The sequence below is a fragment of the Phyllobates terribilis genome, unplaced genomic scaffold, assembly GCF_046119375.1.
Source record: "Phyllobates terribilis strain yellow unplaced genomic scaffold, ASM4611937v1 Scaffold_11__3_contigs__length_659146591, whole genome shotgun sequence".
NCBI classification, from domain to species: Eukaryota; Metazoa; Chordata; class Amphibia; order Anura; family Dendrobatidae; genus Phyllobates; species Phyllobates terribilis.
Window position 1 is genome coordinate 383,071,176 of NW_027362771.1, and position 144,179 is coordinate 383,215,354.

The window sequence follows — 144,179 nt, forward strand, 5'->3', positions numbered from 1 at the left end:
CGCCCCAGAAATGGCGCATTCATAGGATGCGCCAATTCTGGCACTTAGCCTCGCTCTTCCACGCTGCCCTGGTGCGGTGGCAGGGGGTAATAGGGTTGGGGTTGATGTCAGCTTATAATGCCAGCTGACATCAAGCCCAGGTTAGTAATGGAGAGGCGTCTATAAGACACCCCCATTACTAACCCCATAGTCAAAGTTAAAAAAAAACACAAACACCCAGAATAAAGTCCTTTAATTGAAATAAAGACACAATCCTTTATTGTTCTAAATTAAACCATACTTACCGTCACGCCCATTCCAGCTGAAGCCAACGATCTCCTGCAATAAAAGAAAAATAATAAAGCAACCTCATCCTTACCTTTCCATGGTTCCCACGACAGCTTCAGCTCTGCTACATCGAGATGACAGGCTGGACCGCAGCAGAACGCTGCCATCCAGCCTGTCATCCCGCAGACACTGAGAAGCGCAGGCTTGCTTGCGCTGCTCAGCGTCTCTCTGTGACGACATCCAGATGAGCCGAGTTCATGTCCAATGAACTCGGCTCACCTCATGCACGTCACTGACAGCGTGGGAAAATTCTCACGCTGAAGCGGTGAGTGCAGGAGAATTCTCCCACGCTGTCAGTGACGTGCATAAGGTGAGCTCATGTCCAATGAACTCAGCTCACCTCCTGCACGTCACTGACAGCGTGGGAGAATTCTCCTGCACTCAGCGCTTCAGCGTGAGAATTCTCCCACGCTGAAGCGCTGAGTGCAGGAGAATTTTCCCACGCTGTCAGTGACGTGCATAAGGTGAGCTCATGTCCAATGAACTCAGCTCACCTCCTGCACGTCACTGACAGCGTGGGAGAATTCTCCTGCACTCAGCGCTTAAGTGTGAGAATTCTCCCACGCTGAAGCGCTGAGTGCAGGAGAATTTTCCCACGCTGTCAGTGACGTGCAGGAGGTGAGCTGAGTTCATTGTCGGCTCATCTGGATGCCGTCACAGCCAGACACTGCAGAGCGCAAGCAAGCCTGCGCTTCTCAGTGTCTGCGGGATGACAGGCTGGATGGCAGCGTTCTGCTGCGGTCCAGCCTGTCATCTCGATGTAGCAGAGCTGAAGCTGTCATGGGAACCATGGAAAGGTAAGGATGATGTTGCTTTATTATTTTTCTTTTATTTCAGGAGATCGTTGGCTTCAGCTGGAATGGGCGTGATGGTAAGTCTGGTTTAATTTAGAACAATAAAGAATTGTGTGTTTATTTCAATTAAAGGACTTTTTTCTGGGTGTTGTGTTTTTTTTAAATACTTTACTAGAAATTCATGGTGGTCATGTCTAATATTGGCGTGACCCCATGAATTTCGGGCTTAGGGCCAGCTGATAATGCCAAGCTGGCCCTAACCCCTTTATTACCCAGTGAGCCACCGCATCAGGGCCCTGGATGAGTTGGGTACAGCACCAGAAGATGGCGCTTCTATGAACGCGCCATTTTCCGGGGTGGCTGCGGACTGCAATTTGCAGCGGGGGTGGCCCAGAAAGCTTGGGCCTCCCTGCGCTGCGGATTCCAGCCCCCAGCTGCCTAGTTGTACCTGGCTGGACACAAAAACAGGGCGAAGCCCCACGTCAATTTTCTTTAAATTATTTCATGAAATAATTAAGAAAAAAAGGGCTTCCCTATATTGTTGTGTCCGGCCAGGTACAAATAGGCAGCTGGTGGTTGGGGGCAGCCCGTTCCTGCCTGCTGCACCTGAATGGACACAAATATAGTGCGAAGCCCCACGTCAATTTTTTTTTAATTATTTCATGAATTTCCTGAAATAATTTTAAAAAATTGAAGTGGGGCTTCGCACTATATTTGTGTCCAGCCAGGTACAGCAGGCAGGAACGGGCTGCCCCCAACCACCAGCTGCCTATTTGTACCTGGCCGGACACAACAATATAGGGAAGGCCTTTTTTTCTTAATTATTTAATGAATTTCATGAAATAATTAAAAAAAAAATACGTGGGGCTTCGCCCTATTTTTGTGTCCAGCCAGGTACAACTAGGCAGCTGGGGGCTGGAATCCGCAGCGCAGGGAGGCCCAAGCTTTCTGCCCCCCCCCCCCCCCGCTGCAAATTGCAGTCCGCAGCCACCCCGGAAAACGGCGCGTTCATAGAAGCGCCATCTTCTGGCGCTGTACCCAACTCATCCAGGGCCCTGGTGCGGTGGCTCACTGGGTAATAAAGGGGTTAGGGCCAGCTTGGTATTATCAGCTGGCCCCAAGCCCAAAATTCATGGGGTCACGCCAGTATTAGACATGACCGCCATGAATTTCTAGTAAAGTATTTAAAAAAAAACACAACACCCAGAAAAAAGTCCTTTAATTGAAATAAAGACACAATTCTTTATTGTTCTAAATTAAACCATACTTACCATCACACCCATTCCAGCTGAAGCCAACGATCTCCTGCAATAAAAGAAAAATAATAAACCAACCTCATCCTTACCTTTCCATGGTTCCCACGACAGCTTCAGCTCTGCTACATCGAGATGACTGGCTGGACCGCAGCAGAACGCTGCCATCCAGTCTGTCATCCCGCAGACACTGAGAAGCGCAGGCATGCTTGCGCTCCTCACTGTCTCGCTGTGACGGCATCCAGATGAGCCGAGGTCATGTCCAATGAACTCGGCTCACCTCATGCACGTCACTGACAGCGTGGGAAAATTCTCACGCTGAAGTGCTGAGTGCAGGAGAATTCTCCCACGCTGTCAGTGATGTGCATGAGGTGAGCTCATGTCCAATGAACTCAGCTCACCTCCTGCACGTCACTGACAGCGTGGGAAAATTCTCCTGCACTCAGCGCTTCAGCGTGAGAATTTTCCCACGCTGTCAGTGACGTGCATGAGGTGAGCCGAGTTCATTGGACATGAACTCGGCTCATCTGGATGTCGTCACAGAGAGACACTGAGGAGCGCAAGCATGCCTGCGCTTCTCAGTGTCTGCGGGATGACAGGCTGGATGGCAGCGTTCTGCTGCGGTCCAGCCTGTCATCTCGATGTAGCAGAGCTGAAGCTGTCGTGGGAACCATGGAAAGGTAAGGATGAGGTTGCTTTATTATTTTTCTTTTATTGCAGGAGATCGTTGGCTTCAGCTGGAATGGGCGTGACGGTAAGTATGGTTTAATTTAGAACAATAAAGGATTGTGTCTTTATTTCAATTAAAGGACTTTATTCTGGGTGTTTGTGTTTTTTTTAACTTTGACTATGGGGTTAGTAATGGGGGTGTCTTATAGACACCTCTCCATTACTAACCTGGGCTTGATGTCAGCTGGCATTATATGCTGACATCAACCCCAACCCTATTACCCCCTGCCACCGCACCAGGGCAGCGTGGAAGAGCGAGGCTAAGTGCCAGAATTGGCGCATCCTATGAATGCGCCATTTCTGGGGCGGCTGACGGCTGGTGTTTCTAGCCTGGGAGGGGGCCAATATTCATGGCTCCCTTCCTGGGCTATTAATATCAGCCCCCAGCTGTCTGCCTAGCCTTTGCTAGCTATTAAATTAGGGGGGACCCCACGTCATTTTTTTGTGGGGGGTCCCCCATTTTAATAGCTAGTAAAGGCTATGTATTCAGCTGGGGGCTGATATTAGTAGCCTGGGAAGCTCCGTGGGTATTACCCCCTTCCGAGGCTTCAAACATCTGCCCCAGCCGTCTGCTTAACCTCCGCTAGAGCCTAAAATTATGGGGGAACCCACGCCAATTTTTATTTTAATAAATCCTTTATTTTAACACTAAATGACAAGTACAGTAAGCAACACTGTCACTGTACTTATTATATATGTGACTGACATGTTTCTATCTATCTAATCTATGTGTGAAGCTCTATTCTTTCTGTTCTAAATTGTCGGGTACAGATGCTGAATTGCCGGCCGGCTTTTTTAAAGAGACGGTGCATGAAAACACTAATATTTTTTTTAATAAATCCTTTACACTAAATGACAAGTGCAGTAACCAACACTGTCACTGTGCTTCTTATATGTGTGACTGACATGTTTCTATCTATCTAATCTATGTGTGATGCTCTATTCCTTCTTGTCTAAATTGTCGGGTACCGGTGTATGCCGCTGCTGAATTTGCCGGCTGGCTTTTTTAAAGAGAGTGTCTTCTGAGCAGTTTGTCAGCTTTTGGACACCTTTGCAGGTGTTTTCTATGTGTTTCTATGTGTTTTTGTTTGCCTGCCATTGGTTTTAACGGTGTTCGACGGTGTTCTAAGGTGTTCGACGAACAGTTCGACGAACAGTTCCTCGAACATCCCGGTGTTCGACGAACCGAACCGAACCCGAACACTACGGGGGTGGCTCAACACTACTCATGAGGTGCCATGAATACCAGGATGGGTGACCAAGGGGTGCTATTCATACCAGAATGGGGGCTTAAGGGGTGCCATGAACACCAGCATGGGGGAATCAAGGGGTGCCATGAACACCAGCATGGGGGAATCAAGGGGTGCCATGAATACCAGGATGGGGGAATCAAGGGGTGCCATGAATACCAGGATGGGGGGATCAAGGGGTGCCATGAATACCAGGATGGGATCAAGGGGCGCCATGCATACCAGGATGGGGGATAAAGGGGTGCCATGCATACCAGGATGGGGGATAAAGGGGTGCCATGAATACCAGGATGGGGGCTCAAGGGGTGCCATGCATACCAGGATGGGGGCTCAAGGGGTGCCAAGCATACCAGGATGGGGGCTCAAGGGGTGCCATACATACCAGGATGGGAGCTCAAGGGGTGGCATACATACCAGGTTGGGTGATCAAGGGGTGGCATACATACCAGGTTGGGTGATCAAGGGGTGGCATACATATCAGGATGGGGATCAGGGGGGTGCCATGCATACCATGATGGGGTATCAAGGGGTGCCATGCATACCAGGATGGGGGAATCAAGGGGTGCCATGCATACCAGGATGGGGAAGAGGGGGACCATACATACCAGGATGTGTGATCAAGGGGTGCCATGCATACCTGGATGGGGGCTCAAGGGGTGCCATACATACCAGAATAGGGAATCAAGGGGTGCCATGCATACCAGGATGGGGGATCAAGGGGTGCCATGCATACCAGGATGGGTGATCAAAGGGTGCCATGAAAACTAGGATGGGGATCAGGGGGTGCCATGAATACCAGGATGGGGGATCAAGGGGTGCCATGCATTCCAGGATGGGGATGAGGGCCACGTATACCAAGATGGGATGGGGGCCACGTATACCAGGAAGGAGGGGCCATACATACCAGGATGGAGGATATTAACAGAATTGGGGGGCATTACCCCAATACCAGTGTCAGCAACAGACTCCCTCCCCTATAACAGGGCATCATGACCATATTTTTTGCTTAAATATTTTTTTCCTATTTTCCTCCTCTAAACCTAGGTGCGTCTTATGGTCTGGTGCGTCTTATAGTCCGAAAAATATGGTACCTTCTATGAGTGCCACTGGATGTTGGTTCACTAAAGCTCCTCCTGCCAAATGTCCTGCCTACCACAGTTTGAATGATGGATTGAACTGCTCTATCATGGCCCAGAAGAAATCCATTGGCTTTGTGCATGCCAGGGGTGCCTGTCAACACATAGAAGCTTGGTATATGTGCCCAGCTTTATTTTTGGTCTCTGTATGCTGCAGAAGGCACTAGTACCCAAAGACTTCTTGCATGCTGTTGGAACACTGAGCAATGTGAGAGGGCCATGACGTTGAGGCAGTCCATGGTTCAAATTGCGGTGGGATGTGACTACTGGCAGAGGAGCATAACTGAATCGATATCTAGCACTACCCACATGATTGAAAGGCATGGGTTTACATAGAAAGGCAAATAAAGATTAAAAGTGTTTTTTTAACTTATATACTTAGCTTTATAGACACATATTACTGATGTACATCATACAACCTCTCTGGCATTGGGGGTAGTTTAGAAGGGCAAAATGATGTGACGAGTTTTATTTAAGTGGAGAAAAAAACAGGTTTCTCTAATAAAATACAACAAAGTTTCATACATTCACCTATTCTGTTGATCAATACAAAGTTGTCATGTGTCTGGGTTCGAACCCTTGAGCCTCCGTCTTGTGGTCACCTTCTCTGTCCACTAAGCCACAGCCAATACACCTTTTCTCCAGGTGTTTGATTTCTGTTGTCCTTGCTTCAGTCTTTTTAGGGTAACAGGTGTTTTCATTTACTCGTTTGCCTAATCCTATCACCTTTCGAGTGCAGCTTTATATATTTTTACACTGCTGGTATTTCCTGCTGGTGATAGTCTCATTTGGATGTCCAGCCATACTGCTGTAGTTTAAGCCAGGCAGTTAAAGACCAGCTACAGTTTTATCTCTCTGCTGTTTTTGTTCTTTGCCCTGCACCTATCTTCTGTTTCTTTTTAGGAAGTAGGTAGTGTGAAGAATATTGGAGATATAATTCCTTGTCAATCATTGTATCCTATTTGGCAGAGGATTATAAAGCCCCCTTCCGTGTGCAGTTGTAACAGGACACCTAGTAGCTGCAGGAGGCAGGGGGTCAAGAGAAGGTGAGGGACAAATATCCCACTTCTAGTCAGCTCTCTCAGGACAAAGGGCCTGCGGCCATGTGGTCCCAAGCCATGTGGGTTTCCTTTAGTTTGACAGATAGGAATTCCATATCGAGTTATAGAAATACTATACGTCTTAGCCATACATCAAACAGATTTTTGAAATCCCGAGGACATGGTGAATGTCCGCCTGGGTCTCGACACAGTCTAGCACATAGGGATAGGGGAATACACAGCGCAGTCAATCGGAAATCCATAGGTCTGCTGTGTTTAGTCTCCAAACGTAGCCGGGGCCAGGCTGGATCTGAAGACACCAGAACCAGCTCCTTAGGACCATCCATTAAGGCGTTATGACCCATCTTAGTTTCGGGAGTTTCTAGCTGCTAGAAGCCAGGGGTAGAAATTTAGGTCCAGCCCAGGGGGCAGAAGGGGGGTGAACAAGAGGGGTTAAAAAGCTCCTGCAGCTCTTGGCCTATTGCTTTTTCTCTGGGAGGTTGCGACAGCACATCATGGGGGAGAAGTCACGCGACAGAGGGGATCACAAGCCTCCCATGTGGCAGCCCTCCTCTGCAAGCCAGGCCTTTCATCTGACTGGTAACTGACTCTTAAAATCTGCATACTTTTGTACCACTGCTATTGTGTTTGCATCTCTGACCATTATAAATGTATAACACTTATGTATACAGTGTATTGTCTAGTGTGCCCTTAAGGCAATTAAATATATAATTTAACCTTGGGCTGCTATTTTATCTTGATCCATGAATCCACACATCTGTTGTTCAGTTCAACTCACATGCTACGGGGGCTGGTTTCTGGCCCGATCTAATTCCCGATATGTACCGGGGCTTATGTCTAATAGGAACTGGTGGCAGCTCTACCGGGCTGATAAGGTTCTTTTTCACTAGAGTAAGTAAGAGGGGCCTCTCAGCCTGTCAGGGGTGTGAGAGAGTGTGGTGCCGCGTCAGTGACTAAGTGGGCCACCTCTTCTAACTCCCAGTACCTTCCTGAACCCATGAGGACAAGGGGTGTCTGTGTAGAACTGTATCAATCTGACCTTACATGTCCCTGAGGGGGTGACGAATGTCATGCTAGTGCAAAGTGCGGATCCATATCACGTGATCCATCTGACGTAATAGCTACATCAGGTGGGAGGTGCGCCGGGGATCCTTCACATGTCGTGGCAGCGGAGGGATTCTATATTGCCACTCTTCACAGGCAGAATATATTCTAACAATATGTACTTAATCCTTTATTTTGTGGCATCTTCTAGTCTGTGGTTAGGGCTATCTCAGCTCACGCAGGAAGCACTAGAGGTCAGAATCTAGTCTGTGCAGAAACTGTAAGTGTCAGTTGCAGTTTTCAATGTGCTTACCTACTTTTGAGTGAGTTGCTACACCATCAAAACAAAAGTTTGCTGAAACCACAATAATCATTTAAAGTTTATACCAAATAATTGAAAAGTCTACATACAGAATATTTTTATATTTTTGGGTAAGGTGTTTGAGGTTTGTTGAATTTCTTCAAAATGCAGCATGTGGATGATGTGACATTTTTCTTAGAAGCTTTTCCATAGACCTGGGAAATGCTAAAAATAAAAAAAGAACAAAAGTAAAAATGGCACAAAAAACAATAGTAAAAAATGGTGTGAAAAATGCTTAAATGGATTTCACATTTTACAAGTGTTCAAACACACTGAACACTCACTGTGTAAAGGAGCCTTTAGAGCAGGGGTCTTAAAACATGTGGACTGCATTCTGCTTCATGAAGGGCACTTAAGCTCCAAAGAACAGGGTCGTTCCGACCGTGACTGGGGAGGAAGGGTAAACCACCACAATAGCTATACAAGATATCGACCAATCAGAGGTGGCAGTTGATGCTGACATGCTCATCGCATTGACACCATGCACCGCCACAAGCCTTGGGGGTTGACTATGGAGGAGGACTAGATTGCTGCATCATGGGACATGACATTTTTACGGGATGGGGACCAAAATAGCTGACATTACTACAAGATAGGGGCCAGGGCAGAAGCCATTATTACACAATGGGGAGACATTATTACAAGATGGGGGCCAGAATGGGGGACATTATTACAGGACAGGGGACATCATTACAGGATGGGGGGATATTATTACAGGATATAAGCCAGGACAGAGAAAATAATTAAAGGATGGTGGCCAGAACACGAGACATTATAAGATGGAGGCCAGGACAAAGGGCATTATTACAGGATGGTGGGCTAGGACAGAGGGCATTATTTTGAGGATGGGAGCCAGAATGAGGAACATAATTAGTACATGGAGGCTATAATTACTGTAGGGGCCAATTATGGGACAATATGACACTAGGGGGCCAATTGGCTGACAACAATAAAAAGGAAAACAAATTGTACAAGTTAAAAAAAATAATTAATAAAAAATGAAAAAAAAATCCATGTTTGGTATGATCCCGTTTGGAACGACCCAAACTATACCAGAACTCATATGATGAACACCATAAAAAAAATAAAAAAAACATGCCAAAAATGTAGCTTTTTCATTAAATTGACACACAAAAAGTAGAGTGAAAAACCAGTGAAAAAATGGCATTACTGGAAACCTCATCGCAGCCCACCAAATTAATTTTTTTTCTATTTGCGGGCCATTTACCCTGGCTGAATTTGAGACCCATGATTTAAGGCAGTGGTCCTCAAACTTTCTTACTTTGAGAGCCATATTTAGCTATGAGAGATGGTCGTGAGCCATATCCATCGCACACATCCTCCCCTACAAGAGTGCCACCTTCAAACCCCATTAATGGTATAATGACAGCCAAAGCTTCTGCACATACTGTAAATCACCTTGTGCTGTTTTCCCTTATAGGTAGTATACTTACATCGACGGGTCACCACTTAACCCCATTTGGAAATTCTAAGAAGATGCACTCCTACCAAATTGTAACATTCATCTTCAACACCCCTCTAACTAATAATATCATCCTATCTCCAGCTTACCATATTTATGGGGGATAAATATGGTAAGCTGGAGATAGGATATAGTGGGGGCACCAGTATATTCGCATACAGATCTGCTCTTCTGTGTGACACTACTCACAAAAGTCACCATCTGGAGACCTTTCTTCATAGCTGTTTACTTGAAATTGTGCTAATGCACCAAGTTGGCAGACAGCTGCGAGCCACACATCATGGGTCCTAGAGCCACAGGTTGGGGATCCCTGAGTTAGGGTATCATTCACTTGTGGCTGAGACATTGTGAATTTTCAGTCTGGACTGGTGTGTGGAAAATCCATAACAAATTACAGTAGCAGAAATGTAGATGAGATTTTACCATTTCTCTTTCACCAGCTGAAGAAAAATGTTTAAACTCTACATATTTGATACAGATTTTCTGCCAATTTGTATACAGAATGTCTGCAACAAAATAGCAAATCTCATCTACACATTGAATATATAATCCGTACGTAAATCGGCTTGCGTTGGGAATTTTTAAAGCCATAAAAAAGCAATTACTTGTACAGATTTAGCACGGATTTCACCTTTTGCAATGGTGCTACACTAAACTGCACAAAACTACAAACAAAAATGCACATTTAACATGCTTAGATTATGCTGTAGATAAACTATGGAAAAATCTGGACCAAATAAGCAATATGGGTACCTAACCTTATGCTGCAGATTTTACCCTTTGCAGAGCATAAGGTAAATTGTGCAGTAAAATTTACGCTAGATACGCTTGTGACACAATCTGCAGCAGAAAATCAGAAGTGGAAATGGTATTGAAGTGTTTCACAGTCTTCTAGAGAAGGCCTTTCATCCTCTGGCAAGCCTTCTAACTAAACAGTAGCAATTGTGAAAATCTAATTGGGTTTCCAGCTTACATGTTTACATAGTGCACATATACTAGCCTACAAGGTCTCTTACATGAGTGCTATAGACAAACAACATATGTTAAAGTGTAGTCTTTCTCTAAATCACAAGCCTTGGTCCAGCTTTTAGATGCCCAATTTTACTAGAGACTACATTTATGGAAATCAACCAGAGGACAGCGGCACACTGTGTGCACCAAGATATATGCAAGACAACCTATGTTTTGATGGGTCCATAACCATTTCTATCAGACATGCATCTCCCAGGCTAAAAACCTACAAATTTAATCGCTATTGCTAAATTCCTACGATGAGTTTTTGGTGCATTTTTTATGCAGATCTGTGCATCATTTCTATATCAATTAACTAAATTTGGTCACGTGTTTTTTCTTTTCATTTTTGAGTTTGTTTTTATTGCACTTTTTCAGCTGCTTTTTTTGTCTTCTTTTGGTATGTCATATTATGAATTTATTTTGTATACTTTGTTATTTAGCTTTGCTAAAACTGTATTGATAAAGTCATGTGTGGATCATTTTATTTATTTTACTCACTTATATACTATGCATGTTAGATATAAATGGAGGGCCTCACACACATCCTGTTCAAATTGTAATGTAGTGGTACTCCTAGACTCATAAAAGGTTATGCACTAAGTGCAAATCCCGCCCAAAATTACAAGCAGATTCATCCATACACCCTTGAAGGCACCAACTGTAGCGCCTCATAAAAAAATTAAGAAAGTGTAATTGTGGTACTTCTACACTCAAAGGCATAAAGTGCAAAGCCTCGAAACAATTGTAAGCAGAGTCATCAAGTCATCCATAGAACCTAAAAGGCAACAACTGGTGGGCCTCATTAAAATATTGAACATTAAAAACACTTCATGTGCTACTGTCATCTGGTGTGGAAAAGTCGGGTCTAATCCAGGCTTTGTTCATTGTTATCAGAGTGAGCCTGTCAGCACTTTCTGTTGATAGGCGAAAGTGCTAGTCTGTTATGAACCCCCAGGCGGCACTAAAAACCCACTCATACAAAATGCTAGCGGCAGGGCAGCACAACACCTCCAAGGCATAGAGGGACAGCTCATGCCAGGTGTACAGTTTTGAGACCCAATAGCTGAAGGTCGCAGAGGAATTATGGAGTACGCTGGTTTTGTCAGTCATGTATTGCTTGACCATTTTTAAAAAAGCATTTCCCTCCTTGTTAAAAATACCCAGTCATCAGGGCATGGACGCTGGGTGGGTGTCATCAAATTGGCCCAAACTTTTGACAATGTACTCCTGCCTCTGCTGTGTGTCTCCCTGGCCTCTCAACTTTGGTTGGGCAAGGAAGCTTGCACCCTGCCGCTAGCGTTGTCTGATGGGAATTTTTTCAACATATTTTCCACAATGGCCTTGTGATATAACACCATTTTACTAAACCTCTCCGCCTCAGGAAGAAGAGATGCAAAGTTTTACTTGTAGCATGGATCTAGCAGTTTGAATAACCAGTACTCTTTTTTGGCCAAGGTGAATGTAATGTGAGTGTCACGGGAAAGGCAGCAGTACATAAAGTCTACCATATGTGCCAAGGTCCCTACAGCCGACACTTCCCTGTCTCCATCATGATGATGACTCTCCATCTCCTCCTTCCTCTCTTCTTCCTCACTCCCATCCTCAGCCCATTCACGTAGGAGAGACGGGACAAAGGTTGTGTGAGTACTAGCCTCTGTTGTGCTAGCCACCAGCTCCTGTAACTCCTCCTCTACAGTGTCCACCTCCTCATTGTTACCCAATTCTCGCTGATCAAATGAGATGAGGCTGAGCTGGGTAGTATCTCCCTGTCTCATGTCTTCCTCCATCTCCACCTGGTCCACATGCATAGCTTCACGTTTAATATTGAGTAGCGACTGTTTAAGTAGGCACAGAAGCGGGATCGTTGCGCTGACTATGGCATCATCGCCGCTCACCATTTTTGTTAAGTCCTCAAAGTCTTGGAGAGCTGCACAAATGTCAGACATCTATACCCCCTCTTCAGTTGTTTTGTTCGGAGGCTTACCAGAATACTGATGGGCGTGTTGGAGCTGGTACTCAACAACTGGTCTCTGCAGCTTGCAAAGCCTTGCTAGCATGTGCAGCGTGGAGTTCCAGCACGTGGGCACGTTGCACACCAGTCGGTGAGCTGGCTCTTGCTTGTGCTGCTGAAGCACTGCCAGAGCGGCAGGAGCTGTAGTCGACTTGCAGAAATGGGCGCTGACGCGGCATACCTTGACCAGAAACTCTGGCAAACATGGGTATGTTTTCAGAAAATGCTGAACTACCAAGTTGAGCTCATGTATCAAGCATAGTATGTGTCTGAGCTTGCCAAGCTTCACTGCTGCCTACAGGTTACGCCAGGGCTGCCACAAGGAATTTCAGGGCCCCATACTGGCAAAATTTTCAGGCCTTCTTGAGACTCTGCCCAGGCTCTACCTCAGCTCCGCTTCCATCCCTCGAACCTTCTACAGTCCCACCGCCCACTCTTGGAAAAACTCCACTTCTGCACCACGTCCTCACCAATTACACATTACCAGTTCCCGGTGAACACCAGATCACACACATGGCCATCAGCTTTTGTATTGGCCAAAAGATTTTTAAAGCTGCCACCACGATAAGATAGACTCTCCTGGCCGGGCCCTACTCTACTCTAACCTATTAAAAATTTCTTAAAATATCCAATACTCTTTTTAGGTATATTTTTCTTTATTTTTCTTTAAGGGAATGTGTCATATACATTTTTTTAAAATAACTAATAATACCACATACAAGAATCAAATGCCACCACACCATGTCCAGACCACATATTACCACCACATAGTGACTGAATAATACCACATTCAAGGGACAAAAACCACCACACCATGTCCAGACCACATATTACCATCACATAGTGACTGAATAATACCACATACAAGGGACAAAAAACACCACACCATGACCAGACCACATATTACCACCACATTGTCACCGAATAATACCACATACAAGGGACAAATAAAGCCATACCATGCCTGGATCACATATTACCACCACATAGTGACCGAATACTACAATACTGATCATTAATAAAAAAACACAATACTAATATTACCATAAGTGCCATTATACACAGGAGCTCTGTACATGGTATACAGTGTATAATGTAAGTGTACAGGTAATATAGTGATCACCAGTGACATTATACACAGGAGCTCTGTATATAGTATACATGTAATACAGTGATCACCGATGACATTATACACAAGAACCCTGTACATAGTATATAGTGTATAGTGTCAGTGTACAGGTAATACAGGGATCACCAGTGACATTATACACAGGAGCTCTGTATATAGTGTACAGGTAATACAGTGATCACCAGTGACATTATACACAGGAGCTCTGTATATAGTGTACAGGTAATACAGTGATCACCAGTGACATTATACACAGGAGCTCTGTACAGAGTATACAGTGTATAGTGTCAGTGTACAGAAAACACATTGACTCACCAGTGACATCTCTAGTTGAAGTTCTCCATCTTCGCTTTTCTCCTTCATTCAGCACAGACCGCCATCACTTCTTCCAGCCAGGACTCATCTCAGCATAAAATAACACACAGTTATCTAGAGCACATTTCCCAGCTTCTACATTACACAGCTGAATGAACCCACCATTTATATGTAATTAGTCATTATGCAACCCACCATTCCAAATATAAATTGTAATCCACTACTGTGCCCCCACTAGCTGTAAAAAGCCAGTTCCCCACCTAATACATATATAAATTAATTAGAACCTGTACTCTTACCCCCAATTTATTACCAGTCACACTCCTGCATCCTCAACGCCCCCTACTCTGTACCTCTTGCTCCCCCGATTCATTATATTTACATGCACCCTCTGCCCCAATTCATTGTCATGTCCATGCTCTCACCACCCCTCCTCCGCACAGCCCCCCCACATCACCCACCCTCCTCCGCACAGCCTCTCCACATCACCACCCTCCTCCGCGCAGCCCCTCCACATCACCCCCCTCCTCCGCACAGCCCCTCCGCATCACCCCCCTCCTCCGCACAGCCCCTCATAACCTTCTCCATGCAGCCCCACTCAAGTAGCAAACCCTTTTACTGTGAAAGCCATCCCAATACGTAGCCCCATATGAGTAGCAGTGGCGATTTCCCTACAAAAGCCCCCCAACATGCCCCCTTCCCTGTGAAAGCCCCCCCAACATGCCCCCCTGCATGCAGCTTCAGAACGACATGCAATCTGAAGTAGTCACACGATGCACTTTTTATGTCCCCAAAATACAATCTTAGACACTTACAGCTAGTTCTTTATGGAAAAAAAAATAAAAGCCATGATTTCCATCTCCATCTTCCATCTCTAGCTCCAGTATGCCACAGCTCAGCCCACTCAGGATCGTGTGTACACAGCCACTCCACCACTCCAACGCTGCGATCTGATATCTGATCTGACCTGGACTAGGTAGGCTCCTTCCGGTGACGTCATTCCCTCAAAAAATCAACTCCGATCTAGTCGCTACCATGAGCGAGCTGCTGGAGCTGTGCGGCTGCAGTCTGCGGAGCTCTGGTAAGGCACTGAGCGCCAAGGTGTGCGCCTCCAAATGCGGTGCCCTGGCGCTCGGCACTTTGTCACAGCATGCGGCCCTGTGAGCAGAAGCACAAGAGGGGAGGTCCTCGACTGGGCTCGGGGCCCCCTCTGTACTGCTGCTCACAGGGCCCCATACAGCTGTAAGGGCAGTAATGCCCTGATGGCGGCCCTGAAGCCCATTATCACACATGACCATACCTGGTTGGAGGTTCAGCGGCAAAAAACACAGATCTGTCTGGTCTGTTGTTCCTTTTAGTAACTCTGCCGTGATGTGCGGTTTGTCTCCTAGACAAATTAGCTTCAGCAGAGCCTGTTGTTGCTTCGCTGAAGCAGTGCTGTAGAGTTTCCAACTTTTGGCTGATGTGGACGACGTGCTCTGAGATAACTTGTAGAATAGATAGTTAGCGTGCACTCTCGTCAGAAAGAGGGAGGTGCTGATGAAGGGACACGTTGTGCCCAATACGTACAGTAAATTATATCATCGCACACTCAGAGGTTCAAATGCAGTGTTCGTTTATTAATGAGGCATAACATCAAACCAAATAGTTGTAGTTGCGACAGTGATTGGCGACTGAAGACGTTTCGGCCTCATCCAGGCCTTATTCATTAAGTCACGCTACTAAAAAAGGGAAATACAGTGTTAAGGATACAGACATATGAAATTAAATTAAAACATGATGTAAGTAGGAGTTCCATTGTGAAAAGATATTAATAGACGAAAAAAGAGGAAATGGGATAGGGAAAGGTAGAGGGGAGGGTGGGGGTGGGAAAAAGGGGGGAAAAGGATGGAGGGTGGGTGGGAGGGAGGAAGGGAAGGGTATCAGGAGAGAGGAAGAGGGATAGAAGCAGGTGACAGAGATAAGACTTAATAAAATCACAATTATTACATATATACATTATATACAAAAAAGAGGGGGTTGCCGAGTATCGTACAGTATTTAGTAGGGTTACCTTATATAGGTTTAGATGCAGGTATGTGCCGACAGAGGTAAAGAGAGAAATCTTTTTAATGGTGCTGTAATAGCAAGAAATGCATGTTAAGGGAATGCACACAACATGGTCAAATAGTAGATTTTTATAAAAGGATCTATACCTCTTGTATCACGTGTTCCACAATCTATAAGAGATTCATTTGCTGGTGTGGTGTGACACGTCTGTGTCTTGATACAGTGCTGGTGTCCCAGATATGGCAGGGAGAGGAGAGGAGGGGCGGTATAGCAGTTTCTCTGTATTGTTATTTGTGCACCATGGGAGGCTGGAGTGGAAAGAGCGTCCCAGTTAGTAACCAGTGTACAAGAGGGGGAAAAGGGGATAAAAAGGGGTGGGGGTGCGCTCCTAGGAGCTGCGTACCTTCTTCCTGTTTGTTGTCTGTGGTGGTGTGGGGCTCCCAGGTATGGCCTGTGGAGGAAGGGCAGCGTGACCGTCTCCCAGCGCTGTGGGTTATGTACTGGGAGCTCTCACTTAAGTATGTGCGCGCCCGGCGTTGGGGCGGAAGTGCGTCACACACGTGGGCGGGAACCCGGAAGTGACGTCGCGCTACTAAGAGGCTCATGTGTGGATGTTTCGGTTGCTATGGTGCGGTAGCTAACGCATGCGCAGAGCATAGTGAAGCATGTAGAGCAGAGTATAGGGTAATGTGCCACAGGGGAGATATTCCAAGGCATCCAGAAGTAAGATTTGGTATTGTGCTTATGGTGGCATATGTTATAGAGCAGTACCTTGTCTATAGGGAGTATATCCATATTAAACTACTGAAACAACGGGAATCCTACTGGATTTACACACTCCAGACATTGTCCCCAAAAGGTTTGAACCGCGAGATTGATTGGATTTATTAGTTCTCATCCTTAAACTACCCTTTTTTTCCTACAGACCCATTGAATACATGCATAGGTGAGTTATCATCCAACCTAAAGATACACTACATGTACATATAACAGTACACTTTTAGCACCTCCCCACACCCCCCAATGCACAAGTCTACCACCACGGTGTCAATATGACACTCCGTCCCCCCCCACCGGGGATTATATGATATACATATGGGGTGCTTATTACCTGTATTTCTCTGGATATACTCCCTATAGACAATGTACTGCTCTATAACATATGCCACCATAAGCACAATACCGTCGAAGACGACGGTGGGAAAGTGTCACAAGAGGTGGACGATGATGAGACACAATTGCCAGAAACTCAGGAGGAGGACCAGAGTGCGGAAGTGGAAGACTAGGTGGTGGATGATATAGTAACTGACACAACATGGCAGGAAAGCATGCAGAGCGAGGACAGCAGCAAATAGAGGGAGGGAGGCAGAGCACCCCAACAGGCAGGAAGTAGCAGTGTGGTGGCCGCAGACAAAAGGCAGGCAACCATTGCCCGTAAAACCAACACGAAGGAAGTTGCCAGTACAACTGTTAGGTCTTCCCGAGTGTGGTTGTTTTTAAAAGACTCTGCCGATAACCCCAAAAAGGCCATTTGCACCACCTGCCAGGGCAGCATCAGCAGGGGTGGCAAAATGACCAGCCTGACCACCACCAGCATGATCAGGCACATGGCAGCAAAGCACCCGACTTTGTGGGCCGAACCCTAGGGTCCAGGAACAGTGTCTGTGGGTGGCTTCTTCCACTGTTGTGCATGCAAGCCAATCCCCTGTCCATGGTGCAAGCTGTAATGCACACGGGGCGTAACTAGGTATTCACCCGATCCGACCAGGGTCGCACGACGGCATACGACGCCAGTGCACCAAGGAGGAACCGAGCAGAGGGACCAGGTGCTACTCCAGGACAGACCCCGGACACGGCTGTTGACCCACACAGGGGAACACAGGAACAGACTAGTTAGGCTGGCGCACTGACTGGTGGGTATAGGCAGGCACGACTGGTATGCAGGCAGGCGGGTATGCAGGCAGGGGGGTACAGGCAAGCACAGCTAGAGTGCAGACAGGGAGGCACTAGCAGGTAGGGACACTGGCGGGATAGGACCCAGTACACACTGGGACTCAGGAACAGAACCACAGATGTGGCGGACAAACACAGCAGAGTGAGGCCGCCCAGAGAGGTGAGCGAGAACAGGGCAGGACAAGACCGCCTGGAGCAGTGAGCAAGAGTAGAGCAGGACAAGGCCGCCAGGAGCGGTGAGCAAAGGGTCAGAGCTGAGCGAGACTGCCGGAGCAGTGAGCAAGAGTAAAGCAGGACGAGACCGCCTGGAGCGGTGAGCAAGAGAGGAGCAAGACTGCCGGAGCAGTGAGCAAAAGGATAAGAGTGGAGCGAGACTGCCGGAGCAGTGAGCAAAAGGGTCAGAGCGGAGCAAGGCTGCCGGAGCAGCGAGCAAAGGAGTCAGAGCAGGCTAGAACCGCCGGAGCGGTAAGCAAAGGAGTCAGAGCAGGCTAGAACCGCCGGAGCGGTGAGCAAAGGAGTCAGAGCAGGCTAGAACCGCCGGAGCGGTGAGCAAAGGAGTCAGAGCAGGCTAGAACCGCCGGAGCGGTGAGCAAAGGAGTCAGAGCAGGCTAGAACCGCCGGAGCGGTGAGCAGAGGAGTCAGAGCAGGCTAGAACCGCTGGAGCGGTGAGCAGAGGAGTCAGAGCAGGCTAGAACCGCCGGAGCGGTGAGCAAAGGAGTCAGAGCAGGCTAGAACCGCCGGAGCGGTGAGCAAAGGAGTCAGAGCAGGCTAGAACCGCCGGAGCGGTGAGCAAAGGAGTCAGAGCAGGCTAGGCTGAGCAGGGGGGACAGGGCTCTGTTCACACGGAACAGACAGGAAGGGAAAGGCAGAGCCAGATACCCACAGGGTACTTGCAGTGAAGTAGCGAGTGGACCACAAACTCACAAACGGGAGTACAGAGACAACAAGCAGGAGTTAGGTACGAGTTCAGACTCTGCAGAAAAAGGAAGGGAACGGACATAGAGGCAAAACAGGTAAAGGATAGGAGAGAGTTCAGACTGGAACTGAGTGTACGGAGGAGACCGACACTGCAGCGGAATACAGGAGCGGGTCTGGGAATACGGCCCCCAGAGAGGCAGGACGAACAGGCAAGGAGCGTGTTCAGACAGAACAGACAAGATACACGAGCGGGTCTAGGTAATCGGCCCCTAGAAGGCGGGAGGAACAGGCTAGGAGCGTGTTCAGACAGGTCAGACAAGATACAGGAGCGGGTCTAGGTAATCGGCCCCTAGAAGGCAGGAGGAACAGGCTAGGAGCGTGTTCAGACAGGCCTGGAAATACAGCCTCCAGGATAGGCAGACAAGAGAACACAGAACGGGACCTGGCACCTTCAGAGTGCAAGCACACACTGAATGAAACACTATGCTCAGGCAGGGAATGATTGGAGCAGCTGAGCTATATACCAGGTGACAGACAGCAATAGGCTGAGGACGCACAAGGGGTGTGACCGACAGCAGGTACAAAAAGCAGGAAGTGATCGGGCGCCGCCCTTAAGCAGCAGAAACAGACACAAACAGACAGCATGGAGGGAAGCCAGGGAGACATTCTGGACAGGAGATCAAGTGCGCGCTCTTGCACAGTGGGAGATGGACCACTATGCAAGGACGCCGCCAGGCATGTTACACAAGCGAAGATGCCTCCTGCCCTGCACCTGTCGTTGCACACTCAAGTAGCAGCATCAGGAAGCACGTCCCCGTCCTTGTCCCAGGACAGCATTCAGTTGTCCATACCCCAGTCCTTGAAACGCAAGCGCAAATACACAGCCAACGCCCCACAGGCCACACTACTAAATTCTCACATTTCACCACTGCTTGTGCTCGAAATGTTGCCTTTTAGGCTCGTGGAGACAGAAGCATTCCGCAACCTGATGGCGGCAGCCGTTCCTCGGTACTCGGCCCCCAACCGCCACTATTTCTCCTGGTGTAACGTCCCCATCTCGCTGATGGCATACTGGGTTAACATAGTGGAAGCAGGGACCCAGTCAGAGCTTGGGATGGAACACGTCCTCCCGACGCCAAGGATTGCGGACCCTAGGTCAATCAGGGTTGCCCCCACAGTCTACAGCTCCTGCACCTCATCCTCCATCTTCAAAATGACCACATCAGTCACAAGCTGGAAGCACTGCTCCACTGCCTCGGCCAAGCGGCAACAGGCTGTGCTGAAGCTAATATGCTTAGGTGACAATCCGCACAATGCTGAAGAGTTGTGGACAGCTCTGAAAGAGCAAGCAGATCTGTGGCTCACACCGCTGAAACTACAGCCAGGCATGGTCGTGTGTGACAATGGCCGGAACCTGGTGGTGGCTCTGAGGCATGGCGAGATCACACACGTACCATGCCTGGCCCATGTGCTTAACCTCGTGGCTCAGCGATTTCTCAAATCCTACCCGGAGCTGCTGGATCTGCTTGTTAAAGTACGCCGCCTGTGTGCCCATTTTAGAAAGTCACCTACAGCTTCCGCCGCCCTTGCCGTGTTTCAGCAGCATTTGAAGGTTCAGGCTCACAGACTGGTGTGTGATGTCCCCATGCATTGGAACTCTACACTGCAGATGTTGGGAAGCATTTGTGAGCAGAAGTGGGCAGTTGTTGACTACGAGCATCAACAAGGCCGTCGGTATTCAGTTCAGACGCCACACATAAGACCTCAGGAGTGGACATGGATGTCTGACATATGTACCATCCTCCAAAACTTTGAGGACTCCACCAAGAGGATGAGCGGCGATGATGCCATAATTAGCGTCACCATCCCGCTTCTCTGTCTTCTGAAATGCTCTCTGCTCATAATCAAAGAGGATGCATTGCAGGCAGAGCACGATGAGATGGAGCAGGGAACCATACAGGGTGATTACACACAGCCCAGCCTCATCTCATCCCAACGTGGATTGGGTGACAATGAGGAAGAGGAGGAGGAGGAGGAAGAAGAGGAGCTAGTTTCATGTGCTATAGACGGTACTACCTGCACAGCTGTCATACCGTCTGTTCAGCGTGGATGGCCAGAGGACAGAGTGGAGGAGGAGGAGAGCATGGTCAGTCATCCTCTTGGTGAGGACACGGAAGTCTTGCCTGTTAGTAGACTGGCACACATGGCTGAGTTTATGTTACGCTGCCTTTCCCATGACCCTCGCGTTCTCAAAATTTTGGGTGACAGTCATTACTGGTTGGTGACACTTCTAGACCCATGCTACAAGGAGAACTTTATATCTCTTATTCCTGAGGCGGACAGATCTACAAAAATGGGGCTGTACCAGAAGGCCCTTGTAGCGGAACTATTAAAAAAATTCCCATCTGAAAAAGCTGGCGGCAGAGGGCACACTTTGTTGGAAAACCAAGGAGTACAGGCGAGAGAGACAACTTCTATCCAGCAGAGGCAAGGGAACACTGTCAAAGTTCTGGGAGAATTTTCTCAACCCCTCCCTTCGCACTAGCCCTGAGATGTGGGGTACTCTCACAAGGAGTGCAAAGTTTGGGATGATGCTGAGGGAGTACCTTGCCGACTGTACCAACGTCCTCCGTGATTCCTCTGTGCCTTATAATTACTGGGTATCCAAGCTGGACACGTGGAATGAACTGGCTCTCTATGCCTTGGAGGTTCTGGCCTGCCCTGCGGCCAGCATTTTATCAGAGCGGGTTTTTAGTGCCACTGGTGGAATTATAACTGATAAGCGCATCCGCCTGTCAACTGAAAATGCTGACAGGCTGACTTTTATAAAAATGAACAAGGGCTGGATTGGGCCAGACTTCTCAACACCACCGAAGCGTAACAGCAGTGTAACAAACTCAAATCCAGTGTCTTTTCTTGGGAGGTGTATTCCCATGCACCTTTTCACACCCAGACATGGGTATATGCTTCCTGATTTTGGCTATTTGCTCTTGCCCTCCTCCTTCTCCTCATCCTCCATCACCATATCACCAGGGTGACCGTGGTCCATGATGCAACACCCACATAATTTTTTTAAATGGTGTTTATGATGTCCGTAAAAAAATAATTATACAGTATGTTCATGTATACCCCCCAGGAGTAAATGTTTGTCAGCCCATACACTTAGTGCATGGGCATTACAAGTATAGGAGGCCCGCTCCTTTCTAATGGCAAGATTTTTTTATGAGGCCCTCCTCCACGTCTCTTCCGAGGGGCATTGGAGTGCCTCTAAATTTTTGGCAACCCTTGCATTCACTGCATAGGCCAGCACTATGGGAGACCCACTTCCTAACAATGGGAACATTTCTTCATAAGGCCCTCTACGTCTCTTCCAAGGGGCATTGGAGTGCCTCCAAATTTTTGGCAACCCTTGCATTCACAGCATAGGCAAACACAATTCGGGACCCACTTCCTAATAATGGAAATATTGTTTTCAGGAGGCCCTCCTCTAAGTCTCTTCAAAGGGGTATTGGGGTGCGTCCAAATTTTGGGCAGCCCTGCCACTCACTGCATACACAATAACAGTATAGGAGACCCACTCTTTAGTAATGGGAACAATATAACATAGCCGGCTGATGGCTCTCTAAGAATAGTGAGGGCCGACTGCTGGCCCTTTAAGAATAGTTAAGGCCGCCTGATGGCCCTATAAAAATAGGCTTTGTGACTTTCAGGGTCCCTCCTTTATAAATGAAACAGGATGTGTCTGATGATTTCCTGGTAAATGCATTTGTCACGGTTGACAGCAATGCAAAAGTGAAAAAACACATCAAAAATGCTACGTGTGAACATAGCCCAAGCTGTGGAGGAGCATTTTTGTTTTTGGTTATTTATTTTGCTTTATATACAAGTCATTACCCTGGAAAGGATGTTCCTTAACATATTTCCCAGGAAAATCCATTTTGGTTTCGTTTTGGTATGTTTTATTGTGAGTCCGTAAAAGTGGCGTAATACCTCTAACAACGCTGTTGACAGAAGTGACCTGGGAGTCAGAAATGCTTCCAGGGGTCTTCCCCATGCTGTCCTCATGTCATTTGAGCACTGTTACCATCGATTTGGGCAATCTTTACGCCTTCCGCCGACCGCCGGGGGGACCTGCCTGAAAAATGTTCGAGTTTCCCATAGACTTACATTGGGCTCTTTGCTCGGGTCGAGCACCCGAGTATTCCAATGTGCTTGACCTGAGCATCGAGCACCCGAGCATTTTAGTGCTCGCTCATCACTACTGCCGATCCCTCCCCCTCAGCGCTGCTGGCCTTGCGCTGCATGCCAGCTGCCCAAGTTGGGTCGATGACTTGGTCATCCACCATCTCGTCTTCCACTGGCGCACCCTGGCCTCCTGACTAGGTGACTTAACAAGAACCTGACTAATCGGCAACTCTCTTATCTTCCTCCTTAGAAAAAAAATAGAAAAAAATTTCCATTCCTCATCGTCATCTTCTTGTGGCCGTTGCTGCTCTAAGTTTTGTGGGTCACTAAACAACATGTCCTCCTGTCCCTCTTGGAACATGCAGATTGAGAGGCCACAATCAAGAATTGATGTTGTAAAGAGCTCCTCGGAGTGCCCTACTGCGGGATCACTAGTCTCCAGGGACTCAACATGATGGGAGGAAGGAAGATCAGGGTGAGGATTAAGTGATCCAGACTGTAGGCTGATGAGACTAGACAGTGTGGAAGACTGGCTGGGGCTGCCAAGCATGCTGGAAGCATTAGCTGCTATTCAACCAACCACCTGTTTGCACTGCTCTGGCTTCAAAAGTGGTGTACCATGCCTCCCTGCAAAGGTGGACAGGAACCTATGTACCATGGATGGGCGTGTTTCTTGTGCTCCAGCAACAGGAGTAGTCGCAACTGCCCGACGTTCTCGGCGTCTGCGTGTACCATCAGCACTTTCACTTCCCTGTCCCTTACCGCATGCCTTACGCATTTTCTAAATGCTAGGTCTCTTGAAACCAAGTTTATTTTTAATAAAATAAAAAAATTGGTCACCTGCAGCAGTCAAAGCATTTTTTTTGGAGTATAATACCACAGTAATGTAAGAGAAAGTACGCAAAAGTGTATGGATGATAAATTCAATCCAGAAAAATGTTTCACTTTTTTGGAGTGTTATTTGCCACAGAAATGTATCCCAGAGCACGTAATACTCTATGGATGAGCAACACTGAAACATTTTTGAACGCTTTTTTGGAGGGTTATATACTGTACAACTGAAAGATACCCCAGAGCATGGAATACTACATGGATCAGTAAGTGAATAAAAAAAAAAAGAACACTCCAAAAAAGTGTTTTAATATGACACAGAAATGTACCCCAGAGCACAGAATACTCTATGGGTGAGAAATTGAATCCAGAAAAAATGTTTCAACACTTTTTTTTGAGTATGTGGCAGGACGACTCACTCGGCCGCTTCGGGAAGTAGACTCAGGAACCCGGGTTTTCTCTTCAGACTTTATTTTGCGGCATAAAGCTTTGCAACTCCATCAAAGTAAACACGGCCTTACTGGCCAAATGACAAAACAAAAGATAAACTATAGCACAGTCCATATGAGTGTGGGATAGCACAGTCCATATGAGTGTGGGATTCGCTCCCACAGGTTGTAGTCCCAGCCTTCAGCTCCATCCTGAGCTGAATCTTTCCCAATCTGAAGACCTTGCCTCTCCAAACCCCAACAACAGAAAAAAACATAATGACTGAGCTTTTAGGCTTGCTCAGCCACACCCTGAGGGGAGGTAGGGGAATGGCCTCCCACCCTCTTTCCCATTCCCATAAAACCACACCCTTTAAGAGAGTTAACCCGAGCATATAACATGCTGGCAGAAAATTTGTAGGTTTCAGTTCACACAGGAGGGCAACCCGAGTGACACATACCTCCCCTCATATATCACACCAGTGACTATGTCACAAGTGTTATATAACACCAAAATGTACCACAAAGCACGTAATACTCTATAGATCACAATATATAACATTTTTTCACACATAAACAAAAAAGTCAACTGCTGCGGCTATATATTTAGCAACAGACTGCAAAGCCTTAATCGGTGCCTAAAGACTGTATTCACCAACTCTCCCTGCTCCTGCAACTCTCTCTCCCTCCCTAGGCTAAAAGCAGAATGTACGTAATATGAACAGCAAAGCAAAGGATTAGCCCTTAAAAGGGCTCTTGGTATGATTGTTCAGTTTCAGCACCAGTATCAACACTACAGGACTCTGATTCGTTATACTGGATGAGCACTCTCTCCCTCCAATAACAACTGTAACAGAGCTGAGCAATGGCATCAGTGTACTGAGCCTGGTGGTGCCTGTACTTTAATAACCCCTGATGATGTCATATGGCCAGCCAATTACAGTAATGCCACTACCAAAATGGCTATGGCATTTCATCGACTTGCAAGCATTCTCTGCATGCTTATTGGCTTTGTAACATGCGCCAAACATGTGGGACTGGGATTCAAGTTGGCACCAACTAATACTTGCCGAGTAACGAGCACATCCTAGTGACGCGCCCTTGGGCCTGCTGTGTCGCGCAGCGTCTCGCGCACGGGGGCTTACCCGGAACCGGATCAGATGAGGGTTGTAGTCTCCGAGTGGCGGGGACCCGGTCCGTGCCCAGGGAGTCAAACTCAGTGTGTGGCAGTCTTGATAGATGTTATTTGAGTGTCGACTACGCCACCCGTTGATTTGCAGCTATGGAGCTGCCGCTGCAGGGCAGACCGCTGAGGCCGGTGTAGAATTGTGCAGCGTGATAGTATAACCCCCAACGGGAGGGGTATGGCCTCAGGGCAGCCGACGTGGAAGATGGGGGTAGCAGGAACCACTCAGAGACGGTGCGGTGTAATTCAGGGTCTTTACTGGTAACAACGATAGACCCTCCCGGAGTACTTGCTAGCGAACGGGGCCTGGTCAGTCCTTGAGCAGATGGGATCTCCCCTGGCCAGGCGGAGTTGTAGGCCTCCCAAACTGACTGTACTCTTCTGGCTACCTTGCTAGAAGCGGATATAAGTAGCCCACGTCCCTGAGTGTACCGTGTGGTGCTCACCCGTATGGCCGGTGACTCGGGGCCTTCTAATGGCTTCCGCTCCACGATGGCGGTGCTGGTCCCACGCGTGTGACCGTGCCTTCGGGTTTCTGGGCCTGAGGACCTGAAATCCCCTGCCGGTCGGCTTCTGCTGCTGGGTAAGAGTTAGTCCCCACAGCCTCGGACTCCGGGTCCGGTAAGAAAGCTTCTCAGTCAGGGCGAGCTCTGCAGCTGCCAGCCCCTGACTCGTAGTAGTATTGCTCCCACTGAGCTCCAGCTGTTTCTTCCTATGACTGTTTCTTGTCTCTACTCTCCTTGACTCCAGGCTCAGGCCCCTGGACAGGGCCTGCCTGTGGAGCAGAGCCCATAGAGCAGCTCTGCTCCCTGTCTTCTCCTCTCAGAACTCCCTACCCTGCCTCAGCCCCAGGTTTATATAGGGGAAGTCCTTCCCCTCCCAAGACTGGGCAGGAGGTGTGGCATGCACAGGATCCCTGACCAAAGGACCTCCCACCTGCTCTCAGACGTAATATCTCTATCACTGTGGCAACCAGACCCCTGGGGTGTCACACTAGCACCCCGATACTTGAGTGATATCTGAGTATCACAGAGCATGTTTGCTCATCCCTACTGACCACTTCAGAACTCTCCAGGGCTTGGTCTCCATACATTTCTGGGTGCTTCTTCAAGTATGTTTGGGGTCACTGTCCTGCTGGAACACCCATGATTTAGGACGCAAACCCAGCTTTCTGACACCAGCATTACATTACGACCCAAAATCCTTTGATAATCTTCAGATTTCATGATGCCTTGCACACAATCAGGGCACCCAGTGCCAGAGGCAACAAAACAACCCCAAAGGTCTTTGATCCTCCAACATATTTGACTGTAGGTATTGGGTTATTTTATTTGTAGGCCTCATTCCATTTTTGGTAAACAGTAAAATGATGTGCTTTAACCAAAAATCTTGGTCTCATCTGTCCAAAAGATACTTCCCCAGAAGGATTTTGGCTTACTCACGTACATTTCGGAAAACTGCAGTATAGCTTTGTGTCGTCTTGGAAGTGGCGTCCTCTTGGGTCTTTTGCCATAGCTTTTCATTTCATTCAAATGTCGATGGATAGTTTGCGCTGACACTGATGCACCCTGAGCCTGCAGGACAGCTTGAATTTCTTTGGAACTTTATTGGGGCTGCTTATCCAAACACAAACAGCAAAGCCACACTAAGAATTAAAATTCCCCAAAAATTCAAGAAAAAAAAAAAAACACAGCAAAATAGGGGCAGCAGTGTTTACCTGCCCAGATCTTCAAAACCAAATACACTACCAGGGTGCAGCAAACCCACATAGATGGCAGCAACACAGGTGCAAGATACTGATGAGACAACCACTCACAACCTACCATTTCATGGAGGGGGTGACTGCTTAGTATTTGAATTGCACACAAAAAGGCTTGTATAGGGTGCTGTTCACACTAGGGTAGTGCACAGTATCCGGATAGAACAGCACCCTATACAAGCCTTTTTGTGTGCAATTCAAATACTAAACAGTATGTATTTTTGCACTTTTTTATTCCAGGGTGCAGCCAGGCCCATCAGTGCGGGCATTACAAACTGGGATGTCTTTTCCCATGGAGATGGGGTGCACTTGGATTGTACCAGGCAGCCCGCCTAGTCTAATAGTATAGGAGTAACTAATATGCTGCAAGCCGGATACTGTGCACTACCCTAATGTGAACAGCACCCTATACAAGCCTTTTTGTCTGCAAATTCAAATACTGAGCAGTCACCCCCTCCATGAAATGGTAGGTTGTGAGAGTGGTTGTCTCATCAGTATTTTGCACCTGTGTAGCCGCCATCTTTATGTGGGTTTGCTGCACCCTGGTAGTGCATTTGGTTTTGAAGATCTGGGCAGGTAAACACTGCTGCCCTTTTTTTGCTGGGCTGCTTATCCAGGATCCGGACAATCCTGCGTTACAACCTTTCATTAAATTTTCTCTGCCATCCACGTCCAGGGAGATTAGCTACAGTGCAATGGGTTGTAAACTTCTTGATTATGTTGTGCACCCTGGACAAAGGAACATCAAGATCTCTGACAAACAATGCAAAGATTGAGTCAACTTCTCCCCTTATTATCTGGTTTCAGGTGTGATTTTGATATTGCCCTCACCTGTTACTTGTTTGAACGAGCATAACGCTTGAACCAAAGTAGTTTACTCACAATTTTGGAAAGGTGTAAACAACTTTGATTGGCAGGTTGGCCTGTATTGGGGGTTTTGTGTGAAATGATGTCCAGTTTGCCTTTTTTCTCCAATTTTTTTGTGTTTTTCCAAGATTCACAAAGGAAATAAACATATGTATGTAATTGCAATAATATTTTGGGAGAAATACTTCATTTTCTGGAACAATTTCAAGGGTGCCAACACTTTCGGCCATGACTGTTTGTATTCTTTAGCTACAGCCTCTCTTCATCTCATTGATGTCTATGTGAAAAATCTACAAATAAAATGCACACTTACAGCAAGAAACATTTACATTTTGCAGAAATAAAAAAAATTCATCGCAGGTCAGTTTAGGCTGCATGAAAAAAAACTAGAAGCATGAGATTTCTATAAATCCCATTCACACAAATGGAACTGTAATACACTACATTTTTTGCACAGTGAAAATATGCAGCATCAAATAGTTATTGTGGGAACTTAGCTGAAGGCTATGTATTCATGGTCTTTTTCAGGTGGATTCCACCCAGAATCCACCAGAAAAAAAAACGCCGCAAATGCACCCCACAAAATGAAAAAAAAAATGCACAGCAATGTCAAAATAATATTGCTGTGCTTATGTTCCATGTTATCTCACATATTTTAACAGCTTCAGGGTTCTTAAACTCTTAAGCGGTTAAAAGAAGTGACCTGTTCACTCTTCAGCGCCTTCCGCTATACTTGAAATTATAGAGTGAAAGTTGCTGGCTCTACAGCAAGAATGATAGCAAAACTAATGGCGAAGTTGCTTCAGGAGAACAACCACAGGCAGTAAAAAACACTCTGTGTGTATAGCCTAACGCTGTTTTAATTAGCATTTGATCCTTACGGTCTTTACACTGTATATTTGTAGGCTTTTGGTCCAGGAGAGGCTTGTTGTTAGATTGAAATGGTTCGGTTCTCATCAAAAAAAGATTGCCTTGTTGTGGTTGGTGGTCACAAATTAATTGGCCAATTTATGCGCTAAGTACCTTAATTTTATAAGTATATTCTATATGGCAATAATGCACTCTAAGTTTCAGTGTATTTTAGCGCTTACTTTATGCTGCTACACACTTTGGTTTTTGTATAAAATCGACACGTCAGCTCACACCTGTTCACACATGCTTCATTCTGTTAGGACGCGTGAGTTTTAGTTACTTTGTAGAAGCCTTATGTTAATATAAACTCATCAAAATGTATAGTGAGAGTTGTATTTCTGACATACATTGCAGCTACTCTCTAGACCACAAGGAGGCAGCGTAAAGCTGGAGCACAAACGCTGTAAGACTGCACTGATGCATGGAGGAGTATGTAATGTCACTTTCCTGTAAACGCTCCAATAATGAGCAGGTACTGCAATACATACAATGGATGTTACTTTTAATCTCTTCTACATTCAAGGTTTACAATCGAACACATACATAAGAAATGTTTTTCAATCTCTTAGAACATAAGTAAAGCCATGATAGGTTTCATAAATGAGAATAATAATAATAATAATAATAATAATATTTATATAGCGCCAACATATTCCACAGCATTTCACAATTAAGCGAGGACATGTACAGACAATAAATTCAATACAAGGTAAGACAGTTTTAAACAGTTACATTAGGACTGAGGTCTCGGCTCACAAGCTTACAATATACAAGGAAATGGGGGGACAATAGGTGAAAAGTGCTTGTTATTTCATGTCTAGCAATTATAATAAATAGGGATTTTCATATAAGGCTGCACGATCCAGTCATCAGCCCATATGTTTAAGTGCAATAATCAAGTATCGAGTATAGTTATCGTGTGCATGGAGGGTGTGGAGACAGATAAATAGTAGGGAACAGATTCTGAATAATATTTAGAAGGAGGGAACAGAGGAAAGTTAGTTTACTGAGTTGAAGTGGTAGGCTTGTTTAAAGCGTGCTTGAAGACGTGGGGGCTAAGGATCAGTTAGATCGTCTGGGGTAGTGCATTCCAGAGAATTGGCGCAGCACGAGAGAAGTCTTCGAGACGGAGGTACTAGGTTCGGATTATGGGGGATGTTAGTCTTAGCTTATTTGTAGAATGGAGGGCACGTGTAGGGCAATAGACAGAGATGAGATATAAGGTGGTGCAGAATTGTGGAGAGCTTTGTGAGTGAGAGCGATGAGTTTATATTGGACCCTGTAGTGAATGGGTAACCAGTGTAATGACTGGCACAAGATGGAGGCATCGATGAAGCGGCTGGACAGAAATACGACCCTGGCGGCCGCATTCAAGACGGATTGGAGAGTAGAAAGTTTGGTAAGAGGGAGAGCGATCAGAACAGAGTTGCAGTAATCCAGATCATAGTGAATAAGAGTGACAGTAAGAGTTTTAGCAGTTTCAATGGTTAGAAAATGTCAGATTCTGGAGATGTTTTTAAGATGCAAGTGACAAGAGCGGGTAAGTGATCGGATATAGGGAGTAAAGGAAAGTTTAGTGTCGAATATGACCCCAAGGCAGCGGGCGTGCTGTTTGGGAGTTATGGTTGAACCCTCCAAGGTAATTTCGATGTTAGGCAGAGTTAGGTTAGTGGAGGGGAGAAACACAAGAAGTTCAGTTTTGGAGAGATTCAGTTTAAGACAGAGGGAGGACAAGATGTTAGAGACAGCAGACAGACAATCATTGATATTTTGTATTAGGTAGGGGTGATGTCAGGAGAAGAAGTGTATAATTGGGTGTCGTCAGCATAGAGATGATACTAGAACTCAAATCTGCTGATTGTTTGTCCAATAGTGGCAGTGTATAGAGAGAAGAGGAGGGGGCCTAGGACTGAGCCCTGCGTAACCCCGATAGTAAGGGGACGAGGAGAGGAAGAGGAGCCGGCAAAAGATACAGTGAAGGAGCGGTCAGAGAGGTAGGAGGAGAACCAGGAGAGAGCGGTTTCCTTGAGGCCTATAGAGCAGAGCATAGTGAGGAGGAGCTGGTGATCCACAGTGTCAAATGCAGCAGAGAGATCCAGGAGAATGAGCAGGGAGCAATGACCTTTGGATTTAGCTTTTAGTAGATCATTAGAGACTTTAGTGAGTGCAGTTTCAGTAGAGTGTAAAGAGCGGAAACCACATTGTAGAGGGTCGAGGAGAGAGTTATCTGAGAGATAGCGGATTAGACGGGAGTGGACCAAGCATTCCAGGAGTTTAGAGATGAAAGGAAGGTTAGAGACAGGTCTGTAGTTAGCAGTGCAGTTCTGGTCCAGGGATGGCTTTTTAAGTAAAGAGGTTATGATGGCATGTTTAAATGAGGAGGGAAAGATACCTGAAGAAAGAGAGAGGTTAAATATTTTAGTCAGGTGAGTGGTGACCACCATTGAGAGAGACTGCAGGAGATGTGAGGGAATGGGGTCACTGTTGCAGGTTGTAGGCCAAGAAGAGGAGCTGGATAACTTCTGCTTCTGTGACAAGCTCAAAGAAGGCAAGTGAGATTGAAGTGCAGCAGGGAAGGGGATCCAGGCACTGGGGAGATTGGGAGATGTCCTGATGGATGTGATTGATTTTTTCTAGGAAATAAGTGGCCAGATCCTCACCGATAAAGTTGGTGATGGAGGCCTGTGCTTTAGGGTTCAGGAGGGAGTTTAAGGTTTCAAAAAGTCTTTTGGATTGTTGGATAGTGAAGTGATGAGGGTGGTGAAGTAGGATTATTTGGCCAGAAAGAACAGAGTTAGGCTGTGTGCCCACGATGCGTTTTTTAAGCGTTTCCGCAGCGGCAAAAACGCTGCAGAAACGCTTAAAAAACGCATGGAAGAAGGCCTGCAATGTTCCCCAATGATAATCTGCATGTGCTGTGCATATGCTGCGGAAATTTCCGCTGCGGATTATCATTGCGGAAAAAAACGCAGCACTACCAATTATTTTGCGGAAGCGCTGCGTTTTCGCCGCCATTGACTTGCATTGGAACGCATGGATCACTGTATATGTGCATTCCATACGTTCCAATGTGCGGATGGTACCCGGGTGTCGAGGACATGAGACTCTCCTCCGGACCCGAGTACCAAAAAAAAAAAATGAAATAAAAAATAAAATGTTATATTTACCTTCTGCTATGCCGGCAGATCGCGGTGGACTGAAGGACCTGCGCTAACGTCATAGTCATGTGACGGGTCACGCGATGCTGATGTCGGCAGGTCCTTCAGTGTACCGCGATCTGCCGGCAGCCAGGACAGAGCGAAGCAAGACTCCGGGGGCCATCGGAAGGTGAGTATATATTTATTTTCAACCATTCTTTGGGGTCACACTATATAAATCCATGCCGTTTGCATGGATTTATATAGTGTGACCAAGTTGACAAGCACTTTCCAAGTGATGCCAAAATCGCTTGGAAAGCGCTTGTCAACCCGCAAGCGGAAATGCCTGTGAAGAACGCTTCACATCCGCATGTCCCTGGCACGAAAAACGCATGTACAATCCACATGCGTTTTTTCTGCCAGGGGAGATGCAGAAACGCTCAGGAAAAATCCGGAGCATTTCTGCATCGTGCGCACATAGCCTTATAGAGAAAAATCAGAAGAACTATTACAAAGTTGTGTATATTCACACATGGTATTTTCTCAATAAGAAAATATTAGAAACTTTACAAATACAATTTCTTTCACATTAATGTAACATTTGATCACTGTCTCAAAAAACATGGCTACTTTATCTGAAGGTAATAATGAACATAGCATTAAGAATAAAGACAGAGAATTGTTTTGCTGCGATAAGGACTTAGCCATGAGTAAAGTTTTATGTCAAACGTAGATCACAAATGAATCATATAAAAGGACCTGTCACCTGTTGATGAGGAGGATGATGATGATGATATTATTATTATTAATAATAATAATAATAATAAGTAACGTTGTTTCCCTAAATATGTCCTTGTTTTTTGTTTTTTTTTCCCTGAGATGTGGCCCTCTCTTCCTTGTATGAAAATTTAGTCTTACTAGCCAAGGGGGCATGATCCTGAACTCTTCTTTGTGGGTGTCTGTATGAGGTTCACGGCCCTTGGCTAACAAGAATAGAGTTACATACAAAAAAGTGAGGGCTACATCTCATGAATGGCAGGCAAAGGAGTTAAAAAAAAAAGTAAAAATCTGCCAGATTCAAACAAAGTTTATGGCACGTGACTGGTCTTCTTTAAGGCTATGTTCACATGGCATCTTTATCAAGCAGATTCTGCCCAGAACTCACCTATAAAAATACCTCAAAAGTGCTCCAAAAAATGAACATAAGATGAATAAGACGTTGCAGTGTACATGTGCAGTTTTATGTGATGTCTATTAACCATTTCAGGGTTTGGAGACCTTGAAGCAGTTAAGAGAAGTGATCTGCTCATTCTGTAGGCTGTGAAGCTGCCTGTTCTCCATACTTCATAGTATAGAGTAAAAGGCATGGCTGCGGAGCAGTTGTAAGCCGCTTCAAGAAATGACCACAGTGATTTTCTTGAAGTCGCTTCACCTGGGAAAATTTGGCAGCTGCGTCGGCATCTAAAGGACACTGTGTGCACAGAGCCTTAAAGCAATTCCAAACATGCCTGTCTAACATGCACATAGACTATCATTAGCCAATATATGCCTTAAAGGAGTTGTCCAGCCTTAGGGACCAAGTGTGCAGTCACTCTATTTGACTGTAGACTTGTGGATCCTCATATCGCATTAACTGCGCGTTGTGAGAATTCTTCGGTGCCAGGATCGGCGGACATGTGACCACACGTATGTGATTTGAATATTTGTGGTGACATGCTGACTAGATGGGCACGGCTTAGCTCAATGAAAGTGTACTGATCGAGGCCGGACACATTGTAGTCGGAATGTGGCCAGAAGTAAGCAAGTCACATAGGTGCGGTCACATGACTGCCCACTCCCGGCGCAGGAGGATCTATCCTCATAGCGCGCAGTGCAAGTGATATGAGGAATCACAGGTCTGCAGTCACATTGAGTAAGTACAAACTTGTAGCCTGAGGCCAGAGGACCCCTTTAAGAGTTTTTGGTATAGGTTTGTCTTATGCTTCTTAGTACAGTTAAACATAGGTGACTACGCTTTTCAATACAAGTCGATCAATACAATTATATAGGAGCATACATTCAGTAATGTTGTTTAACCTGTTAGTGACCAATAGACTTTTTACTGACCTGAGATACAAGAGACTAGCGTTCCCTGATAGGTGATCCTGTAACTGTCACCTGTACACTATAGCTGACAACTTGCTGCATCTGCCACGATCAGTGTTTTCACCGACCATGGATGTTTAACCCCTTAGATTCCGCTGTCAATAGTGACTACAGAATCTAAATAGTTAACAGAGTGTGGGGGCTCCCTCTATAACCTCATCGGCACCCTGAAATCTTGATTGTGTGGTCCTGATGTTTGCCTTGGCAGTTCATGGCCAAATAACGGCCTTAGATTCTTCTGGCTATAGCGGCCTGTTCAGAAGTTATCAAAATTTAGGTGGTAAAAATACATTTTTCCATTCTTTTCATGCCATTTTCCATTACTTTCTGAAATAACCAGAAAGGTTAATGAACTACCTGAAAGCAGTTTTAAATACGTTGAGGGGTGCAGTCTTTAAAATGGTATGACTTTTGGGTGGTTTCCAACATATAGGACCCCCAAAGTGGCTTCAAAACTGAACTGGTGCCTATAAAAATACGTTTTGTAAATTTCCTTGAAAAAATAAAAAATTACTGCTACATTTTTAAACCTTCTAAAATGCTAACAAAATAAAACAACATTTTACAAATGGTGCTGATGTAAAGCCGACATGAGGGAAATGTTATTTATTAATGTTTTTGTGTGATATGACTATTGGGATTAAAGGGATCCAGGGATTTCAAATTTGAAAATTACTAATTTTTAAAATATTTTTGGCAAATTTCTGATATTTTTATAAATAAACACAAATCATATTTTACCTGAATTTACCATTATTATAAAGTACCATGTGCCACAAAAAAAAAACAATATTAAAATCAATGTGATATGATAAAGCATTCCAGAGTTATTACTACAGAAAGTGACACTGGACAGATTTAAAAAAATTGGTCCGGTTAATTAAGGGTTAAGTGTGCACATATGTCAACAGAGGCTTACCGCTCATACACATGGACATAGAGTCAGTATGGCAACGTACAGAGATGATAAAACTCTTTTGTATGACAAAGAGCTACAGCACCTCTATGATGATTCCGTACAAAATTGCACCAAAATTCAAATTAATACATAAACCTGAAGACTAGGTTTACAAACATTGTAATAGAGTGCCATGCAAACAAAATGTGGTATACGCACATAACCTCCTTTTCCTGCAGATTCTGTCAGAATAAGCACCATAAAAAATGAACATAATGCACAACAATGTCAAAACAACATTGCTGAGCAGTCACATGTTCAGTCTTTTGTTACATCTTTTAACTGCTTTGCTTCAGAGTTGAGAAACCAAAAAGTGATTAATCAAGGAGCCTGCTCATTTTTCTGGATCGATAGTTATAGTCTGAACTATAGAAAAAATGTTGCCTGCACCAGAACCACTGCAAAAATGATGACAAAACCGCCAGCAAAGCTGTTTCAGGAAGAAGACCTCCTGCTTTTTCCCAACGCGGCTTTCAATGTGATTATTGGTTTTTACAGGTGAACCGAGCCAAAAAAAAAATGTAAACATGTTTGGTAATTCCCACTTACATATTTTAATATTCCACTGCATGTTCTGTAGCACGCCAGAGTGAGGTACGGATGAGTCCACAATGAGCAGAGCGAGGACTTTACAGAGACTAACATCTCATACTCTAATCTAAACTAAAGTCTAGTGGAGTCAGATACAACAATTTTAGTTACAGTTGCTCACTTCTAAATATATTTGACGCATCTTTGTCTGTCTGTGTGCCAGAAAAAGGGAATTAGAAGGAGCAAAAATTATTTGTGTGATAATTTATATCTATTTCTGTAGTGACCCCACCTTTGACCTAAATACACTGCCCATTTTTCTTGTCACTTTCGAAAAGTAGTGAAGGAACTGCAAAAATGAGAAGGATAAGTCATCAGTAGAAAAGTAATGAACAATTGCTTCAAGTGACTCTTGCCATTCCTCTGTCAGGAAAAGCTGTACATTTTGGCATGTACAAATTTTGCACAAAAAAAAAAAATGTTTCAAGAATGGATAAAAAAGAAAAAATAAATAAACTTTTAAACAGCGGGTATGGGTGACAAATTTACAATAGGTCTGCGGTCACGAACCAGTTTTTAACCGGTTCAGGACCGCCCACTGTACATAAACGTCGGCGCTGCCTGGGCTCTGTGCAGCGCCGACGTTTAAAAACGGTGGTTGGTCCCGCAGCGCTCAGGACCCCCAGGGTCCTGCTAGCGCTGCGGTACCGGTTCAGAGCGATAGCTCTGACATGTGGCATCATGGGGACCTGATTGGATCAGGTCCCCATGATGTTAACCTGTTCCTATCTTCTAGATGCCGCGATCCATAGCGATCGCGGCATTTAAAAGATAGGGACAGCCGGTGGTCGGCGATCGGGACCCCCCACATACCGGTCAGTGGCGGGGATCCCGGTGCTGTGACCTCTGACATCATCGAGACCTGATTGGCTCAGGTCTCGATGATGTCAGCGTCACACCAGCCAATCAGAGAGATCACCAGGGAAGTTTGTTTTAGCAACAAACTTTCCCGGGCGATCTGCCTGATAAATGCAGTTTCTCCTCCGATCTCAGTGAGAGAGCAGAGGAGAAACAGTGTGACAAGAGCTGTCAGCCTTGCCACTGTGAAAGTAAAAAAAAAAATAAATAAAAAAGAAAGTAAGAGTTAGGGCTAGTGAGTCTGTCAGATCAGTCCAGTCAGATCAGTCCAGTCAGATCAGTCAGTCCTGTCAGATCTGTCAGTCCTGTCAGATCTGTCAGTCAGATCTGTCAGTCCTGTCAGATCTGTCAGTCAGTCAGTCCTGTCAGATCTGTCAGTCAGTCAGTCAGTCCTGTCAGATCTGTCAGTCAGTCAGTCCTGTCAGATCTGTCAGTCAGTCAGTCCTGTCAGATCTGTCAGTCAGTCAGTCAGTCAGTCCTGTCAGTCCTGTCAGTCAGTCAGTCCTGTCAGATCTGTCAGTCAGTCAGTCAGTCCTGTCAGATCTGTCAGTCAGTCCTGTCAGATCTGTCAGTCAGTCAGTCCTGTCAGATCTGTCAGTCAGTCAGTCCTGTCAGATCTGTCAGTCAGTCAGTCCTGTCAGATCTGTCAGTCAGTCAGTCCTGTCAGATCTGTCAGATCTGTCAGTCAGTCAGTCCTGTCAGATCTGTCAGTCAGTCAGTCCTGTCAGATCTGTCAGATCTGTCAGATCTGTCAGTCCTGTCACATCAGTCAGTCAGTCAGTCCTGTCACATCAGTCAGTCAGTCAGTCCTGTCACATCAGTCAGTCAGTCAGTCCTGTCACATCAGTCAGTCCTGTCACATCAGTCAGTCAGTCAGTCCTGTCACATCAGTCAGTCAGTCAGTCCTGTCACATCAGTCAGTCAGTCAGTCCTGTCACATCAGTCAGTCAGTCAGTCCTGTCACATCAGTCAGTCAGTCAGTCCTGTCACATCAGTCAGTCAGTCAGTCCTGTCACATCAGTCAGTCAGTCAGTCCTGTCAGATCAGTCAGTCAGTCAGTCCTGTCAGATCAGTCAGTCAGTCCTGTCAGATCAGTCAGTCCTGTCAGATCAGTCAGTCCTGTCAGATCAGTCCGGTCCCCTCCTTTCAGTCCGGTCCGTTCAGTCCAGTCAAAAAATATAAAAATAAAATGGCCCGTCAGACTTATACCGCAGAGGAGGTGTATGCCCTGCTGTGTTCTGACACTGATGACAGCGCAATCTCAGATGGAGATATGGATTTTGAGGGCTTTAGTAGCGGCGACACTGAGAGCCCAGAAATGAGCAGTGATTCTGTTCCATCCTCAAGTCCAAGGACCAATACAGCATTAGGGGCAAATAGCGCTACTGGAGAAACGTCTCCAAATCAGGGAACACTGCCCAGTACAAGCGCTGTCTCTGCTACTAGTGAATTGGCGCACGCCAGTGTACAAGGGGCGTTGCCACATGATCTAGCATTTCCCAGATGGGAGGCTTCAGATTCGGCTGCTCCATTCAGCCCTGATTTCAACGCCATTCCTGGTATAAATGTGGAGGTGGAAGATTTTGGACCAATTCATTTTTTTAATTTGTTTTTTACAGACAGCTTGCTAGAGCATATTGTCGTGCAAACAAATTTATACGCGTCCCAATTCATAAGCCAGAATCCCCGATCTTACTATGCTAGGGCAAATTTATGGACACCAACTAATGTCCCGGAAATAAAAAAATTTTTAGGACTTACATTTGCCATGGGGCTTGTTAAAAAACCGAGCATTCGATCCTACTGGTCCAACCACCCTGTTCAAGCCACCCCTATGTTTTCAGTCATTCTGCCTAGGACCCGTTATGAAATGCTCATGCGGTTTTGGCATTTTAACGACAATAGTCAATGCCTGCCCAGAAATGCCCCAGAACATGACAGGTTATATAAAATTAGACCCATCATTGAAAATTTGTCAGAAAAATTCTTAAGCCTCTACACCCCAACACAAAATATTTCTATAGACGAGTCCCTTGTAAAATTCAAAGGAAGACTGCACCTCAAGCAATTTATCCCATCTAAAAGGGCAAGGTTTGGAATAAAGCTCTATAAAATGTGCGAAAGTTCAACCAGATACACATCCGCTTTTCGCATATATGAGGGGAAAGATAGCCAACTAAACCCACCAGGATGCCCTACTTATCTGAGGACATCTGGAAAAATTGTTTGGGAGCTGATAAGTCCATTTTTTCAAAAAGGCTACAATCTATATGTGGACAATTATTACACAAGCATACCCCTATTTAAAAGTCTGGTTGAACACAACATCGGGGCTTGTGGGACCATCCATAAAAACCGTCAGGGGTTTCCACAACCATTGGTCAACCAAAAGTTTCAAAAGGGGCAGTCAGGGGCTGTACGCAACGGAGAGCTGCTTGCCCTGAAATATAGGGATAAGAGGGATATTTTTGTCCTCAGCTCGATCCACACAGATGCCACAAGGGCCACTGTAGAACTAGGATCCACCACTCCGAAGCAAAAACCTGTGTCAGTCATTGACTACAACAAACACATGGGGGGTGTGGACCTTGCAGACCAGGTTCTACAGCCATACCAGGTATCAAGAAAGTCCTATACCTGGTATAAAAAGTTGGTTATTTATTTGTTTCAGGTGGCCACATACAATTCTTTTGTGTTGTACAAAAAAGCAGGAAATTCAGATCCTTTTCTTGATTATCAAGAAAAGGTAATTGAAAATCTTGTCTTTCAAAGTGTTAGCCCCGCTCATCCATTAGAATCTGAGGATGTGAAAAGACTCACTGAGCCTTATGCGTCACTGACTGCTTTAAAATCTTCCACACAGAACCACGTTTTTAAACTGTAAAAATGTATCCCAATTTGTCATTCAAACATTTGGTTCATTTAGTGAATGACACATTCGAGTAGAGCTCACTTAATTTCCAGGGGGGGTTCTCCAGAATCTAAACCTTCCATTGCGTGCTTGTTTCTGGAAATCATCCATTGAGTTAAAATGGTCACTAAACCGATAGATGAATTCCCAGAGGGGTTTCATTTCCAAAATGGGGTCACTTCAGGGTGGATTCTTTAGCTCTGGTACGCTGAAAAGTGCCAGAACAGCATAATCCCCCCTGAAGTGACCCCATTATAGAAATGACACCTCTGTGGGAATTCATCTATGGGTTTAGTGACCATTTACCTATCTACTTATTTTCCCACCACTAGATTAATTTATACAGAGGAGTAGATTGTAAAATTCGGTCACTTGTTGTGGGTTTCCTCTGTTTAGGCACCTCAGGGGCTCTCCAAATGCAACATGGCGTCCGCTATCCATTCCAGTCAAATTTCCATTCCAAAAGTCAAATGGCGCTCCTTACCTTCCAAGCCATGCCGTGCGCCCAAACAGTGGCTTTGCACCACATATGGGGTATCAGCGTGCTCAGGAGAAATTGCACAACACATTTTGGGGTCCATTTTTTCTGGCTGCCCTTGTGAAAATTAAAAATTTGAGGTTAAAGTAGCAGTTTTGTGAAAAAAAGTTAAATGTTCATTGTTTTCTTCCACATTCCAAAAATTCCTGTGAAGCACCTGAAGGGTTAATAAACTTCTTGAATGTGGTTTTGAGCACCTTGAGGGGTGCAGTTTTTAGAATGGTATCACTTTTGGGTATTTTCTGTCATAAAGGCTCCTCAAAGTCACTTCAAATAAGATGTGGTCCCTAAAAAAATGTTTTTGTAAATTTTGTTGTAAAAATGAGAAATCGCTGGTCAACTTTTAACCCTTATAGCTTCCTAACAAAAAAAAATTTTGGTTCCAAAATTGTGCTGATGTGAAGTAGACATGTGGGCAATGTTATTTATTAACTATTTTGTGTGATATATCTCTCTGATTAAAGGGCATGAAAATTCAAAGTTTGAAAATTGCAAAATTTTCAAAATTTTCGCCAAATTTCTGATTTTTTCACAATCAAACGCAAGTGATATCAAAGAAATTTTACCACTATCATGAAGTACAATATGTCACAAAAAAACAATCTCAGAATCAGGGGGATCCGTTGAAGCGTTCCAGAGTAATTACCTCATAAAGTGACAGTGGTCAGAATTGAAAAAATTGGCCCGGTCACGAAGGCAAAAACAGGCTCTGGCGCAAAGTGGTTAACAACAGCAGCCCTGTAGCGCGGTGGTCTTTTTGTTGTTTTCTTGTAAATAACTTAATTTTGCACAGAAACAGATTTATCTCCTGCAAGATTATATGGCCAAATGATGATTTGCAGTGCGGTCTTGCAGGTGAAATAGCTGTTTCCCTGCAAGATTAAGTGATTGTTCAAGGAAACAGTAAGAAGCCCACAACACCATAGGGCTGCTACAGTTAAAGGAAATCTGTCAGTAGGTTTTTGCTGTGCAACCTGAGGACAGCATGAGGTAGGGGCTGAGACACAGATTTCATGGAAGTGTCACTTATCAGGCTGTGTGCTGTTGTTTCAATACAATGAATGTTTTATCACCAGGAGATTATCACTGTTTGGACTACAACTCCTGTGAGCCCTGGTCCGACCATACCGCCTCCTCTGATAAGCAGCTTACTGTCACTATACTGTACAATGTACACAGAAAGCTGTGCTGTGGGCAGGGTTAGCTTTCTGAGCGCTGCTACATCTAAAAACTCTGTGTCACAACTGCTGCACCCAGTAAACTAAGTGATACATCGTTGGATTCAGGGTCTCTTTTCCTAAACTATGCTGCTTACAGATGAGGTTGCAAAAACCTGGTGACAGATTGACATTTAGGCTGGGTTCAGATGAGCGTATGAAAAATCGGATGATTTTCATTCCATCTTCATCCATGTTATCATCTGTATGCCATCCATGTTTTCGCAATTTACATCAGTTTAACATCCGGTTTCATACATCTTCATTCAAAAATGTACACGATCAAATACAGTTTCCTAGGTTAATAATGGAAATGTATCTGTAAAAAATCAAAATGTCCATAGACTTGAATAGGTAAGTCTCATCCGAGACTCGGAAGAGAATAGTGCATGCTGCGTGCTGTGATTTTTTTCATATGGGTACTTGGCCAGTGTTCGGTCCAATTTTTACTCGAATAGCTCACGTCTGTGTTATACCCTAGTCTGAACAATAGACCACGGCACACATTGGGTGTGAACACAGCTTAATACTATAATATACAAAAGATATTGGCATAAATTATAGGGTAAGTCTACACCAGCCCATAGGTGGCAAAGATTTTCTTTTTAGGTTAATATATAGGCAAAAATTCAACAAATTTATTGAGAGGCCTAAACCTATAGGTTTTATTGGTACACACTAGATACCTTAATGTGAACAAAAAATATATTTTGCTGTAAAATACATGTAAAATAAAAAAGAAACATCTTAAAACGTCAGAAATTTGCGTAAGGGTATGTGCACACGATGCAGAAATGAAGCAGAAAATTTCTGCATCATTTCTGCATCTCCCTGGCAGAAAAAACACATGCAGATTGTGCATGCGTTTTTCCTGCGGAATACATGCGGATTCACATGCGTTTCCGCATGTGGATTGACAAGCGCTTTCCAGGCGATTTTAGCATCACCTGGAAAGTGCTTGACAACTAGGTCACACTATATAAATCCATGCAAACAGCATGGATTTATATAGTGTGACCCGAGAGAGTGTATATACTTACCTCCGATGGCCCGCGCTGTCCTGCTCAATCCGTTCTCCCGGCTGCCGGCAACTTTGAATTGAAAGACCTGCCGACGTCAGCGTCACGTGACCCGTCACATGACTCTGACGTCACCGGAGGTCCTTCAACTCACTGCAAAGTGCCGGGAACCAAGCAGGAGCGCTGCGCGGGACGACAGAAGGTAAGTATACATTTATTTTTTATTTTATTCTTGTTTTACAGCTTTTTTAATGGTACCTGGGTGTGGAGGAGACTCTCCTCTCATCTACACCCGGGTACCATCCACACATTAGAACGCGCCAATAACGAAAGTACAGATGCAGTCTTGCGGAATTGGCGCGTTCTAATGCAAGTCAATGGCGGCGAAACGCCGCGTTTACGCAAAATTAATTGACATGCTGCGGATTTTTGAGCGCAGCGTTTACGCTGCGGAAAAATCCGCATCATGGGCACAACACATGCGGATTTCAATTGGGGAACATTGCTGCCCTTCTACCATGAATTTTTAATGCGTTTCCGCGGCGTTTACGCAACTGCAAAAACTCCGCGGAAACGCATTAAATACGCATCGTGTGAACTCAGCCTTAAAGTCTACTGGGCTGTTACCATGTCTGTGGTGTTTTGCAGACCGTGTGTCTGCAAAAAAAAAAATCACGTCTGTTTTATTTTGCAAATCGGTGTCATAGGTTGTGTACCCACTATGCGTTTGTCAAGCATTTTTTATGCGAATTTTCCACAGCGTAAACGCTTGCAAAACGCTTGGTAATCCGTGCCCCATGATCCCCAATGAAAATCTGCATGTTCTGTGCCCATGCTAAAAAAAATTTCGCAGCGGAAAAATCTGCAGCATGTCCACTATTTGTGCATTTCTGCATGAGGATTTGAGGTCCCAATGCATTTGAAAAACGCAAGTCAAATCCGCATGTAAAAACGCATGTAAAATCCACAAGCGTTTTTACATGCAGAAACGCTGCAAAAATTTTCTGCTTCATTTCTGCATCGTCGGCACATACCCATAGAAGAAAGTCAGCCAAACAAGTTATGTGTCTGTGAAAATCACAGGCAGCACAGGGATGGCATCAGTGTCCAGTCTGTGGGCTGTCTGTGATTAACATTGCAATGAATAAGAGAAGCTTTGCAATAATTTTTTTTTTTCATGAAAATCTCAGATAAAGTACTGATGGTAAAAACTGACAAATGGACCAAAGACTGAGGAAACTCAGACCATTTTCTTTTATACATGAAAAATCCCTGACGTCTGAATGAGGCCTTAGGCTGTGTGACCATGCTTAATTTTTGAAGCTGTTATCACTGCATCAAAAGCGCAGCTTACTACAGTTCCAGCGAAGTGGATGAGATTTATAGAAATCTCCTGCCCACTGTACTTTTATTTCACTCAGCGTAAGCTGACCTGCGGTGCGCGTTTCATATCAACAGCATGTCAATCTCTCTTGCGGGTGCGCTGAGTTTTATATGCAGTTGTTTCCATAGGCTTGCATTAGATGCGGAAAACCCACAAGTAATAAGCGCACCTGCGTTTTTAGTACATTTCCTCAACGGAAATGGACCAAAAACACATGAAATACTCACATATTACTATATCAATAATGTTTTGTCAAAGCAAAATACCATGAACTATCAAAACCATAGCAGCTTTATATAAAATATGAAATACCAAAAAGACAAAAACCGCAGTCAAAAACACTATAAAAGCTCATAGAAAAAAACACAAGTAACCTAATTTATCTGAGGTAATGTGCACATGTTGAGTATTTGGTCAGTATTTTACATCAGTGTTTGTAACCCAAAACCAGGGATGGATGACAAATACAGAAGTGGTGATGTGTTTCTATTATACTTTTCCTATGATTGTTCCACTCCTGATTTTGGCTTAGAAATACTGAGGTAAAATAATAACCAATAGTCAACGTGTTCATGTGATCTAATGGAGCAGAGAATCTGCAACATCAGAAACTCATCAAAAGCTCATTGTTGGAACACAGCCCCAGAAGCCAAGTTCACATGTTTAGTATTTGGTCAGTATTTTACTTCAATGTTAGCAAATTGTCTCTTCAGAGAAGAAGAGGACTAGAACTCTAGTGCCACCTACAGGAAGTAGCAATCCTAAAAGCCAATAGTGACTCTATAACGAGCCTTGTCACATGACTTAGGATAAAAGTCAAAATCAAAACCTCAAATTTACAGACACTGTGTTTCAGGGTACTGCCCCTCGTCAGTGCAAAGTGTGAGATCTGGTTTGGCTGGGTGAGAGACGTGTGACTGGGAATCACCTCAGTATTTGGTCAGTATTTGTAAGCGGGGAAAAGTATAATAGAAACACGTCACCACTTCTGTATTTATCACCCTCTCCTGGGCTTACAAATACTGAGGTAAAATACCGACCAAATACTGAATGTGTGAACGTGGCTTGAGAGACATTTACTAGTGCTGGAATGTAGCATGGTATGCCAGTATGTTATTACAGTGTAGTCTTTCTGGTAAGCCATACAAGCCATGGTACCTGCCACAGGTAAACCTCGCTTTTATAAATCAGTCACACAGTGTAACATGACAGCTTGTTCTCTTTTTTTTTTTTTAACAAATACAAAACTATGTCAAGCTTTTCAAAGAAATTACACCAGGAAATTTACTACCTTGATAAATACACCCCACACATCACAGTATACTCAACTCTTCTATTGTACATCTGTATCCAGTTATCATTAGCACTACGTACACCCTGCAGTTGACTCTATCACACAAGATAATAAGGCCACGTTCAGTATTTTACATCAGAATTTGTGAGACCACATTCAGTATTTTACATCAGTATTTGGGCTCGCTCTCATTTGCCATTAAATCGGACGAATGCAATTCGATAAAAAAATCGGATTGCATTCAGACCAATTTAATCCCATGAGTGTAAGCTCAGTGGCGTTTTTTTTTCCCAACACCGATTGGATTGCGATCGGGCTGGAAAAAAATCACAGCATGCTGCATTCGGATCGCACGCACCCATATAAACCTATGGGTGCATGTGAAACATCGCACTGCACTCGGATATCACCCGAGTGCAGTGCGATACCCACCAACACCTGCCACAAAGGAGATGGAGAAATTACTTTCTCTGTCTCCTCCGCAGCTGTGCGAGAGGATCAGAGCACGGAGCACAGAGCACTGACATTCGGCTCCCGCTCACAGCAGAGCAGGAGCCAAATGTTATTATCATATTGCATCTGATGCCATAAGCTAGTGGGACCCTGGCCTTTGTAAGTCAAAATCATGAGTGGAACAATAGTCAGTATCTTTCCTCAGGAGTGGGAGCCAAAACCAGGGGTGAGTGATAAATGCAGAATTGGTGACTTGTTTCTATTCTACCTTTTCTCTGATTGTTCCTCACCTGGTTTTGGCTCCCACTCCTGAGAAAAAATACTGACTGAAAACTGACCAAATACTGATACTGGGGCCGTGGCCTAAGGCTATGTGCACACAGTCGGGAAACGCTGCGGAGAGCACACTTGCGCTGCCTGCAAACTGCAGCGTTCTACATTACAAGCATAGTGGATGGGATTTCAAGAAATCCCATGCCCACTATGGGTCTCCATACAACTGCGGATCACCCGCGGACACGGACATGCGGCGCGTCTTTGCAGACCACAGCATGTCAATTTCTCATAGGGAGTCGCTAGCCTCCGCAAGAGAAATGAGATCCGTGCAATGTATTGAATGCGGTGAATCCGCAAGGTTCAATCAACACATGCGGACTCACCTGTGTGCGGCGCTTTAGATGAAGCATAAAGTATACTGCGTTCAAAGCGCTGACAGCATGAATTGTGTGCACATCCCTTAGGGTACGTTCCCACGTTCAGGATTTGCTGCGGTTTTGATGCTGCAGAATATCCGCACCACTCCCACGCCTAATATGCAAATTAGCAGACACACATTTTACACATGCAGATTTTTTTCATTAACGCAAGTCTATGGTGAAAATCTGAAAATTGATATGCTGCGGATCTGAAAGACGCACCGCATGTCAGTTTCCGCGGGTGATCCGCAGGTGCACAGAGACGCACAGTGGACATGGGATTTCTAGAAATCCCATCCACTATGCTGTAACATCTGGTTGCTGGATTTTTGATGCTTCCTAGACACATAGCGTCAAAACCGCAACAAATCCTGAACGTGGGAACATAGCCTTGGGTGATTCAATTACATAACACTTAATACACCTGAAATCAGAACCTCCCAGCTCTCAAGATACTTGGCAGGAGGCAGCTCTACCGGAGAATTGTGCCATGTCTGCGCCATATGAACCCTGCTGCTGAATCGCTACTATTAAGTATTTGTATTTAAAGTGTGATTTTATTATCGTGAATTATTTAAAATTATTATGGATACAGCGGTGGATTTAAATCTGTCTCTTGTATAAGTAAAGAGAGTTAAGCATTTGCTTTTGGAATACTTGCATTGCTAACTATGATGACCACCCCCATTATAAAGCTATTTCTTCTATTTTTATAGTGTCCAACTCTATGCATCTTTCTGGACCTTAATAATATATTCTTATTTTGTCATCAGCAGATAGATTTGTTGAAATGGCATGCTGGGAATTGTAGTTCTCCTACATGTAATTCACATAGTATGAGATTGCATTTGCTGTGGTGGTAGTAAAATGATCCTAGAAATCATGTTGACACCCATGATAGGCAGTAGCCTTGTACAAAGTCTTCATTGCTCTTAAAACCTCCAGCCCAGGGACTGTATCACAGCTGGGCTGACATGCTCTGAGCCTTGCAGTCCTGGCTGCTGGTCAATCAGTACTGAGACTCATTTAATCCTTGGTCTTGTTTAGCAGTTTGTATCTAATTAGATTCTGGGATGCTAGTCTGGGTAATGAGCTCATGGGCTGCGACACTTAGCTCTGATTGTCTAAACCCTTTTGGGTTTTTTTATGGATGAATTGAACACAACACTGAGGTGCTAATTATTTTTTAATTACTGCAAGGTAATCCCCTGCAAGGATTCTCCAAACTTCAACTGCTTGGTGGAGTATGTGCAAGTCAATGCCTGGACACCAGTGACTGTGGAGGTGTTTGGGGAGCCCAGATCAAACTATAGCATTCAATGTGTTAACAGAAGGGAAGTCCCATTGACTGCTGATGTGACTCAATAGGCTTGTGTTGAGTGGCTTATGTAAATAGACGTTTGTAATTATATCATCATAGGATGAACTAGCCCCCCCTGCTCCTTCCCCTATGTCCAATAAGAAAGGACCCAGCTTGACACCTGCCTATATACAGAGGAAAGGAGCAAAATATCCAGAACACTCATCTTTCCTCCACCACAAACAAATATTAGGTCAGTTGAAAAGATCCAGAGAGGAAAAGGGGGGTTAACCAAAAGCCTCATTTACCAGTATCCAGCTATGACTTCCAGTAAAATAGAGATGCCTGGAGAAGTGAAGACAGACCCTGCAGCTCTGATGGCCTCTTTACATCTTCTGCCTTCACCCACCACAAACCTGGAGGTCAAGCACACCAAGGTAAGGAGCCCTTCTGCTGGGTCACTTGTGAGAAGTGTCTGGATCTCCTCCATTACACACAAGCACAGCTGCGATCAGTAGAGATAGGCTCTGAATCAGCTATCCCTTCTCACTGACTGCATTCTTCTCTGCAGCTGGGTCACCACAACTTTACTGGGCAATCCTAGAAAGTAACCTGTAATTGGAGCCTTTGGTTCAGCTGCATTTATTTCCTTAATGGCATTTCTGTTATTCCTAATAATACTGGGAGCTTCAAGATTTCTAGTAACAACTCTTACCATGTTATGTAATGTATAATGTGTCCCTCCAGAGAGCCCTGCTCTTCACTTATGTGTAGACTCTGAAGCTATTCTCTTCTTTTCAGAAAGCTCTATACTTTTCTGTCACTCAGTCTACATATTACACACAGTCTATATTTTAGGGCATACACATCATTTTTGTGTTTAGTTTTATTGTGAAGCAACCTGTTTATTAATGATAATAATAGGACTTTGTTGCAGTGACTTTTGCTGTAGGGATTTGATTGCATAACAATCTCTTGATTTTATCATTTGTAGATACAGTTTTGGATAGGCAAAGAGGGACATGCATTTATATATTCATTTCTATATGCCAATTTCTTAAACTAGTTTTATTTTTGTTGTGCTAAGAAGTCAACAGATCTGCAGACTAACAAAACCCAATAAACACTTCAAAATCCTGAACAAAATGTGTGTGTGTGTGTATATGTATGGCCATTTTTTTTTAATTTTATTTATTTTATTTTATTTTTTTACACCAATTCAGATTTTTGATGTAAGTCCACAGGGTTTTTTTTTTGTTTTGTTTTTTTTTTTACAAAACTTTGATATTGCAATAGTAGTCAGTGAATTGGTTTTGGAATTCGGTTGGGGGGATGCTATTATGTAAAATTCCGGATAGGCTTTACTGTATTAGCGTATGAGTGACATGTTCAATCTCGTGTATGATGTAGGTTTCGTCAATGATTAAAAAATCACTGCATTTTCATCTTAATTTTCAGAAAATATATAATATTTTTTACACTTGTTGTGAAACCACAAATCCCAGCATGCAGTGGGGATTCATTTTATACTCAATCATTTATGGTACTTAATTTTGCAAAATCTGGAGTACCGCAAGTACCAGAATGACTTCTTACACTTTCTGCATACTGTAATTTGTAGTTTCACAAAAGCTGAAAGTCAAAGATTGCAATTACATTACATCACATATAGCCATTAGGATTTCATTAGAAAATGTAAAGGTAAAACACTTTATAGCAAATGCAAACTTGTACTAAGGAACCTACAGTATGGAAGCACAACTGCTTATTTATTCTATATTGGTATATTTTTCAGTTAGTGTTCTATACTCAATATGGTTGAAAACAGACATATGTTCATCAAGTTCAACCGCAGGATGGGAAATGATAGAAGAGATGGGACTTATGTACAACCATAATGCTTGTTTCAGCCCCATAGTTCTGATCTTTCCCTCCTGACCCCAACTGTCGATGTACTACTGAACATAGAACAAAATTATGGAGGCCTGTTTAAAATCTGATTATCTGGACTCTAGAAGTATAATATATTGGCTAATATTTATTTGAGCTATGCAGGCAATAGAACATAATTTTAACCTATAGCTAAGTTTTCATCAAAATAGCCTTCAAGGTGTTGAACCTCATGCATTTCTCTGTTCTAGGCAGATGGAAACCTGTGTATATGTGTGTGTGTGTATATATATATATATATATATATATATATATTTATTGGAGTAAGAAAGCACCAATTACAGTATCTTGTCCAGTGTATTAATAGTGCAACAATTAACTGTAAAAAAAGACGCTGACAAAATATGCAACCTCCACCCACTTTCCTAATCTTTGTAAGAATATTCCTTTTTTTTCCTAATGAAGACATCAATATTTGACACAATTATTTGCCATTTTTATTATAAAATCCTTTATATTCTATATACCCTAAGGTGCTTATTCCAGATATAGCTTGTATTAAACACTAGCCTTTTAAGATGGCATGCTGTTTACCCCATACACAGCATAATGTGTTTCCAGAGCTTCTACCATTAATAAATGTACAAAAAAAGATGACCAACAAATCTACAATGGGATATGAATGTGTGTTAATAAAGTGTTCTCATTATTATTATTGCAAAGCACCATTATATTATGTCATGCTTTACACTGTTACAATCTCTTTATTTTTAAGGGTTTTGATCATGAGGTATTGCAGTAAGTTTATTTTTAAATGTCAGTATTTGTAAGCCAAAATTAGGAGTCCAAATTATACAAGGGGTGCAAGTGTTCTATATAATCCCTCTACCCCATGTTACTGTACTTCCATTCCTAGTTTTGGCTTAAAAATGCTGACTAAAAAACCAACATGTGAAGGTACCCCAAATCCTAGGGTTATTAGCGACACAATTTATTTTATCCAAAAGGGGAAATGATAGTTAATATGGGTCAAATTATTATTTTTTATTTTTTTTATTATTATTATTCTCCAATAACCCTTTAGAAAATGGAGCATGTAACTCATTTACAATTCTGACTATTATAGATGACCAAAATGTAACTTTTAGGGGTCATCAAATGTTGATGTAATATGACACAATTAGAAAATGTTTCTACTGGAAGGCTTGTATTGCTCTAACTGAGCATTTTCAAAATTTAATTTGGAGTCCAATGGATAGGTCCGTTTTGTTAAAAATTCTTCACTATTTTTTTTCCCTGTTTTTACTTCTTGTATGCAAAAATATATTTTTATTTTTATTGCTCTAAGCAAAAAAAAAAAGTTAATTTGATTGTTTTAGGTTTTGTTTTTATTTTTACTGTCCAACCCGCTTTCCATAAGATAGAATAGTCCTTGGGGACTGCAGAAGCTATGAACTCTGAATTGCGGCATCTGACTTTTGCAGGCCTTCTTTTGGTGAATTTACACTTTGAATGACTAGCATTGGAGACACATATAGTATATGATAACTGCCCAGGATTGCATTAAATTAACCTTCACAAATGGATATTTATTGGTGCACTTTAAAAAGAATGTGTGGCTGCAAGGGGTAGCTGTAATTAATACGACCATTCAGGCCCCCTACATGCTGATAGGCATTTCTACCATCTGGGTGAAAAAATGTCCCTGATTAATGCTACAATGGTGGTTTTAACGCTTCAGTAATTATGCATTTTTGTGTTTTCAACACTAAACATAATTCTGTCACATAAACAGCAGGGGGACCTGCTTGGATCTTTTATGGGGGTTCTATCTGTAATTCCTCGCATCCTACAGTTATATAAAGGATTAATTAAGGCTTGCTCTGGCTAAATCCTTCAATCATCATCATATTTTTTATTTTTTTTTTGGTCTAGTAGTCTCACGACTATAATAAAACAAAAAAATACTGAAATTATTCTGAATACTTAAATTCACACATGGCAGTTCTGTTGCAGAAATTTCAACAGCTGAAAACTGTCCCATGCTGTAAATTTTAAAAAAAGTTACTGCAGCATGTGAATAGATTTTTGCAAACCTTATTCCAATGAATGAATCCATCGCAGATCTTTCTGTAGCAAATCTGCCATATGTAAACTTGCCCTATAGGAGTGCCTTTTAAGATGGTTATATAGAATAGAACTGTCAGTAAAGTGCTGAAAATAATTGTCTAGCTTTAGACAAAAAAAAGGTTCTCATCCATTTGTCAGCTCATGTAAACTTGGTGGGACGCCAGAGCCTAGGAATGTTTTCAATTAAGCTGGTTATTTTTGCAGCTTAGTTTAATGTAAATTAATCTGTGCTTAATTTAGATACTTCTACTAAGAACAACAAACCTATAAAACAATATTGTGTATGATTAAGCGTTAGTGATATATTGTTTCCCCCTCTATTTTTATTACTATATGATTTGACAATGGTTTACATGACAAGCAAGTTGACCAAGCAAAAAGAACTTTCAGTCCTCACTTAGACCAAAGCCCAAAATTGTGTGTATCTACATTTTAGTAGGGCATATAAGTGACGTTTGATATGCTTTAAGCTAGGTAGGGTCTGTCGCAGATTCCGTTATTTTTACCGGGACAAGTGGAGCAGAATGCTGCACCTTTTTACCAAATAAAAAAACCTCAGTTACGGAAATCTGACCCCATTTTAAGTTACTCAGGGTCCATCTGGCACTATTGGTGTCGGTCATGTGCACTGATCCTTTCCTGACAATAATTCTTTTTTTTTTTTTTGTTCTTAACACAGTTCAGAATAGATGAATTCCTAATTCCAATGTGAACCCAGCCATACTGCAACATCTCAGGCGTCTTTCAGACGTCCGTGATCATTGTTCTGATTTCGGATCACAATGCATGAAATGGCCAAATGTATGCCAAACCGATCATGACAGCCTCCTAGAAATATATGAAGCTGTCATGCCCGGGAAACAGTCCTTAAGAGAATTCTAGTAGTGAAGATCATGGTCTAGGTTCCCTGGATGAACTTTAAATGAGTTTTTGATTTTTGAAGCATTTCGGCACCTAGTAAGTAAATTACGTTACTTGCATTTTGTTTTTTTTGTTTTTCACATGTTTTTTTTCCCTCTATTTACGATGTAATTTTTTTTAAAATAAAGTTGCATTGTTTTTGATACTTCCTGTTTGCATTTGAAAAAACTTTACTGATGCCATCATGTGCAGATTACATGATTTTCTTTTTTTAATGCGTTTCTGCAGCCGAGCCACAATAAGGACACATGTGTTTGTTTTTTTTCTACCTGTGGTTTTTCAGGAGCTACTGCAATCCTATGGGGGGAAAAAAAAAAACGTACATAAAATTTTGCATGTTGTGGATTTGAAACACGCACCGCAGGTCAGTTTACACTGAGTAAAAAAAAATGCAGTGGGCATGAGATTTCTAGAAATCCCATCCATTTTGCTGGAACTAAAAGATGATGTGTTTTTTGTGTAGCGAAAATACGCAGCGTCAAAAACTCATCATGGGCACACAGCCTTAGAAGAAGAAACATTAGGCCATGATCACGTCAGCATAGGGCTGCATTCACATCAAAGCCAGGAGTGAATGCAAAGGAAAGAAATAGTCTGAAGAAAAGGCTGATAATGTCCCCTCCTAGCATGTAGGTTTTTTCTGTTTTTGCCACATATCAACATTGTATGTGTGAATCTACCCTATGTGATCTGTGTATTTTAAGAAGTAATGTTACTTATTGTAAAAGGGTATTTTCATCAAGTTTGCTGCAGAAATTTTTGCAACTATTCCATTTGTTAAAATGGAGCTTTGAGGATTCCTTTTGCATGTTGCCAACCCTATTCAGATAAATGGAACTGATTGTTCAGTTTTTATAGCAAATCTGCTGTGATTGTGAATATAACCCTGGGATATGTTCATACAGGTTGCAGATATTCAGGATAGAAAATCCACTGCGGATTACGTGACCAGCATTATAGAAGAGATATTGCAAAATGTTATCCACACACTTGAGAAAATTTGCATCATAAATTGACGGTCAATGTGGATTTCATATGCATATGTATGCTGCGGAATTCACGCTATTGCAATGCAGAAAAATCTCCATTTAGTATTGGGTTTGGCATAAATGCTGCTGTCTGTTCCTGACCATATGACAGTACACAGATGGGTGGATGGAAGGGATTTCAACAACATTTCTGGAGGCCCAATATACCGTGCCTACAACGCCGTGTATAAGTTTGGTGAAAGGTTGGTCTTCTACTTATTTGCTATCTAGTAGATCTGCAAATCTCCTCCAAAAAAACAGGGTTGTGGAGTCTGTAAGCCAAACCTCCGACTCCTCAATTTCCATGACACTGACTCCACGACTCCGACTCCCTCATACATGGCTCATTTCTAAGTGATAAATTTACTGTAGCACAGATTCATCTCAGCTAAAAGTCTAGACCCTTAGATCAGGCATAGGACAGACATTTATAGGACATGTCATAACTTTCCCAAATTCTTAAGAAATAAATATTCCCCACAATCTGCACTGAACTACGGTACCCAATTTATTATATATTTTAGGAGTGTGAGTCGGTCCATGGAAAAAAATGGGAGGGCGCCGCACAAATTTGTTTGTTCAGTAGCCAGAATGACTGTACTTTTAAACTGTCACATTTTGTTTTAATTTGGCTAGCTACTCCTTCTCTCCCTGGACTTAAGCACTCAATTTGCCTTCTTGTAGTTAACCTTGCTGCAAGTTTTAAGAATGTTTACATGTTGCTGTTTTTTGTTTTTTATTTTTTGCTGCGTATTTGGTGTAATTGTGTCATTTGTCTATAGTACATGGTTGCATTTTTTTCTGTTTTTGCACTCTCATTGCATTGTATGGTGAAAAAATGCTAAATTGACATGCTGCAGTTTTCCAATTGAGTCGGGGAACAATCGTGTGCATGACATCTCATAGCTTTGAATTTGCATAAAAACGCTTCAAGAATGCAATGTGTGAACATAGCCTAAACCGGTTTTGACTTCAAACTTTTTTTTTTTTGTCTCCATTAAACTAAAAAAAAAAAAAAAAAAAAAAAAAAAAAAACCTCAACAAGCCATAGATACCCTGATTGCAGTAGGATAAATAAGCAGCTTTATTTAAGTGAACTTTGGTGCAGATTTCTAGACTGATTTAACATTGTAATTTACATAATGTGTGATACTAGCTTCAGGAGGCCAAGCATACATGATTGATCTCCACTTTCTCACTTGCTCCTTCTTTCTCCTGTTACCTCCCTGAAAACATGAATTCAGGAGGTTAGAATTCTACATGCCCAACTCCTGTTCTCTGAACATAAGATTATTCCTGGATATGCGATATGTATGAGATCTAATAAATGTGGCTAGCAGTACTTTGAAAGCTGTTCCTTTTTGCCTAAAGAAATGCTTGATCTCCTTACCCCCACATAACTGGCGTAGATAAACTTCTTCTATGTGGTATATTAGTAAAGCAGTATAGTAAGCAAGGTATTCTCAAAATTACAATAGAACTATTTTTGAGGTTGTATAGAGCAAATCCATCAATTCAGAAATCCACAGTACAAAAGTTTGTCCTACCGCTGGGTTTACAAATCGCAGCCAAGCAAGAAACCATTGCTTATACTTCATTCTTCTCCGAAAGTTGTGTAAAAAGTTTAATTAAACAATCAATCAAATTCCAAGCCAAGCATGCTAAAACATTTGTATGTTATACATGTTATTCAGATGTTTGCCCCCTGTGGCTAAGAAAGCAAACAGCACTGACCTCCCCTTTCTTGTGTTATGGTGTCTACAAATTGCACCAAATGTCTTCAAATTGTTTTTTTGAGAACCATGTCTGCTCCATTCATGCAAAGAATCTAAGCTAACATGTTTGATATTATTAGCAGGATCTGCATAGTTACAAAATGCAGTGTATTTTATTGTAACTTAGTAGCTGAAAAACTTTACTTTTTTTTTTTTTTTTTTTTTTTGGTTTTTCCCTTTCTTATGGCATAATTGCTGAGCTTTAGGCACAAACCTCTTATGTACTTGTAGACCAAATTTAGAATGGAATATCTTGTGATTATTTTAAAAAGTGTAGTGAGACTTATGTGGCCAAGTTTTGGATTGTGTATCGACCCAATCTAATTAAGGTTTTTAGAGGAGACCTACTATTGTATTGGATACAGTGGTAGCAGTTCAACCAGGGCCATTGTGTCTAGGGGAGCCCTCTGCTGTATAAAATACCATTGTCTAAACAGTAGATTGTTTGATGTTTTAGATAGATATTTATATATTTTGAATAATGGCCATATTTAAAGGGGTTTTGCTGTGAAAACAAGTTGGCACCAATCCACAGGATAAGCAGTAACTTTTATTACCAATAGAATGTAGCCGCAGTGAGGATGCTTGACTGATGCTCCATTCATTCTCTATAGGGCAGTCATGTGCTGCACGAGGCTTTTTCCGGCAGTCTCATTGAGAAGGAATGGAATGTCAGCCGTGCATCTGACCTGCCTCTCCACTTTATAACTGGCATAAAAGTTCCCTGATCTGCTGATTGGTGCTGGCCCCAGTGATCAGCAAGTTAGCACCTATAGGCAAGATAGGTGCTAACTTGTTTTCGCTGGACAACCCCCTTTTTAATAGTCCATTTATTTGCTGGCCATACAATAGCAGATCAGAATTTTGTTCCTTGACTACATATTCCAGAAATGTTGGAAGAAAGTGTAACTAGGCATGGCATTCAATAGTAGATTTTCAGAACCAGCCATGCTGAACCAAATATTGAGAACACAGTAAACAGGGGTTGTCCACTACTTTGATATTGGCCTTTCCAGAGGATAGATCATCAATATCAGATTGGTGAGGCTCCGACACTGAGCACCCCACTGATCAGCTGTTTACATTGAGCCACCAGCAGAGATAACAGCACGGCTCTGCACCCTGCTTAGTGGATTTCGCTTTTTTTTTTTTTTTTGCAATTCAATTGAGTGATAGGTCATCAATATCATACTGCATAGAGAGAAAATGCCACACGTTGTCCTTCTTCCACACTGTACGACTACTTCTATCATTTTCTGGTTGATACTGTTATCTGTCTGATTTACACCTATACTTTCTTTTCACTTTCTTTTTGTGTTTTGGTCACCAACATTTCATCTAATGTGAGAATTTTTAAGTTACTTTTTTTTTTTTTAAGTAGTGTATTTGTTTGAACATGAAATTTGGATTGCAGATTTATAGATATTATTGGAGGCATCACTGTTCGGGATGGGGCACACTTTATAAGGTGACTCTATTTTGTCTGTGATTTCCAAATATATTTTTTCCAAATATATTTTTTTGTCTGATCTGATACTCGCTGCTGTATATGTAACAAATATCTTTTTTTTTTTAATCAAAGAATAGGGCAGCCCCTTAATAAAGTGATCTTAAATCTAGCCCAAACCCCTCCCCCATACCAGCCATAAGCTCCTTTTCTGATTTTTCTCTCTATAGATCATTATATCTGCATTCCTGAAGAATGTAATGATTTTCCTAAGATTCCTAGCATATTAACTAACAGGAAGCATGCATGTTCTGAAAGAAAGGTTAGTATGCTTCCTCTCATGGTACACTTATTACAGGTGCCTACTATCTTGGTGCAGAGCAATGGATTTTATATGCCTCTTAAACTGTATACAGTTTCTTTCATAAAACAAAACCTGATGTTGCTAAAGGGCAAACAGATGTGATTTATTTCTAAACTGACTGTACTCCAAAAACAAACTTGTGGTTTCAGTTTTGTGGGCTACACATGGAAGGTCTACCAGATAGTAAATGGGTGAAATGAGATATATATCTAGATCTATTTTTTTATTTAAAAGACTACTAAATGCACAGTTTTTACATGTTGCAGTCTAGATATAAGGCTTCCAAATTGAACTTGTTCTGGAAATCTTTCCCATCCTCCTGAGTTTGTGCTGTGGCAATGTATCGAACAGCAGCGTCCTACCGGATTGAAGAGCGCTCAGTAGAATGAAGGTGTTGGGATATATTCACAAACGATTCTGTTTGAGTGGGGATGGATGGCAGCAAGAACATGCATGTCTGCAAGCTCCAGTCATTGCATTTGTTCTATTTAACATGTAAATTTACTTTTTTGATTTTGTTTAATTCATCCATTATCCTAAATGCTGCTTGACCCCATCCACACAAAGTAAAACCTAAAAACTGCAACTGATGTAAAATGCCAAATTTATACTAAATTCTTCTCTTCCTCAGCAGTCCAGCACAGAAGTTCTGATGGTACTCCCAGTCTTTGTTTACAAGCGGCCTGCATGTCACTGCTGCAGAAATTAAGCATTCTGCCTGCATAGTGGCGCTGACTGGGTTCCCTACACCCAGCAATCAAATGATCACTGGTCTGGAGGTGGAAGTGCTGACAGCGCCTCCTATTTTGTATACACAATGCTTGTTCAGCACTGGGTATACAGGGATTGTAAAGGCAAGGATGGTAAGGAACCATCTCTGCCTTCTCTATGGGGATTCCGGCTATGTCTGAGATCTGGTTCCGCACGTTGTTGTGCAACTTCTCTACTATGCAGTGACTTTTTAGAAAGCAGACCACGTGGACATTTTAGATTCTATCGGCAGCGCAAAAGTTATATGGCTCATCAAAATGCCCTAATTATATTGGAAACTTGAAAAGCACTCAGGAAAGTGGAGGACTCGTCATGTCAGGCGATATTCACATGGCATTGTTTGAGTAGGTATGTGTTTTTCATTTTTGGAACTTATTCTTCTCAAAAACTCTTGTAAAACCCATCTAGAGTTGCTGAACTGTAGAAGAGACATGGCCCGCGCCTCCAAAAATCTTACGTTGATCTAATGCTGCTGGGCAAAAATTTACAAAACTGAACATGAGGTTCTTAGTTTAACATTCTGATCAGACTGTATGAAGCCCACTAGCACGTCACAGTAAACCTCTCAATAGGTCCCTAACTTCTTATAGCTGTTAAGGTGTGGCGTCATGCATCAGCAGAGCGGGCAACCTGGTGCCTTTCAGCACCCATGCTGCAAGGCTGAGTCCCCATGACTCCAGGCCACACCGCCCCACAGGCACAAAACCACAGCAACAATGGTCACCTCACAGCACAAACACCAAGTGTAAGGAGGAAAAAAAAACCTCACCTTCCACACCTGCGGTCCATGTCGTTTTTTTTCTTTCTACAGTTCATCTAGAGTTGCTAATTTTTTTTTTTTCCATTATTGATTAATTAATTCAAAAATCACCAACAACAAACATATATTTTTTTTATTTATTTATTTTTTTTATACCCTGTTCGGTGGAGAAGGAGGAATGCCCTATTTTTATGGACTGTCTAGGAATTTCTAGTAGGTGGTGATATACGTCACTCTGTGTTGGTGCCCGTGTATGGTTTCAATCCATAATTGAATGAACTGAAGGAAAAAAAAATTGATTGCACTCACCATAGCACTTCTCAATTTTTTTATTTTTTTTTGCCTTCACAGCCACCCCAGCAATCCACACCTTTCTGATGAAGGCCTGGATTCAGGGCCCAAACGTTAAAAATTCTGTATATATTGGATTGTATGAGTAAATAAATATATATATATTTTTTTGCATTTCATCCTTCTGAGTGCTAAGTTTTCATATACCTACTGTCCAGGAATTTCTGTTAATTTGGCAAACCTGTTTAAAATCATTTCCATGGGAAATCCACTTTACTGTTCATATGAGAATTTTTTGTTTTTGTCTAGTGGAAAGAGTTCATGTCACGGTTTTGTAGTGGATTCTGATGATGTCCACTCCAAATCAAAAGGCTGCAAAAAAAAAAAAAAAAACTCCATGGAGTGCCCTGAAGTGATTTCTGCTTACAAAGCTCATGGTTTTTGTACACCTTGAAAAACACTGTGCATATACCCTTAGGTGTTGTAGTTTTGTTACAGCTGGAAAACCACAGGTTGCAGGCCAGTGCTGGAGACTGATTACTCACTGAAACCCTCCTTCTGCCATCGCTGTTGCCCATTCTCAAAATTTAATTTAATAAAATTTTAAATGTGTTCAAGGAAATTAGAAAATCGCTCAAAGTTTAGTTTAAAATCTGAAAATTGGCAGTAACGTGCACCTGGGGAGGTTGACTATAAATCATCGCATCACAGAAACTATATCAAATGAAGACTGTAAATCATCATTGTTCCTATGGCACATCATTTTACAACTGCTTTTAAAAAAGGAAATTGGATCTTACATTGCCACCACCTGTTGATATGTGTTTTAAATGAATGGTGAATGTGGCCTACACTGAAAGTTTTATGTGAGGTGTTCACTGATTTAAATTATTACTGATGCATGGGGGAGTTTTAATGGGTTGTTTTTAACTTTTCTTCCAATTTGCTGTTTCTACATCTAAGCTATCTATGGATGGTTCCTTAAGAAAATGCCCTCTACACCTCCCGGAGACCTGTCGTAGTTAATCAATTACTTTTATTTTTCTTTAAATATGTGTACTTAATGCTGAATTAAGCTGTAAAAACACCAAGTCTGATTTATGGTAAAAAGTCGTCCTTAATTAACGCTGAATCCAGGGGAATGGCAATAGTGGATGGCTTTTGCTATTGAATTTGAACAATGGCCTCTCAGGGTTCTGCACAGTGATTTACGTGGAAACAAGTCTTGCTTCACTAAGGGTTTTCATTTCTTTGTCACGCAGTCCTCAGCGATGGCTATATATACTCTCCAGATAGGATGATTTCATGTCATAGTTTATCTGATTTACACACTGCCCTTAGACCACACTCTATAAATTAGAAAGTGTGGTGGTGGGGAAACTAATTTAAGCTTTGCAGGGATTCCTTGTGTTTTCTTGCAATGTGTCATCACTTGTCCACTACATGGCATTTTTATGAAGTGCCCATAATGAAAGTCAGATTAAATGCACAGGGTATATACATTTAATCGACGACCATCCGACTTTGTATAGCTGGAAGAGTTCTATATATGTGTATAAAAGCCCCAAGTGAATGCAAATTTATTGCAGAAGAATGTGGGCTTGGTGGTATGGATATGTACAGGCTGGTACTACCTGACACAGAACACTTAAATAACTCACTTTTCAAAGTCTTAAGTGTAAGGTTTTTGCTTGTAAATCCAGCAGCTGGTGCTTTTCAAGACTTGAATCTGTTCCAGAATGTTAGCTGAAGGTACTTTACACAGACTGGAGTAAATGGTAGGAGTTTTACAGCCAATTTAAATGTAATCAACCTTTGGTAATAATAAAGTAATGTTACTAACTTGTCGTGCTTTGAGAGAAGAGAAGTAGCATCATGATTTGTGACATCACTGCTTCAATGTGATATCATGATGCAAATTTGTGTGTCTTTGTGGTGAAATATTTTTGCACATTAACTTGATGGCAGGTTTATAAATTAGAAACCCAAGTTTGGTGGACGATCAGTAAAGCTTGAACTGTCTTGCCTGGTTGGACCTAACCTAAAAATGCAGACTAGCGACATTTTTATAAAAACTAGTCTGCTCTGGTTCTAATTAGATATTTTTTTTTTTTATAATCTAGACACAATTACAATAAATTAGTACCAGTCCCAAGGCCCTTCTATATCATAGGATGGTGGCTCAGTGGCTAGCACTGTTACTTTGCAGCGCTAGGGTCCTGGGTTCAAATCCCACCAAGGACAACATCAGCAAGGAGTTTATGTTCTCCCCTGGGTACTCCAGTTTCCTCCCACACTCCAAAGACCTACTGATGGAGACAATATCTATAAAGTGCTGTGAACTATGATAATGCTATATAAGTAAGAAAAATAATTGGACCATGTGCACCCATACAAGTCTTTGGGTGCGTGTGAAACATCAGACTGCACTCAGATGTGAGACAATGAAGATGGAGAAGTTAAAGTCTCAGTCTTCTCCTCACTGGTAATATCTTTCATACAAGAGAATCTGATCACAGTAAGAGGACACTTGGCTCAATCTGAGAGTGCTATGCGATGTTTTATTGCGTAGCACTTAGCCGTGTTATACACTCGTGTGACTCCGGCCTTAGGCAGAGAAAATCCTCTCACAGGAGTAGTGGTATGTGAGTCGGTTAGTGTTTCTGCCTACCATACAGCAAGACTTCAGATTGAGACCTGATTAAAGATAAGGTTAAGAAATAATTAAATATATACAGTAGTCATTCAAGCCACCCCTCTCCACCCCCCCACCCCCCCCCTCCCCCTCCCCAAGTCCTGTGTAGGAAACTCCACACAGATATAGAAGTACCGGTATGTAAGAGAAACCTGCACCATGGGACCCCAGGGTTTTCATAACCTTATAGATTGGTGACGTCAGTCCTGAATAAAATGACTTGAGTATTAGATTTAACTTTCTTTTACACTCATGATTAAGGTTACTCATGAATGATGGCCTTCTAACTGCCTTCACACTTTTTAAATACTGTACTAAATCTTGGCATAAAACTATAAAAAAAAAAAAATATATTTATTTTATTTTTTTTTAGATTTTTATCAATAATGAGTGGCAAAGTTCAGAAAGTGGAAAGTTGTTTCCGATCTACAACCCAGCCACTGGAGAGCAGATATGCGAAGTTCAGGAAGCCGAAAAGGTAATCACTTCAATAGTCCAGTTTCTCAATTTTGAAAAATGTTTGTTATAAAAAAAAAAACAAACACAAATTTCAGGTGAAACTTTTTTTCTTTTCTCTTTTCTTTTTTCTTTTCTTTCCCTTCCTTTCCTTACCCTTCCCCTTCCCCGTTATGGGTGAAATGGGCTTCTGGTAAATGTAGTCTTGGTGTTCTTTTCTGTTAATGTTCTTTTATTCACCTCAAAGGCTGATGTAGACAAAGCAGTAAGAGCTGCTCGCTTGGCATTTTCCTCGGGTTCCGTATGGAGAAGAATGGATGCATCAGAAAGGGGAAGACTCTTGGATAAACTTGCTGATTTGGTTGAAAGGGAGAGGGCTATACTTGCTGTAAGTAAATTACATCTCTTAATAGGCCCAGTAATTAAAAACGCGCACACACATTTGTTACATGTGTTTTTTGTTTTTTTTTGCACCCATTCTATATTTTTAAATGGTATGCACTTTAAGTTTTACGGGTGCATCTCACTAAATTAGAATATTATCAAAAAGTTAATTTATTTCAGTTCTTCAATACAAAAAGTGAAACTCATATATTATAGTCATTACAAACAGTGATCTATTTCAACTGTTTATTTCTGTTAATGTTGATGATTACGGCTTACAGCCAATGAAAACACAAGTCATCTCAATTATTTTAATTTACTAACACAAAACACAAGCAAAGGCTTCCGAAGCATTTAAAATGGTCCCTTAGTCTGTTTCAGTAGGCTCCACAATCATGGGGAAGAGTGCTGACATGAAGGATGTTCAGAAGGCAGTCATTGACAGTCTACAAGGTCCCAGAGTTTAAATTTTCATTTGGAAATCATGGTCCCAGAGTCTGGAGGAAGAGTGGAGAGGCACACAATCCAAGCTGCTTGAGGTCTAGTGTGAAGTTTCCACAATCGGTGATGGTTTGGAGAGCCATGCCAGCTGCTGGTGTAGGTCCACTGTGTTTTATCAAGACCAAAGTCAGCGCAAACATCTACCAGGAAATTTTAGAGCACTTCATGCTTCCCTCTGCCAACAAGCTTTTTGGAGATGGAAATTTAATTCTCCAGCAGGACTTGGCACCTGTCCACACTGCCAAAAGTACCAATACCTGGTTTAAAAAACATCAGTATCACTGTGCTTGATTGGCTAGCAAACTCGCCTGACCTTAACCCCATAGAGAATCTATAGGATATTGTAAAGAGGAAGATGAGAGAAACGAGACCCAACAATGCAGATGAGCTGAAGGCTGCTATCAAAGCAACCTGGGCTTCCATAACACCTCAGCAGTGCCACAGGCTGATCGCCTCCATGCCACGCCTCATTGATGCAGTAATTGATGCAAAAGGAGCCCCGACCAAGTATTGAGTCAATTTACTGAACATACATTTCAGTAGGCCAACATTTTTGATTTTTCTAATTCTATTCTAATTTACTGAAATGACGTTTGTGTTTTCATTGGCTGTAAGCCATAATCATCAACATTAACAGAAATAAACACTTGAAATGGATCACTCTGTTTGTAATGACTCTATATAAGTTTCACTTTTTGTATTGAAGAACTGAAATGTTAACTTTTTGATATTCTAATTTAGTGAGATGCACCTGTATGATGCAAGACTAATTCGACACTTAATAAGCTACATCATGCTTTAAGCCACATTAACCCCTTTACGACCAAGTCAGTAATATGTAGCTGCGCCCTGGGCCCTATGGGCCAGCTACGTACTATTACGCGCGCTGTGATCGCGCCCGCACACAAGTGGTGCATGGCGATCGCGGCGGGGTGTCAGCTGATTGTCACAGCTGACACCCAGTGCTAGGTGGCAGGAGCGGGCCTGCACTGCAGCTGGCACATTAACCCCCGAAATGCTGCGATCGAAGTCTATTGCAGGATTGCGAGGGGAAGAGGAGGTAAGCGCTGTTACTTGCCTCCTTCCGGTGTCCCTCGCTGTCTGAGGTGGCTCCTGGATGTTGTCATGGTGACCCATCAAAAAAGACAAATGTAAATAAAAATGGTACCACTGAAAACGTCATCTTGTCCCGCAAAAAAAAACAAGCCGCCATACAGCTCCATCATCTGAAAACTAAAAACGGTTATAGCTCTCAGAATAAAGCGATACAAAAAATAATTATTTCTATAAAAAAAAAAAATTATTGTGTAAAAGGCAAAAGCGCCAAAACATAAAAAAAATAAATGTGGTACCACTGTAAACGTACTGACCCTAAGAATAAAGCTGCCTTATCAATTTTACCACACACAAAACGGCATAAAAAAAAAAAATCCTGAATTGTTGGTTTTTGTTTATTCTGCCTCCCAAAAATTGGAATAGAAAGCGATCCGAAAATGTCACATGCCCAAAAAATGGTACCAATAAAAACGTTGGCTTGTTTTTTTTTGCGGGACAAGTTATCACATAGCTGTCAGCCGAAATATGGAAAACTTATAGCTCTCAAAATATGGCGATGCAAAAAAAAGCGTCTTTTAGTGTATGACAGCTGTCAATCATAAAAACCCAATATAAATCTGGTATCTCTGTAGTCGCACCGACCCGAAGAATAAAGTCGTCTAATCACTTATACCGAACGAGGAACGGAGTGAAAAATCAACTCTAGGGTTAGGTTTGTGCTAGGGTTGGGGTTGAGATTTTTTCAAAAGTACAGAAAAAAAATGATGACGATCTGGCGACCAGTGCTGAGCACAAGTGCTCGCTACTTGAGTTTGCATCGGGTGCTCGGGTATGCACTGAGTATCGTGGGTGCTCGAGTCTCCGCCCCATATGCTTCGCGGCCAAAAAAAAAACGTTGCTGGGATTGCCTGCCATGCATGAGCAATCCCCGCATGGTTTTTTTTTTTTTTTTTTGGGTGTCTAATAACCGTGAAACATGCGGGCGGGGTCTCTCGAGCATGTCACTCGAGCACCCGTGATACATGGTGCATACCAGAGTACCCGATGCAAACTCAAGTAGTGAGCACTTGCGCTCCAGACTAATGACAACTTATTCAATATGATGACCTAATGTTATCAAATTCTGTGCCGTACGTCTGGGTTCAAAATGTACACTATACCCCTTGATAAAATCCTTGAGGGGTCTAGTTTCCAAAATAGTCAATTGTGGGGGGCTTTCTATTATTTAGGCACGACATGGCATCTGCTTTTGATTCCAGACAATTTTGCGTTCAAAAAGTCACACAGTGCTCCTTCCCTTCTGAACTCTGCCGTGTTCCCAAACAGTGTATTTTCCCCACATATGGGGTATCTGCTTACTCAGGAGAAATTGCACAACAGTTTTTAGTTTCCATTTTCTCCTCTTACCCTTGTGAAAATTCAAACATTTGGGGCTAAAAAATCATTTTTGTGGAAAGTTAGATTTTTTTTATTTTTGCGGCTCCATGTTATAAACTTCTGTGAAGCATAAGTTCTCTGAGTGGTCTAGTTTCAAAAATGGTGTCACTTGTGGGGTGTTGACACTTTTTAGGCACATCAGGGGCTCTCCAAACGCAACATGGCGTCCGCTAATTATTCAAGCAAATTTTACATTCAAAAAGTCAAATCAAACGCCTTCCCTTCCGAACCATGCCGTGCGCCCAAATAATGGTTTTCCCCCACATATGGGGTATCTACGTGCTCAGGGGAAATTGCACAACAAATTTTGAGGTCCATTTTTTTTTTTTTTTTTTTTTCCTGTTACCCTTGCGAAAAAAAAAAAAAAAAAATTGGGTCTCAAAATAAAACTTTTGTGAAAAAAGTTAAATGTTCATTTTTTTTTTTCTTCCTGATTCCAAAAATTCATGTGAAGCACCTGAAGGGTTAATAAACATTTTGTGAAGAAAAGTTAAACATTAATTTTTTTTCCTTTGACGTTGCTTCAGTTCCTGTGAAGCACAAGAAGGGTTAATAAACTTCTTGAATGTGGTTTTGAGCACCTTGAGGGGTGCAGTTTTTAAAATGGTGTCCCTTTTGGGTATTTTCTGTCATAAAGGCCGTCAGTCACTTCAAATGTGATGTCGTCCCCCAAAAAAAAAAAAAAAAAAAAAATGGTTTTGTGAATTTTGTTGTAAACATGATAAATCGCACTGTCAACTTTTAACCCTTATAGCTCCCTAATAAAAAAAAAAAAAAAAAAAAAAAAATTGGTTCCAAAATTGTGCTGATGTAAAGTAGACATGTGGGAAATGTTATTTATTAACTATTTTTTGTAGAACATATCTCTGATATAAGGGCATAAAAATTCATATTTTGAAAATTGGGACATTTTTCAAAATTTTCTCCAAATTTCCGATCTTTTTCATAAATAAATGCAAGTGATATCGAAGAAATTTTACCACTCTCATGAAGCACAATATGTCACAAAAAATCAATCTCAGAATCAGCAGGATCCGTTGAAGCATTCCAGAGTTATTACCTCATAAAGTGACAGTGGTCAGAATTGTAAAAATTGGCCCAGTCATTAACACACAAACCACCCTCGGGGGTAAAAATGTTTAAGGAGATGGCCACCTTTTTGAGGATCACAGCAAAGTGGGTGAGTGGTAAAGGGAACCTGTCTTATAAAAAAAAAAAAATAAATCTATTAAACTGCAGATATGGGGATTAATGGCATTGTGAACCTACCCAGCGCCGGCATTTAGACCCCGCATTTAGATATTCGGGTTTCAGTCATGGGGCGGTGCCGTCGCGCATTGAGTCACCGCACTGAGTATAGAGAGCTGCGGCTGGAACTGTGTACCTGGCACTGACAGCCGGCCCTAATGTTGAGCTATTGTCAGTGAGTACATAGCTCAACAGGTCCTATATACAGCCCCCATATGCAGGACATTGCATCTCAGCCTCTGTATATAGCCTCCATCTGCAGTATGTGCCTCAGTATCTGTATGCAGCCTCTGTGTAGTATATCCTCTACAGCCCGTCTACGACCTTGGTCTTCAGTACATGCTCCTCAGCCTTCAGATACAGTTTGATGCATCTCTCAATCCATTGCTCCTCTGTCAGGTAGGAGGGGGCATGTCCTCAGTGTGCCTCTGCGTGAGGACATCCTGTTTGGCCAGAAATTTAAAAGTACATCACCGCTGCGGCCTGACATGGGCCGCCAGTTGCTTCAACAGCACTGCATTTTGCATTACATCACATGCGGTCACAGCACAGTAGGAACTTAAATTGTGATGAGACTGCAAGTGATTATATTCAAGTTACAGTGTGGCTGAGGTCATGCGGCCCTAAATAGTTACTAGACAACCGGTCTGGGGAGCATATGCCCCTGCTTGTGTATTGTGTTAGAAAACCTATCTGCCTACCATATAATACATGGTCCGCAAATCCCTATAATAAAAGCAAAACCAAAAAGATCTATTCTGGAGAAAGAAGTTGCAATGGGAGAGAGGAGAAACCTATCCCTCCGAAATAGGTGATAATAAAATCTATTGATAAATATTCTCCAAACAGACACATATAAGGGAAAATAGCGAAAATATTCTTTATTGGAAAAAATATAAATATCATAAAAAATTACTATAACACTATATGTATGTATGTATGTATGTGTGTATGTATATGTATATATATATATATATATATATATATATATATATATAATGTGTATGTATGTGCAAAGTGAGGACAGCAGGGGAGGGGGAGAGAAGACTGCTAAAGAGTAATGTAATAAGATGAATAATATAACAGAGAGACTAGCACCCCAGGATAGCATTCAATACATAACTGGTGTAAGTATGCTGCCAGTGGATAATAAATCCCAATACTGACCATATCAGATAATAATGATTACAAATCCTCTAGGGGAAGCTGAGAACATGTCTAGCATAAAACCAATAATCCTGTATATCAAATACATGCAGGTAGGTATCAGAATGGTTATATGCTGTCAAATAGACTGTAATCATGATAATTGCGCAATAAGATATACATGTCAGTGAGTCATAGAAACAGACATGGAGCTTCCATTACCTTGGGTCATGTCAGTAAAGTCCAAGGCAGCGTGGGAGAGAATGCTGGGAGTGCAAGGCAGCCTCGATGCGCGTTTCGCCCGGAAGTGGCTTCGTCAGGAGGCGTGGCTATCATGAGGAAAGGGGACACCTTATGTACCAGAGTGTACCAATCAGAACGAGGTACGTAATGAAGTCCCGCCCCCAGCGATGACGCGGACGCCCATGTATGACTCTTGGCCAGGAAGGAACAGAGCACCTCCCATGAAACCACGGCAACGCGGCGGTTATGAAATATAACTATGAAAATTATTATGAAATAATAACTCTGCTTTCCATCACATGTCTTACCTATTGCATTTTTTATGTGTCTTATTGTGTAGAAATATGTGACTCTTAAGATTTTGTGGTATACTAGCCTGATGAAGAGACCTGCGTAGTCTTGAAAGCTTGCAATTTGTTTCCATCTTTTCAGTTAGCCATTAAAAGGTATCAACCACTGAGGACTCTCAAATCTAAATATTTTTGAAAAATATTAACAATCTCAAGATTACAAGTCCATCTCCAGAGATCTTTGTTCCTTTGTCTACGGTGCACAACATAATCAAGAAGTTTACAATCCATGGCACTGTAGCTAATCTACCTGGACATGGATAGCCAAGAAAAATTAATGAAAGGTGACAACGCATGATAGTCTGGATGATGGAGAAGCAGCCCCAATCAAGTTCCAAATAAATTCAAGCTGTCCTGCAGGTTCGGGGTGCATCAGTGTGAGCGCGAACTATCCATCGACATTTGAATGAAATGAAATGCTATGGCAGGAGACCCAGGAGGAACCCACTGCTGACAGAGACCTAAAAAAGCTAAACTGCAGTTTGCCAAAATGTATGTGAGTAAGCCAAAATCCTTCTGGGAAAGCGCCTTGTGGACAGTTGAGATTAAGATAAAGCTCTTTGGTAAAGCACATCATTCTGCTGTTTACTGAAAATGGAATGAGGGCTACAAAGAAAAGGACACACTACCTACAGTCAAATAGGGTGGAGGTTCAAAGATGTTTTAGGGGTGTTTTGCTACCTCTGGCACTGGATGGCTTGACTGTGTGCAAGGCATCATGAAATCTGAAAATTACCAAAGGATTTTGGGTTGTAATGTAGTGCCCAGTGTGAGAAAGCTGGATTTTGGGCAAGGTCATGGGTCCTCCAGCAGGACAATGACCCCAAACATGCTTCTAGAAGCCCCCAGAAATAGATGGAAACAAATAATAATTTTCGGACCTCCTTTAGTATAGCACGGTTCCCAATAAGTGTTTTTCTAACGTACTATATAATTCTATGTAAGGCAATATTAAATCAAACCAGCAATTATAAAGTGTTGATCTTCCCATTCACTTCTCAGACACTGGAGTCCCTAAATAGCGGCAAACCCTTTCTACAGTCATTTTATGTGGATCTCCAAGGTGTGATTAAAACATTCCGGTACTATGCTGGCTGGGCAGATAAAATACATGGCATGACCATACCTGCAGGTAGGTTCTGCATAATCTTACTGGTCTTGGTTTATGTTGTACATGTAGTAAATTTTAATACAGTAATTATGACTTGGCACTGCAGATATCCTGTAAGCACTAAGGCTTTAATTTAAAATGATTAGTAATTTTTTTTTTTTTTTTTTTTTAAAGCCTAGTTTCACTTTTTTTTTTTTTTTTTTTCCTTTTGTATTGTAGATGGAGATTACTTCACATTTACAAGACATGAACCAATCGGAGTATGTGGACAGATCATCCCAGTGAGTATCAACAAGTTTTATTGCAATAAGCGGCTTAATTTAAAGTGATTCTGTCACCATGCTTTTTTTTTGCTAACTAATATGAGGGCATCATAAAGTAGAGACAAGAGACACTGATTCCAGCGATGTCACTTACTGGGCAGCTTAGTGAAGTTTTCATAGTTCATTTGGTGATTTGATAACTAGAGGACTGGAAAACCTGCTCGGTGTAACCCCACCCTAATTACTGACAGGTTTTTGTGTATACTCTGCATAGGCAGAAAGCTGACCATTAATGGTGTGGGCGGGGTTATGTAGAGCTCAGTATTTTGACAACGGCTAGAGCTAAAGCAGCCCATTTATACTACATGCAGCCCAGTAAGTGACACATCCATGGAATCTAGGTCTTTGCCTTTAATTACTGCTACTCTCAGATGGGGTGTCGAAAATGTAGCGAAATATTCTCTGTAAACTCATACTCAACATGAGTCACAGCTGTGTGTTTAATTTTTGGATGAATAAAAATTTCTACGGTTTCTAGAGTATTTGCTGGACTATTTCTGTAAGTATTTAACCTGTTTAAATAAGTAGCTGCAATTGGTATTTAACTGCGTAACTTGGTAAAATGTTCTTGCGCACTAATTTTCTTGTGGTTCTAAAAATGAAATTTATTTTATGCTAATTTCTCAGGATAAATTGGTAAATTTAGTGAAGTGTGTGCATGTCACCTTTTTTTGTAAATATTTTATTATATATTTTCATGGGACAACACTAAAGCTATAACACTGATAAAATGTAAAGTAGTCATTGTGCAGCTTGTATAACTGTGTAAATTTGGTATGCCCTCTAAATAACTAATAAAGGAGTACGCCTCTAGGTAAAAAATTGCCAAATTGTTCCCAATTGGACCTTTTCGCTCCCCCGTTGTCATGTGACTCATTAGTGTTACAAGGTCTCAGGTGTGAATGGAGAGCAGGTGTGTTAAATATGGTGTGATCACTCTCACACTCTCTCATGCTGGTCACTGGAAGTTCAATATGGCCAAGTATTCTCTGAGCATCTTTTTTTAAAAAAAAAAAAAATGTTTGCTATACGTAAGGAGGCTATAAAATGATTGTCAACTATCTGAAACTGAGCTGCAGCATGATGGCCAAGACCATACAGCGGTTTAATAAGACAGGTTCCACTCAGAACAGGCCTTGCCATGCTGAGTCAGTGCACGTGCTTGGTGTCATATCCAGAGGTTGTCTTTTCAAAATGGACGTAGGAGTGCAGCCACATTGCTGCAGAGGTTAAAGGGGTAGTGGGGGTCAGCCTGTCAGTGCTCAGACCATACGCCACACACTGCATTAAATTGGTCTGAATGGCTGTCATCCCAGAAGGAAGCCTTAAAGATGATGCAAAAGAGAGCCCGAAAACCATTTGCTGAAGAATCACAGAAGAAACAGAATCACATTGTATGATTTTTATATAATTAAATAGCCTTTTATTGCATTAAATAAGTATTTGATCACCTTCCAACCAGCAAGAATTCTGTCTCGCACAGACCTGTTAAATTTTTCTTGAAGAAGCCCTCCTACTCTGCACTCATTACCTGTATTAATTGCACCTTTTTGAACTCGTTACCTGTATAAAAGGCACCTGTCCACACACTTAGTCACACTTCATCCTCTCCACCATGGCCAAGACCAAAGAGCTGTCTAAGGGCACCAGGGACAAAATTGTAGACCTGCACAAGGCTTTGATGGGCTACAGGACCAAGGGCAAGCAGCTTGGCGAGAAGGCACAACTGTTGGCACAATTATTAGAAAATGGAAGAAACACCAGATGACTGTCAATCTTACTTGGTCTGGGGCTCCATGCAAGATCTCGTCTCGTGGGGTAAGGATGATTCTGAGAGCGGTCATGAATCAGCCCAGAACTACATGGGAGGACCTGGTCAATGCCCTAAAGAGAACTGGGACCGCAGTCTCAAACATTACCATTAGTAATACACTACGCTGTCATGGATTAAAATCCTCCAGTGTACGCAAGGTCCCCCTGCTCATACCAGCACATGTCCAGGCGCATTTGAAGTTCGCCAGTGACCATCTGGATGATTCAGAGAAGGTCATGTGGTCAGATGAGTCCAAAATATGACTTTTTGGTATCCACTCCACTTGCTGTGTTTTGGAGGAAGATGAGTACAACCCCCAAGAACACCATCCCAACCGTGAAACATGGTGGGTGAAACCTCATACTTTTGGGGGTGCTTTTATGTAAAGTGGACAGGACTACTGCACCGTATTAAAGGGAGAATGGATGGGGTCATGTATTGTGAGATTTTGGCCAACAACCTCCTTCCCTCAGTAAGGGCATTGAAGATAGGTCGTGGCTGGGTCTTCCAGCATGACAACGACACGAAACAGACAAAGAGGGCAACTAAGGAGTGACTCCGAAAGAAGCATTTCAAGGTCCTGGAGTGGCCTAGCCAGTCTGCAGACTTGAACCCAATAGAAAATCTTGGGTGGGAGCTAAAACTCCATGTTGCCCAGCGATCGCCCCGAAACCTGAAAGATCTGGAGATCTTTATGGAGGAGTGGGCCAAAATCCCTGCTGCAGTGGGTGCAAACTTGGTCAAGAGCTACAGGAAACGTCTGACCTCTGTAATTGCAAACCAAGGTTTCTGTACCAAATATTAAGTTTGTTTTTGTATTGTATCAAATACTTATTTAATGCAATAAAATGCAAATTAATTATGTAAAAATGATATTCTGGATTTTTTTTTTTAAGATTGTCTCTCAGTTGATTTGTACCTACAATAAAAATTACGGACCTCTCCATTCTTTGTAGGTGGGAAAACTTGCAACATCGACAGTGTATCAAATACTTAAAATACTTATTTTCCCCACTGTATAATACAGTATATAATTTTATTGCAAATACTTTTTTTTTTTTCCTCTTTGTGGTGGTAAGAACAGTAGATATTTGGGCGCCAGTTTGGGGGAGGGTTGTTTATCACCAACACAACTATATTGTTTTTTTTAAATTGGAGATTGGACAAAGCAATTATCTTAACAAATATAATCAGAAGCCTTTCATGTTCTAGTGTATGTGAATTACTATAGCACATAACTAGTGGAACATTTAAATCCAATACAGTCTTCCTTCTAACACACCCATGGAAAATTCTTGTGGCAGGCATACTGTATGGCTGTAATATCAAAGGGAATTTGCGCACTGGCTTTTATGGGAAACTTTCTTAATGTGGTAGTTTCCTGTAAAATGCTATCTTCCATGCATCACATTTGTTTTGATGTCACAGTATATGGAGAGTTGGGGGAGCACTGCTTATTTATCTGCAGAGGTGGTCAGAATCAACATTTCTAAACTTCATTCTGCAAGTTTCCTTCTTCAGTTCTCATCCATCTGTTTCTAATGGCGTTTTTGATACACAACAGTAGTCAAAGAAATTCCTTACCTTCAGTAGATCATTCAGTGTTCTTGCTTCTTACTTTTGTAGCCTACAAACTATGCATAGCTTTAGATACAAGCACTTCCATTTCTATAGCTGGTGAATGTGCTGACCACAAAATCACACAAAAATCATCAATTGAAATCAAATTTATTAACCAATGGAGGCCTGGCTTTGGAGTCACCCCCAAAATTAAAGTGGAAAAAACACACTACAGGCTGATCCAACTTTGATGTAATGTCCTTTAAAACAAGTCAAAATGAGGCTCAGTATGGTGTGTGGTCTCCACGTGCCTGTATGACCTCCCTACAACACCTGGGCATGCTCCTGATGAGGTTGAGGATGGTCTCCTGTGGGATCTCCTCCCAGACCTGGACTAAAGCATCCGCCAAATCCTGGACAGCCTGTGGTGCAACGTGACGTTGGTGGATGGAGCGAGACATGATGTCCCAGATGTGTTCAATCGGATTCAGGTCTGGGGAACGGGCGGGCCAGTCCATATCTTCAATGCCTTCATCTTGCAGGAACTGCTGACACACGCCAGCCACATGAGGTCTGGCATTGTCCTGCATTAGGAGGAACCCAGGGCCAACCACTCCAGCATATGGTCTCACAAGGGGTCTGAGGATCTCATCTCTGTACCTAATGGCAGTCAGGCTACCTCTGGCAAGCACATGGAGGGCTGTGCGGCCCTCCAAAGAAATGCCACCCCACACCAATACTGACCCACTGCCAAACCGGTCATGCTGAAGGATGTTGCAGGCAGCAGATCCCTCTCCACGGCGTCTCAAGACTCCGTCTCGTCTGTCAAATGTGCTCAGTGTGAACCTGCTTTCATCTGTGAAGAGCACAGGGCGTCAGTGGCGACTTTGCCAATCCTGGTGTTCTATGGCAAATGCCAAGCGTCCTGCACGGTGTTAGGTTGTGAGCACAACCCCCATCTGTGGACGTCGGGCCCTCATACCACCCTCATGGAGTCGGTTTCTAACAGTTTGTGCAAACACATGCACATTTGTGGCCTGCTGGAGGTCCTTTTTGCTGGGCTCTGGCAGTGCTCCTCATGTTCCTCCTTGCACAGAGGCGGAGGTAGCGGTCCTGCTGCTGAGTTGTTGCCCTCCTACGGCCCCCTCCACATCTCCTGGTGTACTGGCCGGTCTCCTGGTAGCGCCTCCAGACTCTGGACACTACGCTGACCGACACAGCAAACCTTCTTGCCACAGCTCGCATTGATGTGCCATCCTGGATGAGCTGCACTACCTGAGCAATTTCTGTGGGTTGTGGAGTCCATCTCATGCTACCACGAGTGTGAAAGCACAACCAACATTCAAAAGTGACCAAAACATCAGCCAGAAAGCATTGGTACTGAGATGTGGTCTGTGGTCCCCACCTGCAGAACCACTCCTTTATTGAGGGTGTCTTGATAATTGCCAATAATTTCCATCTATTGTCTATTCCATTTGCACAACAGCCAGTGAAATTGATTGTCAATCAGTGTTGCTTCCTAAGTGGACAATTTGATTCCACAGAAGTTTGATTTACTTGGAGTTATAGTCTGTTGTTTAAGTGTTCCCTTTATTTTTTTGAGCTATGTATGTATGTATTACACCCCCCCCCCCCCAAAAAAAAAAAAAAAAAATATATATATATATATATAGTGTAGTAAAAATGACCTGATGCATAATGATTCTCCTCAACAGTATATAAACTTTAAATATTGTCGTAATCATACTGTTGAGGTGAATCAATATTCACCAGGTCATTTTAACCATACAAGTTACACCCCCAAAAAAAAACATTTTCTCCCAAAAAATATATATAGAAAATAAAATAGAATATTTATATATTATTTTTTGAAATTTCACTGCACTTTGAATTTTTTTTCCAGTACACTTATGTGGTTAAAGGAATGGTGTCAATCAAAAGTACAACTCATTCTGCAAAAAAATAAGCCCTCATAGGTCTGTGAATAGAAAAAAAATATATAGCTGTTGGAAGAAGGGGAGGGGAAAGAAAAACAGAAATGCAAAAACGTAAATTGGTTATGTTGGGAAGAGATTAAAAATGTGTGGAAAATTAAACCATCAGAAGTGTTTGACAAAGTTCTCGGTCTGTACTTAATGTTTTCTCTAGATTATTTGCCACTCATCAGATTTTGGATTGAAAATGTAGGCCACGTTCATTTTTAAAAGATTTATATTTTATTTTTTGTATTGTCTAATATTTTTATGGACCATGAGAAACTTAAAATGTTTGAAAAAAGTTGGTATTCATTTTTTTTGGGAGATAAATTTAGCAACATATTGCATATTTTGGTGTTCTGTTTAAGTAGTTCTGAATTTTTGAAAAGCTCTTAAGATTGAGTTTGGCTGTGTTTTACATTTTAATGTGTGCAACAAGGAAAATATTAGCCTGTAACTGGGAAAATCTAGGAGAAGTAGATAAGAAGGTGAATATAGTGTTTGATAAACTATTATTGAATTTACCCATTAAAACTCTCATATTTGCCACCTGTTGTCTTCCGCAGTGGAACTTTCCTCTTTTGATGTTTGCATGGAAGGTGGCACCAGCTCTGTGTTGTGGGAACACGGTGGTAATTAAACCAGCAGAACAGACGCCGCTCACTGCACTCTTCATGGGAGCCCTCATCAAGGAGGTAAAATGAGGCACTAGCAATATTATGCTTTTTGCAGATACTTAAATTTAACAACTTTAAAATTAACTTTATGCCGACAATATTCACACACCATTTTTTTCCCTTCATATTTATTTTATTAGGCTGGGTTTCCACCAGGAGTTGTTAATATTTTGCCAGGATATGGTCCAACTGCAGGCACAGCAATAACTTCTCACCCTGGCATAGATAAAGTTGCATTCACTGGCTCTACAGAGGTATGCATGTTTTCTCTTAATTGAGGATCATTTCCCTGAATAGACTGTGCGTAAATTACATGCCAATGCAGTCTCTGCGTCGGAGAAAAAAACAACCCTATTTGCGAACGATCCTGTATAAAAGAAGTTGTATGTTGTTTATATAGTATGAAAGGAATGTGTAGCTACTTATTGTTCAGATATTGGATTTTTAGATGAAATGTATTTATCATCTATATGAAAATTAAGACTCCTTCCTATTAGGGTATGAGTTATTCTATTGCTCATCTTGGCATGAGTAAAGTGAAATCACACTGGTGAGCTGTGACCATCATGTACTGTGGATTCTGTGTATTGTCCAACATATGGCCCACAGGCCAATGCAGAAATTGGAAGACTTCTGTTTTTTGTGGGGTTTTGTATTTTTTTTAAATGGTGATTTTGAATATTGAGGAGGCAAAAATAGGATATTTTTGATTTAATCTGCATTTAACATAAAGACAAGTGTTGAGCGAGCATGCTCGATATTGCTTGGTACTCGCCAGAGCATCACGCTACTCGGGATGTTCGGCGAGCACCGAGCATTTCCGGGTTACTCGGACGGGAGCTCGGGTCTCCGCCCTGCATGTTTGGCGCTCTTTACAGAGCCAATGAACATGCAGGGATTGCCAGCCAGTCACTGTAATGCCGCAGCCATGTTTGTGGGCATTACAGTGATTGGCTGGCCGCACAGCATCACCTCGAGTATTTAAAACCGGGCGCCGCCATTTTGGACAGTCGCTCCGGATCAGACAGTGTAGGGACAGCGCTGCTGATTTAGGGAGAGATATATCCTGTGAAATAGTTAGTGTAGGGTCTGTAAAGGCTGACAGATCAAACAAACAGTCCTTCTCAGGACTAATATCCATCCCAGATATCAGGCAGGCAGGCTGTATAGGAGATGCAGTGGTTATACCAGCAAACGCTGCATTACAGTCCTGTGTGCTCCTATTGCTGAAATTGCTGGACTTAGCTCCAGGTCTCGGGGGCCAGGAAAAATCCTTTTTTTTTTTTCATCTAAAGCCTCTTTTTTTTTATTTCCCTCTTCACACTGTACAAATACCCGTCTTATTAACCTTTTGGTGTCCCCCCCCCCCCCCCCCCCCCTCAAAAAAAAAAAAGTGTGTCTCTGATTTTTCAGACACAAATATATCTGTTGGAAATAGTCTGGTGTAGGCCAGAGAGACAGAAGTGTGCTCTTGCTGTTCCATGGTAAAAAATCTCTATTATCCTGCTCTTGGCATTTTTTGCCGTAAAAAAAAATTATAATAGTGTCTCCCTGATTTTTCAGACACAAATATATCTGTTGAAAATAGTCTGGTGTAGGCCAGAGAAACAGAAGTGTGGTTTTGCAGTTCCATGGGACACTTGTACCCCAAAAAAAACAAAAAAAAACAGTTTGAGTGTGTCGCTCACTGTTCAGCCGCAAATATATATATATTTTAAAAAGTCTGGTATACCTACACCAGTAAATTATAACTGTGGTTTTCCTCTTCCACGGTTCTAATCTACTTTATATTACCCTTTTTCCATTGATAGTGCGAGTGTAAGCTATTTACTTCCTTTACAATGGGCAAGGCGCGTGGCAAGGGACATGGAAGTGGACGTTCTGGTGATGTTGCGTGCAGAGGACGGGGCCGTGGCCAAGGTGAAAATGTGCCACAACCAACAGCCACATCTTCTCGCTCCCACTTCTTGACCGAATTACTAGGGAAGCACAGACCAACACCAGTATTGAGAACTGATCAGTGTGAACAGGTTATTAATTGGATAGCAGATAATGCTTCCAGTTACCTGGGCACCACCACCTCCGGCCTATCTTCCACACGGTCGACTCTTAGTAGCCGTGAGTCTCGACCGCATACTCCTCCTCACCCTGATGTTCCTTCCTCCCACCATGCCGAGTGTCGTCAGACAGCAACTGATCACAATTGCCAGGAAGTGAGGAGGAGCATCGTGGTGCGCAAGTGGAAGAGGAGGAGGTGGTGGATGATCTAGTAACTGACCCAACGTGGCAGGAGGACATGCAGAGTGAGGCCAGCAGCACACAGGGGGAGGGAGGCAGAATACCCCAACAGGCAGGAAAAAGCAGTGTGGTGGCCGCAGACAGAAGGCGGGCAACCGTTCCCCGTAACACCAACACGAGGGACGTTGGCAGTACAACCGGTAGGTCTTCCCGAGTCTGGAATTTTTTTAAAGACTCTGCTGATAACCCCAAAAAGGCAATTTGTACCACCTGCCATGCCAGCATCAGCAGGGGTGACAAAACTATCAGCCTGACCACCACCAGCATGATCAGGCACATGGCAGCAAAGCACCCGACTTTGTGGGCCGAACCCCAGGGTCCACGACCAGTGTCAGCGGGTGTCACCAATGCTTCTTCCACTGTTGTGTGTGCAATAGAACCACCTGTTGTGTGTATGCAATGCAATCCCCTTTCCATACTGCATGCAAAGATGCCCCCTCCTCTCAGTCTTCATTTGTTATGGCAGTTTCTCAAGAAACAGCATCAACGTCCATGTCCCACCGCAGCGTTCAATTGTCCATATCCCAGACCTTTGAACGAAAGCGCAAATTCGCAGCTAACTCCCCTCAAGCCAGAGTCCTAAATTCGCACATTTCACGACTGCTTGCTTTGGAAATGCTGCCTTTTAGGCTGGTGGAGACGGAATCCTTCCGCAACGTTATGGCGGTGGCTGTCCCTCGGTACTCTGTCCCCAGCCGACACTATTTTGCCCGGTGTGCCATCCCCGCACTACACAAGCACGTGTCCCAAAACATCTGCCGTGCCCTCAACAACGCAGTTACTGGGAGAGTCCACCTGACAACGGACACGTGGACAAGTGCTTGTGGCCAGGGACGGTACATCTCCCTGAAGTTACACTGGGTAAACATAGTGGAAGCCGGGACCCAGTACCTTGGGACGGAACACCTCCTCCCCACACCGAGGATTGCAGGCCCTATGTCAGTCAGAGTTGCCCCCACAGTGTACAGCTCCTGCGCATCATCCTCCTCCTCCTCCTCATGTTCAGCCTCCATCTGCAGTACTGCCTCCGCCAAGCGGCAACAGGCTGTGCTGAAACTCATAAGCTTAGGTGATAAACCTCACACTGCTTGTGAGTTCTGGACAGCTGTGAAAGAGCAGGCAGATCTGTGGCTGAGACCGCTGAACCTACATCCAGGCATGGTGGTGTGTGACAATGGCCGTAACCTGGTGGCGGCTCTGAGGCGAGATCACACACGTACCATGCCTGGCTCATGTGCTTAACCTCGTGGTTCAGCGGTTTCTTAAATTGTACCCTGAGTTGCCAGATCTGCTCGTGAAAGTACGCCGCCTGTCAGCTCATTTTCGCAAGTCTGCTACAGCTTCCGCCGCCCTTGCTGTGTTGCAGCAGCGTTTGCAGCTTCCGTCACACCGACTGTTGTGTGATGTCCCCACACGTTGGAACTCTACCCTCCACATGTTGCAAAGGATTTGTGAGCAGAAGAGAGCAGTTGTGGAGTACCAGCTGCAACAAGGCCGTCGATATTCAGGTCAGACTCCACACATAAGACCTCAGGAGTGGACCTGGATGTCTGACATATGTACCATCCTGCCAGACTTTGAGGAGTCCACCCAGATGGTGAGTGGTGATGACGCCATCATTAGCGTCAGCATCCCACTTGTCTGTCTTTTGCAACGCTCTCTGCAGAGAATTAAAGAGGAGGCATTGCAGCCAGAGTATGATGAGATGGATCTAGAAGTCGTAGCTGTTGATTACACACAGCCCAGCCTCATCTCATCCCAACGTGCATTGGGGGACAATGAGGGAGAGGAGGAGGAGGAGGAAGAACAGGAGCTGGTATCATGCGCTGTAGACAGTAGTACCTGTACAACTGTCATACCGTCGGTTCAGCGTGGGTGGCCTGAGGACAGGGGGAGGAGGAGGAGGAGGAGAGCATGGTCAGTCGTCATCTTGGTGAGGACACGGAAATCTTGCCCTTTACCAGTCTGGCACGCATGGCTGACTTTATGTTACGCTGCCTTAACCGTGACCCTCGCGTTGTCAAAATGTTGGGTGACAGTCATTACTGGTTGGTGACACTTTTAGACCCCCGCTACAAGGAGAACTTTCACTCTCTTATTCCTGAGGTGGGGAGGTCTACAAAAATGGGGCAGTACCAGAAGGCCCTTGCTGCAGAACTGTTAAAAAAATTCCCATCTGAACACGCTAGCGGCAGAGGTCACAGTTTGTTGACCAACCAAGGCATACAAGCGAGAGAGAGGCAACTCCAATCCAGCAGAGGCAGGGGGACACTGTCAACATTCTGGGACGGTTTTCTGAGACCCGCCCAGCTTACAGGCCCTGAGGCGCGGGGTACTCTCACAAGAAGTGGAAAGTTTCAAAAGATGGTGAGGGAATACCTTGCCGACCGTACCAGCATCCTCTGTGATTCCTCTGTGCCTTTTTAATTATTGGGTATCCAAGCTGGACACTTGGAATTAACTCGCTCTGTATGCCTTGGAGGTCCTGGCCTGCCCTGCCGCTAGCATGTTAACGGAGCGTGTTTTTAGTGCCGCTGGGGGAATTATAACTGATAAGCGCACTCGCCTGTCAACTGACAATGCTGACAAGCTGACCCTTATCAAAATGAACAAGGGCTGGTTTGGGCCAGACTTCTCATCACCACCAAATGACAGCAGAGTAACATAAAGTCAAATCCACTGTGTTATTTCGGGAGGTGTATTCACATGCACCGCTTCACACCGACACATGGGTATACGTTTCCTCATTTCGGCTGTTTAATGTTCTTCTCCTTATCCTCATCCTCAGCCTCTACCACCACTATACCACCAGGGTGACCGTGGTCCGTGTTGCCATTATTGAAAGTTCCTCCGTCCTAACTTTTGGAAGCTTTTGCTTGGAAGGCATAAGCAAATACTATGGGAGACCCACTCCCCAATAATGGGAATAATGTTTTTAAGATGCTGTACTGTATGGCTCTTGTAAGAGGCATTAAAAGTGTCTTGTTAAGCTACTGTGACCTCCACGTCGCTTCAAAGGGACATTAAAAGAATTTTCTTAAGCCACTCTGAACTCCACAGCTCTTCCAAGGTGCATTGAAATGTTGTTTTTAATTACCTCTAACCCCCACGACTCTTCGAACGGGCATTGCATTTCCTCCTAATTTTAGTTAGTTTTCGCCTTTTCATTGAAAAATTGAAAAGCAAAAGCTAAGGGAGACCCACTCCCCAATAATGGGTAGAAGGTTTTAGTACGCTGTAATCCACGTCTGTTTCAAGGGGCATTGCAGTTCTTCATAATTTTTGGAAAGCCTTCCATTCACTGCTTAAGCCAACAGTGTACAGGAGACCCAGTTGCTATAAATGGAAAAAAACGGTTTAATTAAGGCCCTCTGACCTCCATGTCATTTCCAAGGGGCATTGGAGTGCCTCGAAATTTTTGGCAGGCATTGCACTCACTGTATGCCTTATAACTGTGTAGCTGAACCGCTCCTTTTGTCACAGAAACATATCCTACAAGACATGTGTGGTTGGCTGGCCTGATATTGATGTGAATGGTCCCTGTTCCTCCTGCTCTTTCTCCTTTGGCACCACCTCATCCATCATTCATCACCTGAAGCTTTGTTTTAACGGGAGTCCTAGAACTGGGATAGTAGCAACATCCAGCAATCCTCGGAGGAGGTAGGATATGCGCCAAAACGCTGACCACCTCAGGCCCAGCCGCTACTACATACATGCGCTTGCATTCCAAGAAAACAAAGCAGATGCTAACTTCTATCATCATCACCATGCTCCTCACCTAGGCACTCTCAACTCCCCTGATGGAGAAGCCAGGGCCCACCCGAGGAGTCTGGTTCTCTGGTGGTCTTGTCCAATGCTGCCCTAAAGCAGGCCAGGCTAAGAAAAGTGTTTGGGAAGGTGACAGGAGAAATAGGGGTGGCTGGGGACAGAGTATGGATTCCAGGCTGCCAACGCAGCCATGATGTGGTGGCCAGATTCCGCTTCCACATGCCTAAAAGGTCCAATTTCAAGTAAAAGCAAGCAGTATGGTATTGCAGCCTGGGGGTGGGTGGGTGGTTGGCTGCATATTTGCGCTTGCATTGCAAGGAATGGGGGAGGTACAATTGAACACTGCCCTGGGAGAAGGACTTGCACGGGGATAGTTGCAAGTCTGCATCTTCTGATGCGGCAAGGATCACTTCTGATGGGCACATTTTTAGGCAGTGACCTGGGTGTCAGAGATGCTTCCAAGGGTCTTCCCCATGCTGTTCCCATGTCTTTTCAGCACTGTATGCATGTGTCACACAGCACATGGCCAGATAAGGTTGCAAAATGTTAAAATGACATTTCCCGGTGAATGAATTTGTCACGGTTGAAAGCAATACAAAAGTGCAAAAACGCATAAAAAATGCTACTTGTGAACATAGCCCAAGGTGTGAAGGAGTATTTTTGTTTTTGGTTATTTTATTTTACCTTATACACAAGTCTTTACCCTGGAAAGGAACTTCCTTAACATATTTCACAGGAAAGCAGTTTGTTTCGTTTTTGAACATTTTATTGTGAGCCCTTTAAAAGTGGCTTAATACCTCTGACCACGTTGTTGACAGCAGTGACCTGGGGGTTAGAAATGCTTCCTGGGGCGATCCCCATGCTGTCCCCATGTCATTTGAGCGCTGTCACTATCGTTTTGGGCACTTGTTAGGCTTTTAAAAGACTGCCGGGGATGCCGCCGCAAAAATGGGCTCGTTGCTCGGGTCGAGCACCCGAGTATCACGGCAAGCTCGGCCCGAGCTTCGAGCACCCAAGCATATTAGTGCTCGCTCAACACTAATAAAGACCTAATTGTATACAATAGGTCAGTTTCTGATGGCATATTCCCATTAATGTATTATGTCTGGGATATTATGTAGAAGTAATTTTGGTCTCCAAGCTCACATTTCATTTTAAAAATTGCGTGTCTGTCTACTAGTAGGGCTCCAGAGTTTGTGTACAAGGGACCATCCACTTATTAATCTTTTAATCCAGGTTTCTGATGCACAGGAAATTTAGTACAACATCTATGTGAATCGCATATTTTTATGATGCCATGCAAACCCTAAAAAAAGTGGCTTACCATTTTTAGTTTCTTTTTCCCATTTAAAAAAAGGGAACAACAAAAATCCTGCTCTCTAAAATTTTAAAGGGAGTGAACTAGTGTAAATGTGTTACCCAAACCTTGTCTTCTATGGATTTGCTGAAGGCAACATTGTTTTAAGCCAACCTTTCATTCTGTTGGTCATCATGACTTCATTTTGTTTAATCATGTTCATTGTACAAACCTGTATGCCCATAAGCGTAACAATAGAGCATGCCCAATAGTCCCTATACCAAATAAGAGGACACCAAAATTCCAAATGGGAAATTAAATCCCCCCCCCATTCCCTCCTCCTGCTGCAATCCCGTTAGCGGTTGTCCACTACCCTGACTTGGTTACTGCTTTTGCCATAAATATTTAGAGATAATGCTGCTAAAAATCGCCATGTACCTTTTCTGCCAGTTTCATGTTTTTATGCAATCACTTCCTCTTCAGAATCCTCTGTTTTAAATAGATTTCCCATTGGCCCTTGTGCTGGGCTATAGGCCAGCAATGAGCAGGAAGGAGTTGACAACTGTCCAGACATTCCAGGATTGTCTGGAAAAATAGGGCACTTTTTTGGCCTGTCTGTTTAAAAAAAAAAATTTTTTTTTTTTTTGTAGCTGAAGAAACTTAATACATATTTTTGACCGCAATAATCATGATTTTACAGTAAATGCAGTACAGACCAAAAGTTTGGACACACCTTCTCATTTAATGATTTTTCTGTATTTTCATGACTATGAAAATTGTACATTCCCACTGAAGGCATCAAAACTATGAATTAACAAAAAAGTGTGAAACAACTGAAAATATGTCTTATATTCTAGGTTCTTCAAAGTAGCCACCCTTTGCTTTGATGACTGCTTTGCACACTCTTGGCATTCTCTTGATGAGATTCAAGAGGTAGTCACCGGAAATGGTCTTCCAACAATCTTGAAGGAGTTCCCAAAGATGCTTAGCACTTGTTGGCCCTTTTGCCTTCACTCTGCGGTCCAGCTCACCCCAAACCATCTCGATTGGGTTCAGGTCTGGTGACTGTGGAGGCCAGGTCATCTGGCGTAGCACCCAATCACTCTCCTTCTTGGTCAAATAGCCATCATTGTCATTGTCTGTTGAAAAATAAATGATGGCCCAAGTAAACGCAAACCGGATGGAATAGCATGCTGCTGCAAGATGCTGTGGTCGCCATGCTGGTTCAGTATGCCTTCAATTTTGAATAAATCCCCAACAGTGTCACCAGCAAAGCACCCCCACACCATCACACCTCCTCCTCCATGCTTCACGGTGGGAACCATGCATGTAGAGTCCATCCATTCACCTTTTCTGCGTCGCACAAAGACACGGTGGTTGGAACCAAAGATCTTAAATTTGGACTCATCAGACCAAAGCACAGATTTCCACTGGTCTAATGTCCATTCCTTGTGTTCTTAAGCCTAAACAAGTCTCTTCTGCTTGTTGCCTGTCCTTAGCAGTGGTTTCCTAGCAGCTATTTTACCATGAAGGCCTGCTGCACAAAGTCTCCTCTTAACAGTTGTTGAAGAGCTGTCTGCTGCTAGAACTCTGTGTGGCATTGACCTGGTCTCTAATCTGAGCTGCTGTTAACCTGCGATTTCTGAGGCTGGTGACTCTGATAAACTTATCCTCAGAAGCAGAGGTGACTCTTGGTCTACCTTTGCTGGGGCGGTCCTCATGTGAGCCAGTTTCTTTGTAGCGCTTGATGGTTTTTGCAACTGCATTTGGGGACACTTTCAAAGTTTTCCCAATTTTTCGCACTGACTGACCTTCATTTCTTAAAGTAATGATGGCCACTCGTTTTTCTAGCTGCTTTTTTCTTGCCATAATACAAATTCTAACAGTCTATTCAGTGGGACTGTCAGCTGTGTATCCACCTGACTTCTGCACAACACAACTGATGGTCCCAACCCCATTTATAAGGCAAGAAATCCCACTTATTAAACCTGACAGGGCACATCTGTGAAGTGAAAACCATTTCCGGTGACTACCTCTTGAAGCTCATCAAGAGAATGCCAAGAGTGTGCAAAGCAGTCATCAAAGCAAAAGGTGGCTACTTTGAAGAACCTAGAATATAAGACATATTTTCAGTTGTTTCACACTTTTTTGTTAAGTATATAATTCCACATGTGTTAATTCATAGTTTTAATGCCTTCAGTGTGAATGTACAATTTTCATTGTCATGAAAATGCAGAAAAATCTTTAAATGAGGTGTGTCCAAACTTTTGGTCTGTACTGTATCTATACGTCTGTCTACTTAATTTTTTTTTTCTGAACAGCTTATTAAAAAAAAAAAAAATCACAAAGTGCCCCCTTCCATAACTCTGCCTAAACTCCCCTGACAGCTTAACACCGCCTCAACATAGCATCCTTTCCAAGACAAAGCTACAGGGAATAGAGGTTATGCACTAAGCACCAGAACAGCAGCACTGGCAAAGATTAGTCCCCTAACCTTCACCGCCTTGTGGATTGGGAAAAGGCCATGAATGTACTCATAATATACAGCAGGGTGTATATACATTACAGTGTGTACATATAGATACTCTGCTGTATACATTAACATACAAGGGAGTGCTGAATCTGCAGCAGTGTGAGCTCTGCTGAATGGAGCCCCACCTACCCACACTGTAAACAACACCCACCTGTCAGTTTCCGGAGCCTGAAACGTCAGGGAAATTTTGACATGACCTCAAAAGAAGTTAGCAATTCCAAAGAACTCGCACAGATTATTTGTGTGCTCAGAATAAAAAAAAACTTCATACAGATGTATTTACCTTCAGCACAACAATTATTGAGACAAAAGTAGTAGATGCCAATCAATTTTATTGTGAGCGACCCAGAAATGAAATATACCAACTAGGGTTGAGCGAGTATGTTCTGTCCGAGTAGGCTCGGGCGGAGCTCTGAGTATTTATAGCTGCTCGGTGATAAGGTTAAATCGTTCCCGTGTGCATGATTTGCAACTGTTTGACAGCTTTATTACATGTGAGGAATGTGTAAGAAATAGACATTCCTCACATGTAATAAAACTGTCAAACAGTTGCAAATCATGAGCGATTTAACCTAATCACCGAGCAGCTGTAAATACTCGGAGCTCGGCCCGAGCGTACTCGGCGAAAGGGTTAATAGAACATACTCGCTCAACACTAATACCAACGTTTCGGCTAGTGCCTTTATCAAGGTTATCTAAACTTAGAAAAAATTACACAAAGTATGAGAATCATACAAAAATAGAATAGTCGCTATAAAACATGCATAAAGAAAATACATAAAAAATTTTTTTTTTTGAAACAAACAATGCTCATAGAACAGTGATATTATCAGAGACCGTGTTCTTGGAAGCACAAATATAAAGTTTTTTTTTTTGCCTGTCGAGTAAAGATATCAGGTCAAATATCTAGAGACTTCCAGGTTACCAGGAACCATGGGTAAAAGTCCCCTCCATACAGAGAAAGAGTGTGAGTCTCCCATGTGAAGAAAACTTCATATAGAACATATCATGTAAATGTCAAAGTATAATAAACCCAGGAAAAAATACCTTCTCTGGTGCTCGGTGCTCCTAGGTTCAGGCATGTGGGTAAATGGGAATCTGCGTGTTATGCACGCTGCTGTGCACGGAAGAGTGGAAAGCCCGTGTTTTATAGCGACTATTCTGTTTTTGTATGATTCTAATACTTTGTATCATTTTTTTCTATGTTTAGATAACCTTGATAAAGGCACTAGCCGAAACGTTGGTATATTTCATTTCTGGGTCGCTCACAATAAAATTTGATTTGGCATCTACTACTTTTGTCTCAATAAGTGTTGTGCCGAAGGTATATACATCTCACAAGAAGTTAGCCATGGATCATGTGACCAGGAGAGCAGCATATGTTACAGAAGGTTTTGATTTAGTAAGGTGCCTATTAATGGCAATTTACATGAAAGGGACATGTATAGTAGTGGCTAACCCTTTTTATGGTCAACTAGCCTAAACTTGTGCTTCTTCATATTTCTAAATGCTGAAAGTTAAACAAACTGCAATTTCTTAACTTTATAAATGTTCGATTCTTTAATTGGGTTTTAGGTGCCAATTGATTGCAAAAATGAAGGGGTGGTAATGCTCAGACTAGCGTTGCCCTTCTTCCTCTAAGCCTGGATTCACATTAACAAATTTAAAGGTCCATATTGGGACTGCAATGCCCAGGCTATCCTTGGCTCTCCCGACTTGTACTTACAGCCTCCTAGATGCATATGAGGCTATAGGTTTGGGTATGGAGAACCACTGCCAAATATGGCATTGCGGGTCTTTATATGGACTGTGAGATGCGCTCTTGTGACCCCAGCCTGAGGCTGAAGACTGACTTCTAGGCTTTCTACTCGGTATCTCTTCAGTTTCTGAGAGAAGCAGCACTTGTCTGAGCACTTCAGCTACTTCATTTTAGTGGTTGAGGGGGGTCTCTATTCCCAGACCCCCACCAAGAAAAACCTTCTTCCATAAAACTTGTCAGAACAGTTACTCTCTCTAAATTTATTTTAAATTTTTTTTCATTTTAGGAAATGGTAAAAAAAATATGGTCTTGAAGATCAAAGGATGCTATACTTTTTTAAAATTAAAGGGTTACCATTGCTAAAACACACTTTCTAATGGGAAGTGGCAAGCAACACAAATACGAGAAAGGGTATCTTTTAGTATTTTAAATAATTAACAGATGTGTGTTTTTTTTTTTTTTTTGTTTTTTTTTTCTTTATACTGTATATAATTCAAGACTGATATAGAAGTTCCATGTTCCACATTTCCGGTAACAGTGGTCAACATTATGACATCCTAAATGCACCTACTGTAATAACAATTTGTAAATGTGGGGGTTTTCTTTTAATTAATGAAGTAAATGCTTCCAGGAAAGGAAAAGAAAGCGCTTTCCTATCATGACAGTTTTATACCCTTACTTAGACTGTCACATTAAAACCACAGCTTGTAAATTCCAAGATTGGCTTTAGGTACCTGGCCTTTGGATACTTTAATTCCTGTTGCTTTAGTAAACTAATCAAAAATATAACTGGACAAAAGGCGAATGGATTCTGCCTTAACGACTTTGCAACATGGCTATTACGGTGTTTCTATGATTTTGTTTAAAAAAATTGTAAATGGATGGTAAACTTTTGATCGATTTTTAGATTGTAAACCAAGATCACAGTACTGAATAAAGCTTCAGATGGGATGGATAGTTTGTTTCTCCCACTTGGCTGATATGCAAACCAAAGGCTGATTGTTTGATCTTGACAACTATTTATATAAATTTAGCCATGTTGGTTAACAGATACCTTGACTCCAAGATATTATAAATCATTACCTTCTCTTTCACACATCAGTTTTTTGTTTTTTTTTCTTTTGTCTTCCAACACCCCCTCCCCTCAAACAGCCTTGACTTGCTTGGTCGAGTTTGAGCTCACAATACGGATCCAACTAAAGCCCCCGTCTCACATGGCGAGATCGCTAGCGAGATCGCTGCTGAGTCACGGTTTTGGTGACGCAACAGCGACCTCACCAGCGATGTCGCTATGTGTGACACTTTGCAGCGATCAGGCCCCTGCTGTAAGGTCGCTGATCGCTGCAAAATGTCCTGGACCATTTTTTGGTCTTTGCCCTCCCGCTGGTCAGCACACATCGCTGTGTGTGACCAGCGATCAGGCTGGTAACCATGATAAACAGCGGGTTACTAGGGGCACACGCGCACTTAGTAACCCGCTGTTTATCATGGTTACCACTCTGCTACGGTGAGCGGTAACCTCCCGCTCACCGTAGCAGAGTGGTAACCATGATAAACAGCGGGTTACTAGGTGCGCGTGTGCCCCTAGTAACCCGCTGTTTACCATGGTTACCAGCCTGCTCCTGCTTCAGCAGGCTGGTAACCAGGAGCAGGACATCGTGGAAAGATTCACATAGCGACGCAGCAACGATCCCTGACAGGTCGTATCGTTGTCGGGATCACTGTAGCGTCGCTAAGTGTGACGGGGCCATAAGACCATATCCACGTGAAGGGGGAAAAAAAAAAATGCTGCGCGCACACACATCATCCGTATCCTGTCCATATTTTACTATTTTTAAAGAATAAAAGTAGCAACTTTTTTTTTTTTCCCCTTAAATAACAGAAGAAAAAAAAATAAAATGGACAGTTTTTCCCATATTAGGGGGAAAAAAACAAACTGACATGTAAGGTCTAAAGGTCAGCTGTTCTCAATAGGGGAAGGAGTGTTAATCCACATGCAATACAGAGTTGTGACAGTCCTTCAAGTAGGAACTTTTTGTAGCCAATTTTAAAGAGAAACTGTCAGACAACTTGTGCTGCTCAAGCTGCGGGCAGTGCTGCTCGATTGCTGCCAGATGTATTTAAAATATATAGTTAGAAGATCTTGCTATTGTCCCCAACTGGATCTTCAGAATATATTCTATTCTTTAATGCCAGAACTTTATAGAGAGTATACCTGCCTGCAATTGTGCAGCTAGGCTGTGATTCCAAGCACAACTCTTCTTACCCATTTCATTATTATCCGGTAATGATAGAGGTATTAAAATGGAAGATGACCTAATTCTTCCATTTTTAAAACACCAATGTAACTTGAAGCTTATGGACACACAGGCTTATCTCAAACACAGCCCCCATCTATCACTCATCTCTAATAGCACTGATTTGTCTCAAATGGCTTAAAGGAACCCTTTGGCTCCCACTAGGCTCCAAGCCCAGATTTTGTCTGCAACCCCTGTATCACCCCAGATAGATCCAAGAAAGGTTACAATGTTGACCTATTTATGGTTGGTAATGAGGTTTTAAAAAAGTTGAAACTTCAATTATTTGTCACTTTAACTTGTTCTTTGAATAATATCCTGGAATGGCATTAATATAAGTACTTTAGCTATCTAATGTATTATGTTTTTGTACCTAACCATGCATACCAGAAGTCAATTAAAATGGATTCCAAGAAGCGACCTGTTTTTTGTTTTGTTTTGTTTGTGTTTTTTTGGGAAAAAAAATTGCAGATTATGCATGAAAGATATTTATATTATTTTTGGACACTATTAAACCAACGTTTATGTTCTGTTATGCTTGGCAATGCATTTTCTTTATACAAACTATGATCTCATCTTTGCTCAGAAGATACAATTGAAGCCATCAAAGCGCACTACAGGAGTATTACAAGTGCTTAATGCCAAACAAATGTTTGGTAATACAGCTGTTTGCTACACTGATTCTAATTTACTCAGCAGGATTCCCTTTTCATTTCTTAAGTGAGATTAATGCCATGTACTGTATGGTATACACCGAGCATCGGACCTCTGCTTAATTAATGACTTGTTAACTTGGTTGTGCAATGTTTTCTGATAAGCCAAAAGTAGAGAATGGGTTTTATAATGGCTAGGACATTAGCTGCAGCTTTCATTCTTAACATTATTGCTACTTCAAGTGTATTTATTGCTGCAAATTCTAATGTTTCTTGCTTTATAAAACTCATGCACCAGAAATACTATTAAATCTGGCCTGACTTGTATTTCTTAAGCCAGACATAAACCAGGTTTGTCCGTCCATTTTTGTGGGATCAGAAATTGAAGAGCTGCAGATTTGCTTTAACTTCAGCTTCATAAAGCTTTTTCCTTTTTGGTTTATTTTTATATTGATCTGTTTTACCATCTAAACTTCATTATATACTAATATACTTCTGTAGTATACCTTGGATTATATTATTTGGTAATAACTAACTTGTAATAACGTTTCTGGAGTTGCTATAAATCTAATCTTTTTATATAAGATGGGTAAAAGGAAAGATGAAAATAAAATCCAGGATATCCTATAATTTCTTAATTTTTGTTATTGGGTTTGGAAACATGATTTCAATGCAGTTCTTTGTACAATTACACATTAATCGTAGCACGGGGTGGAAATAAAGCTTTCTATGTCCGGTGAAATTTCATATACTGCTCATTCACTTCTGCAGTTTGATGTAAAACAGGAAAACTCGGTGGAAGAATGGCTGCCAATGATATATGCTGTGGATTAAAATGTATATATCATTAGACTAGGTCAACCTCTATAAACTTGCCCTAAAGTAACCGGAACAGTTTAAATGGCTGATCTTCCATAATATTGCAATTCATAGTTCATTTCCTCTGTAGACATTTTTTGCCTTGCCTTTTTTTTTTTTTTTTTTTTTTTAAAAGGCGTACCTTCTAAATGACAGATTTAAAATGGAGGTTAGGGCACATGGTTAATTATATAGATTTTATTTCTGATAGTTACATAGAAAACCATGTACTGGGTGGTCTTACTATAGATTGATCCTGCTTTAATATACCTTCTCTCTGGGTTTGGAGGAGAAAGTTGTATGGTAAAGACTGGCTTGAAGCATGCATATTTTATGTAATGGCTCTACATTTGATATAATTTTATTTATATATTTATTTTTTTTTTAAGGTTGGAAAGCTAATTCAAGAAGGTGCCGGGAAAAGCAACCTTAAAAGAGTGACTCTTGAATTGGGTGGGAAAAGTCCCAACATTATATTTGCAGATGCTGATTGTAAGTTTTGTTCTCAGCCAACATATTTATATAAAATGAAAAGAGAAATGGTCAATTATGTCCTTAATCAACAACCTTATTATGTTCCAGTGGACTATGCTGTGGAACAGGCACACCAAGGAGTCTTTTTCAACCAAGGACAGTGCTGCACGGCAGGATCTCGAACATTTGTTGAAGACTCCATTTATGATGAGTTTGTTCGGAAAAGTGTTGAACGGGCAAAGAGAAGAATAGTTGGGAGTCCTTTTGATCCAACTACAGAACAAGGTCCCCAGGTATTAGTCAGACAAATTGGATAACCTTAAAATAATTTAAAGGTGTTTTCCAGGCTTATCACATTGATAGAGACCTGACAAGCTTCTATATGTGAATCGAGCCAAATAGGACCGCTCCATTAAGTGTGTAGTGGCCACTCTGAGTAGAAGTCACGGCCAGAAATCTCTGCTTGTGGCTTATGTCCCCTGAAAACAGTTTGCATTTCAACTGCCCGATATTTGTGTTCCCCGATAGATTACGTGGGTGAATGATCATAATCTATGGAGAGTCAAGAGGCACCCCACATAGATCATAGTTGGCTAGTCCTAACAAAAATGGTTGGCTCTGGTGACCTTAATTTAACATGTATGGGTGCCTTACACATAGTGCGGGGAGTGGCTTCTAATGTCAGATTACTCTTTGGTTTCGCTTGATTCTGTTTCTCTTGTTTATTTTTTTTTTTCCAGACTGACAAGAAGCAATATAATAAAATTTTGGATATGATTCAGAGTGGTGTTGCTGAAGGTGCTAAACTGGAATGTGGAGGTAAACCTCTGGGAAGGAAGGGGTTCTTCATAGAGCCAACAGTCTTTTCCAGTGTGTCAGATGACATGAGAATTGCAAAAGAGGAGGTAAGATCTATTTTTTTTTTTTTTTTTTTTTTTTTGCTGTGATACGAACTTCTCATTCCTAGTAGTAGATGCAGAATAGTTTTGTAATTCTCTTTTAAGTTTTTTGTGTAGAAATTTCTGCACACATGCCAGCATTTGGCATCATTGCACTTTATTAATTTTTAGTTTACAATATCATGACCTTGCCCACTAGTTATGTAATGTTAAATCTAGCCATGCTACACTGTTCTTTAATTCTGTTAAGTAATGTACTTTATGGGTTGAACCAAGCCCTAGGCTGGCAAAATATTCCATTTCAATAAATGGCCCTCAGCTGCATATTATTCTTAAGAAACAAACTGAGTTGTACTTTCCCTACCTGTGCCTACCGGAAAGTCTCCAACGATGCTTCCAGAGTCTGTCATTGGCTGTGTGTCTGACATCCTGTTTACAGTGCGGCGGCCTATTTGTGCGCTCATTGGCTCTGCTAGTGTAGACGAAACACCCCCTTTCAGAGCTGCCATGTTCACTGATTACCTGTGGCATGGACATCAAGTTGACAGTCAATGCCGGGAGCATCAGTGAAACTGGGAAGGGAGCGTATATTGCAGTTTGTCTCTTGATGACAACCTGCAGCTGAAGACATTCATTTACTGAAAGGCAACAATCCCTTTTAAATGTTGTGAGGATTTTTTCTAAGTTATATTAACTCCGTTTAGAATGTTTCTCTGTAACAAAATATTTGTGATATTTACTTATAACACAAATCCTAAAAACCTTTCTGGTTTTCCTACATCAGTACATTCTAAATATACAGAAAATGGAGAGCGAAATTTAATCAGTAAGGTATAGTGGGTGCCTGTCTCATGTTTCGTATCAACTAGGCACAGAAATGCATAAAATTGTACAAACCGCTTATAGACAATGATTGTAAGTTGTTGCTTTTTGTTTTAAATTCTGACGCATTGCACAAATCATTTGCAGATATTTGGACCAGTACAGCAAATACTAAGGTTTAAAACCATGGAAGAAGTTATAGAGAGAGCCAACAATTCTGACTATGGGCTAGTTGCAGCTGTATTTACAAATGATATCAACAAGGCCCTTACGGTGTCATCAGCAATGCAAGCTGGAACTGTATGGTAATAACATACCTGAAAGCTTAAACTCTCCAGCAACCAACAATGCATTCCAAATGTATGACATCTGTGTGCATATACTTAAGAATTTTAGTGTTGCACCCCGGTAGAATAGTCTACAGTCTATTGACCTCACCCAAGCCGGTAACCCTTTGCTGAATTTAAGAACCCCTTTTTATAAGGGGTATTAAAAGCTACGATATATGTAACAGTGTACTTCAAGTGTTTTGTAACATCTTGCACTTTTAACCATTTATTATTTTACACTTGTTTCAGTTTCCAGTTATTTGGGATTATTTGCAAAGTAGGCAATGCTAGTGTATGTATATATTTTTTTCTTTTTAGTTGCCTTCAGGCATTTCTTGAAAATGTAAATTTAAAATGGGCCTTTCCAAGTTCATGAAAATATTTATTGGCTATGAATTCTAATTAAAGGATATATGACATCACTTTTAAAAGTTATTAGAAGCAATGCAATTTATGGAGTTTCTAGCCCAAAGAGCTTTTTAAAGGAGAACTATGTAAATTAATTGTAAAATTCAAGCTAAAGTAAATTGGTACAGTGGGGTTTCACCAGAATACGAAGTTGAGAACTGAGGCTCCTGAAAGTCAGGGATCTGGAGGTGTAAGGGATTTGGAATTTATACTGATTACAAGGTAAAAGGAGGTAATTTTTGTTTTTGTGTATATAAAATATATATTGTATGCTCTCATCTTGACTTGCCTGAATACTAACTAGCTTCCATGACTATACAGGTTGCTTACAACCAACTACCCCCCCAAAAAAAAAATTAATAAATAAATTGACTCCTATTGATGGTAAAAACTGGAGACAAGAAGTACTCGGTAGCAGTCTCTTTTGCAGATGTCACCTGTCCATTCAGCCACTTTTCTTCTACTAAAGTGCACCCAGTGTACAACTTTTTAAATGCAGTAATGGATCAATTTTTGAAAAATATATCAAGTAACTTTAAAATAAATACTAAAAAAATCACAAAATGTGCACTAACCAGTGACAAAACCACAAGGGCAAAGATGGCCCTATCCTAATCAGATTCACAATTGTCAGACTCCTAAAGCATATGAGATGATAAAAAACTAATAAAGGATATGCAATGCTATTATAGACTTTAGAATCACTACCATAAATAATCAATTTATTTCCTATGGTTACATAGAGGAAAAGTAAATCCAAAAAAATGGGTATCGAACCACAGGATATAAAACATGGACTACAATACAGATCACTGCATATCATATAGGGTACATATGAATAATATTATTATAGAGCATGTTCTACGGTCACAGAAAAAAGGTTGTATCTAGAGAGAATGGATAGCCACCTATCCAATAACAAGAAAACAAATAGTGTATAAATGATGATCAAGAGAAAGTGCTAACTAAGTAGGCAGGACTAGAGGAATACACATATAGTGGTCCAGGTCATATAATATCACTGAATGGCATTAAGCCAAATCTGGCAATAACACATTAAGTAAATGGAAAGCCTCACCCTGCCATACATTACATTAGTGAGAAAGGCAAATGAATACCCTAGACATGCGTTTCGTTACGACGACTCCTGATGAAGTTGCAGTCGCAATAAAATGTGCAGGATACTGTTTATCATGCTTACTCATATAGCGCCATCATATACTGCATCACTTTACAGACCTTATCACTGTCCCCATTGTGGTTCACAATCTAAATTTCCAGTTATGTTTTTGGAATATGAGAGGAAACCCATGCAAACACTAGAAGAACATGCAAGCTCCTTTTGCAGATGTTGTCCTTGGTGGGATATTAACCCAGGACCCCAGCGCTGCAATGCAACAGTGCTAACCACTGAGCCACCATGATGCCTATGGTCCTTCTCCACTAATGTGACGTATGTTATTTGCCATAGTTGCCTCTATGCCATTCAGTGATATTACACATGACATGGACCACTCCATGTGTATTCCTCTAGCCCTGCCTAGGACTTTCTATTTATCACCATTTTACATAATCTTGACACGTCCCTGGAAGAAGCTGGGAGAGAAGCGGCGCCTGACCTTTATCGCAGCTGCTAACATTTTTTTTAAAGGTAGTATTTTCTATCTTAATTAGCCATTTTAGCCTGCTATAAGCCAACTATATATTGCAATACAGTGATTTGTATTGGTTTGTCTGGATTGTCTAGTGTCCTCTATATTTGGCTGACATGGTTCCAACTTTGACTGTATATACTACTGCATAATTCATAAGACTGAGTGCCGTGTTCCTTGTGAGACACTTTTTGTAGTTTAATATTATCCTGTTATTTTTATTTAATAAAGATGTATTACTCTTTTGGACCTATATGCACACTTGAGATTTTTTTTATTGAGATAGAGAGAGTATATATAATATATATACACACTTTTCTTTTTTTTTTTTTAACCATAGGATGTTGATTTAAGGGTACTGAGGTTTACTACTGGCTAGCTTATAAGCATGGATATATAATCCTTCATCTCACATGTTTTTGGAGTCTGTCTGTTCTGAATCCAAGCCCGAGTGGCTTTAGAACAGATTAATGCAGATCTTGTATTTTTTTTTTTCCCAAATATTGTTTATAATAGTTACTTTTGTATATTTTTCAAAAATGGGTTTTGTATGTTTTATTAGAAGCTATTGGTCATGTTGTGAGGTTTCTATGTAGATTCCAGTAATGAATCAGTTGAGGGAATTACTGATTCTCCTTCTACCAATTTTGGGGTTTCCATAAAAATCCAAATCTGATAACAGGAGTTACCAAAGCACTTGGCAAACTATACATTGCTATAGATATCCAACTTTTCTGAATTATCTAAAATCTCACATTTTTTCCTATACAAGATATACACTTTCTGGCCTCTACTATGTATATGCAAGGGATCTATGGGACTAATAGCAATCTTCCTGTCACTATCTCACAATATCTAATAATTTGTCTTTTGGCTACTTAATCTACAGGATAAACTGCTACAATGCCTTAAACGCCCAAAGTCCATTTGGAGGATACAAAATGTCTGGAAATGGGAGGGAAATGTAAGTATTGTTCCGTTCTGTCCACTATGCTCTGTTTAGCATAGAAAAGGGACGTCATATACTGATGTATGTAGTCAAGTCAATGCATTTGACTTATACTTTCATTTTGGGCAGGCAGCAGTTTAGAGTACCAAAGAGTGAAGGAGTGCAATTTTTGTAGTCTGCCTTTTTTCGGTGATGGGGTAGGGTCCAGTTTATGTAGGAATAAGGTCAACTATTACTTTACCTATACAGTAAGGAAACTGTCAAGCACAGCAATAGACCTTCACTCTGTGAAGGGCATTACAATGTAAAGATAAGTTAAGTTGTTTGTTTGTTTTTCTTTTTGTGATTCGATACACTTTCACAATGATTATTTTTAGGATGGGTGAGAGATGGTGTCACTAAAGGTGCTGCATTAGCTAGCTAACCCTAAAATCTAAAAACGTATCCATGGCAGCAGGCCCAGCAGTAAAATCTGAACATGTGTGGAAGGAAATGTGTATTCTGTAGGGTGAGGAGTTCTAACATAAGCCCGAAAACCAATCCTATGTTTTTTTTTGTTTTTTTTACAGGCTGTCCTTAATCGTAACTTAACAAAATGTATTTGTTTTCTTGCAGGGGAGAGTATGGATTAAGGGAATACACCGAAGCAAAAACTGTGACCATAAAGATCTCGCAGAAGAATTCCTAAGAATCCAGTAGAATGTACAATATAGAAATCTGCAGATTAATATTGCTTAAAAGCATTGGCAATTCTCAACCTCCAGTTTGGTCAATACCAGTGAATTAAAATACGCTTGGACTGTGCTCTTTTATTAGATGACTGGTCTGCTGCCACTTCTGTCAAAAGTATCCAGATCACTACTCAGGAAAAGAAGTCATTAATCAATAACCTATTTAAAAAAAAAAAAAAAAAAAGATTCTGTACTTACCAATACAACCTGGTCTGTCCATATTTGACGCTGAGCTTAATCCGATCTGTGTTCTTCATTGTGTACTGAAATGTTTCCGGCTCTGCAGACTCTTAGTGCATACAAGCCAGCTGCTTGTAAGTTTGGAGATATATGGCTCATCTTCTAAGCTAAAATCCAAATCTTCCAGATTTTATTTTTCAAAAAAAAGTCTTTCAGCCAGATAGCATCTACTATTTACAAGAAAGTCTTGTTCTAATCGAGCCAATGTTTTTAAATTGGATTTTAATTGTTTAGTTTTTATTACTGATGAAGGCCTTTAAGATGACAAAGGGTGGGAAGGAAAGGGTATTTTTTTTTTCCCTTCTAGTAGTCCCTGTTCTTGATTTAATATGAATGTAGTTCAGCCTCGCCGTTCTAAATGATATATTAAAGCTTCCATTACTGGCTTTATTGCTTAATAAAATGGACACTAGATAAATCAAGCAGATGGTTTTTCTTTTTGGACATTTTAAATATTTACATGAAGTGGCTAGTAAAATCTAAAAGAGTTCTGCCTTTTAAGTATGTCCATTTTATAGCTATGTAGGAGTTCATGCAGCTAGAATACATTTATGTATGTAGTTATACTGTATTTTAACACCTCTTTTAATTGACACTGTTTTTTTATAAGTTGGTGGGTAAGGATTTTAGCTTGTATATAGTTTAGTAATAAAAGTAAGATTAAACTTATTTGTCATTGATTACATGGTAACTGTTGTCTGCTTATATTCTGCATGTATGTGTATATAAAAATCTATCTATATACTTGCTCATACTGTAATCTGCTTCATATTACTGTGAACATATGTCTGTCTAGCAGTGGAATAGCATGCATTGTCTGTATCCAGCAATGTAAAGGCATGCGCTGTGATTGCTATGTCCTCTAGTATTTGTTTCTAAACTTAATTCACACAGTACATAAAGCTTTCACTATATGTATTCTAAATTCTTGTAGAGAAGATTGGACAGATCTGGTAATTTCTTGGCTGAAAATGTGTTAAAAGGAATCTGTCAGTGGGATCAACCCTCCTAAGCTGTTATAGAAAGTTAAATAAAATGATACCTTGATATTTGAGATCCAATGTTTTTTTCCTGAGAAATCCATGCTTTTATTAATATGTAAATGAGCTGGGCCGCACACTGCTCTCCCTGAAAATCTGCCTTCCAAAGCTTATTTTAAATGAAAGGGAGCATTACCTAGTGTGAGACATGTAGCTCAGGAGAGCAGACTGTCAGTCATTACATGTCTCACACTTGTAACTCCTCCTTTCATTTAAAAGAAGCTCTGGATGCCGATTCTTGAAAAGATCGGTGCCCAGCCTATAGATCCAGCTATTTTATTTAAGAAAAACTTTCTCTGGAATAAGAGATTGGATCACAAATATCAAGGTATCATTTTATTCAACTTTCATGCCCATATAGGCGGCTTAGAAGGGTTGATCCTTATAAGATTCCCTTTGAGTCCTTAATAGCCTTTTGCTTTTCCCTGGTAAAAAAAAAAATATTCATCGCTTTCAATAATCCCACAAAGCAAAGCTGTCCAAACATTCTAGAGATTCTAGATGGCAGTTTTTGAGCGACTTGCTATTTAGTTTTGTAAGGTTGTCGTCTTCGGCAGCCATGACATAACTTAAATTGACGACAAAATATTGCGAGCTATAACTAGCTCACTGGATGATCAGCTACATCACACATCAACTGAACAAAATCCAACATGATAGCTGTCAATCTATCTGCCATTAATTGGCTCTGTCGTGTTTATTTTTGCCTTTCTGTGACACAAATGGTTGGCCAATAAAACTGGTCTTTTCCAACCTCTCTAGTGTATGGCTAGCATACAGTAAAACATTATAAAATATTCTACAGTAAAACCATACAGTTTTGGGTGCATGCACATCAACATCACAAAATGTACATGGGGACCTCATCCCAATCCATACTCTTCTGACATTTTTAATTTATCTTTTAAAATTATTATTCCTATAGACAGGCTTTTTTTTTTCTGACCATCAATACTCCAGTACAATAGTAACCCTAATAGCCCCCAAAATTGTAACTGGAAATAGGGGATTTTTCTTTCCTCCATGCTGTAATGGAAATGACTATATTATTGACCAGTGCCACAGAGCCTGAGCTTTTTAGATTGGTTCATGTTTGTCGACCATACGTTATTCTAATGTGTATATGGAGGCCACAAGATGGTTTAATGATTTAAATGAATCTTAATGAAATTAATGCCACACAGCACCTGCGTGTGACTCAAACTCAATACCAATTGCATGATTTAGGACTCGTGTATATACAACAGTTTGAAATGTAAAGGAATTTGAATATTTTGTATTTTATTTGTTCTCATTAAAACTTTAACAAAATAATTTTCTGAGCCTTTTTCCAAGTGGTTATAATATCAGATTTAATATCATGTAATAGAAGTTCACTACTGGTCTTGGGTGTGCGATTAAACTCTCATAACCTGGAATTTTATACTGTATCATTGTGGAAAATCTACTGGCGACATAGATGGAAACCATGGACATCATATAATTAGTGTCCAAAGAAATGGAAGTAATTTTCGAATATGCAGGAAAATATAGATACTGGAAACAACTACCATTCTTAATCTTCTTGGAATGTATGTTATAGGAGAAACCTAGATTTACAACTCCACAGGGGTTGTTAAAGGGGTTATCTAGGTCAAAAACAAATAATGTGAGGAAATGTACAACTTTTGTCAGTTACAAAGTGTCCCACTCTTCAGATCTTTGCTGTCCCCAGCAGCTCCACATTTGGCTTGGATTCAAAACAGGAGAAGAATTTTTATTTTATTTTTTTCTAGGTCAATGTGACCAATGCAGTGTGTTCGTCAGCTGTCACATAAGGACATTGGATTCACTATTGAAAAAAGTCAGTTATCACACACACAAGCCGAAAGTAGCTTTGCTACAACTGGTCCGGATCTTCAGATTTTAGTAAGTTTGTACATTTTGCCATTTTTAAATACTTTTTTCATATTTCCTCCTTTATGTAAATATTTTTAATTTAAAGTATTGTCAGCTCAAAAAATAATCTTCAAAGGCCAAATCCCCCTAAATTTAAACTTCCAATCATTCATTGTAGATGGGAAAACACCTGTGCCACGAGTTGATTATTTTACTCAAATTGGAAAAAAGTGACATATAAACTGTGTGCAGAATTATTAGGCAAATGAATATTTTGATCACATGATACTTTATATACATGTTGTCCTACTCCAAGCTGCATAGGCTTGAGAGCCAACTACCAATTAAGTAAATCTGGTGTTGTGCATCTCTGTAATGAGGAGGGGTGTTGACTTATGACATCAACGTCCTATATAAGGTGTGCTTAATTATTAGGCAACTTCCTTTCCTTTGGCAAAATGGGTCAGAAGAGAGATTTGACGGGCTCTGAAAAGTCCAAAATTGTGAGATGTCTTGCAGAGGGATGCAGCAGTCTTGAAATTTCCAAACTTTTGAAGCGTAATCGCCAAACAATCAAGCGTTTCATGGCAAATAGCCAACAGGGTCGCAAGAAGCGTGTTGGCCAAAAAAGGCGCAAGATAACTGCCCATGAATTGAGGAAAATCAAGCATGAAGCTGCCAAGATGCCATTCGCCACCAGTTTTGCCATATTTCAGAGCTGCAACGTTACTGGAGTATCAAAGCACAAGGTGTGCGATACTCGGGGACATGGCCAAGGTAAGAAAGGCTGAAAAACGACCACCTTTGAACAAGAAACATAAGATAAAACGTCAAGAATGGGCCAAGAAATATCTTAAGACTGATTTTTCAAAGGTTTTATGGACTGATGAAATGAGAGTGGCTCTTGATGGGCCAGATGGATGGGGCAGAGGCTGGATCAGTAAAGGGCAGATAGCTCCACTCCGACTCAGACACCAGCAAGGTGGAGGTGGGGTACTGGTATGGGCTGGTATAATCAAAGATGAACTTGTGGGACCTTTTCAGGTTGAGGATGGAGTGAAGCTCAACTCCCAGACCTACTGCCAGTTTCTGGAAGACAACTTCTTCAAGCAGTGGTACAGGAAGAAGTCAGTATCGTTCAAGAAAAACATGATTTTCATGCAGGACAATGCTCCATCACATGCATCCAACTACTCCACAGCGTGGCTGGCCAGTAAAGGTCTTAAAGAAGAAAAAATAATGACATGGCCCCCTTGTTCACCTGATCTGAACCCCATAGAGAACCTGTGGTCCATCATAAAATGTGAGATCTACAGGGAGGGAAAACAGTACACCTCTCGGAACAGTGTCTGGGAGGCTGTGGTGGCTGCTGCACGCAATGTTGATCGAAAACAGATCAAGCAACTGACAATCTATGGATGGAAGGCTGTTGAGTGTCATCATAAAGAAAGGTGGAGGCTATATTGATCACTAATTTTTGGGGTTTTTGTTTTTGCATGTCAGAAATGTTTATTTCTAAATTTTGTGCACTGATATTGGTTTACCTGGTGAAAATAAACAAGTGAGATGAGATTATATTTGGTTTTTATTAAGTTGCCTAATAATTCTGCACAGTAATAGTTACCTGCACAAACAGATATCCTCCTAAGATAGCCAAATCTAAAAAAAAAACCACTCCAACTTCCAAAAAATATTAAGCTTAGATATTTGAGTCTTTTGGGTTGATTGAGAACATAGTTGTTGATCAATAATAAAAATAATCCTCGGGCACAATTTCTATAACACAAGGTGCAACATTTCTCAAGAGAAATTTACATCCTGTCCAAGCCTTCATGCAAACAGGAGCCTCGAACTATAACTTTGGTTTTGCCAAACTTTTTTCTGAGCTGTTAGAAACCCTTCCACTTTACAATAAAAGCACTTACTCTCAGCCCACTGGTCAGAAATTTCTCACTTTGAGACTTCTGATCATGTGTGTTTTTTTTATTTTTTTAACCTTGAGAGAGGAAATTGTTGTTTTTGTTCAATAAGATAGGTAATGTATAATAGTGAGGGAGAAAGAGACCTCCACGGAGTTTGAGAGGGTATTTCCACTCTAAAACCTAGACAAAGGAGACAGAATTGGGAATGGATCCAAATGTGCGTTTGGGCTGCATCCGCAAAGCAAATAAATGCTGCAACTGGGTGGAGTCACTGCAGTCTTTTTAATTGCTGCTTTTAAACCATTATTCAATTTTGCAAGAAGCCAATCAGCCACACAGTATTGCAGGGAACAGCAGTTTCACCCTCAAAACCAAGTCATTAAGGAGCTGTTGGCAGAAGCACTTAGCCACTGTAGTCTCTTTGCTTTTCTCTTTTTTTTTTTTCCTCTTCACATATGCACAGTGCAAACTCAGCCTTAAGGAAAATCTATTTTTGAGAACCTCTACTTTTAAAATCTAATTTTTGAGATGATGCTGTCTATAATATACATACAGCTGTGCTAAAAAGTTTACATACCCGGCAGAATTTTTCCTTTCTTGGCCTTGTTTCAGAGAATATGAATGATAATAAACTTTTTCTCCACTCATAGTTATTGGTTGGGTGAAGCCATTTATTATCAACCTACTGTGTTTTCTCTTTTTAAATCTGAATGACCACCAAAAACATCCAAATGATCCTGATAAAAAGTTCACATTCTCCAGTTCTTAATATCCTGTATTGTCTCCTCTAACATCAATGACAGCTTGAAGTCTTTTGTGGTAGTTGTGGATGAGGTTCTTTATTTTCTCAGATGGTAAAGCTGCCCATTCTTCTTGGCAAAAAGCCTCCAGTTCCTGTAAATTCCTGGGCTGTCTAGCGTGAACTGTTCGCTTGGGATCTTCCCAGAGTGGCTCAATGATATTGAGGTCAGGAGACTGAGATGGCCACTCCAGAACCTTCACTTTGTTCTGCTGTAGCCAATGACAGGTCGACTTTGCCTTGTGTTTTGGATCGTTGTCATGGATGAAAGATCCCAGAAACTCAGCTTTTATGCACACAGAGATTACAAGCAAACAGGTCACAGGTGAGGATGTTACCTTTAGTAGCCATTCAAACACATTTGTGTCAAATTCTGTGCATGTTATCAGGCCAAAATCACCAGGGTATGTGAACTTTTGATCAGGATCATTTGGATGTTTTTGGTTGTCATTTAAGATGTAAAAAGAGAAAACACAGTAGTTTGACAATAAATGGCTTCACCCAACCAATAACGATGAATGGAGAAAGTTAGTTTTTTTTGTGATCATTCATATTCTCTGAAACAAGGCCAAGAAAGGAAAAATTCTGCTGGGGTATGTAAACTTTTGAGCGCAACTGTACATACATACATGCAAGCATACATACATACATGCATGCATACAGTGCCTACAAGTAGTATTCAACCCCCTGCAGATTTAGCTGGTTTGATAAGATGCAAATAAGTTAGAGCCTTCAAACTGCAAACGAGAGTAGGTTTTATGAACAGAAGCATAAATCTCACAAACCAAAAAGTTATGTTGCTCAGTTGAATTTTATTACATTTTAAACATAAAAGTGTGAGTCAATTATTATACAACCCCTATGTTTAATATTTTGTGGAATAACCCTTGTTTGCAATTACAGCTAATAATAGTCTTTTATAAGACCTGATCAGGCCGGCACAGGTCTGTGGAGTTATCTTGGCCCACTCCTCCATGCAGATCTTCTCCAAGTTATCTAGGTTCTTTGGGTGTCTCATGTGGACTTTATTCTTGAGCTCCTTCCACAAGTTTTCAATTGGGTTAAGGTCAGGAGACTGACTAGGCCACTCCAACACCTTGACTTTTTCCCTCTTGAACCAGGCCTTGGTTTTCTTGGCTGTGTGCTTTGGGTCGTTGTCTTGTTGGAAGATGAAATTACGACCCATCTTAAGATCCTTGATGGAGGAGCGGAGGTTCTTGGCCAAAATCTCCAGGTAGGCCGTGCTATCCATCTTCCCATGGATGCGGACCAGATGGCCAGGCCCCTTGGCAGAGAAACAGCCCCACAGTATGATGCTGCCACCACCATGCTTGACTGTAGGGATGGTATTCTTGGGGTCCTATGCAGTGCCATCCAGTCTCCAAACGTCACGTGTGTGGTTGGCACCAAAGATCTCGATCTTGGTCTCATCAGACCATAGAACCTTGAACCAGTCTGTCTCAGAGTCCTCCAAGTGATCATGAGCAAACTGTAGATGAGCCTTGACATGACGCTTTGAAAGTAAAGGTACCTTACGGGCTCGTCTGGAACGGAGACCATTGCGGTGGAGTACGTTACTTATGGTATTGACTGAAACCAATGTCCCCACTGCCATGAGATATTCCCGGAGCTCCTTCCTTGTTGTCCTTGGGTTAGCCTTGACTCTTAGGACAAGCCTGGCCTCGGCACGGGAGGACACTTTCAAAGGCTGTCCTGGCCGTGGAAGGCTAACAGTAGTTCCATAAGCCTTCCACTTACGGATGATGCTCCCATCAGTGGAGACAGGTAGGCCCAACTCCTTGGAAAGGGTTTTGTACCCCTTGCCAGCCTTGTGACCCTCCACGATCTTGTCTCTGATGGCCTTGGAATGCTCCTTTGTCTTTCCCATGTTGACCATGTCTGAGTGCTGTTCACAAGTTTGGGGAGGGTCTTAAATAGTCAGAAAAGGCTGGCAAAAGAGATCTTTAATCCACACATGTGAAGCTCATTATTCTTGGTGCCTGAACTACTTCTTAATACTTTAGGGGGACCAGACAGAATTCTTGTGGTTTGAGGGGTTGAATAATAAATGACACTCTGAATTAACTTTTTACGTTTAAAAAAAAAAAAAAAAAAGCAAAAACAAATTTCTGCAGTGCATTTCCCACTTCCAGGCTGATCTACAGTAGAGATGAGCGTTGTTCGACTCGAACTGTTGGCCAATCACAAATTCGAGCTGTTTTGGGCGGTGTTTGAGCCGTTCGGCGAACATGAACGATTTGAGAAAAATTCGGCTGTTCGAGGTTATGTTCGATAACTGTTCGTGCACCAAAATCATAACTGGATTTTTTCTCAGTAATGATGAAAATTAATGTTAATACGCAGTTTGAGTGTACAGCGGGGTGAGGGGAGGGGCAGGGGATGGATCTCTGCAGGAATAATGAAGATCTCCATTTTTTTTTCTCTTTCCCGCATTTACAGTGGGGAGGTGCAATCTGTCAGCCTATCAGCAGCGTACACATGGAGCGAAGTGCTTTTTTTCACACAAGCAAGGGCATGTGTCATTGGCAGTGTATGTCACATTTCCTTGCCCTATAAGACCAAGCCATTTTCCCCGTCGCCACCATTTTCTCACTGCTGCAGCTGCGTGTTAGACGGCACCGCTGTTGCTGTGTGCGCTATACCTTGTTAATTTCAAGCCAATTTTCGCACAAATCTACAGATAGCTTGGGAGTAGGGAATAGTTGTGATTGCAGTCCTTTTAAGGACTAGGTTACAGCATTTCCTACGACTTTTATCAGTCAGGTCTGTGCTCTTAAATAGATAGATTGTGGGAGTAAAGACTAGAGATGAGCGTTGTTCTACTCGAACTGTTCGCCAATCTCAAATTCGAGCTGTTTTGGGCGGTGTTCGAGCCGTTCGGCGAACACGAACAATTTGAGAAAAATTCGGCTGTTCGAGGTTATGTTCGATAACTGTTCGTGCACCAAAATCATAACTGGATTTTTTCTCAGTAATGATGAAAATTAATGTTAATACGCAGTTTGAGTGTACAGCGGGGTGGGGGGAGGGGCAGGGGATGGATCTCTGCAGGAACAATGAAGATCTCCATTTTTTTTTTTCTCTTTCCCGCATTTACAGTGGGGAGGTGCAATCTGTCAGCTTATCAGCAGCGCACACACGGAGCGAAGTGCTTTTTTTCACACAAGCAAGGGCATGTGTCATTGGCAGTGTATGTCACATGTCCTTGCCCTATAAGACCAAGCCATTTTTCCCGTCGCCACCATTTTCTCACTGCTGCAGCTGCGTGTTAGACGGCACCGCTGTTGCTGTGTGCGCTATACCTTGTTAATTTCAAGCCAATTTTCGCACAAATCTACAGATAGCTTGGGAGTAGGGAATAGTTGTGATTGCAGTCCTTTTAAGGACTAGGTTACAGCATTTCCTACGACTTTTATCAGGCAGGTCTGTGCTCTTAAATAGATAGATTGTGGGAGTAAAGACTAATTGTAATTGGAGTCCTTTTCAGGACTAGGTTACATCAGTTCCTATCAGTTTTTGCCAGGCAGGTCTGTGCCAGTGCTGTGCAAGTTTTTTTCACAGCATTTGGCTGAATCTAGCAAAGCTAATCCTTTTTGGCCTATTGCAGAGTGTGTTAGTCAGTGGAGTAGCCTATCTGTGTTGCAAGATATACCACCTGTGTATAGAATACCAATTTTTTTACTGCACCTAGTGAAGTAAAATCTTTTGGGCATAGCATCATTCTATTAGTCCATCTATACTGACCTCCATCAGGTTGCAAATTGAATATAATTTTTTTCTTCATCTACCTCTGAAAAAATATTGGGCTTCTAGCTGTGTGTGGGACTTGTTCTATTAATCCATCTATACAGACCTCCATCAGGTTGCAAACAGAATATATTTTTTTCTGCATCTACCTCTGAAAAAATATTGGGCTTCTAGCTGTGTGTGGGACTTGTTCTATTAATCCATCTATACAGACCTCCATCAGGTTGCAAACTGAATATATTTTTTTCTGCATCTACCTCTGAAAAAATATTGGGCTTCTAGCTGTGTGTGGGACTTGTTGTATTAGTCCATCTATACTGACCTCCATCAGCTTGCAAACTGAATACAATTTTTTTCTGCATCTACCTCTGAAAAAATATTTGGGCTTCTAGCTGTGTGTGGGACTTGTTCTATTAGTCCATCTATACTGACCTTCATCAGGTTGCAAATTGAATATAATTTTTTTTTGCATCTAACCCAGCCAATAGTTTTGGCCTAATACCACAGTTTGGCCACTCAGCTCTGCTCGGTTCCCATCCATTGTTTTTTTGTGCAAACAACTCCAGAGTTGTGAATTAGTTAACCACCAAAATGAGTGGAAAAAGGCCTGCTGCTGGTGGAAAGGGGAATAGGCGTGTTGGGAAGGGGAAAAAAGGTTGTGTCCGTGGGGTAGGTGTTAAAGCAACAGTAACATCTGCAGAAGAAAGACCATCTTCCAGCCAAACTAAAATGTCTACTTCTTTTAGCGGACAATGTGATAAGATCCCTTTCTTACGGCCACGCCAATCGCTACAAATTCCAGATGACGCACAAAAACAGCAGGTGCTTCAACGGATATCAAGTGCTCCTTTAAGTGGGCTCTCCTCCACATCAACTTCAACATCACAAATACTCCAGTCCTCAAAGGTGTCACCCCAATCGCACTTGCTTCCTCACAGCTCCCAAATCTCCAGCTGCCCGTCTGAGTAAGAGGTAGAACAGATGGTTGAGTCTGCAGAGCTGTTTACTCATACTATAGCCTGGGAATCAGAGGTCGACTCCAGCGCTTCTGTGAATCCAGACGAGGAAATGATCTGCACTGATGCCCAGAATCTTTATGAGTCGGATCCAGGACTTATCCTCTGTGACTGGGGGGACAGCAGTCACACCTGTTTTGGGGCGCAGACCTGCCACCTCTTTACCCGCAACAGCCAGCGTGATTGGCAGGTCATCATTTTCTTTGGAGGTGGTAACACCAGCTGGTGTTGAGCGCTGTCCGACATCGATAGCACCACTTTTGGATCAAGGCAACCTAACATGTCCGCCTGCATCTTCCTCACAGACCGGCAGTTTGCCGGGGACACCCTTATCAACCCCGTCTAAGCACAATAGTCAGCCCTCGGTCCCTCAGATGTGGACAAGTAAAAGATCATTTCCTCCTAGCCATGAGAAAGCTAAGAGGTTGAATTTCACCATCTGCAAGTTCTTGGCTACAGAAATGCTGCCTTTCCGCCTGGTGGACACAAAGGATTTTCGAGACCTTATGTCCGTCGCAGTGCCCCAGTACCAGATGCCCAGTCGGCACTACTTCTCAAAGAAAGGTGTGCCTGCGCTCCACCAGCATGTCGCACACAACATCACTGCTTCTTTGAGAAACTCTGTGTGTGACAGGGTGCATTTCACCACAGACACTTGGACGAGTAGGCATGGACAGGGGCGTTACATGTCGCTGACTGGGCACTGGGTAACTATGGTGACAGCAGGACAAGGGGCTGCTGTCCAAGTCTTGCCGTCCCCACGAGTTGTGCGTCAATCCTCTTTATGTCAAAGTTCCTCCACTGCTTCTGCCTCCTCAACCTCCTCTCGGTCTTCCACCTGCACCCAAAGCCTGTCTGGTCATGCCACAAGCTTTCTAACTGCGCAGAAGGGATCCTGCACACCTCCTTACTATGCTGGCAGTAGGGCTCAACGTCATCAGGCGGTTTTTACATTGAAATGTCTGGGAAATGTGAGTCACACAGCTGAGGAGTTGTGGTCAGCTCTGGAGAACCAATTTCATGAATGGTTGTCTCCACTGGACCTGAAACCAGGGAAGGCCGTGTGCGACAATGCTGCAAACCTGGGTGCGGCCCTTCGCCGGGGCAATGTCACACACGTGCCTTGTATGGCTCACGTGTTGAACCTGGTTGTCCAGCAATTTTTAGCCCACTATCCCAGACTAGATGGCCTTCTGCAGAGGGCACGGTCGCTGTGTGCTCACTTTCGCCGTTCGCATCCTGCAGCTCAGCGACTTACATCTCTACAGAAGTCGTTGGGCCTGCCACTTCACCGGCTAAAATGCGATGTGCCTACCCGGTGGAATTCAACTCTGCACATGTTGCAGCGACTGTGGCAGCACCGACAAGCCCTGGTGCAATACGTTCTGACGTATAGCCTGGGCCAACGAGATCCAGAGGTGGGGCAAATCACGCTGGAGGAGTGGTCTCAGATCAGGGACCTATGCACCCTTCTGCACAGTTTTGAAATGGCGACGAAGATGTTTAGTGCTGACGATGCCATTATCAGCATGACTATTCCGGTGATTTACATGCTGGAGCACATGTTAAACAGAATTCGGAGTCAGGTGGTGGCACAAGAGGAGGTGGAGGAAGTAGAGGAGGAGGAGTTGTATGCGGAAGGGCTAACATCTGCAAGGTCCAGACGGTCGGCAGCACCAAGGCGGCAGGCATGTGAGGGTGGGGGAGATGGTTTTACCAGGGCGCATGGTAGCAGCCAAACTAGTGAGGAAGGTGCAGGAGCCCAGGAAGAAGTGGAGAACGAACTGATGGAAGACTCATCAGATGAGGGAGACCTTGATCACATTTCTGTTGTGCGAGGTTGGGGGGAGAGGACAGAGGAAGGAAGCATGATTGTTACCTCGCCACCAACACAACAGGGACTTGGTGCTCCTGGATGCGCAACACACATGAGTGCCTTCTTGCTGCACTACCTGCAACATGACCCTCGAATTTTGAGAATTAGAAATAATCCTGACTACTGGGTTGCCACACTGTTAGATCCCCGGTACAAAAGTAAATTTGCAGAAATTATTCCTGCCATAGAAAGTTATGCACGCATGCAGGAGTATCAGCAGAGACTGTTGCAGAATCTTACATGTGCTTTTCCACAAAATACCAGTGGTGCACGTAGTGAATCTCACAGTTCCAACTTGCCAACCGTGGGATCGTCAAGTGTTCAGCACTCAAACCGTAACAGAACCACAGTATCTGCTGGTAACATCAATTTTGCGGAATCATTTCACCACTTTTTTAGCCCATCCTTTGCAAGGCCACAGGAGACAAGAAGTCTGACACATAGTCAACGCCTAGAGACGATGGTACAGGAGTATCTCCAAGTAAACATTGAAGCCACGACTGTGTCACTGGACCCTTGCTCTTTTTGGGCTTCCAATCTGGATAAATGGCCGGAGCTAGCCACTTACGCCTTGGAGATCTTGTCATGCCCCGCAGCCAGCGTTCTGTCTGAACGTGTGTTCAGCGCTGCTGGTGGTGTGCTGACAGATAAGCGCACGCGGCTCTCCACTGATAATGTAGACAGACTCACGTTCATAAAGATGAACAAATCATGGATCCGAAACGACTTTTCTACCCCTGTGTCATCCTGGGGAGAGTAAAAGCTTGATGATTGGTTAAAATCACCCTACCAACCGTTTTAAGCTTTCAAATTACTAATCATGTTTATCTGTATCTTGGCTGGAAAATAATTTGGGCTTTGTAGCAGTGTGCAGCACTGATTCTATTAGGCCATCTATAATAAGCTCCACCAGATTTAAAATTACTAATCATGTTTATCTGTATCTTGACTGGAAAATAATTTGGGCTTTGTAGCAGTGTGCAGCACTGATCCTATTAGGCCATCTATACTAAAGCTTCACCAGATTTAAAATTAATAATAATTTTTAGCTGCATCTAGCCCGGAAAATAATTTTGGGGCTCCGAGATGCGCAAGACACATAAGTGCCTTCTTGCTGCACTACCTGCAGCATGACCCTCATATTGTCAGAATTCGAAGTAATCATGACTACTGGGTTGCCACACTCTTAGATCCCCCAAACTTTTCGATCAACCTTTTCATTTTAATAAAGACCAAAAAAATGGTCATTTTTGAAATTATAAGCATTAGCAGGTTGTTAGAAACTGAAATCAAACAGTTTTCAACTCAAAACTTTATTCTAGGTGATGTTACATTTTCACATAGGACCCCTTGTTCGAAAGGAGCTTCTGAACGCTCTCGTCCATTGAATTTGTCAGGTTTTGGATGGTTTCTGCTTCAATTGTTTTGCATGAGGACAGAATACCCTCCCAGAGCTGTTGCTTAGATGTGAACTGCCTCCCGCCATCATAGACACTCCTTTTAATGATGCTCCAAAGGTTCTGAATGGGGTAGAGGTCAGGGGAGCATGGGGGTCACACCATAAGTTTGTCCCCTTTTATGCCCATATCAGCCAGAGATGCAGATGTTTTATGTGCAGCATGAGATGGTGCATTATCATGCAGAAAAATGATCTTGCTGTGAAATACACGGTTCTTCTTCTTGAACCATGACAGGAAGTGCTGTTTGAGAAAATCCACATACATTATGGAGTTCATCTTTAGCGCCTTCAGGGATCCTAAAGGGGCCGACAATCTCTCTCCCCATGATTCCAGCCCAAAACATTACTCCACCTCCTCCTTGTTGGCGCTGTAGCCGTGTTTGCGTGGGGTGTCCATCAACCAGCCATCCTCCACTCCATCCATCTGGACCATCGAGCGCTGCACGGCACTCATCTGTGAACAAAACAGTTTTGAAATCAGTCTTCATGTAATGTTTGGCCCACTGGAGCCGTTTCTGCTTGTGTGAAGTGGATAGAGGAGGTCGACAGGATGGCGTATGCACAGCTGCAAACCTCTGAAGGACCCTGCATCTTGTTGTTCGGGGGACGTTGGAGGCACAAGCAGCTTCAAAAACTTGTCTGCTGCTATGACAAGGCTTTTTTGCCGCTGCTCTTTCAACCTGACGTAATTGCCTGTAGGAAAGAGTCCTCAATTTGCCCTTATCAGCACGCACACGTGTGTACTGTGAATCAGCTACATACTTCTTGATTGCCAAGACACTTCATCCTGATCATCGCACAATGTTGATTGTAGTCATGCCTTGACCTAAACACTCCACAATTTGTTGCTTCTCAGCAGCCGACACATCCTTTTTCTTTCCCATTTTGGCAGAAAATGTAGGCTGCTTAATAATGTGAGACAGCCTTCTTAAGTAGTCTTGCCTTTCATTGGACACACCTGCCAAACTAATTAGCACAGGTGTCTGCAATTGCTTACAGTGATATAAAGAGCCCTGACACACATCACCATCAATGAGTTTAATTGACAAACAAACAAATTCTTCCCTTATCACTCCTAAACACTTTTTGCATAATAATTTGGAACACAGTGTACATGTGCTTTTCCACAAAACACCAGTGGTTCACGTAGTGAATCTTACAGTTCTAACTTGCCAACCGTGGTCTGTATGGAGTTGTTCAATAAAGGGCCCAAAATTAAGATAACATAGATGGGAGAGGTCTCTATGAATAGGAATTCCTAAGTATTTGATACCCTGTGAGGGCCAGGCAAAGGGAAAGTTGGACTGGATGGAATCCTATATGGATTTGGGGAGGGAGACATCGAGGGCCTCAGACTTCGCTGCATTGATTTTTAAATTTGACCATGTAACAAAGTGATCTATTTCAGCCATAACAGCATGGATGGATATATGTGATTGAGTGATATATACTAGGACATCATCAGCAAATAGAGAGCACTTGTACTCGGTGCCTCCCACCTCAATCCACCTAATATTGGGGTTATGGCGAATTGATGAGAGCAGGTGCTCCGTCACTAGGATGTATAAGAGAGGGGACAGAGAACATCCCTGCCTTGTCCCATTGGTGATTGTGAAAGGTGATGACAATGTTCTGATGCACCCCCTGGGCCTTGGGACACCCGGAGCCGGACCCTTTTTGGTGGATGCTGGTGGTTGTAGTCTCCGTGGCGGCAACCCGGTTCCGTGGCTCAGGGCGGTCAAACCAGTGGCGGAACTATTTATGTGGTTTTGATGTTTAAATGTCCGACTACGCCACCCGTGGATTGCGGTCAGAGTGAACCGCCGCTCCAGAGCAGACCGCTGAGGCTGGTGTTGTGGGTGCAGCAGAGCGTAGCATAACTCCCCACGGGAGGAGTATAGCCTCAGGGCAGTGTAAGCGGAGGATGGGGGTGATGGTGCAGGGCAGCAGCAGTAATGACACGGAGTCAGTGATGCAGTCCAGGGCCTTTACTCACAGTTCTTATTATCCAGACCACGTCTGCAGGTAACGGCTGCCCACGTCGTACTGTGCTCACCAGGTGAGGGGCTCAGACAACTCCCAGATAACTTTGGAGTGCTTCACAGGACCCCCTTTGTTTGTACTTTGTCTGGCCTTTCTTACCAACCCTTCTGTCCGGCTGCCTCGGGCCTCCTCTTGGTAAACTTGGCGCCAGTTTCCCTGACCCTATATGGTGCCTTCCTAGCGGGTGTAGCGAGGGGCTGCGCCACATAAAATGTCACAGCCTCCTGTTTCTAGCTGAGGGTCGTTTCCTGCCTCCACTAGTTTCGGGGACCGGTCTCCCCCTTTGGCCTGACCCCTCCACGCAGGTAGATTCGGGCGTGCGGTGGCGACTCGCCCGTCCGCACCCCTGAGATCCCTTCGTTACTCGTTCCTGGAGCCTTCTCCGCTCCTCTTCCTTCCTTCTCCCTCTTCCAGGCCTGGGCCTCTGTTACTAGGCCCGCCTCCGGAGCAGAGCTCATGCAGAGCCCCTGCTCCCTGCCACTTCTGCTCAGACTTCTCTGCACTGAACTAAGATGGTGCCCACCTTTTATACTCCCTTCTCAATGCACCCAGGAACTGCTTCCTCCCTGCTCCTGCACTACAGGGTTCCCCTTCCTCAGTGTTCCCTCCCCCCACTCCAGCCAGGGACAGGGACTGTCGTGCCCATCTCAGGGGCATATTGGTCGCCCTGCCCCACGGCAATGTGGTGTAATGCATGCAGGTGTCGGGTCCTGATCCACACTACATCCTTACCTGAGAGTGAGATATCACACCTCTGGGTGAGGTGCAATACCTCTGTAGCAACCGAGCCCTCAGGGTGCTACAGTTCCATTTATCTTCAGCCTAGGTGACGTATTGCGATACAGGGCCGTGATTTTGGCTATAAAAGGGTCCCCTAGACCCCTACCCCAAGCTTTTTAAGAGAATCATATATGGCGTGCCAGGAGACTCTATGGAATACTTTCTCAGCATCCAACGAGAGTATCTAATTACAAATTTTTAACTGCATCTAGCCCAGGAAATACTTTGTGCCTAGTAGCAGTGTCTGCTAGTCAGCGGATTATCCCGGCTGTTAAGCAAGCTACACCACCTGTAGTTTGGACACTTCATTTTTTCAAAGGAAATGCTTCGGGACCACGGGATACTCAGTGAAGAGCATCAGGAGGCACCCCAAGGCATAGGGGCTCGGACTGGCAGTAGGATGCCTTGCGGTGGACAGCCGAGCTCGATCCTTATAAAAGCTTTTTAACTGCAGCAGCTTTAGTGGACGCTACTGGAGCTGGAATTACGCGGCTGCTGGCATGAGACTTGCCCTCCAATAGATCCTTGTAAATGGATTTAAAGTGTATTTATTCAAATTAGAGAGACAATTTAAATTAAAAAGCTTAGAGCTGCCTCCACCACAGGGGGGCTCGCTCGACCCACCAGCGGACAGGCACCAGTATTGGGAGAGGGGGGCTGGCCGTCAGGGTTCACCGCGGCTCTGGCACAAACCCGGCGACACGGAGGTGGCACGGGCAGGAGTGGACTGAACGTGTCGGCTTCTCACTTTTTGGATTTTAGAAGGGCATGACATGCCTATATCTGTGTCTCCCCCTCCTTTTACTCCTCCACCTCTTTTCTTTTCGCATGACTATATGTACTTGTCACTTTTCCATGTGTTAATTGTGTCTTCTGAGCAGTTTGTCAGCTTTTGGACACCTTTGAAGGTGTTTTCTATGTGTTTCTATGTGTTTTTGTTTGCCTGCCATTGGTTTTAACGGTGTTCGAAGGTGTTTGACGAACAGTTCGACGAACAGTTCGGCGAACACACGGGTGTTCGACGAACCGAACCGAACTCGAACACTACGGGGGTGGCTCAACACTAGTAAAGACTAATTGTAATTGAAGTCCTTTTCAGGACTAGGTTACATCAGTTCCTATCAGTTTTTGCCAGGCAGCTCTGTGCCAGTGCTGTGCAAGTTTTTTTCACAGCATTTGGCTGAATCTAGCAAAGCTAATCCTTTTTGGCCTATTGCAGAGTGTGTTAGTCAGTGGAGTAGCCTATCTGTGTTGCAAGATATACCACCTGTGTATAGAATACCAATTTCTTTACTGCACCTAGTGAAGTAAAATCTTTTGGGCATAGCATCATTCTATTAGTCCATCTATACTGACCTCCATCAGGTTGCAAATTGAATATAATTTTTATCTGCATCTAGCTCTGAAAAAATATTTGGGCTTCTAGCTGTGTGTAGGACTTGTTCTATTAGTCCATCTATACTGACCTCCATCAGGTTGCAAACTGAATACAATTTTTTTCTGCATCTACCTCTGAAAAAATATTTGGGCTTCTAGCTGTGTGTGGGACTTGTTCTATTAGTCCATCTATACTGACCTCCATCAGGTTGCAAACTGAATATAATTTTTTTCTGCATCTAGCTCTGAAAAAATATTTGGCCTTCTAGCAGTGTGTGGGATTTTCTCTATTAGTCCATCTATACTGACCTCCATCAGGTTGCAAATTAAAAATAATTTTTATCTGCATCTAGCTCTGAAAAAATATTTGGCCTTCTAGCTGTGTGTGGGACTTGTTCTATTAGTCCATCTATACTCACCTCCATCAGGTTGCAAACTGAATATAATTTTTTTCTGCATCTAGCTCTGAAAAAATATTTGGCCTTCTAGCAGTGTGTGGAACTTCCTCTATTAGTCCATCTATACTGACCTCCATCAGGTTGCAAACTGAATATATTTTTTTTCTGCATCTACCTCTGAAAAAATATTTGGGCTTCTAGCTGTGTGTGGGACTTGTTCTATTAGTCCATCTATACTGACCTTCATCAGGTTGCAAATTGAATATAATTTTTTTTTGCATCTAACCCAGCCAATAGTTTTGGCCTAATACCACAGTTTGGCCACTCAGCTCTGCTCGGTTCCCATCCATTGTTTTTTTGTGCAAACAACTCCAGAGTTGTGAATTAGTTAACCACCAAAATGAGTGGAAAAAGGCCTGCTGCTGGTGGAAAGGGGAATAGGCGTGTTGGGAAGGGGAAAAAAGGTTGTGTCCGTGGGGTAGGTGTTAAAGCAACAGTAACATCTGCAGAAGAAAGACTATCTTCCAGCCAAACTAAAATGTCTACTTCTTTTAGCGGACAATGTGGTAAGATCCCTTTCTTACGGCCACGCCAATCGCTACAAATTCCAGATGAGGCACAAAAACAGCAGGTGCTTCAACGGATATCAATTGCTCCTTTAAGTGGGCTCTCCTCCACATCAACTTCAACATCACAAATACTCCAGTCCTCAAAGGTGTCACCCCAATCGCACTTGCTTCCTCACAGCTCCCAAATCTCCAGCTGCCCGTCTGAGTATGAGGTAGAACAGATGGTTGAGTCTGCAGAGCTGTTTACTCATACTATAGCCTGGGAATCAGAGGTCGACTCCAGCGCTTCTGTGAATCCAGACGAGGAAATGATCTGCACTGATGCCCAGAATCTTTATGAGTCGGATCCAGGACCAGACGCAGATGGTTCTGACCATAATGTAGACCCTCATTCCCAAACTGTAACTCGTGTTGGTGGAGACAATGAGGAAGACGATGATGAGACTCAAATACCTGATTGGAGCGACAACTTTAGTTTTTTGTCAGGGCAGGAACAGGTTGGCTCTGAGGATGACGGGTGTGATAACGCACAGGGTGATGATGATGAGGTTGGAGATCCCACTTACTGTCAACCCACAGTCAGCCAAGAGATGAGGTCAGCAGAGGAGGTGGAGGAAGATGCTAGTGATGACGAGGTCAGGTTGCGCCTTCCTGGACAGAGACGTAGTACTGGAAGCACGTCAACAACTGCATCCTCAAACACAACTCTGCCTCTCACCACAAGTCGTGGTGGCTCTTCAGGTCGCATGGGTGCTAAGCCTTGCATAGCCTGGGCATTTTTTCAGATCGATAAAGATGACCCAACTCGTGTTATCTGTAACATTTGTCAGCAAAAGCTAAGTAGAGGCCAAAAAATACATAGTTTGAGTACTTCATGCATGAACCGGCACATGGACATGAAGCATAAGTTGCAGTGGGAAGCTCAGTGTGCTACAATGCGGCCTAGCCGGCCGGGCCAACCACCGTCTGCCATATCTTATGCATCCGCGGCCTCTTCATCCTCTGTGACTGGGGGGACAGCAGTCACACCTGTTTTGGGGCGCAGACCTGCCACCTCTTTACCCGCAACAGCCAGCGTGATTGGCAGGTCATCATTTTCTTTGGAGGTGGTAACACCAGCTGGTGTTGAGCGCTGTCCGACATCGATAGCACCACCTTTGGATCAAGGCAACCTAACATGTCCGCCTGCATCTTCCTCACAGACCGGCAGTTTGCCGGGGACACCCTTATCAACCCCGTCTAAGCACAATAGCCAGCCCTCGGTCTCTCAGATGTGGACAAGTAAAAGACCATTTCCTCCTAGCCATGAGAAAGCTAAGAGGTTGAATTTCACCATCTGCAAGCTCTTGGCTACAGAAATGCTGCCTTTCCGCCTGGTGGACACAGAGGATTTTCGAGACCTTATGTCCGTCGCAGTGCCCCAGTACCAGATGCCCAGTCGGCACTACTTCTCAAAGAAAGGTGTGCCTGCGCTCCACCAGCATGTCGCACACAACATCACCGCTTCTTTGAGAAACTCTGTGTGTGACAGGGTGCATTTCACCACAGACACTTGGACGAGTAGGCATGGACAGGGGCGTTACATGTCGCTGACTGGGCACTGGGTAACTATGGTGACAGCAGGACAAGGGGCTGCTGTCCAAGTCTTGCCGTCCCCACGAGTTGTGCGTCAATCCTCTTTATGTCAAAGTTCCTCCACTGCTTCTGCCTCCTCAACCTCCTCTCGGTCTTCCACCTGCACCCAAAGGCTGTCTGGTCATGCCACAAGCTTTCTAACTGCGCAGAAGGGATCCTGCACACCTCCTTACTATGCTGGCAGTAGGGCTCAACGTCATCAGGCGGTTTTTACTTTGAAATGTCTGGGAAATGTGAGTCACACAGCTGAGGAGTTGTGGTCAGCTCTGGAGAACCAATTTCATGAATGGTTGTCTCCACTGGACCTGAAACCAGGGAAGGCCGTGTGCGACAATGCTGCAAACCTGGGTGCGGCCCTTCGCCGGGGCAATGTCACACACGTGCCTTGTATGGCTCACGTGTTGAACCTGGTTGTCCAGCAATTTTTAGCCCACTATCCCAGACTAGATGGCCTTCTGCAGAGGGCACGGTCGCTGTGTGCTCACTTCCGCCGTTCGCATCCCGCAGCTCAGCGACTTACATCTCTACAGAAGTCGTTGGGCCTGCCACTTCACCGGCTAAAATGCGATGTGCCTACCCGGTGGAATTCAACTCTGCACATGTTGCAGCGATTGTGGCAGCACCGACAAGCCCTGGTGCAATACGTTCTGACGTATAGCCTGGGCCAACGAGATCCAGAGGTGAGGCAAATCACGCTGGAGGAATGGTCTCAGATCAGGGGCCTATGCACCCTTCTGCACAGTTTTGAAATGGCGACGAAGATGTTTAGTGCTGACGATGCCATTATCAGCATGACTATTCCGGTGACTTACATGCTGGAGCACATGTTAAACAGAATTCGGAGTCAGGTGGTGGCACAAGAGGAGGTGGAGGAAGTAGAGAAGGAGGAGTTGTATGCGGAAGGGCTAACATCTGCAAGGTCCAGACGGTCGGCAGCACCAAGGCGGCAGGCATGTGAGGGTGGGGGAGATGGTTTTACCAGGGCGCATGGTAGCAGCCAAACTAGTGAGGAAGGTGCAGGAGCCCAGGAAGAAGTGGAGGACGAACTGATGGAAGACTCATCAGATGAGGGAGACCTTGATCACATTTCTGTTGTGCGAGGTTGGGGGGAGAGGACAGAGGAAGGAAGCATGATTGTTACCTCGCCACCAACACAACAGGGACTTGGTGCTCCTGGATGCGCAACACACATGAGTGCCTTCTTGCTGCACTACCTGCAACATGACCCTCGAATTGTGAGAATTAGAAATAATCCTGACTACTGGGTTGCCACACTGTTAGATCCCCGGTACAAAAGTAAATTTGCAGAAATTATTCCTGCCATAGAAAGGGATGCACGCATGCAGGAGTATCAGCAGAGACTGTTGCAGAATCTTACATGTGCTTTTCCACAAAACACCAGTGGTGCACGTAGTGAATCTCACAGTTCCAACTTGCCAACCGTGGGACCGTCAAGTGTTCAGCACTCAAACCGTAACAGAACCACAGTATCTGCTGGTAACATCAATTTTGCGGAATCATTTCACCACTTTTTTAGCCCATCCTTTGCAAGGCCACAGGAGACAAGAAGTCTGACACATAGTCAACGCCTAGAGACGATGGTACAGGAGTATCTCCAAGTAAACATTGAAGCCATGACTGTGTCACTGGACCCTTGCTCTTTTTGGGCTTCCAATCTGGATAAATGGCCGGAGCTAGCCACTTACGCCTTGGAGATCTTGTCATGCCCCGCAGCCAGCGTTCTGTCTGAACGTGTGTTCAGCGCTGCTGGTGGTGTGCTGACAGATAAGCGCACGCGGCTCTCCACTGATAATGTAGACAGACTCACGTTCATAAAGATGAACAAATCATGGATCCGAAACGACTTTTCTACCCCTGTGTCATCCTGGGGAGAGTAAAAGCTTGATGATTGGTTAAAATCACCCTACCAACCGTTTTAAGCTTTCAAATTACTAATCATGTTTATCTGTATCTTGACTGGAAAATAATTTGGGCTTTGTAGCAGTGTGCAGCACTGATTCTATTAGGCCATCTATAATAAGCTCCACCAGATTTAAAATTACTAATCATGTTTATCTGTATCTTGACTGGAAAATAATTTGGGCTTTGTAGCAATGTGCAGCACTGATCCTATTAGGCCATCTATACTAAGCTCCACCAGATTTAAAATTAATAATAATTTTTAGCTGCATCTAGCCCGGAAAATAATTTTGGGGCTCCGAGATGCGCAAGACACATAAGTGCCTTCTTGCTGCACTACCTGCAACATGACCCTCATATTGTCAGAATTCGAAGTAATCATGACTACTGGGTTGCCACACTCTTAGATCCCCCAAACTTTTCGATCAACCTTTTCATTTTAATAAAGACCAAAATAATGGTCATTTTTGAAATTATAAGCATTAGCAGGTTATTAGAAACTGAAATCAAACAGTTTTCAACTCAAAACTTTATTCTAGGTGATGTTACATTTTCACATAGGACCCCTTGTTCGAAAGGAGCTTCTGAACTCTCTCGTCCATTGAATTTGTCAGGTTTTGGATGGTTTCTGCTTCAATTGTTTTGCATGAGGACAGAATACCCTCCCAGAGCTGTTGCTTAGATGTGAACTGCCTCCCGCCATCATAGACACTCCTTTTGATGATGCTCCAGAGGTTCTGAATTGGGTAGAGGTCAGGGGAGCATGGGGGTCACACCATAAGTTTGTCCCCTTTTATGCCCATATCAGCCAGAGATGCAGATGTTTTATGTGCAGCCTGAGATGGTGCATTATCATGCAAAAAAATGATCTTGCTGTGAAATACACGGTTCTTCTTCTTGAACCATGGCAGGAAGTGCTGTTTGAGAAAATCCACATACATTATGGAGTTCATCTTTAGCGCCTTCAGGGATCCTAAAGGGGCCGACAATCTCTCTCCCCATGATTCCAGCCCAAAACATTACTCCACCTCCTCCTTGTTGGCGCTGTAGCCGTGTTTGCGTGGGGTGTCCATCAACCAGCCATCCTCCACTCCATCCATCTGGACCATCGAGCGCTGCACGGCACTCATCCGTGAACAAAACAGTTTTGAAATCAGTCTTCATGTAATGTTTGGCCCACTGGAGCCGTTTCTGCTTGTGTGAAGTGGATAGAGGAGGTCGACAGGATGGCGTATGCACAGCTGCAAACCTCTGAAGGACCCTGCATCTTCTTGTTCGGGGGACGTTGGAGGCACCAGCAGCTTCAAAAACTTGTCTGCTGCTATGACAAGGCTTTTTTGCCGCTGCTCTTTTAACCTGACGTAATTGCCTGTAGGAAAGAGTCCTCAATTTGCCCTTATCAGCACGCACACGTGTGTACTGTGAATCAGCTACATACTTCTTGATTGCCAAGACACTTCATCCTGATCATCGCACAATGTTGATTGTAGTCATGCCTTGACCTAAACACTCCACAATTTGTTGCTTCTCAGCAGCCGACACATCCTTTTTCTTTCCCATTTTGGAAGAAAATGTAGGCTGCTTAATAATGTGAGACAGCCTTCTTAAGTAGTCTTGCCTTTCATTGGACACACCTGCCAAACTAATTAGCACAGGTGTCTGCAATTGCTTACAATGATATAAAGAGTAGTGTTGAGCCACCCCCGTAGTGTTCGAGTTCGGTTCGGTTCGTCGAACACCCGTGTGTTCGCCGAACTGTTCGTCGAACTGTTCGTCGAACACCTTCGAACACCGTTAAAACCAATGGCAGGCAAACAAAAACACATAGAAACACATAGAAAACACCTTCAAAGGTGTCCAAAAGCTGACAAACTGCTCAGAAGACATAACTAACACATGGAAAAGTGACAAGTACATATAGTCATGCGAAAATAAGAGAGGTGGAGGAGTAAAAGGAGGGGGAGACACAGATATAGGCATGTCATGGCCTTCTAAAATCCAAAAAGTGAGAAGCCGACACGGCCAGTCCGCTCCTGCCCGTGCCACCTCCGTGTCGCCGGGTTTGTGCCAGAGCCGCGATGAACCCTGACGGCCAGCCCCCCTCTCCAAATACTGGTGCCTGTCCGCTGGTGGGTCGAGCGAGCCCCCCTGTGGTGGAGGCAGCTCTAAGCTTTTTAATTTAAATTGTCTCTCTAATTTGAATGAATACACTTTAAATCCATTTACAAGGATCTATTGGAGGGCAAGTCTCATGCCAGCAGCCGCGGTAATTCCAGCTCCAGTAGCGTCCACTAAAGCTGCTGCAGTTAAAAAGCTTTTATAAGGATCGAGCTCGGCTGTCCACCGCAAGGCATCCTACTGCCAGTCCCAGCCCCTATGCCTTGGGGTGCCTCCTGATGCTCTTCACTAAGTATCCCATGGTCCCGAAGCATTTCCTTTGAAAAAATTAAGTGTCTAAACTACAGGTGGTGCAGCTTGCTTAACAGCCGGGATAATCCGCTGACTAGCAGACACTGCTACTAGGCACAAAGTATTTCCTGGGCTAGATGCAGTTAAAAATTTGTAATTAGATACTCTCGTTGGATGCTGAGAAAGCATTCCATAGAGTCTCCTGGCACGCCATATATGATTCTCTTAAAAAGCTTGGGGTAGGGGTCTAGGGGACCCTTTTATAGCCAAAATCACGGCCCTGTATCGCAATACGTCACCTAGGCTGAAGATAAATGGAACTGTAGCACCCTGAGGGCTCGGTTGCTACAGACGTATTGCACCTCACCCAGAGGTGTGATATCTCACTCTCAGGTAAGGATGGAGTGTGGATCAGGACCCGACACCTGCATGCATTACACCACATTGCCGTGGGGCAGGGCGACCAATATGCCCCTGAGATGGGCACGACAGTCCCTGTCCCTGGCTGGAGTGGGGGGAGGGAACACTGAGGAAGGGGAACCCTGTAGTGCAGGAGCAGGGAGGAAGCAGTTCCTGGGTGCATTGAGAAGGGAGTATAAAAGGTGGGCACCATCTTAGTTCAGTGCAGAGAAGTCTGAGCAGAAGTGGCAGGGAGCAGGGGCTCTGCATGAGCTCTGCTCCGGAGGCGGGCCTAGTAACAGAGGCCCAGGCCTGGAAGAGGGAGAAGGAAGGAAGAGGAGCGGAGAAGGCTCCAGGAACGAGGAATGAAGGGATCCCAGGGGTGCGGACGGGCGAGTCGCCACCGCACGCCCGAATCCACCTGCGTGGAGGGGTCAGGCCAAAGGGGGAGACCGGTCCCCGAACTAGTGGAGGCAGGAAACGACCCTCAGCTAGAAACCGGAGGCTCTGACATTTTATGTGGCGCAGCCCCTCGCTACACCCGCTAGGAAGGCACCACATAGGGTCAGGGAAACTGGCGCCAAGTTTACCAAGAGGAGGCCCGAGGCAGCCGGACAGAAGTGTTGGTAAGAAAGGCCAGACAAAGGACACACAAAGGGGGTCCTGTGAAGTCCTCCAAAGTTATCTGGGAGTTGTCTGAGCCCCTCACCTGGTGAGCACAGTACGACGTGGGCAGCCGTTACCTGCAGACGTGGTCTGGATAATAAGAACTGTGAGTAAAGGCCCTGAACTGCATCACTGACTCCGTGTCGTTACTGCTGCTGCCCTGCACCATCACCCCCATCCTCCGCATACACTGCCCTGAGGCTATACTCCTCCCGTGGGGAGTTATGCTACGCTCTGCTGCACCCACAACACCAGCCTCAGCGGTCTGCCCTGTAGCGGCGGTTCACTCTGACCGCAATCCACGGGTGGCGTAGTCGGACATTTAAACATCAAAACCACATAAATAGTTCCGCCACTGGTTTGACCGCCCTGAGCCACGGAACCGGGTCGCCGCCACGAAGACTACAACCACCAGCATCCACCAAAAAGGGTCCGGCTCCGGGTGTCCCAAGGCCCAGGGGGTGCGTCAGAACATTTTCATCACCTTTCACAATCACCAATGGGACAAGGCAGTGATGTCCTCTGTCCCCTCTCTTATACATCCTATACATCAATTCGCCATAACCCCAATATTAGGTGGATTGAGGTGGGAGGCACCGAGTACAAGTGCTCTCTATTTGCTGATGATGTCCTAGTATATATCACTCAATCACATATATCCATCCATGCTGTTATGGCTGAAATAGATCACTTTGTTACATGGTCAAATTTTAAAATCAATGCAGCGAAGTCTGAGGCCCTCGATGTCTCCCTCCCCAAATCCATATAGGATTCCATCCAGTCCAACTTTCCCTTTGCCTGGCCCACACAGGGTATCAAATACTTAGGAATTCCTATTCATAGAGACCTCTCCCATCTATGTTATCTTAATTTTGGGCCCTTTATTGAACAACTCCATACAGACCATGGTTGGCAAGTTAGAACTGTAAGATTCACTACGTGAACCACTGGTGTTTTGTGGAAAAGCACATGTACACTGCGTTCCAAATTATTATGCAAAAAGTGTTTAGGAGTGATAAGGGAAGAATTTGTTTGTTTGTCAGTTAAACTCATTGATGGTGATGTGTGTCAGGGCTCTTTATATCACTGTAAGCAATTGCAGACACCTGTGCTAATTAGTTTGGCAGGTGTGTCCAATGAAAGGCAAGACTACTTAAGAAGGCTCTCTCACATTATTAAGCAGCCTACATTTTCTGCCAAAATGGGAAAGAAAAAGGATGTGTCGGCTGCTGAGAAGCAACAAATTGTGGAGTGTTTAGGTCAAGGCATGACTACAATCAACATTGTGCGATGATCAGGATGAAGTGTCTTGGCAATCAAGAAGTATGTAGCTGATTCACAGTACACACGTGTGCGTGCTGATAAGGGCAAATTGAGGACTCTTTCCTACAGGCAATTACGTCAGGTTGAAAGAGCAGCGGCAAAAAAGCCTTGTCATAGCAGCAGACAAGTTTTTGAAGCTGCTTGTGCCTCCAACGTCCCCCGAACAACAAGATGCAGGGTCCTTCAGAGGTTTGCAGCTGTGCATGCGCCATCCTGTCGACCTCCTCTATCCACTTCACACAAGCAGAAACGGCTCCAGTGGGCCAAACATTACATGAAGACTGATTTCAAAACTGTTTTGTTCACGGATGAGTGCCGTGCAGCGCTCGATGGTCCAGATGGATGGATTGGAGGATGGCTGGTTGATGGACACCCCACGCAAACACGGCTACAGCGCCAACAAGGAGGAGGTGGAGTAATGTTTTGGGCTGGAATATGGGGAGAGAGATTGTCGGCCCCTTTAGGATCCCTGAAGGCACTAAAGATGAACTCCATAATGTATGTGGATTTTCTCAAACAGCACTTCCTGCCATGGTTCAAGAAGAAGAACCGTGTATTTCACAGCAAGATCATTTTTCTGCATGATAATGCACCATCTCATGCTGCACATAAAACATCTGCATCTCTGGCTGATATGGGCATAAAAGGGGACAAACTTATGGTGTGACCCCCATGCTCCCCTCACCTCTACCCCATTCAGAACCTTTGGAGCATCATTAAAAGGAGTGTCTATGATGGCGGGAGGCAGTTCACATCTAAGCAACAGCTCTGGGAGGGTATTCTGTCCTCATGCAAAACAATTGAAGCAGAAACCATCCAAAACCTGACAAATTCAATGGACGAGAGAGTTCAGAAGCTCCTTTCCAACACGGGGTCCTATGTGAAAATGTAACATCACCTAGAATAAAGTTTTGAGTTGAAAACTGTTTGATTTCAGTTTCAAACAACCTGCTAATGCTTATAATTTCAAAAATTACCATTTTTTTGGTCTTTATTAAAATGAAAAGGTTGATCGAAAAGTTTGGGGGATCTAAGAGTGTGGCAACCCAGTAGTCATGATTACTTCGAATTCTGACAATATGAGGGTCATGCTGCAGGTAGTGCAGCAAGAAGGCACTTATGTGCCTTGCGCATCTCGGAGCCCCAAAATTATTTTCCGGGCTAGATGCAGCTAAAAATTATTTTTAATTTTAAATCTGGTGAAGCTTTAGTATAGATGGCCTAATAGGATCAGTGCTGCACACTGCTACAAAGCCCAAATTATTTTTCAGTCAAGATACAGATAAACATGATTAGTAATTTGAAAGCTTAAAACGGTTGGTAGGGTGATTTTAACCAATCATCAAGCTTTTACTCTCCCCAGGATGACACAGGGGTAGAAAAGTCGTTTCGGATCCATGATTTGTTCATCTTTATGAACGTGAGTCTGTCTACATTATCAGTGGAGAGCCGCGTGCGCTTATCTGTCAGCACACCACCAGCAGCGCTGAACACACGTTCAGACAGAACGCTGGCTGCGGGGCATGACAAGATCTCCAAGGCGTAAGTGGCTAGCTCCGGCCATTTATCCAGATTGGAAGCCCAAAAAGAGCAAGGGTCCAGTGACACAGTCGTGGCTTCAATGTTTACTTGGAGATACTCCTGTACCATCGTCTCTAGGCGTTGACTATGTGTCAGACTTCTTGTCTCCTGTGGCCTTGCAAAGGATGGGCTAAAAAAGTGGTGAAATGATTCCGCAAAATTGATGTTACCAGCAGATACTGTGGTTCTGTTACGGTTTGAGTGCTGAACACTTGACGGTCCCACGGTTGGCAAGTTGGAACTGTGAGATTCACTACGTGCACCACTGGTATTTTGTGGAAAAGCACATGTAAGATTCTGCAACAGTCTCTGCTGATACTCCTGCATGCGTGCATCCCTTTCTATGGCAGGAATAATTTCTGCAAATTTACTTTTGTACCGGGGATCTAACAGTGTGGCAACCCAGTAGTCAGGATTATTTCTAATTCTCACAATTCGAGGGTCATGTTGCAGGTAGTGCAGCAAGAAGGCACTCATGTGTGTTGCGCATCCAGGAGCACCAAGTCCCTGTTGTGTTGGTGGCGAGGTAACAATCATGCTTCCTTCCTCTGTCCTCTCCCCCCAACCTCGCACAACAGAAATGTGATCAAGGTCTCCCTCATCTGATGAGTCTTCCATCAGTTCGTCCTCCACTTCTTCCTGGGCTCCTGCACCTTCCTCACTAGTTTGGCTGCTACCATGCGCCCTGGTAAAACCATCTCCCACACCCTCACATGCCTGCCGCCTTGGTGCTGCCGACCGTCTGGACCTTGCAGATGTTAGCCCTTCCGCATACAACTCCTCCTCCTCTACTTCCTCCACCTCCTCTTGTGCCACCACCTGACTCCGAATTCTGTTTAACATGTGCTCCAGCATGTAAATCACCGGAATAGTCATGCTGATAATGGCATCGTCAGCACTAAACATCTTCGTCGCCATTTCAAAACTGTGCAGAAGGGTGCATAGGTCCCTGATCTGAGACCACTCCTCCAGCGTGATTTGCCCCACCTCTGAATCTCGTTGGCCCAGGCTATACGTCAGAACGTATTGCACCAGGGCTTGTCGGTGCTGCCACAGTCGCTGCAACATGTGCAGAGTTGAATTCCACCGGGTAGGCACATCGCATTTTAGCCGGTGAAGTGGCAGGCCCAACGACTTCTGTAGAGATGTAAGTCGCTGAGCTGCGGGATGCGAACGGCGGAAGTGAGCACACAGCGACCGTGCCCTCTGCAGAAGGCCATCTAGTCTGGGATAGTGGGCTAAAAATTGCTGGACAACCAGGTTCAACACGTGAGCCATACAAGGCACGTGTGTGACATTGCCCCGGCGAAGGGCCGCACCCAGGTTTGCAGCATTGTCGCACACGGCCTTCCCTGGTTTCAGGTCCAGTGGAGACAGCCATTCATGAAAATGGTTCTCCAGAGCTGACCACAACTCCTCAGCTGTGTGACTCACATTTCCCAGACATTTCAGTGTAAAAACCGCCTGATGACATTGAGCCCTACTGCCAGCATAGTAAGGAGGTGTGCAGGATCCCTTCTGCGCAGTTAGAAAGCTTGTGGCATGACCAGACAGGCTTTGGGTGCAGGTGGAAGACCGAGAGGAGGTTGAGGAGGCAGAAGCAGTGGAGGAACTTTGACATAAAGAGGATTGACGCACAACTCGTGGGGACGGCAAGACTTGGACAGCAGCCCCTTGTCCTGCTGTCAACATAGTTACCCAGTGCCCAGTCAGCGACATGTAACGCCCCTGTCCATGCCTACTCGTCCAAGTGTCTATGGTGAAATGCACCCTGTCACACACAGAGTTTCTCAAAGAAGCGGTGATGTTATGTGCGACATGCTGGTGGAGCGCAGGCACACCTTTCTTTGAGAAGTAGTGCCGACTGGGCATCTGGTACTGGGGCACTGCGACGGACATAAGGTCTCGAAAATCCTCTGTGTCCACCAGGCGGAAAGGCAGCATTTCTGTAGCCAAGAGCTTGCAGATGGTGAAATTCAACCTCTTAGATTTCTCATGGCTTGGAGGAAATGGTCTTTTACTTGTCCACATCTGAGGGACCGAGAGCTGGCTATTGTGCTTAGACGGGGTTGATAAGGGTGTCCCCGGCAAACTGCCGGTCTGTGAGGAAGATGCAGGCGGACATGTTAGGTTGCCTTGATCCAAAGGTGGTGCTATCGATGTCGGACAGCGCTCAACACCAGCTGGTGTTACCACCTCCAAAGAAAATGATGACCTGCCAATCACGCTGGCTGTTGCGGGTAAAGAGGTGGCAGGTCTGCGCCCCAAAACAGGTGTGACTGCTGTCTCCCCAGTCACAGAGGATGAAGAGGCCGCGGATGCACAAGATATGGCAGACGGTGGTTGGCCCGGCCGGCTAGGCCGCATTGTAGCACACTGAGCTTCCCACTACAACTTATGCTTCATGTCCATGTGCCGGTTCATGCATGAAGTACTCAAACTATGTATTTTTTGGCCTCTACTTAGCTTTTGCTGACAAATGTTACAGATAACACGAGTTGGGTCATCTTTATCGATCTGAAAAAATGCCCAGGCTATGCAAGGCTTAGCACCCATGCGACCTGAAGAGCCACCACGACTTGTGGTGAGAGGCAGAGTTGTGTTTGAGGATGCAGTTGTTGACGTGCTTCCAGTACTACGTCTCTGTCCAGGAAGGCGCAACCTGACCTCGTCGTCACTAGCATCTTCCTCCACCTCCTCTGCTGACCTCATCTCTTGGCTGACTGTGGGTTGACAGTAAGTGGGATCTCCGACCTCATCATCATCACCCTGTGCGTTATCACACCCGTCGTCCTCAGAGCCAACCTGTTCCTGCCCTGACAAATAACTAAAGTTGTCGCTCCAATCAGGTTTTTGAGTCTTATCATCTTCCTCATTGTCTCCACCAACAGGAGTTACAGTTTGGGAATGAGGGTCTACATTATGGTCAGAACCTTCTGCGTCTGGTCCTGGATCCGACTCATAAAGATTCTGGGCATCAGTGCAGATCATTTCCTCGTCTGGATTCACAGAAGCGCTGGAGTCGACCTCTGATTCCCAGGCTATAGTATGAGTAAACAGCTCTGCAGACTCAACCATCTGTTCTACCTCATACTCAGACGGGCAGCTGGAGATTTGGGAGCTGTGAGGAAGCAAGTGCGATTTGGGTGACACCTTTGAGGACTGGAGTATTTGTGATGTTGAAGTTGATGTGGAGGAGAGCCCACTTAAAGGAGCACTTGATATCCGTTGAAGCACCTGCTGTTTTTGTGCCTCATCTGGAATTTGTAGCGATTGGCGTGGCCGTAAGAAAGGGATTTTATCACATTGTCCGCTAAAAGAAGTAGACATTTTAGTTTGGCTGGAAGATGGTCTTTCTTCTGCAGATGTTACTGTTGCTTTAACACCTACCCCACGGACACAACATTTTTTCCCCTTCCCAACACGCCTATTCCCCTTTCCACCAGCAGCAGGCCTTTTTCCACTCATTTTGGTGGTTAACTAATTCACAACTCTGGAGTTGTTTGCACAAAAAAACAATGGATGGTAACCGAGCAGAGCTGAGTGGCCAAACTGTGGTATTAGGCCAAAACTATTGGCTGGGTTAGATGCAGAAAAAAATTATTTTGAATTTGCAACCTGATGGAGGTCAGTATAGATGGATTAATAGAACAAGACCCACACACAGCTAGAAGCCCAATATTTTTTCAGAGGTAGATGCAGGAAAAAAATATATTCAGTTTGCAACCTGATGGAGGTCAGTATAGATGGACTAATACAACAAGTCCCGCACACAGCTAGAAGCCCAAATATTTTTTCAGAGGTACTGTAGATGCAGATAAAAATTAGTTTTAATTTGCAACCTGATGGAGGTCAGTATAGATGGACTAATAGAGAAAGTCCGACACACTACTAGAAGGCCAAATATTTTTTCAGAGGTAGATGCAGAAAAAAATATATTCAGTTTGCAACCTGATGGAGGTCAGTATAGATGGACTAATAGAGAAAGTCCGACACACTACTAGAAGGCCAAATATTTTTTCAGAGCTAGATGCAGAAAAAAATTATATTCAGTTTGCAACCTGATGGAGGTCAGTATAGATGGATTAATAGAACAAGACCCACACACAGCTAGAAGCCCAATATTTTTTCAGAGGTAGATGCAGAAAAAAATATATTCAGTTTGCAACCTGATGGAGGTCAGTATAGATGGATTACTAGAACAAGACCCACACACAGCTAGAAGCCCAATATTTTTTCAGAGGTAGATGCAGGAAAAAAATATATTCAGTTTGCAACCTGATGGAGGTCAGTATAGATGGACTAATACAACAAGTCCCACACACAGCTAGAAGCCCAAATATTTTTTCAGAGGTACTATAGATGCAGATAAAAATTAGTTTTAATTTGCAACCTGATGGAGGTCAGTATAGATGGACTAAAAGAGAAAGTCCGACACACTACTAGAAGGCCAAATATTTTTTCAGAGGTAGATGCAGAAAAAAATATATTCAGTTTGCAACCTGATGGAGGTCAGTATAGATGGACTAATAGAGAAAGTCCGACACACTACTAGAAGGCCAAATATTTTTTCAGAGCTAGATGCAGAAAAAAATTATATTCAGTTTGCAACCTGATGGAGGTCAGTATAGATGGATTAATAGAACAAGACCCACACACAGCTAGAAGCCCAATATTTTTTCAGAGGTAGATGCAGGAAAAAAATATATTCAGTTTGCAACCTGATGGAGGTCAGTATAGATGGACTAATACAACAAGTCCCACACACAGCTAGAAGCCCAAATATTTTTTCAGAGGTACTGTAGATGCAGATAAAAATTAGTTTTAATTTGCAACCTGATGGAGGTCAGTATAGATGGACTAATAGAATGATGCTATGCCCAAAAGATTTTACTTCACTAGGTGCAGTAAAAAAATTGGTATTCTATACACAGGTGGTATATCTTGCAACACAGATAGGCTACTCCACTGACTAACACACTCTGCAATAGGCCAAAAAGGATTAGCTTTGCTAGATTCAGCCAAATGCTGTGAAAAAAACTTGCACAGCACTGGCACAGACCTGCCTGGCAAAAACTGATAGGAACTGATGTAACCTAGTCCTGAAAAGGACTCCAATTACAATTAGTCTTTACTCCCACAACCTATCTATTTAAGAGCACAGACCTCCCTGATAAAAGTCGTAGGAAATGCTGTAACCTAGTCCTTAAAAGGACTGCAATCACAACTATTCCCTACTCCCAAGCTATCTGTATATTTGTGCGAAAATTGGCTTGAAATTAACAAGGTATAGCGCACACAGAAACAGCGGTGCCGTCTAACACGCAGCTGCAGCAGTGAGAAAATGGTGGCGACGGGGAAAATGGCTTGGTCTTATAGGGCAAGGACATGTGACATACACTGCCAATGACACATGCCCTTGCTTGTGTGAAAAAAAGCACTTCGCTCCGTGTGTGCGCTGCTGATAGGCTGACAGATTGCACCTCCCCACTGCAAATGCGGGAAAGAGAAAAAAAAATGGAGATCTTCATTGTTCCTGCAGAGATCCATCCCCTGCCCCTCCCCCCACCCCGCTGTACACTCAAACTGCGTATTAACATTAATTTTCATCATTACTGAGAAAAAATCCAGTTATGATTTTGGTGCACGAACAGTTATCGAACATAACCTCGAACAGCCGAATTTTTCTCAAATTGTTCGTGTTCGCCGAACGGCTCGAACACCGCCCAAAACAGCTCGAATTTGAGATTGGCGAACAGTTAGAGTAGAACAACGCTCATCTCTAATAAAGAGCCCTGACACACATCACCATCAATGAGTTTAACTGACAAACAAACAAATTCTTCCCTTATCACTCCTAAACACTTTTTGCATAATAATTTGGAACACAGTGTACATGTGCTTTTCCACAAAACACCAGTGGTTCACGTAGTGAATCTTACAGTTCTAACTTGCCAACCGTGGTCTGTATGGAGTTGTTCAATAAAGGGCCCAAAATTAAGATAACATAGATGGGAGAGGTCTCTATGAATAGGAATTCCTAAGTATTTGATACCCTGTGAGGGCCAGGTAAAGGGAAAGTTGGACTGGATGGAATCCTATATGGATTTCGGGAGGGAGACATCGAGGGCCTCAGACTTCGCTGCATTGATTTTAAAATTTGACCATGTAACAAATTGATCTATTTCAGCCATAACAGCATGGATGGATATATGTGATTGAGTGATATATACTAGGACATCATCGGCAAATAGAGAGCACTTGTACTCGGTGCCTCCCACCTCAATCCACCTAATATTGGGGTTATGGCGAATTGATGAGAGCAGGTGCTCCGTCACTAGGATGTATAAGAAAGGGGACAGAGGACATCCCTGCCTTGTCCCATTGGTGATTGTGAAAGGTGATGAAAATGTTCTGATGAACCCCCTGGGCCTTGGGACACCCGGAGCCGGACCCTTTTTGGTGGATGCTGGTGGTTGTAGTCTTCGTGGCGGCGACCCGGTTCCATGGCTCAGGGTGGTCAAACCAGTGGCGGAACTATTTATGTGGTTTTGATGTTTAAATGTCCGACTACGCCACCCGTGGATTGCGGTCAGAGTGAACCGCCGCTGCAGGGCAGACCGCTGAGGCTGGTGTTGTGGGTGCAGCAGAGCGTAGCATAACTCCCCACGGGAGGAGTATAGCCTCAGGGCAGAGTATGCGGAGGATGGGGGTGATGGTGCAGGGCAGCAGCAGTAACGACACAGAGTCAGTGATGCAGTCCAGGGCCTTTACTCACAGTTCTTATTATCCAGACCACGTCTGCAGCTAACGGCTGCCCACGTCGTACTGTGCTCACCAGGTGAGGGGCTCAGACAACTCCCAGATAACTTTGGAGCGCTTCACAGGACCCCCTTTGTGTGTCCTTTGTCTGGCCTTTCTTACCAACCCTTCTGTCCGGCTGCCTCGGGCCTCCTCTTGGTAAACTTGGCGCCAGTTTCCCTGACCCTATGTGGTGCCTTCCTAGCAGGTGTAGCGAGGGGCTGCGCCACATAAAATGTCACAGCCTCCGGTTTCTAGCTGAGGGTCATTTCCTGCCTCCACTAGTTTTGGGGACCGGTCTCCCCCTTTGGCCTGACCCCTCCACGCAGGTGGATTCGGGCGTGCGGTGGCGACTCGCCCGTCCGCACCCCTAGGCTCCCTTCATTCCTCGTTCCTAGAGCCTTCTCCGCTCCGCTTCCTTCCTTCTCCCTCTTCCAGGCCTGGGCCTCTGTTACTAGGCCCGCCTCCGGAGCAGAGCTCATGCAGAGCCCCTGCTCCCTGCCACTTCTGCTCAGACTTCTCTGCACTGAACTAAGATGGTGCCCACCTTTTATACTCCCTTCTCAATGCACCCAGGAACTGCTTCCTCCCTGCTCCTGCACTACAGGGTTCCCCTTCCTCAGTGTTCCCTCCCCCCACTCCAGCAAGGGACAGGGACTGTCGTGCCCATCTCAGAGGCATATTGGTCGCCCTGCCCCACGGCAATGTGGTGTAATGCATGCAGGTGTCGGGTCCTGATCCACACTCCATCCTTACATGAGAGTGAGATATCACACCTCTGGGTGAGGTGCAATACCTCTGTAGCAACCGAGCCCTCAGGGTGCTACAGTTCCATTTATCTTCAGCCTAGGTGACGTATTGTGATACAGGGCCATGATTTTGGCTATAAAAGGGTCCCCTAGACCCCTACCCCAAGCTTTTTAAGAGAATCATATATGGCGTGCCAGGAGACTCTATGGAATGCTTTCTCAGCATCCAATGAGAGTATCTAATTACAAATTTTTAACTGCATCTAGCCCAGGAAATACTTTGTGCCTAGTAGCAGTGTCTGCTAGTCAGCGGATTATCCCGGCTGTTAAGCAAGCTACACCACCTGTAGTTTGGACACTTAATTTTTTCAAAGGAAATGCTTCGGGACCACAGGATACTCAGTGAAGAGCATCAGGAGGCACCCCAAGGCATAGGGGCTGGGACTGGTAGTAGGATGCCTTGCGGTGGACAGCCGAGCTCGATCCTTATAAAAGCTTTTTAACTGCAGCAGCTTTAGTGGACGCTACTGGAGCTGGAATTACGCGGCTGCTGGCATGAGACTTGCCCTCCAATAGATCCTTGTAAATGGATTTAAAGTGTATTCATTCAAATTAGAGAGACAATTTAAATTAAAAAGCTTAGAGCTGCCTCCACCACAGGGGGGCTCGCTCGACCCACCAGCGGACAGGCACCAGTATTGGGAGAGGGGGGCTGGCCGTCAGGGTTCACCGCGGCTCTGGCACAAACCCGGCGACACGGAGGTGGCACGGGCAGGAGCGGACTGAACGTGTCGGCTTCTCACTTTTTGGATTTTAGAAGGGCATGACATGCCTATATCTGTGTCTCCCCCTCCTTTTGCTCCTCCACCTCTTTTCTTTTCGCATGACTATATGTACTTGTCACTTTTCCATGTGTTAGTTGTGTCTTCTGAGCAGTTTGTCAGCTTTTGGACACCTTTGAATGTGTTTTCTATGTGTTTCTATGTGTTTTTGTTTGCCTGCCATTGGTTTTAACGGTGTTCGAAGGTGTTCGACGAACAGTTCGACGAACAGTTCGGCGAACACACGGGTGTTCGACGAACCGAACCGAACTCGAACACTACGGGGGTGGCTCAACACTAATCTACAGTACAAATGTCACAATGCCAAGTTAATTCCGCATGTGTCAACCAGCTAAATCTGCAGGGGGTTGAATACTACTTGTAGGCACTGTACATACTGGTTTTCCACTCCCAGATGGCAATGTCCCACCTCTGTTAGGCTAAATGCCCATGATGCAGAAATGCTCCGGATTTTTCCTAAGTGTTTCTGCATCTCCCTGGCAGAAAAAACTTATGCGGATTTTACATGCGTTTTTCCTGCCAGGGAAAAGCATAAGTGAAGCGTTTCTCACAAGCATTTCCGCATGCGGGTTGTCAAGCACTTTCCAAGCGATTTTAGTATCACTTGGAAAGTGCTTGACAACTTGTTTACACTATATAAATCCATGCAACCGGCAAGGATTTATATAGTGTGACCAAGTTAATAGTTGAAAAATGATTAAAAACAGTAAAAAATAAAATAAAAAAAAAATTATACTCACCTTCTGATGGTCCCCGGTCTTTTCTCCGCTGCGTCCAGTCTTCCCAGTATCTTGCGGCGGTCTGAAAGGACCCGCCATGACGTCATTTAGTCATGTGACAGGTCACGCGACCGCCAACATCAGTGGTCGCGTGACCCGTCACATGACTAAATGACATCATGGCAGGTCCTTTTAGACCATTGCGAGCCGTAGAAGAGACCTGACGCTGCGGAGAAAAGACCAGGGGCCATCAGAAGGTGAGTATAATGTATTTTTTTTATTTTAATTCTTTTTTTTACAGGTACCATGGTACCAGGGTCTGGAGGAGAGTCTCCTCTTCTTCAGACCGGGGTACGATCCGCACATTGAATCGCTTAATATCCGCATGTGCACATGTAGCCATGCAGATATTAAGCGATTCAATGCAAGTCAATGGTGGCGAAAACGCCGCGTTTACGCAAAATAATTGGTAGTGCTGTGGATTTTTCCGCAATGATAATCCGCAGCGTAAATTTCTGCAGCATGTGCACAGCACATGCGTATTATCATTGGGGAACATTGCAGACCTTCTACCAAGCGTTTTTTAAGCGTTTCTGCAGCGGAATTGAAGCTGCGGAAATGCTTAAACGCATAGTGGGCACACAGCCTTAATAAAGTTTTATGGTTCATGCCCATCCAGTAAGCTGCTGCTGCAGTATTGTCTTAAGATCCTCATTTAAGTTATTCTTAGAAAAGGCAGATTAAAGAACGAGATTTTTTTTTTTTTTATGGACTTGTAGCAAAATTGGCATTGAACCTCCTACTATCAATTTTCTTTAATGCATCTGTTTATAATAGATGTGTCTGTAACACTTAAACTCCATAAGAAGGGATCACTACATACACTGCTTAAAAAAATAAAGGGAACACTCAAATAACACATCCTAGATCTGAATGAATGAAATAGTCTCATTGAATACTTTGTTCTGTACAAAGTTGAATGTGCTGACAACAAAATCACACAAAAATCATCAATGGAAATCAAATTTATTAACCAATGGAGGCCTGGATTTGGAGTCAACCCCAAAATTAAAGTGGAAAAACACACTACAGGCTGATCTAACTTTGATGTAATGTCCTTAAAACAAGTCAAAATGAGGCTCAGTATTGTGTGTTGCCTCCATGTGCCTGTATGACCTCCCAACAACGCCTGGGCATGCTCCTGATGAGGTTTCAGATGGTCTCCTGTGGGATCTCCTCCCAGACCTGGACTAAAGCATCCGCCAACTCCTGGACAGTCTGTGGTGCAACGTGACGTTGGTGGATGGAGTGAGACATGATGTCCCAGATGTGCTCAATCAGATTCAGGTCTGGGGAATGGGCGGGCCAGTCCATAGCTTCAATGCCTTCATCTTGCAGGAACTGCTGACACACTCCAGCCAAATGAGGTCTGGCACTGTCATGCATTAGGAGGAACCCAGGGCCAACTGCACCAGCATATGGTCTCACAAGGGGTCTGAGGATCTCATCTTGGTACCTAATGGCAGTCAGGCTACCTCTGGCAAGCACATGCAGGGCTGTGTGGCCCTCCAAAGAAATGCCACCCCACACCATTACTGACCCACTGCCAAACCGGTCATGCTGAAGGATGCTGCAGGCAGCAGATCACTCTCCACGGTGTCTCCAGACTCTGTCACGTCTGTCACATGTGCTCAGTGTGAACCTGCTTTCATCTGTGAAGAGCACAGGGCGCCAGTGGCGACTTTGCCAATCCTGGTGTTCTGTGGCAAATGCCAAGCATCCTGCACGGTGTTGGGCTGTGAGCACAACCCCCATCTGTGGACGTCGGGCCCTCATGCCACCCTCATGGAGTCGGCTTCTAACCATTTGTGCAGACACATGCACATTTGTGGCCTGCTGGAGGTCATTTTGCAGGGCTATGGCAGTTCTCGTCCTGTTCCTCCTTGCACAAATGCGGAGGTAGCGGTCCTGCTGCTGGGTTGTTGTCCTCCTACGGCCCTCTCAACGTCTCCTGGTGTACTGGCCTGCCTCCTGGTAGCGCCTCCAGCCTCTGGATACTACACTGACCGACACAGCAAACCTTCTTGCCACAGCTCGCATTGATGTGCCATCCTGGATGAGCTGCACTACCTGAGCAACTTCTGTGGGTTGTAGAGTCCGTCTCATGCTACCACGAGTGTGAAAGCACAACCAACATTCAAAAGTGACCAAAACATCAGCCAGAAAGCATTGGTACTGAGATGTGGTCTGTGGTCCCCACCTGCAGAACCACTCCTTTATTGAGTATGTCTTGATAATTGCCAATAATTTCCATCTATTGTCTATTCCATTTGCACAACAGCATGTGAAATTGATTGTCAATCAGTGTTGCTTCCTAAGTGGACAGTTTGATTTCACAGAAGCTTGATTTACTTGGAGTTACAGTGTATTCTGTTGTTTAAGTGTTCCCTTTATGTTTTTGAGCAGTGTATTTTGGTCCATATAACGCACAAGGAAACAGCAGCATCAGGGTCTGTGAGTGTAAATCCAAATCTGGTTTATTTTAACTCCACATAGTCTTTCAGGAGTTGTTCCATCCCTGTGACAACGTGCAGTGTCCAACAATTTTTTTAGGAGCAGCAGATGGGGGAGTGAAGTTTTAGCATATGTGACCTCATCCTTAGAGTTCAAGGGTTTTTCTTTTTATTTGCATAATTAAGTCAACTTTCTCCAAATAAGTGAAGAAGATAATAATATCATATAAGATCATATAGTTCCACATGTTAAAAAGGAAAAACAGTCTCATAGCCAGTACTGAACAAACATTTGTTGTATGCCATGATGCACTATGCTGTTTGCATAGCTCGACCGCAATACGTTAATGGGTGGCCTAGCTATGCAAATAGAGTAAGCACAATATGATTATTTATTGTGCACCAAAACTCGTTCAGCAATTGGAACCATTAACAAAGTATGTTACAAAGTTAGAGTATGCTGAGTTCTGGCACTAGTTGCACCATTAGATGGGTTTCTTCTACAGAAAAAAAATATCTTCTGTGCCACTAAAAGCATTTTTCATCTTTAGATATTGAGCATTTCATTATAAATATTTTAGTTATGAACTGTTTCCAGGAAATTAGTGGTGGCATAAAGTATATTCAGCACATTGTTAAAATGTTTGTTTAACCTTAAAGGAAAACCATTTTAATAGCAGATTTTCTTTCCATGTTACGTCTAGATGTGACCTTTTCCTATTTTCAATGTGATTGAAGTATTTGAGTCTCTTGTTGTTGTGAGACTTTTTACTTTACTTTGGTCTCTATGGCGTATTGGGGAAATATAACTGTTATTTTGCCAAAAAAACAAACCATTATCATTTCATAGCAAATTAATGAATCTTTGTAGAGAGTCTCCCAAACTAAGATTGCATTTAAACAATTTGACGTTTTGGTCCTAGAGACCTTCTTCAGAACGTACGCTAGAAGAAATGATATACACATTCAATATGAGATACCATAAAAAAACAGAAGTACAAAACAAAAAATAAAAATTGGTGACAATACCACAACATGTAACAGAAAATATCCCATAAACCGTAACATAGGTACGCAGACCTATACATATAGGTATCAGAACATCCAATGAAATAGCATAGTTACCACCTAGTGACATATATATATATATATATATATACATATATATATAGACAGGGATAGGAGTAAGCCTCCAATATGCGGTTATTTTACACAGGAATATTTTGTTGCATCACTAAAGGACAACTGTTATAATCCTATGGTCTCCCCTTCTCTTTCTATATTACCAATTCTTATACTACCATATCAGGACCATTCTTGATTCTATTTACAACAAAATGAATGTAAATATGACTATATTAAAGCAAGGTCTATTTGAATTGATATGTCACTTATACGCTCTCCTGTATCTGACAGGCCGGTAAACTGAATTCTGATCAGCCGGAATCTCTCACTACATGTGCACATTTGTATATATATATATATACACTGCTCAAAAAAATAAAGGGAACACTTAAACAGCAGACTATAACTCCAAGTAAATCAAACTTCTGTGAAATCAAACTGTCCACTTAGGAAGCAACACTGATTGACAATCAATTTCACATGCTGTTGTGCAAATGGAATAGACAATAGATGGAAATTATTGGCAATTATCAAGACACCCTCAATAAAGGAGTGGTTCTGCAGGTGGGGACCACAGACCACATCTCAGTACCAATGCTTTCTGGCTGATGTTTTGGTCACTTTTGAATGTTGGTTGTGCTTTCACACTCGTGGTAGCATAAGACAGACTCTACAACCCACAGAAGTTGCTCAGGTAGTGCAGCTCATCCAGGATGGCACATCAATGTGAGCTGTGGCAAGAAGGTTTGCTGTGTCTGTCAGCATAGTATCCAGAGGCTGGAGGCGCTACCAGGAGACAGGTCAGTACACCAGGAGACTTGGGTGGGGCCGTAGGAGGGCAACAACCCAGCAGCAGGACCGCTACCTCCGCCTTTGAGCACATGTGACAGACGTGACAGAGTCTGGAGACTCAGTGGAGAGCGATCTGCTGCCTGCAACATCCTTCAGCATGACCGGTTTGGCAGTTGGTCATTAACGGTGTGGGGTGGCATTTCTTTGGAGAGCCGCACAGCCCTCCATGTGCTCGTCAGAGGTAGCCTGACTGCTATTAGGTACCAAGATGAGATCCTCAGACCCCTTGTGAGACCATATGCTGGTGCGGTTGGCCCTGGGTTCCTCCTAATGCAGGACAATGCCAGGCCTCATGTGGCTGGAGTGTGTCAGCAGTTCCTGCAAGATGAAGGCATTGAAGCTATGGACTGGCCTGCCCGTTCCCCAGACCTGAATCCGATTGAGCACATCTGGGACATCATGTCTCGCTCCATCCATCAACGTCACGTTGCACCACGGACTGTAGAGGAGTTGGCGGATGCTTTAGTCCAGGTCTGGGAGGAGATCCCACAGGAGAACATCCGCAACCTCATCAGGAGCATGCCCAGGCGTTGTAGGGAGGTCATACAGGCACGTGGAGGCCACACACAATACTGAACCTCAATTCGACTTGTTTTAAGGACATTGCATCAAAGTTGGATCAGCCTGTAGTGTGTTTTTCCACTTTAATTTTGGGGGTGACTCCAAATCCAGGCCTCCATTGGATAATAAATTTGATTTCCATTGATGATTTTTGTGTGATTTTGTTGTCAGCACATTCAACTTTGTACTGAAAAAAGTATTCAATGAGAATATTTCATTCATTCAGATCTAGGATGTGTTATTTGGGTGTTCCCTTTATTTTTTTGAGCAGTGTATAAATATATATATATATATATATATATATATATATATATATATATATATATATATATATATATATATATATATATATATATATATATATATATATATATATATATATATAGTACTGACCAAAAGTCTCATTTAAAGATTTTTCTGTATTTTCATGACTTTGAAAATTGTACATTCAAACTGAATCATCAAAACTATGAATTAACACATGTGGAATTATATACTTAACAAACAAGTGTGAAACAACTGAAAATATGTCTTATATTCTAGGTTCTTCAAAGTAGCCACCTTTTGCTTTGATGACTGCTTTGCACACTCTTGGCATTCTCTTGATGAGCTTCAAGAGGTAGTCACCGGAAATGGTCTTCCAACAATCTTGAAGGAGTTCCCAAAGATGCTTAGCACTTGTTGGCCCTTTTGCCTTCACTCTGCGGTCCAGCTCACCATAAACCATCTCGATTGGGTTCAGGTCTGGTGACTCTGGAAGCCAGGTCATCTGGCGTAGCACCCCAGAACTCCCTTTCTTAGTCAAATAGCCCTTACACAGCTTGGAGGTGTGTTTGGGGTCATTATCCTGTTGAAAAATAAATGATGGTCCAACTAAACGCAAACCGGATGGAATAGCATGCCGCTGCAAGATGCTGTGGTAGCCATGCTGGTTCAGTATGCCTTCAATTTTGAATAAATCCCCAACAGTGTCACCAGCAAAGCACCCCCACACCATCACACCACCTCCTCCATGCTTCACGGTGGAAACCAGGCATGTAGAGTCCATCCATTCACCTTTTCTGCGTCGCACAAAGACATGGTGGTTGGAACCAAAGATCTCAAATTTGGACTCATCAGACCAAAGCACAGATTTCCACTGGTCTAATGTCCATTCTTTGTGTTCTTTAGCCCAAACAAATCTCTTCTGCTTGTTGCCTGTCCTTAGCAGTGGTTTCCTAGCAGCTATTTTACCATGAAGGCCTGCTGCACAAAGTCTTCTCTTAACAGTTGTTGAAGAGATGTGTCTGCTGCTAGAACTCTGTGTGGCATTGACCTGGTCTCTAATCTGAGCTGCTGTTAACCTGTGATTTCTGAGGCTGATAAACTTATCCTCAGAAGCAGAGGTGACTCTTGGTCTTCCTTTCCTGGGGCGGTCCTCATGTGAGCCAGTTTCTTTGTAGCGCTTGATGGTTTTTGCAACTGCACTTGGGGACACTTTCAAAGTTTGCCCAATTTTTCGGACTGACTGACCTTCATTTCTTAAAGTAATGATGGCCACTCGTTTTTCTTTACTTAGCTGCTTTTTTATTGCCATAATACAAATTCTAACAGTCTATTCAGTAGGACTATCAGCTGTGTATCCACCAGACTTCTGCACAACACAACTGATGGTCCCAACCCCGTTTATAAGGCAAGAAATCCCACTTACTAAGCCTGACAGGGCACATCTGTGAAGTGAAAACCATTTCCGGTGACTACCTCTTGAAGCTCATCAAGAGTATGCCAAGAGTGTGCAAAGCAGTCATCAAAGCAAAAGGTGGCTACTTTGAAGAACCTAGAATATAAAACATATTTTCAGTTGTTTCACACTTTTTTGTTAAGTATATAATTCCACATGTGTTAATTCATAGTTTTGATGCCTTCAGTGTGAATGTACAATTTTCATAGTCATGAAAATACAGAAAAATCTTTAAATGAGAAGGTGTGTCCAAACTTTTGGTCTGTACTGTATATACTGTATATATGTTCTGATACCTATATGTATAGGTCTGCGTATCTATGTTACGGTTTGTGGGATATTTTCTGTCACGTTGTGGTATTGTCACAAATTTTTATTTTTTGTTTTGTACCTCTGTTTTTTCTGATGGTATCTCATATTGAATGTGTATATCATTTCTTCTAGTGTACGTTCTGAAGAAGGTCTCTAGGACCGAAACGTCAAATTGTTTTCGTACATCATGCTTTACTTGGAAATAAATCTTTAAAAAAGTGCCGGATTCTACATTGTTTGTATTGAAAGGATTGGGATCCTATCCGTGCACCTGGCATACTCCTAGGAGTGCCGTACTTCCCCTCTTTCATTAACCACTTCGCGCCAGAGCCTGTTTTTGCCTTCGTGACCGGGCCAATTTTTTCAATTCTGACCACTGTCACTTTATGAAGTAATTACTCTGGAACGCTTCAACGTATTCCCCTGATTCTGAGACTGTTTTTTCGTGACATATTGTACTTCATGATAGTGGTAAAATTTCTTCGATATAACTTGTGTTTATTTGTGAAAAAATCGGAAATTTGGCGAAATTTTAGAAAATTTTGCAATTTTCAAACTTTGAATTTTCATGCCCTTAAATCAGAGAGATATGTCACACAAAATAGTTAATAAATAACATTTCCCACATGTATACTTTACATCAGCACAATTTTGGAACCAAAATTTTTTTTTGTTAGGGAGCTATAAGGGTTAAAATTTGACCAGCGATTTCTCATTTTTCCAACAAAATTTACAAAAACATTTTTTTAGGGACCACATCATATTTGAAGTCACTTTGAGGGGTCTTTATGACAGAAAATACCCAAAAGTGACACCATTCTAAAAACTGCACCCCTCAAGGTGCTCAAAACCACATTCAAGAACTTTATTAACCCTTCAGGTGCTTCACAGGAATTTTTGGAATGTGGAAGAAAAAAATTAACATTTAACTTTTTTCACAAAAATGTTACTTTAGACCCAATTTTTTTTATTTTCACAGGGGTAACATGAAAAAATGGACCCCAAATTTTTTTGTGCAATTTCTCTTGAGCGTGCTGATACCCCATATGTGAGGGAAAACCACTGTTTGGGCACACGGCAGGGTTTGGAAGGGAAGGAGCGCCATTAGACTTTTTGAATGTAAAATTTGTCTGAATAATTAGCAGACGCTATGTTGCGTTTGGAGAGCTCCTGATGTGCCTAAACAGTGGAAACCCCCCACAAGTGACACCATTTTGGAAACTAGACCCCTTAGGGAACTTATCTAGATGTGTGGTGAGCACCTTGAACCCCAAGGTGCTTCACAGAAGTTTATAATATTGAGCTGTAAAAA

General features: G+C 43.2%; 1 protein-coding gene across 1 annotated transcript; it reads left to right on the plus strand.

The window, feature by feature from the left end:
* Positions 1 to 47,633: 47,633 nt before the first annotated feature.
* Positions 47,634 to 99,826, plus strand: ALDH1A2 (aldehyde dehydrogenase 1 family member A2). The gene is made up of 13 exons (XM_073652977.1): positions 47,634 to 47,932; positions 61,941 to 62,045; positions 62,271 to 62,411; positions 69,391 to 69,520; positions 69,719 to 69,780; positions 75,738 to 75,866; positions 75,989 to 76,102; positions 91,701 to 91,803; positions 91,894 to 92,078; positions 92,526 to 92,690; positions 93,654 to 93,811; positions 96,785 to 96,859; positions 97,460 to 99,826. Exons 1-13 carry the CDS (start codon positions 47,816 to 47,818, stop codon positions 97,530 to 97,532), a joined length of 1,557 nt encoding a protein of 518 aa, XP_073509078.1. The 5' UTR covers positions 47,634 to 47,815; the 3' UTR covers positions 97,533 to 99,826.
* The last annotated feature ends 44,353 nt before the right edge of the window (positions 99,827 to 144,179 follow it).

Bases quoted from the DNA above. Each gene is read 5' to 3' on its own strand.
- ALDH1A2 (XM_073652977.1), top strand. From the start codon at position 47,816: ATGACTTCCAGTAAAATAGAGATGCCTGGAGAAGTGAAGACAGACCCT. The intron at 62,046-62,270 runs GTAATCACTTCA...TTCACCTCAAAG, and splicing joins AAGTTCAGGAAGCCGAAAAG to GCTGATGTAGACAAAGCAGT. The intron at 62,412-69,390 runs GTAAGTAAATTA...TTCACTTCTCAG, and splicing joins GGGAGAGGGCTATACTTGCT to ACACTGGAGTCCCTAAATAG.